Source organism: Thrips palmi, unplaced genomic scaffold (assembly GCF_012932325.1).
Source record: "Thrips palmi isolate BJ-2018 unplaced genomic scaffold, TpBJ-2018v1 HiC_scaffold_16, whole genome shotgun sequence".
In the NCBI taxonomy this organism is placed as follows: domain Eukaryota; kingdom Metazoa; phylum Arthropoda; class Insecta; order Thysanoptera; family Thripidae; genus Thrips; species Thrips palmi.
Window position 1 is genome coordinate 10,420,937 of NW_023144625.1, and position 137,374 is coordinate 10,558,310.

The following is a 137,374-nucleotide window of genomic DNA, read 5'->3' on the forward strand; positions in this document are numbered from 1 at the left end:
TCCATTGGTGGGGTCACACGTTCGGTTCGAGTCCTGCTTAGCGACTCTGGAGCTCAAAACGAGTCCAGAGTTTTGGCCACCTCCACTGGCTTCTAGCCCACTGTGTGACGGCCAGCTTGAAGGGGAGCGGAGAGCGCGCGCGGCGTCAGACTCAAAGGCGCACCAGGCGGCTGCGTCCGAAACGTGCTGCCGACGCTCCTGTCCCTCCCGCACTCGCGGGGCGTCCCTTCGGGGTGCGAGAGAGACAGAGCGCTGTTCGGCATCAGCCCGCTCGGCAGCCGTCTGATTCCGAACACTGCTTTCGCCGCTCTGTCTCTCTCGCACCCCTACGGACCGCCCCATGAGTGCGAGAGAGACAGAGCGACGAAAGCAGTGCTCGGAATCAGACGGCAGCCAGCCAGGCAGCCAAGCTCCCCTGCGCATGACACGGCGTGGAAAAAGCAACACGCGATCCACCAGCTCGTTAGACCTGCGAGGAACGCCACGCCACGCCGCGCCGCCGAATCCGCGAGCAAAGTTTCCGCACCACACGGGGCGCACGGCACGGCACGCCACGGCACGGGGCATGATGGGGGGCGTGCATGGTGGGGCGGCGAGCCAGCGTCAACATGCGCGCTTTACACGCGTCTCCATCATCAAGGCTGTGTGCCAGCCAGCCAGCCCGCCAGCCAGCCTGACATCGTGGTCCTCAAAGAGGCAAGAGGAGAGGAATAACAATTTGCAAAAGCAGCCGCGAGCGCGCGAGTGCGAGGAGGCGAGGCGAAAAGCACAAAAAGAGCGCGGAAAAGCGCGGGAAACACAAGGCGCGCTTTTCCGCTGCTTTTCACTCCCCAGCAGCCATTGCCGCGGGGGACGCCGCAGCGCCTGCAGACTGATTCCGAGAGTCGTTTTCGTCGCTCTGTCTCTCTCGCAATCGTGGGGCGTCCTGTCGAGGTGAGAGAGAGAGACAGAGCGACCGAAACGACGCTCGAAATCAGGCTGCAGCAACAACAAGACTCGCAGACAGACCCAACCCGGAGCGCAGCCTGCCTCGCCGCCACTGTGATTTCTCCGGAGGGCTGGCCTGCTTTGCTTCCCTTATAAACTTGCCGCTTCGATTAATTATCTAAGCTCGGCGCGCCGCCGTGGCCGCGTCCCTCTCGCGCCGCAACGGACCGCCCCGTGAGTGCGAGAGAGACAGAGCGACGGGGCGAGCTGGTGCTGGGCACCGCTGTGTGGCGGCGGGGTTGCGGCGTAGCGGCGCCAGCAGACCGATTCCGAGAGTCGTTTCCGTCGCTCTGTCTTTCTCGCGCTCATGGCGCGTCCCGTGCAGGTGCGAGAGGGACAGAGCGACGAAAACGACTCTCGGAATCCGTCTACAGCGGCGCAGCCTCCGCGGCGCCGACATGCCCCGCACCACCGCGATGGACCGACCGCCGCCGCTCGGCGCGCATTCCACGCGTCACTGCCCTACACTGCCGCCCCACCTCCACCCACCCCACTGGAAAAACAAAGGCAGGGGCGGAACACGACGGGCCGTCCGACCGGCCGAGCCGAACCCGCAATAAAACGAAGCTCCGCGCGAGCCTGGGCCCCACCGGCCCCAGCGGCCCCAGCGGGGGTCGCATGTCATCGCCCCCATCCCTGTTTGCACTGCCAAGACAGCCTGCAAACAAGGCGATGCCGCGCCGCGCCTCCGCGCCCCGCCACCACATCAAAGGGGCCTGGCCGGGCCGGTACGGCCGGTACGGCACACCCTGGGCCGAGCCCTGGGCCGGGGTGCGACCCGCCACAATAAAGTGGAACACAATTTGCGCGCGCAGAGTTGCCAACTTGACAAGTTTTCGCTTTTGCTTCCTTCTCTTTTTCTGCCGGGCCCCTGGCGCGGAGGAAAGTTGGCCGTGGCAGCGTGGCGCAACGCCTGCGGGTTCGAGTGTTCCAGTGCCACTCCAGTGCCACTCCAGCCTCGCGGGCATTCCTCACGCTTCGGGAAAAGACTCCACCGGGACGGCGACGGGCAACACAACGGCGACGACCTCCACGACGGCCATGGCTTCCACCACGGCCTCTACGAAGGCCACGGCCTCCACGACGGCCATGGCCTCCACCACGGCCTCTACGAAGGCCACGGCCTCCACGACGGCCACAGCCTCCACGACGGCCACGGCCTCCACGACGGCCACGGCCTCCACGACGGCCACGGCCTCCACGACGGCTACGGCCTCCTCGACGGCCACAGCCTCCACGACGGCCACAGCCTCCACGCCTCCACGACGGCCACGGCGCTGGCCACAGCGGCCAATGCCACCAATCAGGGCAAGCAGGCCGTCCGCCAGGCCGCGGGGCAGGCCAGCGTCCCCGTCCAGCCTCCCTAATGAGATCCGACAAGGCAGCGCTCGGCTCGCGCAGCTCGCGCTGGCGCTCCAGTGGACCGAGGCCGCTGCGGCCAACTTTTCGGGATCAAAAAAGGGTCGCCTTGCTTTTCTCATTACTTCCCCCGAGTTGGTCGGTCGGGGGAGCACGGAAGGCCGACGCCGCGACCAGCAAGCACGCCCAGCCCCGCCTCGCCCCGCCTCGCCCCGCCCCGCCCCGCCCCGCCTCGCCCCGCCCCGCCTCGCCCCGCCCGAGGTTATCAACTGACCTTTTCTCACTTTTCCCGCTCCCGGCGGCCGAGATATTATCGACGCCGAGGTCGAAAGTTGTCCGTTCCGGGAAAAGCTTCCCCGAAAGCGACTCGGGAAGGGTCATGACAGCGCGAGGATCGACGCGGATCGGACGGCGAGGACGGCGGGGATGGCGAGGACGGCGAGGACTGCAGGGACGGCGAGGACGGCGGGGGTGGCGGCCTCCAGACGGCTGAGGACGAGGCTCATCCTAACGACTAACGAGCAGCCATTAAGGAGACAAAACACGCGACGGGCCGACGGACCGTCATGCAGCGCCACGCCGTGGGCACGCCGTTAACAAGGGGCCGGCCGTCCTGCTCGGCGGCCCTCTCCGCGTCCCCCAGGATCAGCGCGGCACGCGGCACGGCAACGCGCGGCGCCGCACTCGGCCCCCCGGGGGGCAGGGGACGACGGGCCATGTGTCTTCGTGGCCGCGACGCCCCGCCCCGCCCCGCCCCGCCCCGCCCCGCCCCGCCCCGCCCCGCCCCGCCCCGCCGTAGACCAGGTAATCCGCAGAGCTCCGGTTACACCAGGCGAGCTTAAGGCTGCGAGTGTCTCAGCATTCCACCTGCTTTGGCCAGGCCGCCAGGGTGCAGGTCCAGGAGCTAGCGGCCGGTACGGCTGCTTCCGACGAGCAGCGCTCTGTCTCTATCGCACTCCTGAGGCGTGCCGTAGGGGTGCGTGCGTGCGAGAGAGACGGAGCGCCTCGGATATGCAACATCACAGCAGCACCTTCCTCGGCAATTAGCTCGAGCTAATAACCGACTTTGGCCAACTTTGACTTTGAACACGGCGATGGCGGAAAGGGGGTGGGGGGGACGGGGGGGGACGCCCCAACTACTTGCTAAGTACCAGCCAAGCGGTCCGAGACTGTGGGAGACTGTCGGGGACGCAGCAGGATGCCGTCAAACTTGGCGCCACTCGATGTGGCGATGCCTCCGCCAATGTGCGACTGCCCCATCGGCGCCCCGCCACCCTGCCACACAGTGTGCCAGAAGACCGGCGGAGGCGGCCAAAATCTCGGACGCGTTTTGAGCTCCAGAGTCACTAAATGGGACTCGAACGGAACGTGAGACCCCACCAATGGATTGCTCTTCGGACGAGGAATCCATTGGTGGGGTCACACGTTCGGTTCGAGTCCCATTTAGCGACTCTGGAGCTCAAAACGCGTCCGAGATTTTGGCCACCTCCACCGGTCTTCTGGCCCACTGTGCGCCATACCGCCCTGTCCCGCATAGCGATGCTGCCGCCTCGAACCAATCTCTGTTCCACCGGGGCCGGCCTGGTACGGGCCAGCCTGGCCGGTGTCGCCTGGAAACGAGCCAATTCGCCCTAGGCGGCCCTACGCTCTAGGCCCTGGGCCCTCGCTCGCATGGCCCGACCCTTGCAAATAGCAATTTGCACTCGGGACCGCCGCGAGCCGCGTCACGCGCGTGCCTGGATCGCGACACACACACACACACACACACACACACACACGAAACTTACACACGCGCAACGCCACAGACGCTCGTTGCGGTGGGTTACGCGACATGCGGTGCATGGACAGACAGGCCCGCCGGCGTGTTGGGCACTTCATCTTTGTCACACACGAGTGAAGGGGGTGGGGGGGGGGAGGGGCGGGTACAATCTGGCCATGTACCAGTGTACCACCCCACACCTCCGCCACGCCATGCCATGCCTCTGCCGTGTGCGCTGCTGCGTTCCAACGTTAGACATGTGTGCAAAAACAAATAACGTACGAGCGATTCCCTTTTTTTTTACACCTAATTTTTATTTTGTTTATATAAACTGTTTCCCCGACATGCTCTTTTTTATTTTCATGCCGTGGACTGCCCGTTTTAATAAATCCCGTGGGCGTGGCCGCGTGGCACCGGGGCGAGGAAGGGGGGACGTCGCACGGCACCGCGGTCAGCAGACTCATTCCGAGAGGCGTTTACATCGTCTTCCTCGCACTCATGGGGCGTCCCCTACAGGTGCGAGAGAGACAGAGCGACGAAAACGTCTCCCGGAATCAGTCTGCAGGAGCACCGAGTGCGCGCGCTATTTTACGGTGGCCCCAGCCCCCTCTCGCCCCACTCAGCCGCCGGTCACGTTTTCGAAACGCGCCTTTTTAGTATGGAAAACGCGACGCATTTACCTCGTAAGGAGGAGGAGCATCCCCTGCAGAGAACGGCGCACCCGACCCCAAACACTTTGCGAGGCCGGGGCCCATCCTCTACGCGTCTACGCAGAAAACGTATGTACGTCAGACATAGACAGACACAGACAGACAGACCGTCAGGCAGGCAGGCAGGCAGTAAGAGGGACACACACGCACACACACGCACACACACACACACACACACAAACAGCAATCCGTGCACGAGACGAGCACGAGGCAGGACGTGGTAGTTGTGCTGTGGCGGCGGCGACGCCCCGCTGCTTCGCGCCGTTTTTGTTTTTCGCAGTGCAGGAGGCCGCCCCCGCGCCGCCCCCGCCGTGACGGCCCCAATACTGCCACTGACAGCCACGCCACAGGCCGGGTGGCGCCTTTAATGATTCAGGGGGCGGCAAAGGCGGGGGCGGCGCGCCGCTCTGGCCGTGGGTCCCGCTCCCGCCTAAGCTGCAGAATCGATTACAGACGCGCGGCGAGTCCGAATAGCGGCGCGATATCGCCACGGCCCGCCTGCAGACTCGACGTCGCTTTCGGCGCTGTCTCTCTCGCACACACACGGCACGTCGCACGAGGGCGGAAGGGGCAGTCGGCCACGAGAGAGCTGTTCGGAACCACCCCCGCTCTGATGCATATGCCGCACAGTGGGCCAGAAGACCAGTGGCGGCGGCCCAAACTCTAGACGCGTTTTGAGCTCCAGGGTCGCTAAATGGGACTCGAACCGAACGTGTGACCCCACCAATGGATTGCTCTTCGGACGAGGAATCCATTGGTGGGGTCACACGTTCGGTTCGAGTCCTGTTTAGCGACTCTGGAGCTCAAAACGCGTCTAGGGTTTTGGCCGCCTCCGCCGGTCTTCTGGCCCACTGTGTGCCGCCGTGGAGAGGGGGGAAGTGTACGGGGCGGGCCCCGGGGGGGGGGGGGAGCAAAGCGGAGCGGATTTAATATTTTGTGCCGGTTCACGATCGCCGCCGCCGAGACGAAGGGCCGCTTGGTTCCGCACAAAGACCGTGGAGTCCGTGAGGCGACCCAGCAGACTGACTCCGAGAGTCGTTTCCGTCGCTCGCCGTCTCTCTCGCACTCATCGGGCGTTCCGCGTCGGTGCGAGAGAGAAAGGGCTCCGCCACTCCGGACTCTCGGTCTACAGAGGCGGCCCAGCAGCAGCAGCAGCGCACGGAGCCATTCGACTCCATTCCAGATAAGGTGAAATAAGGTGAGGCGGAGAGCAATAAAACAACAAGCGCTGCGCTCGCGTAGACGCTCGCGCTGCCGAGCGGCCCGCTTCCGTCTCTCTCGCACCCGAGAGGCGAGCCGGCAAGCACAGCGAGTGCGAGAGAGACAGAGCGAAGAAGCCGCGCCGCTCGGATTCGGCCCGCAGGCCTGGCCGCTTTATCGATGGCAAAGCTCAGCAACAAAACATGCCGCGGCGGAAAAGGCCAAAAAACAAAAGGGGGAGGGGGAGGAGAGAGAGAGAGAGAGAGAGAGAGAGAGAGAGAGGAGGGAGAGAGGAGAGAGGAGAGAGAGAGAGAGAGAGAGAGAGAGAGAGAGAGAGAGAGAGAGAGAGAGAGAGAGAGAGAGAGAAAGTGATCTAGGACGTGTGCCGAGTGGCGGAGGAACACGGCGAATGGCGTCCACTCCGACGAGCAGCAGCCCCGTGCGTTGTGTTGTGTTCCTCTCGGACTCAGCGCGGGGGATTCGATTCTAGACTCGGGACTCTCGGGGCGTGAATGGGGCAACACGGACAATGGCGCGGCGCGATGACGGCGAGCTTGGCGGCGACGAGACCATTATGGAGGCGGGCCCAACAACGCCTGTCCGTCTCTCTCGCACGCACGGGGCGCCCCGTCCGGGGCGAGGGGGCGCAGTTCGGCACGGGACTGCGGCCGACGCTCCCTAGGACGGTGGTTCTCAACCTTAGGGTCGCGACCCCAAGTGGGGTCGCGAAAAAATTTTAAGGGGTCGCGGCGAGGTAGCTGGGGTCGTGTTTTGGGCCGATTTTAAGCAGCCACTGCGTCTGATCCGAGGCGGGCATTTTGCTCCCTCAACCGGCAATTGGTCTTTGAACCTTCCTTTAGCATGTCTTTGTTACGGAGTGTGATTATCAGTCTTAGTTTGGGAGCAGTATTGTCTCAAAGTTGGCCGAAACGGTCAGAAATGACTTTGAAAAATCGTGTTTTGGGCCGATTTTAAGCAGCCACTGCGTCTGACCCGAGGCGGTATTTCGTCCTCCTTCAACGGGCAATTGGTCTTTGGACCTTCTTTTAGCATGCCTTTGTTACGGAGTGTGATTATCAGTCTTAGTTTGGGAGCAGTATTGTCTCAAAGTTGGCCGAAACGCTCAGAAATGTCTTTGAAAAATCGTTGTGCCTGTTTTTGTCAACTTTGAGACAATAGTGCTCCCAAACTAAGACTAATAATCGCACTCCGTAACAGAGGCATGCTAAAGGAAGGTCCAAAGACCAATTGCCCGTTGAGGGAGCAAAATGCCCGCCTCGGATCAGACGCAGTGGCTGCTTAAAATCGACCCAAAACATGATTTTTTAAAGACATTTCTGAGCGTTTTGGCCAACTTTGAGACAATACTGCTCCCAAACTAAGACTGATAATCGCACTCCGTAACAGAGGCATGCTAAAGGAAGGTCCAAAGACCAATTGCCCGTTGAGGGAGCAAAATGCCCGCCTCGGATCAGACGCAGTGGCTGCTTAAAATCGACCCAAAACATGATTTTTTAAAGACATTTCTGAGCGTTTTGGCCAACTTTGAGACAATACTGCTCCCAAACTAAGACTGATAATCGCACTCCGTAACAGAGGCATGCTAAAGGAAGGTCCAAAGACCAATTGCCCGTTGAGGGAGCAAAATGCCCGCCTCGGATCAGACGCAGTGGCTGCTTAAAATCGACCCAAAACATGATTTTTTAAAGACATTTCTGAGCGTTTTGGCCAACTTTGAGACAATACTGCTCCCAAACTAAGACTGATAATCGCACTCCGTAACAGAGGCATGCTAAAGGAAGGTCCAAAGACCAATTGCCCGTTGAGGGAGCAAAATGCCCGCCTCGGATCAGACGCAGTGGCTGCTTAAAATCGACCCAAAACATGATTTTTTAAGACATTTCTGAGCGTTTTGGCCAACTTTGAGACAATACTGCTCCCAAACTAAGACTGATAATCGCACTCCGTAACAGAGGCATGCTAAAGGAAGGTCCAAAGACCAATTGCCCGTTGAGGGAGCAAAATGCCCGCCTCGGATCAGACGCAGTGGCATGCTAAAGGAGGGGTCCCGTGGGGTCGCGAAACTTTTCCTGGGGGTCGCGGAAATTTTTGGCTACAAATTTGGGGTCGCGAGCCGAGAAAGGTTGAGAACCGCTGCCCTAGGACCCTAGGACCGCGGGGCGGCAATGTCACGCTTCCGCGCACGCTCAGTGTGTTCACGACACTGCCAGGCAAAAAATAAATCAAAATGACAGACATTGTGTAGACGAATGCCATTTTAAAGTCAAAACACGAGTATACGAGAGACAGTTATGGCACTAGAAGAAATCGGGCTGGTGGTGAAAGTTCATGTTCTGTTGCAGTTTCCTCGACAGGTTCCGTTAATAAACAGTGTCTACGCGTGTACAAACTGGTTTTCTGGAGGGGATTGTCTGTGAATTTCGAGTTGAAGTGCTTTCCAGTTCCCGTGGGTGCGACAGAGACAGAGCGAGGTCCAAACGATCCGTGGGAATCGCTCAGCAGTCTGCACGCCCTGCAGGAGCAGCGCGCTCAGGGCGACTCTAGGCGCTCCGAGCAAGGCTCCGGGAAATGGCTCGGGACAGCGTACGGAAAGTCGGTCTGCACACTGCAGTAACGGCCCACACCGCTAACTGTCCCGGAAAGCTCCAGACTGCGGGGGGCTCCTCTGGGGGGGCTCCTCCAGCAATAACTAGAGATTGTTTTTCGAGCGCCCGCCACGCCCCGCCCCGCCACGCCCCGCCCCGCCACGCCCCGCCCCGCCACGCCCGCCCCGCCACGCCACGCCCCTAGGGCGCGCGACGCCCCTCCTCAGGCTGTGTACAGTGCCTTTGGGGACCAGAACCAGACCAGCGAACGGAATTAGGGGAAAGCCAGGCGTGGGAGTGGGGCGTGGGGAGTGGGGAGAGGGCAGGGGGCATGGGGAGTGGGACGAGGAGTGGGGGGAGGGGGTATAGGCATCCAGTCTGGACCTCCAGTTATAGCCAGTGGTTTCGGTTGGGAGAGAATTATTTAATTGGGGCACAGGACGAGAGAGAGAAAAAGAGAGAGTAAAAAGAGAAAGAGAGAGAACGAGAGAGAAAGAAAGAGAGAGGGAAAGAGAGAGAGAGAGAGACCGCCACGACCAGAGCCCTGATGGAATCACAGAGGACCACTCATCCCCAGCAGCCGGCCCCGGGCCTGCTGCTTCTTGGTCCATACAGTCGAATCGCATTACTAGGGCCTCGGCGGCGGCCTCGGCGTCTCCGCGGCGAAAATCAAAGAGAGAGGGAGGAAGTGGACTGTGGTCGGAGAGACCGGGAGAGAAAAAGAGGGAGAAAGGAGGGAGGGCACAATCACGGATGAGCGGATGGGAACAATACAGAGTCGCCTGGGGTACAAAGTGCGGGCACAAGGCGCGCACACACACACACACACACACACACACACACACACACACACACACACACACACACACACACACACAAACAAACAGACAAAGGATGGCACAAGAACAAAACGCTGGCCACATCAACGCCCTCCCGTTTTGGTCCGAACCCACCCGCCGCGCGGTGCACAGATGAATTCCCTTTTTCTTGGTTCCTATTTTTCTCCATTCATCTTCACTCTTTTTGCTCCCCTTTTTGCGAGAGATTTCTTTTTCTTCGAACAGTCACAACGTGCAAATCTTTGGGAACAGGGGCCGTGGCCGTGGAAGGCCGTGGGACTGCGAGGGGAGTTTTCCCAGGAAGGGCGGCGGGGTGGGACCGGGAGGGAGGAGTCTACTTCCGAAAGCAGTTCCAAGTCGTCCGCCCGGCCTTCCCGACCCGACCTCTGGGGTCCCGTCCAAGCTCCCCCGGCTGTGTTCAAGTGCCCCCCTCCCCCCCCCCCCCTCCATTTTTCCGCACGTCCGTTCTTCTGTCTTCCGTCTGTCTGTCGGTCCGTCTGTCGGTCCGTACGGCGCCAAGCGAAGTGACAAGGAGGCAACTAAGGCGTCTTTGCATAGCCGCCGACCCCCCCCCCTTCCCCCGCCTCACCCAGCACTCTGCGAAAAGCCGCCGAATAGAATTATACAAACGACAAGACTATCGCTCATACAAAGAGGGGAGGGGGACGGAAGGGCCTGGAGAAGGAGGGACGAACCTAGCGCCTGGAATAATTGGCTTTGCAGCTCGTGGGGGCTGGAACGGCTGGCAGGGCTGGCGGGGTTTGGCGGGGCTGGCGGTGCCACGCAAAGTTGGCACGTGCACGGCCTCGCCTATAAAGCAAAGCAACAGTTGATCGCCAGCCGTCCGCCCGCCTCGGCTCTAGCGCCTGGAATGCCCACTTGGCTTGGCGGCGCTTGGCGGCGCTTGGCGGCGCTTGGCGGCCTCCCCGGCGCCGCGGTCAGCAGACTGATTCCGAGAGTCGTTTTCGTCGCTCCGTCTCTCTGGCACTCATGAGGCGATCCGCGTGGGTGCGCGAGAGACAGAGCGACGAAAACGACTCTCGGAATCAGTCTGCAGCAGCACGACGGCGCGTGCCCTCTGCGCAAAATGATGGCGGCAATTAAGTTTATTCGGGGCGGGACTGCGGGGCTGGGATGGGGAATGGGTGAGGACGCGTATCAAATTACCTCGCGGCCAGCAGCGGCCCGACAACCCGCGCCAGCCCCGCAGGACTCCAGGCCGGGCCAGCCCGAAGGCCAGCCACACTCGGCCACGGCCCCGAGAGCTGCAGGCTGGTTCCGAGAGTCGTTTTCGTCGCTCCGTCCCTCTCGCACCCAGACGGCACGCCCCATGAGTGCGAGAGAGGCAGTGCGACGAAAACGACTCTCGGAATCAGTGTGCTGGGCGAGGGTGGGCTGCCAATTACCAGCAGGCAGCGGCGCAGCGCCCATCTGGCCGCAGCGGGCGGCCGCAGCCCACCGCCACCACGACGGCCACCTTCGCCACCGCCGCAGCCCGTCCAGCGGGATCTGGGTCGACGGGTCGCGGGTAGCGAGCAAGTGGAAGGGTGGGTGCAGGAAGCTGGCGCGGGTCCCGGCCGACCTTCCCGGCAGTGTCGTGGAAGTGCCGTGGCAGTGCCGGCGCGAGACAAGCGTGCCGCCATGCCGCACCGGACGGGGGTGCTGCAGCATGGCGGCAAAAGTGGGGGGGGGGATATAAACCGCTGCAAAAACTTGGCCGCCGGAACACGGGTCGGCAGCGCGCCGTGCCGCCGTGCTCGGCTTCCATCATCATTCTTTATCATTGGTGCGTCTCGGCCAGTGGACTGATTCCGACCGAGAGTCGTTATCGTCGCTCTGTCTCTCTCGCACCCATACGGGGCGCCCCACGAGTGCGAGAGAGACAGAGCGAACCGGTGCACGGCGTCGCCATGGTGACGGACAGGTCGGCGATTCCGGTCACGTGCCCCTTGGCGGCAGGCAGCGCGGCCGAGGCGCCGCGGTGTCCGGCGGAAGGAAGCGGCGCAGCGTCGCGGTGGACAGCCTCCGCCCCGCGCGCCGCGCTCAAGTACGTGACGGTGGAGAGGAGGGCGCAGCGCGCCGCCCGTCCCAGATACCGCGTACCGCGCGCCGTGCGAGATGCCCGCGATCTGGGTCACCTGAACAAGCAGCGCGCCGCGCGCCCCGCACCGCCAACTTGCTCGTGTGTTCCGCGAGGCCGCGCGAGGCCCCGCCCCGCCAAGGCCGCAACCCGTACGAGATGCCTTGATGCTGGAGGCCCGAGGGGTTACCCACTCGTTGTTTTAGTGTACACACGATTCCGGATTCCCGCGATTCCCAGAACATATCCACGAGAAAAAGAGAAAACTTTCGAATAATTTGCTTTGTATTTGAATGTTTTTGTGTGTATCACATGATTACCATGACTTTAAATTGAAACTATGAGGATTTTCCATCAAATTTTAAAAGATTTACGAATGATTCCCGGACTGAGTGTACACATGATTCCCGGAGTGGGTAACCCCTCGTGGAGGCCCCAGGGGACCCGCCGCTCGCAGGGCCCGCCCTGGACCGCCACGCCCCGCCACGCCCCGCCACACCCCGCCACGCCCATACGTCCCTAGACCCGCTAGAGCCGCGCGCCCTGCACGCTGTTCGCCTTGCCTTCCGGTCCAGTGGATCCTGCAAGTTCAAAAGGGCCCCTTCCGGCAGCACGCCCGGGGGCCCTGGCCGGGCTGGGCCGGGCTGGGGTGGGATGAGGCGTGGCGGGGGCGTATATAGAGTGCCCCGGGCCGCAACTGACTGGGCCCACCTCACCGCCTACGCCAGCCCGGCCCAGCCCGGCCGCCAGCCACGCCAAGCGGACGATATTAAGCTTTAGGTGAGCAGGCTGGCCGTAACCATGACAACGGGGGATAAGCGGCGCTGCCCTGGGGAGCGGGGGAGGGGGAGGCGGGGGCGCCTGGACACAAGATGCCTCATTACTGCCCGGCGCAGCATTCAATAATGCAGCGCCCTGCACGCCCCCCTCTCAGCCCCTCCCACCGTGGGGCCCTTGCAAGCACAGCCTGCCTGCCTGCCAGCCTGACACATAGGCAACGCTGGCATGACGAGGCACGGCCCCAGGGCTCGCGGCCAGCTCGGTCTGTCCGGCCTGCCAGCCTGCCAGCTCGGCCGGGAGGTCGTTGGTACGAAAAGGGTGGCCGTCATGGCCATGGCAGCGGGTCGGGTCGGCCCACTGCTGCGTAGGCAGGCTGTGCTGTCGTCGCGCTGTCTTTCTCTCTCAATCCCTCGTGCTTTTGAGGCACGCGAGAGAGAAGGAGAGAGAGAGACAGCGCGACGCGGCACTGTTCGGAAATCAGTCCGCTGCAGTGCGTGTCGCTATGTCTCCGTCATAGCGAGCGATCCATTGGTCCCGAGATGGATCTGCCGGGGGAATCTGGCGGCGCTCTCCCGCAAGGACGATTCCGAACAGTGCCTCGGTCGCGCCGTCCCTCTCGCACCCTACGGGCCGGCCCGTGAGTGCGAGAGAGACGGCGCGACGAAAAACACTGCGGCGTCAGTCGGCGGCCCGGTCCATTGGGTGGCTGGAGCGTGGCTGGAGCGTGGCTGGAGCGTGGCTGGAGCGTGGCTGGAGCGTGGCTGGAGCGTGGCTGGAGCGTGGCTGGAGCGTGGCTGGAGCGTGGCTGGGACGTGGCTGGAGCGTGGCTGGAGCGTGGCTGGAGCGTGGCTGGAGCGTGGCTGGAGCGCGGCGCCCGACAAGCGCATCGCTCAAGCGGCACGTCATCCGGCATGACGGATCCCCTGTCCGCGCCGCACCGCAGACGACCAGACCCAAAACGACCCGAAAAAGCAATAATCACGAAAAAGCACTGTCAGAAAGATTGGCGCGGCGCCAGCAGGCTGATTCCGAGAGTCGTTTTCGTCGCTCTGTCTCTCTCGCACCTGCTCGGGACGTCCTATGTCTCCCTCGCACAAACCGCCATCCTGCCTAGCACGTGCTGCTGCGCTGGAGTTTGACTAGGAATTTTTATACGGTCTGCAAAGACCTAAACCAACACGGCGCGCCACACATGCGCACTCTCTCTCTCACTCACACCCGTGCTGAGCTTGCGATACACGCGAGGAGGGGCTCGATAGAAATTGAAGTGGAAAAACAATCACGGCAAATTTAATTGGATTAACCCTGATCGTGTACGGTCGACCCCTACACTACACGCGAGGCGACGCGAGGACGGAACAAGGAAGCAATCTAGCTAAGTGATCGAACCTTTGCCGCGCGGCTGATGGGGTTCGTCCATGTGTTACGTAACGTCTTCCGTCCCTCTCGCACTCACTGGCCGTCCGTGAGGAGTGCCAAGGACAGAGCTATGAAAAAGCGTTGATTGGGGACGCTGGCCTTCCCTTCCGTGCGCCGCCTTGGCGCTGCCGCCCCCGCACAGTGGGCCAAAAGCCGTTGCAGGCGGCCAAAACTCTAGACGCGTTTTGAGCTCCAGAGTCGCTAAGCAGGCCTTGAAACGAACGTGTGACCTCACCTATGGATTGCTCGTTCGGAGAGCAATCCATTGGTGGGGTCACACGTTCGGTTCGAGTCTTGCTTAGCGACTCTGGAGCTCAAAACGCGTCTAGAATTTTGGCCGCCTCCGCCGGTTTCTGGCCCACTGTGCCCCGCCCGGCCGGCCCGGCCCCCTTGATGCACCCTGAAATCTTAATGAAGCCAGGGCAATTTAATTACGGATCCGAGTCGCGCCGCGTCTCTCTCGCACCCCTCGGGGACGCGCCAAGAGAGCGAGAGAGACAGGGCGACTGCGCCGCCGCTCGGCAGCGACCGTGAGTGCGAGAGAGACAGAGCAGCGCAAGCAAACTGCAGCGGTGTCATTAAGTCCGCCGGGCAAACGATCATTGCTCTGCGCAAGCGGAGAAGCGGCCCGCCAACTTGTTCCTCCTCCGCGCCAACAAGGCCGACAAGGCCGACGGGGCTCCGTGGCGCGCGGTCTAATACACCGCGAGGCACCGCGGGGCGGCAACTTTGTGTGCGCCGCCAAGCCGCGCCGCCCCGCCGCCACACACTGGCGCATTATGGAGGCAGCCTCACGCGTCCCGGCGCCGCGCCAAACGGCCGCCCCTCCCCCTCCCCTCCTTCCGGCTGGAAATTAAGACCCGGTAGTTGCCCCGCCCCGCCGCCCCGCCCCGCCGCCCCGCCCCGCCCCGCCCCGCCCCGCCCCGCCTCGCGCCGCCGTCAGGTCGTCCCATAAAGCATGGCTTAAAAAAGGGAGGCGTGTAAACCCCCCGCTGCTGCCATCCCGGCCGTTCCAGACTGTGTGTTCCAGGATCCCCGAGGCCGCCGGCGGGTCTCAATCTTCTCTGACTCTCGATCCATGAATGACGGGAACCTTGAAGCAAATGCTCTTGCGAAGAGGACATTAACTTGGCCTTGCGAAATGCCCTTGGGCAGAGGACATAAGGACATTATCTTGGCCTTGCGAAATGCTCTTGGGCAGAGCACTGTAAATGTCTCACGGTGAAAGGCTGCACCAACATATTATGGTGGAGATTTTCAACGAAATTCGTCAAAATATCTATAAGGTACAGTGAATTCTCAATGGTATGTTACGAAGTCAGCTGCACCACCATAATATGGAACATTTTCACCACAGTATGGAGAATCTTCACTGTACAACATTTAGAGTGAGGACATTCTGTTGGCCTTGCGAAATGCTCTTGGCCTTCCGAGAAGCTTGACTTGGAGAAATGCTCTTAGCCTAAGGAGGTCCCTCCGGGCCAATCCAGGACGACCACCACGATGCTCCAGGTCCCTCCAGGTCCTTCCAGGTCGGTCCAGCAAGCCGCCGCGGGCCGAAGGGACGGCCGGGCCGCTGGAGGCCGCTGGGGGCCGGTCAGGCAAGCCGCGCCACACCGCGCCACACCGCGCCACACCGCGCCGCAGGGGACGTATCCCAGCGCGAGCCGCAACAACGGGGAGGCCCGGCCCGCTGCGGGGGGCCCGGCCCGGTCCCGGCCCGGTCCAGCCTCGGCACAGTGGGCCAGAAGACCGGTGGAGGCGGCCAAAACTCTAGACGCGTTTTGATCTCCAGAGTCGCTAAATGGTACTCGAACCGAGCGTGTGACTCCACCAATGGATTCCACGTTCGGAGAGCAATCCATTGGTGGGGTCGCACGCTCGGTTCGAGTACCATTTAGCGACTCTGGAGCTCAAAACGCGTCTAGAGTTTTGGCCGCCTCCACCGGTCTTCTGGCCCACTGTGCTCGGCCCGCTGTCCGGCGAGGAGGGAGAGGGGGCGGCCGCTTCTGCCCCCGGGGGCCTCGGCAGCGTCCCGGGGGCACCGGCAACACAGCCTCGCCAGCGAAAACGCGCCGGAGGGCAAGGCGGGGCGGGACGGGGCGGGGTGGGGCGGGGCAGGCGGGGCGGGGCGGGGCGGGGCGGGGCGGGGCGGCCGATATTGGTGTTCGGGCGACCGACTCAGCTCAGCCCAAACGACCGGCTGCGCTGGCGAGTCAGGCGAAGGAAAGAACCAGCAGCCACCTGACTCCGAAGGACCGTTTCGTCGCACTGTCTCTCTCGCGCCCTTAAGGAAGCCCCCTAGAGTGCGAGAGAGACAACGACCTTTCGAGATCAGGCGGCAGCGCTACGCACCCCGCTGCGGCGCCGCGGCTAACAAACTCTCGAAACAGTGGCGGCGCAGGGCGAAGCGCAGGGCGCAGGGAAAACCCCCAAAACCCCCTCTTACTTCCAGCCAATTTTCCCCCTTTTGCTCTCGGCTGATTAATGGGGCGTCCTCGCAAGGCAGGGCGAGCTAAGGCACGGCGAGGCGAGGCACGGCCGCGCCGCAAGCACACACTCGTTCTCAAATTACTGCCGCCCTGCCTCGGGTTTGGACCCCTCCCTTTGGCAGCCTTTTGGCCCAGCCATCTGTTATCGCGAGCTCTATGAGACGGTCCCTTTGAGCCAGCCGCGACAAAACCGACAAAACGCCGCGCCGTGCCGTGCCGCTGCCACGCCTACACGTCTTGCCGCGTGACAGAGTGCGGCGAGACGTGCCTCGCCGTGCCACAGTGGGCCAGAAGACCGGTGGAGGCGACCAAAATCCCAGACGCGTTTTGAGCTCCAGAGTCGCTAAAAAAGACTCGGACCGATCGTGTGACCCCACCAATGGATTCCTCGTCCGGAGAGCAATCCATTGGTGGGGTCACACGTTCGATTCGAGTCCTATTTAGCGACTCTGGAGCTCAAAACGTGTCCGGAGTTTTGGCCGCCTCCACCGGTCTTCTGGCCCACTGTGCGCCGCGCCGCACCGCCGTGACACACGTCGAAGGCAACGAGAACGACCGCGCAGAGGCGAGCAAGGCATTCCGCAGACGCTGTCTTCTGCAGCTCCAGCAGCTCCTCAAGACCGGCCGTCGTGGACCACACGACAGAGGACGCGCGGGAGAGCGAAGCGCACGGTGTCGTGGGGGTTTTTTTGGGGGAGGTTTGGCTCCCGCCCGCACGCGTCTCAAGGCCGAGAACTGATTCCGCAGCGCTGTCTTCGTCCTCTCGCACTCCTGAGCGCCGTGGTGCCCGCGAGCCAGTCCGGAGCCGCGCGAAACACCAGCAGGCCGAGAGAGGCCATCCATCAAGCATCACGGCCGTCGTCGGGACCATCACCACGACGGCGGCAGCGGCGGCAGCGGTGTCGGCGGAGGCGGCCCCGAGACAAAACCGCACCGTCATCAAAACTTTGGGGCCGGCAGCAGACTGATTCCGAGAGTCGTCTTCGTCGCTCCGTCCCTCTCGCACTCATGGGGCGTCCCGTTGAGGTGCGCGAGAGACGGAGCGACGAAAACGACCCTCGGAAGCGGTCCGCAGCAGAATCACCGCGGAGGAATAAAGGCTGACGGGATGGCCTCGGGGGGGAAGGAGGGGGGACGGGGGTCCACGCCTTCTGACCCGTGTCAGGCCCCGGCGGCAGCCTCCTCCCCCCCCCCCCTCCCCCCAAACTCCCAAAGACGAGCCGAACCCTTTCCGCCGCGGTATTCTCCCGAGCCGCGGCCGAGGCCCCATCAGTCTGAAAGTTTGATATGCAGGTCTGTTTAGCCGCCTTGGCGCCGCCCGCGCGCCCAGGACAACGCCACTGTAGGGCGATGCAAAGCCGGGACGGGGCGCGCCGTGGCGCACTTGGAGTCATTTCCCCGGAGGCGGCCCGCCTTCCGGTGCACCACCAACCAGCAGACCGATTCCGAGAGTCATTTTTGTCGCTCTGTCTCTCTCGTGCCCATGGCGCGGCGCCTCCCGACCAGGTGCGAGAGAGACAGAGCGACGAAAGCGATTCTCGTCGTCAGTCTACAGGGGCAAGAGACTCTCTGTTTCTCTCGCGCGCCCATGGCACCTTCCGTCTACGAGCGAGAGAGACAGAGCGACGACATTGACTCTCGGAATCAGTCTGCAGCGGTCTGCAGAGAGAGCAGGAGACTGATTCCAGCGTCTCGCGCCGGACGCGGGCCGCGCCGTGAGTGCGAGAGAGACGGCCGAAATCACGCCGCCAATCTGCGCGGCGTGGAGCGCGAAACGCGGCGAAACGCGAAACGGCGTCGGGCCGCCCTCGGCCCCACCTCGCCGATCTTGACCCGGCGGGGTCGCATTGCTTCCGACGTGAACCGCCCTCGCCCTCGCCCTCGCCCTAGCCTCGCGGCGCCCCGCCAGCCCGGCCGCTTCCGCGCGGCAGCCGCTCACTCCGTCTCCCTCGCGCCCTCTCGGCGCGCCCTGGGAGTGCGAGAGAGACGGAGCGAGTCGCCGGCCGGCCAATAAAACATGGGTGAGAGGCGGCGCCGTTACTGCGAATTTCATGCCCGTCACCGCGGAGCCGAGGCCGAGGCCGGGGCGGCGAGGCCCATAAACACGCCAGCGGAGTGCGGCGCTTACAGCAGCCCGGCAGGCCGACAGCCGCGGCAGGCTCATTCCGAACCCCTCGCTCGCTCACTTCCCCTCTCTCTCTCTCTCTCTCTCTCTCTCTCTCTCTCTCTCTCTCTCTCTCTCTCTCTCTCTCTCGCACCCGGAGGGGGCGCGCTGTGGGAGAGATCCCACACCTTCCACTCTCGGAATCAGCCAGGAAGAGAGCTGCAGCAGACTGATTCCGAGAGTCGTTTTCGTCGTTCCGTCTCTCTCGCGCGCTCCGTTCCGCATAGGCGCGAAAGATACAGAGCGACGAAAACGACTCTCGGAATCGGGCGGCAGGCAGGGCACGACGGACGACAAGCGCTGCTAGGGAGTAGGGGGCCTGGCCCCTAGATACATATATAGCCGGCCGAAAGGTAGGCAAAAAGCCGCACTTTGTCCCTGTAAGACGGCAAGAAGTGCTATTCGCCCCCCACCCCTTTCCCTCTGGCCAGCTCTGGATCCGCCACTGCCGGAGAAGGGGGCCAGCCGGCCGGGTTGCACCACGAGCAAGGCAGGGAGCGCCTGTGAAGCGCAGGGTAGGCACCACCGCGACACGGCTGCCCTCGTGGTGCCTACCCGCCAGGCGCTCGCCGGGGCTGGACTCGAAACCACTTGGACCACATACAATCCCACGTTCTTCGGGTCCGTGCGAGTGTTGCCTGCACTGCTTCACAACACCAGTCCGTCCTTACTTTTCAAAGCCCTTTACGCCGGCTGGCCGAAGGAGGAGGCCATCCTCGGCTGCCGACGGCTTTTGCTGAGAAACGCAGCAGACTGATTCCGAAAGCGCTTTGGTCGCTCTGTCTCTCTCGCACTCCAGGAGTTTCCCCAAAGGAGGAGACAGAAACACGGAAGTACCGTCCGGTCGGAACCACAGCGGCCTTCATCAACGAGATTCCGCAACGCCGGCGGCTTCTCGCCTCTAGCGACGTCCCGCGCCATTTTGAGCGGCGGAAGAGGGAGAGCGAGAGAAAGAAAACAACGCACTTGATAAATTGACTTTTAAAAAATCGTTTAGCGCGCGTGGTGTAACTCCCCGCCGACCACGATACCGCGACCCAGCGCGTTGCTGCTCGCCACGGCACGGCGCGGCACGGCACGGCGCGGCACGGCACGGCACGGCACGGCCTATCGCAGAGACAACAACACTCTGCGGCCGTAAATAACGCGGGAATCGCCCGATACATCGTCGTTACACACAATGCGGGGCAAAATAAAAACGTGCCAAGGGCTGCCAACCCCAGCAGCCTCACACACACGGAGATAGACACACGCACACACTCACGGAGATAGATACGCACACACATACACGCACGCACGCACCCAGACAGGGCTCGCTCGCGTGCGCTTTCGCGTGATGTGTATCACTGGCAGCCCGCACTCCGTAAACACCTTCCCCCTCGCCCCGCCAGTGTAGCAGCGTACAGCGTGGCGCGGCGCCCCGCGGGCTGCCCGCTGCCCCTCGCTGCCCCGCGCGCCCCCCAGCCAGCCACAGCCAGCCCGCGTCCGCCGGACCACCCCGACGCATAAAATGGAGCGGCACGCCTTTGCGTTTTAGAGCGCGGCAGCGCGGCCGCAACAACCTTATCGTACGCCGCGCCTCGCTGTGAGTGCGAGGGAGAAAGAGAGAGGGGGGCCACGCTCTTTCGTGTGTGAGGGAGAAAGGGAGAGACAGTGTGCTCGTGTGTGAGTGAGAAAGAGGGAGACACTGTGCTCGCGTGTGAGGGAGGGAAAGGGAAAGACACTGCCGTGTGCGAGGAGAGAGAGAGAGAGTGCCTGACGCTGGCCGACATCCATCGCAGCTGCTCCGTCGAGGATAAAGGTGTCCATTAGGTAGTACCTCACCTCGCCCCCACGGAACACCCTGGACACGACCCCAGACCCCGCACGGCCCCGCACGCCGCACGGCCGGGTTAAAATGAGCGTCGCAGCCCCCGGCAGCGCCACTTAGACCTCCACCCCCAGCACGCACACACACACGCAGCCTCCCTCTCACACCGACACGCAGACTCTCTCTCCCCCTCACACACACAGACACGCGCCCACAAACGCACACACTCACAGAGACTCTCCTTCCTCACACACACACGCAGACAGACTTTCTCTCTGCCCCCTCCCCCCAAAAGACACGCGCGCACACGCACGCACGCACACACACACACACACAGAGTCACGCGTAGAATGCCACGAGGTGCAGCCCCTTAGGCGGGGCTAACTGGCCGGCAAAGTACCGCCAGTCACGCCGCCGCCGCACTGCCGCCGTTTCCTTGGTGGACTGACGTGCACGACACGCCGCGGGGGAGGCGGCGGGGGCGGCGGGGGCGGCGGGGGCGGCGGGGGCGGCGCACGCGTCACGAGCGGCGCGGCGTGTGTTCGAAAATCGACCCCTTTACGGCGAACGGCCACCGCGACCGCCGCGGCACGCACACGCAGCGGGCCTCCCCGCCAACGTCCAGACCGCCCACACCGCCCAGGCCGTCCACACCCGGAACTCCGTGCCGGACGACGGCATTCCGAAACCTTGGCGAACAACACCGTCGCCGTCAAGCTGGCAGGCCGACAGGCCGACAGGCGGCGTGTGTCCGCCCACCCACAACAAGTGCCCCAACTCACCGAGGTCGTCATGAAGACGGCGATGCAGTTCGAGGCGTCGCGAGGGTGCGTGCAGGACCCGCAGCAGCGGAGGGCAAAAGCCTCGAGGGCTGTCTGTGTCTGGGCCCCGAGGTTGTCTGGGCTCTGGTGTTTCCTGGGCCCTGGTGTTGCCTGGGCCCTGAGGTTGTCTGGGGGCCCTCCTGCGGTCGCTGTTAGCGCTTGCAGGGCCTCAAGGGCTGGCGGGGCCCTGGGCTGCCCTGGGCCGTCAAGGCGGGCCGCGGCCCGCGGCCAGGCCTAAGGCAGGCTCGCCGCCAAGCCCGAGGACGGCGGCACGGCGGCACGGCGGTCGCACCAACAAGTGACAGGCCGTTGGGCCATCCGCCGATCGCGGGGCGGCACGCGGCGGCGCGCACGGGCACGCGCACGGCGCGGACGCGCATTCGCCACGACGGCGCGGCGGCACGGCGGCACGGCAGCGACGCGGCGAAGTGCGGCGAGCACGACGAACTCTCGCCGAGCGACACGACGGACACGCGCCGAGCGACGCGGCGACGCGGCGACGCGGCACGGGGGCGGTGCGGCACTGGACAACACGCGGGCGGCTCGGCGGGCACGGGCACGGACACGGGGCGCTCCGATGCGGCGGGCGCGGCGCGGGTCGCTAGGCGAACTGAGGCGTCAGGAACTGCCGTCAGCCCCCGCCCCGCCGTCAGGCCCTGCCCAACCCTACCCGGCACGCCGTGGCCCCGCGCTTCGCCCCGCGACCGCCGGGGGGCAGCACAGAGCACCAGCACGGCCTCGGTCGATACGGGGAGGAACGAGGCGGCGTGGCGGGGCGCGGCGGGGCGCGGCGTGGCGCACACAACTGCCGCACGGCCGTGCCGCCGTGGGGCCCAGCCCAGCACAGCCCAGCACAGCAGGCTGCGGCTCGCCACGGCCCGGCCCGGCCAGGGCGACACACACCAAAGGCTGTAATTACAGCCAAACCCGGCCGAGCCCTTGTCTCGCCATCCCGCCAGCCGGCCAGCCTCGCCGAATGCCGAAGTGGGACGGACAGCGCGGCCGAGCGTCCAGCTGCGGCGCTACGGCCGGCCCACCCCTGCGACAGCACGGTCAACTAGTACCACGGGGCGGGGCGGGGCGGGGCGGGGCCGCCGCAGTCACTTGGCAGCCGCACTTCTTGGCGTGGCCGGGCGCATGCAGCGAGGGCAGCCAGGGTATCACTGACCACAGACACCGCACGGCCCGCCCGCTGCACGGTAAACTGCTGCCCAGCGTAGTGACCACCGCCCTCCTCCCGGCACAGGCGCCTGCCCGTCCGTCTCTCTCGCACTCACGGGGGTGCGAGAGAGACAGAGCGACGAAGTGGGACTGCAGGCCGCGCCTCCTCCGTGGGTCGGGCTCGAATAAACAGCGAGGCCCCTCCGAGTTTCCAAAGTAAGCCCCCTGCTTATTGACAATGGCGTCGCGGAGGACGAGGAGGACTCGAGGAGGACTCGAGGAGGACTCGAGGAGGACTCGAGGAGGACGGCCCCTTCCAGGACGGCTGGCGCCTCCGAGGCCTCCGAGGCCGCCGAGGCCTTCGAGACCGCCGCCAACATACCGTCGTATTTTCATTTTTAAGGGCGCCAACGGCATGGCGCTGCGTAAAGCGGGGCGGGGCGGGGCGGGGCGGGGCGGGGCGGGCACTATCCCGCGAGGGGAAATCGGCTTTCACTCGACGGAGGCGGAGACGTAAATAAAACGCTCGGCACGAATGCACGCCGCGCCGCCGCCAGTCGCCGCCAGCCAGCCGCCTCGAGGGAGCATTCGCACGCACGCCCACGCACAGGCACACGCACACATACACACACACACACGCCGACGTGGCAAGAGCGCCAGTTACCCACAAAGGGCCGCATCGGGCGTGTGTCGGCGTGTGCACGGCGCCTCGTCGATAGTCTGCCTGCCGAGTAGCGGTTCCGGAGGGCCCGGCCGTCGTCGCACTCCGCCGCTCAGTCTCTCTCCCACCCTTCCGGGACGCCCCACGCGTGCGACAGAGAGAGGAGAAGAGTGACTGTTTTAGGAGTCAGTCCGCCGCGCCGCCAAGGGCGCTCGCTCCCCCGACGACGACGACGCTCCCGAACTCAACCCCGGGCCGTGCGACTGCGACGCGGTGCGGTGCGGTGCGACGCGGACGCCGCGGGCGGCCTCGCTTCGCGGTTCACGCTTCTCCGGGCCTCCGGGGCTCCGGGGCTCCGGGACCACGCCGTCGCACGCATAACGCACTTTGCTCGGCAACAAGTGGCCCGCCTCGACCCGTCGGCACGGCCAGGCACGCCCAATTCCAGAGGGAGGACGATCTTTCGCCCGTCTCGCTCGATCTCGACCGCAAGACTGGTTCCCGACACACAGCAGACTGATCCCGAGAGTCGTTTACGTCGCACAGTGGGCCTTCTGACCGGTGGAGGCGGCCAAAACTCTGGACGCGTTTTGAGCTCAGCGTCGCTAAGTGGGGCTCGATTAGAACGTGTGACCCCACCAATGGATTGCTCTCCGAACGAGGAATCGATTGGTGGGGTCACACGTTCGGTTCGAGTCCTGTTTAGCGACTCTGGAGCTCAAAACGCGTCTAGAGTTTTGGCCGCCTCCACCGGTCTTCTGGCCCACTAGGCGTCGCGCTGTCTCTCTCGAAGCTCTTCGCGACGCCCCGTGAGAGCGATGGAGGCAGCGACGAAAACGACACTCGGAATCAGTCTGCAGGGCGACGAAGCCATGGGACGAAGCCATGGGACGCGCATGGCGGGGATGGAGGATCTGGCCGTCCGCCGGGAGGCCGGGCGGCTGCCGCACTGCCGCGGGCCAAAACAGCGAGCAAGTCAACAATTCGACAGAAACGGGGTGAAACTCATAGCGACGGTCCGACCCTCCCTGCGACCACCTCCGACCCTTCGGGCAGGGTTGGGAGTTAGGGTCGGTTCGAGCAGCACAGCAGCGAGCTACCCGAATTAAACACGAGGTGAGATCCTCAAGTCGCGCTCGGTGCTGCGCAGTGCCACCGGGCGGTACTCCTTGACTTGCCATCTCCGCAGAGCGCAGAGGCAGAGGGAGGGCCCACGCCAAGGCCCAAGCCTCCCCATCTGCACCTACCTAGCCTTCCCTATCTACGGCCATCTCCCGGCGGGGCGGGGCGCGGTGGGGCGCGGTAGGGTGCGGCGGGGTGCGGTGGGGTGCGGCGGGGCGCGGTGGGGCGCGGTGGGGTGCGGTGGGGTGCGGTGGGGCGAGGTGGGGTGCGCCGGGGCGCGGTGGCCCAGCAGCAGGGGTTCGATACTCCCCTCAGGCGGGGAAAAAAACGCACCAAACGGCTTACCGGAGGAAAAATTTCATATCCCCGCCCGGGGCCGTCCGGGCCGTCCACACAAAGCCGAAGCCTGTCCCCACTGATTGAAACAAGAACAAGAACAGGCCCTCAGCCGCCAGCAGACTGATTCCGAGCGTCGCTTTCGTCGCTCTGTCTCTCTCGCACCCTTGCGGGACGTCCCATGGGGTCCGAGGGAGACAGAGCGACGAAAACGACTCTCGGAATCAGTCTGCGCATTGGGAGCGCGGGTAAACAGGAGAAGACCAGGGAATGCGACACACTGCGTGGCGGAGGACGAGGCGGAGCGCCGAGCCCGCCGAGCCATAAAGCCCACAGGGGGTCCCTTAAATCTACATTCCTGCGTCGACGCGGGCCCCGCCAAGGCCCTGCACTGGTCCTGCCTGGACCGCCCCTGGACCGCCCCTACACCGGACTTCCCTGCAGAGATGGTGCCAGCGACTGGCATGACCCACACTCACATGCACACACCCACACTCAAACACACACGTACTCACGTACACAGACGCGCACACACACACGAACTCACACACTGAGCACTGCCTGCATAATCTGGGATTCCGGCCGTGCCACGCCCCACCGCCACCGGGCCGATTCCGAGTCGCACTTTCTTCGTCGCTCTGTCTCTCTCGCACTCGTGCGGAGCCCCGTGAGGGGTGCGATAGAGACTGACAGTGCGCCGTTCGGAATGGGAGCGACCGCGGGCTCCACGCCAGGCTGCTCACGATTCCGAGAGTCGTTTTCGTCGCTCTGTCTCTCTCGCACTCAAGGTGCTATAGGTGCGAAAGAGACAGAGCGTCGAAAGCGACTCTCGGAATCAGCCCGCCGGGCCGACGAGAGACCGCCCTCGCCTACCTTCCCCGAGCCTTCGTCGTGGAGACGGAGGCGCCTTCTTCAGCTTCAGCGGCAGTCCATTCCACTCAGCGCGGCGACGCGGCGACGCGGTGCGCCACTGCCAAGTGGTGGAAAGGCCTTGCGGGAATACCCCGCGCGCCAGGCATTCCGCCATAAGCTGAGAGTCTCTCGAGCGAGGGGTATGGCCGAGGGAAGTTCTTGAGCCGACGACGGCAACGACTCCCATTCAGAGCAATCAACTGGCACCGCTCATTGGTTCGATTCGAGTCATTTGACGAGCGGAGCTCAGGACGAGTCCGTCCCGTCAACCTGGTCTCCTCGCCAACAGCGCGGCAGCCTGATTCCGAGCAGCGCTTCGTCGCTCTGTCTCCGTCGCACCCCTACGGAACGCCGACGCCCTGCGAGTGCGAGAGGGGCGGAACCAACGCCAGCACACCGTATACGGAATCAGCCGGCTGCATAATGCAATGGCGGAATGGCGCTGCACTTTCCGCCTTCCCGCTTTCGCCGCATTGTCAACGGGGCGGGGCGGGGCGGGGTGGGGTGGGGCGGGGTGGGGCGGGGCGGGGTGGGGCGGGGTGAGGCGGGGCGGGGCGGGGGGGGCGGGGCGGGGTGGCGGGGCGGGGCGGGGTGGGGCGGGGTGGGGCGGGGGGTGAGACGGGGCGGGGCGGGGTGAGCGGGGCGGGGCGGGGCGGGGCGGGGTGAGACGGGGCGGGGTGAGACGGGGCGGGGTGGGGGGGGGTGGGGCGGGGTGGGGCGGGGTGGGGCGGGGTGGGGCGGGCTGAGGCGGGGCGGTGCGGTGCGGGGTGAGGCGGGGTGGGGTGAGGCGGGGCGGCCGAAAAGGGTTCGCACCGGGGTTCCACGTAGCGCAGCCTAGAGTCCCAGATGGATCTGCCAGCAGAGAATGCCGCCGCCCCGCGCCACCTGCGACTTTCATTTACCGCGCCAAGAAAAGCTGGAGAGAGCGAAGGTCGGCCACGCCACGCCAGTGGACAGATTCCGAGAACCGTCTTCGACGCTCTGTCCCTCCTGCACCCATAAGAACGCCCCACGAGTGCGAGAGAGACAGAGCGACGAAAGAGACTTTCGGAATCAGTCTCCTGGTGGTGAAATAGCCGAGGGCTGGGGACGTCCTCCAAAAGGCGCTCAGTGAGTCCTGCAAAAGTTGTCGCGGGCGGTACCACTTGGAGAGGACTTCCACGAGGTTTTCGCCGGGGCCGGTGGCCCCCGGGGGACGCGCCGGAGGACGACGAGAGGACGGTCCTCGAGGAGTGCCCTCGGGCCGAGTCCACGCGCTGCAACGTGACGGGCCGGCATTGCTTTGGACGCTGTCTCTCTCACTCACGCGTCGTCGCGTACGTGCGCGAGAGAGACAGAGCGACAAAAGCGATGTTCGGATGGCCAGCAAGGACGCACACGCGGCACACGCGCGAGACCTTGGCCTGCGAATGCTGACTGCCGACTCACAGTGGGCCAGAAGACCGGTGGAGGCGGCCAAAACTCTAGACGCGTTTTGAGCTCCAGAGTCGCTAAATGGGACTCGAACCGAACGTGCGACCCCACCAATGGATTCCTCGGACGAAGAGCAATCCATTGGTGGGGTCACACGTTCGGTTCGAGTCCCATTTAGCGACTCTGGAGCTCAAAACGCGTCTAGAGTTTTGGCCGCCTCCACCGGTCTTCTGGCCAACTGTGCGACTGTACGCGCTTTAATGATGCAGGAGAGTGCACGGCAGGCACGGCCCGTCGGCACGGCGTGGCGAGGCGGCAGAGGGGCCGGGAATAGAATGCCTTGCATACAGTTACAGTTGCATGGGGCGCCTCGAGGGCCAGGGGCAGCCAGGGGCGGCCAGGGGGCTCGGTGGGGGGACTCTGTAAGGCTAAGTCGGGGGTGCCGTCGTTGTCGAGTCGTCGGCCAGCAGACTGTTTCCAAGAATCGTTTTCGTCGCTCTGTCTCTCTCGCACCTGCACGGGACGCCCTATGAGTGCGAGAGAGACAGAGCGGCGAAAACGACTCTACGGGGCATTGATCCCGGCCCTGGCCATGGCCGCGCTCCGCGCCTCCTCGGTCCCCAGCCTGCTGACCAAGCCTTGCTCCCCACCGTATAGGCCCAGCCGGGCGGTTGGAGGCTCTGTCTCTCTCTCTCGCCCTTATGGAGAGCCCCATGATTGCGACAGAGACAGCGACGGAACAACTTTTCTGACTCGCTCGGCAGCTGCCTTGCTGGCCCTTCCACTGCGAAGCGCTGTGTCCGGCCGTCCGGGGTGCGGCCGGGCCGAGCCGAGCTCGGCTGGACCCGGCTGAGCCGAGACAGCCGCGGACGGGCCGAGCCGGGCCGAGCCGGGCCCTGGCCGGGCCTGGGTCCGGAAATGAGCCACGCCCTGGCCTGCCGTCCTGCGCCTGCCCGCCCCCGGGCCGCCGCCTCCGCAGCGCCCCGCCCCGCCCCGCACCACCCCCCGCTGAGGACCGGCATCGGGCGCGCGAAAATAGATCGGCGAGAGGACCGCAAGCTGCAGGCTGCCGCGGGGCCGCAGGGAAGGGAGCCGAAAAAGAAGCGAAATGATGAATGACAAAAGGGGATCCTGGATCCCGCGTCCACGTCGCCCGGCCCGGCCAAGCTGGGATGATTGAATTCCGAAATGGGCAATCATGGAGCGCGAGCGACGGCACGGCCATACTCGACTACTACTCCGCCGTCGTTGGCTTTGTCGGATGCGCAAGAGTCATGCAGGATGAGTTATTTAGCAACCCGATGTTGGCAGCATGGAAGGCGAGTTTCCTGACGATTCGGAAAACGCGGGAAAACGCAATGAAGAGCACTCACCGTCCGGCAATGCCCCCCGGTTGGATGTCCTGAATGAAAATGCCCAGCTCTCCTCGGTCCTCGCTTCGCAGCCCAACAACGCTGAAGCCAAGGCTGGTGCTCTCCGGTTTGAACAGCTAAAAATTAAATTCAAATTTAATTTAATTTCAGGTGATTGAATTTCAGGTGCATTACCCAAAGAAAGTATGGAGGAACCATGGAAGCATAGTGTGTACCTGAATAAAGAGAATTTGCCTGCCATGGGAAGATTGCTCAATAGCCTTCTGGAATTCTAGAGCATAGGTTGACGTAGTGATTGGAGGCTGGGTCACATCTGGGCTGTGGGCCATGTGCAACTGCAGGGTCAAATAAGAGAAAAGAGCTATTAGACGCAAGGAAAGGTATTCATCAAACACCAAATTCAAATATGTGCAAACCTGTGGAGGTGAATTGGTGTCGCCTGAGCTGCTGTGCGAGAGTTGGGGAACTCTCTGGTCATCCAGCTCTTGCGATCCATGATGCAGGTAGTAGAGATCGGGCTCTCTTGGAACGGTGAGAACAAGGTCTCCAGTTGGAGCAATATCAAAATCAACAGGAAGTATAGAGGGGTGCTCTTGGAGTTGTTGATTTAATTCAGTTAAAGAATCCTGGTTTTAAAAAAAATATTACAGACATTGTGGTCAAAACATATCAAATCAGATTGTTTCAAGTTCATTCAAAGTGAGTAAAACTTGCCTGAATAGTGACAATACTGCGGAATATTGGGTTTTCCAAAACAGATATGAGAAGGTTTAGATCATCTGCTGTCTGAGTTTGGAGCTTAACATCATCGCTGGAGTCGATAGTATGTTGGATATGCTCCAATAACTGCAGTGCAGTTGATATGTCTGCAAGAGAGAGAAAATTAATGATTTCAATCTTTTAACAATACTTTAGTAATAATGTTACTCAGTGGAAATTTTAAATACCTGAATTTAGAGGCATTCTAAGAAAGATATTGTGTTGGTATGTTCAGAAAGTGTCATGGACCACTTTTATCTGTAATAATAGAACATTATCTTACACAATAGGAAATGTAAATTGCAGAGCAATCATATGCATACATATATTTAAATTAAAGCGGGCTAAAACTATACTCTTAATAAACATTCATTGTACAGAGTTTGGTTCAAGAGCCAAAAGTGCATTACAGATTGAAAAGAGGTTATGAAAATATCAGCAATTTTGACATTACCCACAAGCTTTTGATCAGAAATGTAACGACAGTTGTGCCATTCTTATCTTCAAAAGGTACACCACTTCCGAACATGCAGACATTTCAGTTATAAAATCGAATAAAATCCCAGTTTTCTGAGAATTTGCCAACACTATCTCACTCCATAGTGAGCCTGCACAAGAACACACTGATAACACGACCAAACAAAGCAAACATTCTAGGATTTTAGAGGCTTAACTTACTTCTTACTATTCTGATTCACAGCAAAAACGTTTCCGACGGTTGCAAATAAGTTATCCAGCATCACAAACCAAACATAAACTTAGCAGAAAACTCTCCAGTCTCCTCCAGCTCTGTAGTTCCGCATGATGCCGCTCCAGGCAGCGCGAGGGCGCTGTCGACACTCATGGGCGTAGTCGGTAGTCGATCACTGGCTTTCGTTTCCTGGACTTTCCACGCCTTGATTCTCGTTTCAGGGCATTGTCCACTTGTTCGTGTACGGGAAGGTCCTCTTCCGAACATTCAAGAAGGAAGTTTTTCATTTATTTTGGTCATTTTATCACACGGGGAGGAGCGACCTCGAACGCCCCCCTCCCCCTCTCCCTTTCAATTATTATTATTTCTAGACAGTGAAGTAAAAGATGAGAAATAATTCTAACAAAAAGTATAGCGCATGTAGAGGCACCTCTATTGTTCTTGATTGTTTTACATCCCATGACTCTTTTCCATCAAGGTATCAAAAAAAAATAATCAAATCAGTCAATCCTCTAGCAACAAAATCCTTTCGACAAAAAAAGAACTGGAATTCTCTATTATGGCCTGAGCGCGAAACTTTTCATACAACACTGGAACACTTTGGGTGTAAAAAAAAATAGTGACAGGCTTCTGCTAGATCCACCTAGACAGACTAGACACAGAAGTGTCGACGGACGAGTCACAATATTTGCTCCGGGTTCCAGTGATAAATTTAAAGTTCGAAATGGCTGGGTTGTTCGGTTCACACGGCAAGCAGTTCTCCATTGACGACGCGTTCGAGGAGGACAATGAAGAAATGATTCGCGTGTATGGCGCGACAACCGAAAGGTCGCCTTTGAAACCGAAGAACCGGAATTTTGTGTCTGACGACGTGCTGGTGCGGATAGAAGAGCCAGAAAGAACGCCCATTACCATTCCTCCCAGACTCAAATTTGGAGACGATGTAAGCAATCTGCGGTTTAGGCACGTCCATCAACAGGATCAACGAAAATTTTCTGAAACTTTATGTGACCCTTAACCTATTAATCACTGAAGACTAGGCCTGTTTTTAAATGATTTAATGTTGCAACAATAGTCGTTTTCATCCTTTATTGTCATCATCTTACTTTGGACCTTTAAATATTAGGAATTTTTAAGGGATCCGTAAAATTGTTTTGGGTTTCAACACGCCATCACATTTTTGCTTTTATTTGCTTACAGACAACCTCTAGGGACAGCGATTCACTTCTCCAAGATGGAGGAAGTTGCTATTCCACCAAGTTCGACACTTCTCAGTCCTGCTGGCACCACCCTAAAGTCCGCGAAAATTGGAAAATGGTTCTTGCTGCCACCATGTTGCTTATTATTGGGATTGGTACGTTCCTGAGGTTTTAAAGACCGAAAGGCTGTTTCCTCTACACTTCATTTCAACTTAATCCATGTTCCTTGAAACTTGTTGTACTAAATGTCTCGTTTCTGTTTGAACTTTAAGGTCTTCTAACAACAGCCATGGTGGTAACATTTTCACCCGACACTGGGCTCCAAGGATTTGTGTTTTTCGTCGCTGGCTTCATCTGCTTCATTCCAGGCGCATATCATGTGGTCTACATTTATTTAGCTGTAAAAGGAAAGCGTGGTTTTGACTTCTATCACCTTCCACTTTTTAACTGAGCTCAATCAGCTACCAATTTGGAGAAGAAACGTAATAGAAGTTACCAAAATGATAGTGTAAGCAACATTTATTTAGTGGATGGTGCTTATTGCAGTATCTAGAAAGTTCTAGTGTCAAAGCACATCTAGGACTCTAGATTCAGGATGTACCAAGTAAGATAAATGTCAAAAGCAGCTTCTTAAATAGCTCAGGAAGGTGTCCCAGGGACCATTTACAAATAACTAGCATCTCATCTACTACGTAAGGCTGGAATCTAAGGATGTCTCTCCTAGCTCATCTTAATTATTATTTATTGTTGTGCCCGTTTGTATGATCTGTCATTTAAGAGGCAATAGTATCTTTCATCCACTGTATGCAAAACCTCCTAGAGAATGTAACAATGAAAAATGTAGATCACTTTGTTTCCATTGGTACTATTTATATTTCACCTTGTCTTATGTAAAGAAAAGGTTTTATTTTCAGAGTTTTGCTTATCTTGTAACTTCTTTATTCTTCTTCAAACCTATCTTTGCTCCTAAATGTATAGTTTGCCATCATTCAACCACTTATATTTATTCATTTTCAATTTCTTTTTTTGTTCTGTTAAATGTATATGTAGATCCTTTTATGCATTGCTGGCTGTGATTTCACTGTGCAAAGATGTACAAATTCTTCACCTAAGGCTTATAGTGATCACAATTTTCTTTTTTCACTTTTTTTTTTTATATAAATTGCTATATATAGAAATTTGTTAAAGAAAATTGCCTGATCTTTCTCCCTTATGAAATTGGTGGTAAATCAGCTTCTTTGCCTTCAATGAATTTACATTTACCCTATGAGGCAAAGAATTCAGAGGATGAAATGATGATGTTGATCATGAACTGTAAAAGAACTGTGCTAGTTTTAAAATTTTGGAGTGGTGTGATGAGTCAGTCTGATCCATGAATTAATGATGATAACATAACAATAAGGGCATTGATCTTTGCCCAAATCATTTATTAGAGTATACACTAGTGGCTTTGTGTTTGTTGTTTGCTGATTATGTTGATCGTCACCTTAACTATACATAGAAATTGATGTGACAATGGACTGTGTAAATTTAGAAAGCTCTTCTAACACATAAATAATTTATTACAAGATTTTTTTTTAACATTTTGTTGCGTGTCCTTTCTCAGCCCATCAAATCATCTAGTTTTATTTTTTGTCAAGCAAGATGCAGAGCAAACCAGAGTGTCTTTTATGTCAATGGTCTAGCTTATGCTTTGTTTGCATTTTATTTGAAGTTTTACTTCCACTTTTTTTTTTTGTGATATAACACATCCTTTATCCAATTACTATTTTCTTTTGTCTCGCATTAAAGCCATCACTTGTGATTATTTTATAATTTTCTTAAGACTGATAGCAGACTTAATGTAGTTGTTGAATAGGTTTTGAATTTTATTTAGTGTAAGATATAATGTATGTGCTTGATTGAAGAATGTAAAGCGTTGGAATGAGCTTTGCTTTACTGAAGGCAGCAACTTTTAATTTTTGGAATAGTGATACAAACCTCTTTCTTTTTCATGGGTACGCAATACGCATACTCTTAAAAAAGAATGGTGTTTGTTTGAAAATTTCCAGTGTGGTTGAACGGGGAAAATGCTCCTCAGTTTCTGATTGCATTGCTATATATCACTCAATGCATCATGCATCTCTGTTTTAAGAGTTGAAATATTAGACCTGAATAAGTGTACTAACTGATTTGTATTTCAGATTGATATAAATGTGTACTGTATATTGTGAATCATCTAGTAACTGTTATCGTTTGTCAAAGTGTTGAAATTTGGAACACAATCAGCACCACCCTTCTGTCTAAAATTTTCTATAGTTAACCAATGGTGCACAAATCGGGATCAATTAAGTCAAAAATGTAAGCACGTGTACCATTGTCTTTTGTTGACTAAATTTGAATCTCTATCTTTCAGACAGGAAAAAGGCAGGATCTCAGCATCAGATGATGATCCTGATAATAACTCTGTTGTGCTGCTAAGTGTCAGTTCTGCTAACTGTTTCAAAAGTGTCCTTCATTCCTCTTTTCTTCAAATAATACAGTACCTTTGACTAGACTAGCCATGTGATGTGAAATGTGCATTTTAAACAAAATGTCTTGCTTGTTCAAACTTTGCACTTCTACTGGTAGAGCAAAGATCACAATAATCTTTTGTAGTATAAAATGGCAAGAAAGAATGGTGTGTTACATTTCATGTTTAAATTAAATTGTTGTGCACAACATATTGGTACTAAGGACGTTCTAAGAGCCTAGAACTACATGGTAGGACTGAGCTTGTAAAATTTAACTGCAGAAAATTACCACCAACTTGAAAATCGAGGGGTCCTATTCAAAAGATCTTATCTGGGCGTTCCCCCCAAGACAATCTTATCTTAAACGCAGGTGAATTTCACATAGTTTGATCATTTGGTACAGCTACATATCAATAAAATTTGTGAGTGCGTTATAGTAAATCTAAAGATGGAAGATCAAAGAAACCAAAAGTGACCGTCGTATTTATTCTGATTGATCAAAATGAGTGAAATTTGACGGCGTTTAAGATAAGATTGTCTTCGGGGGAACGCCCAGATAAAATCTTTTGAATAGGACCCCTCGAAATATTGTTGCCTTATCTATGGAAATACTAGCGACCTGTATAAACCCAAAGAGGCAGACAAACCCCTAGTTTTCAATTACTGTATTCTATTGCTCTCTGCTCTTTTCAAATATCTTTGCGAATTTTTACCTTTTATACAATTTTTATGAGTCATGTGACCATTACTAGAGTTTCTCAGAACATCTCTATTTTTTTATAGAATTGCACTGTACATACTACGTATATACCGTGTACTGTGTGCACTTGCCCCTTTTTTGTAAAGCCCAACAAAAATTCATCAAAGAAATTACCTTAGATGCTTTTAAGCTTCATTACTAACTTTAAGACATGGACAGCATTGTCTCCTGATACTGTTAAGCGGACGTACTGCTGATGTTGATATTAGATTCTTCTCAATAAAGAGGCTCCAATTTGCATGATGCTTGTTTGAGCCATCCCAGAAGCACCGCTGGACACTCACACCGTACATTTTATTCAATAACAGAGTCAAAACTGCGGGAATGGTTGGCTGCGCTGCGGGCAGTAGTATTATCAGTGGTGAGGGAACTGGCCTGGCGATACCCCACGCCCCTTTCTAATGCCTGCGTTGCGAAGCCTGCCCTGCCAAGCATCTCGTGCAGCATCTCTTACTTCTATCTCACTTCCACTCGCACGAGGGGCGCCTGACTGGAGAGGCTTGTCAGGGGTGTCAGGCTGTCCTGGCCGTCTGATTCCGAGCACTGCTTTCGTCGCTCTGTCTCTCTCGCACTCATGGGGCGGTCGGTAGGGGTGCGAGAGAGACAGAGTGACGAAGCAGTGTCCGGAATCAGGCTGTCCTGGGGTTGTGGCGTGGCTGAGGGGCAGGCTGAGCATAGGCTAAGCCGTGTGCATTCCCCGGCGAGGCGCAGGTAGGCAACCCGCTGCACTGGGTTTGGGGTTCGGGCTCGTGGCTCGGGGGGCCCTAGGGGACCCCAATGACCCCTGGCCGGCTTCCACCGCCACCCCACCACTGCACAGTGGCGCGACGGGCTGGTCGGGCTCCGGGCGCAGCGAGCGGCAGAGCCGGCAGAGCGCTGTGGGGTGGGGTAGGGTGGGGCGCGGCGGGGAGGCCCGATCCGGCCTATTCTAGTTTGTTCCGGTGTCCCTGGTGGGGAGGGAGAGCAGCCGTGGCGACGACTGGGACTAGACGGCGTTGGTGGAGTCGGGCCGGCGACCGGCGGAGACTGACGCGCCGGTGCAGCACAAGCATGGCCCGAGCGCGAGCGCGTCCCCTCCGCATGGAAAGGGGACACGCGGCTGCGGCCCTGCGGCACGCACGGAGACGAAGCGGCGGAGCGCGGAGCGGGGCCAGAAAATGACGGCCAGAGTTACGACACTGTTACCGCCTGAGTGATTCCAATCTGGACGACGACGGTGGCCTCGCTGAGCCTCGCCTGCCGGGGCTGCCTGCCGGGGCTGGGGCTGCAGCGCTTTCGTCCTCGGTCGCACCCCGTCTCGCTGGCGCTTGCGGTGCGCACAGTGGGCCAGAAGCCGGTGGAGGCGGCCAAAACTCTAGACGCGTTTTGAGCTCCAGAGTCACTAAATGGGACTCGAATCGAACGTGTGACCCCACCAATGTATTCCTCGTTCGGAGAGCAATCCATTGGTGGGGTCACACGTTCGGTTCGAGTCCCATTTAGCGACTCTGGAGCTCAAAACGCGTCTAGAGTTTTGGCCGCCTCCACTGGCTTCTGGCCCACTGTGGTGCGCCCCGCTCCGCGAGGCCGAAGGCGCCGAAGGGGCCGAAGGGGCGGGAGAGAGACGGCGCGACGATGCGCTGTTCGCAACCAGCCCACTGCCTTGGTGCCTTGGTCTGGGGCTGCTTGATAATTCCCGTCAGCCCAGCCCTGCAGACTGATTCCGAGAGTCGTTTTCGTCGCTCTGCCTCTGTCGCACTCACGGGGCGTCCCGTGTGGGTGCGAGAGAGGCACAGCGACGAAAACGACTCTCGGAATCAGTCTGCAGCCCGGCCGGCCCGGGGGCGCGTGGCCGTGGCCTTGCGCGCCAGAGCGCCGCCTTCGCTTGCGGCTGCTTGCTGTTTGCGGCCGGCACCCTTTTTCCCGCGGCGGCCCCGCCCCACCGGCGAAGGCCGTCGCCGCCGACGTGAACGCGCCGTCTGAGTCGTTTTCGTCGCTCTGTCTCTCTCGCACTCACAGGGCGCCCCACCTAGGTGCGAGAGAGACAGAGCGACGAAGACGACTCTCGGAATCAGTCTGCTGGGCTGGCGACCGCGGATCATCCCAATAAAGAGCGCGCGCGCCTTGCACGAGCTCAGAAGCGCGGCGCCTTATCTAAATTAGCGTCGCTGTGACGCGGCCGCGTCGCCCAGCGTCGTCTCGAAAACCCGTAGGTGAGCCTCACAAGCCTGGCAAGGAGGCCCCACCCGGGGCCCGCCCTTCCGAGCCGAGCCGAGCGCAGCCGAGCCGAGCCGAGCCGCACGCACCGGACCGAGCCGGGCGGCCGTAAATCCGCAAAGAGGACACGATGGAAGGACGAAGTCGACGAAGCCGCTCTCAGCTGAAGGCGAAGGCAAGGCGCCACACGCCAGCACGGCAGCAGCACGACACCCAACCAAACGAGCATTGATCGACGGGGTGGCATGGCTGGCATGCCCGCAGGACATCGTCATCGTCATCGCCAAGGAGCCGGCCAGACGGACTCGACGACCCAGTGCACCGCCACCCCCTGTCGCGTTTCGGGGGCGGAACGTACAAATCCACGCCGGGCGAGGCGCATCACAGTGGGCCAGAAGACCGGCGGAGGCGGCCAAAACCCCGGACGCGTTTTGAGTTCTACAGTCGCTAAATAGGACTCAAACCGAACGTTTGACCCCACCAATGGATTGCTCTCCGAACGAGGAATCCATTGGTGGGGTCACACGTTCGGTTCCAGTCCCATTTAGCGACTCTGGAGCTCAAAACGCGTCCGGGGTTTTGGCCGCCTCCACCGGTCTGCCCGCGAGGGGAAGGCGACGCATTTCGACCTCGGCGTCGATTTGCGCTGCCTTGTTTTCGGTACTTTCTGCACGACACTGATCGCCATTTAATGGCGGCGCCGCAGACTGAAGCCGAGCCGCGCTTTCGCTGCTGGGGATGCGGATGCCCCGTGAGTGCGAGAGAGACAGTGACGAACGGATCACCGTGCTCGCTGAAGACTAGCGCCCCGTCGTCGCTCGGCCAGTCGGCGTGGCGATGGCGCCTCGCTGGCAACCGTCTGGTGACCCGCTGGGCCTGCACGTTGAGCGCGTTGCCTACCCGTGCTGTCCGGCTCGTTCAGCTCGCCGGTACGGGAACGAGAAGGTCTGCTTTGCCTGCCTTTGCCTGGCTTTGCCATGCTCGGCATCATTGGCCCTGCCGCTCGACTGCTGCGCTGGGGCTGGCTGGCGGGGGCTGCAGACGAGCACTGCTTTTGTCGCTCTCTCTCTCTCTCTCTCTCTCTCTCTCTCTCTCTCTCTCTCTCTCTCTCTCTCTCCTCTCTCTCTCTCTCTCTCGCTCCAACACGGGGCGCCCCATGAGTGCGAGAGAGGCAGAGCGACGAGAGCGCTGGGCTGGCCGCTGGACGCGCTGGACGCGCTGGACTAGCGTCGACGGGCTGTAGCCCGATCCGCCCGGATGGATCCGGCCGAGAGATGATGCGAGATGGCCGCTCGCGCGGCCGCCACTCCGCCACGCCGGCGTGCCGGCTCGGCGAGCTGCTCGGCTCAGCCGCTCTGATTTGAGGCGGTGCGGGGCGGAGCGGCGCGGTTCGAGCCGGAGGGTTAGACGGCCGGGGACAGCGCGGGGGGCAGGCAGGAGGCACTTGAACGTCTTGAGGTCAGCCTGCTCGTCAACGGCGCGCTAAGCTGCGCGTTCGTGTGTGTGTGGGTGAGTTGTCCCAACAGTGCTTTTGTCGCTGTCTCTCTCGCTCGCCGGCGGACCGCCCCATGAGTGCGAGAGAGAGAGAGACAGCGACGTCTAGCAGTGTCGGGGTTGAGCCTAAAGGCACGCCGACGACGCCGGCATGCCGCCGGCCGGGCGGAGGCAGCGCATTAGACGTTGCGTGTGCGAGTTTGTTGGGGCCACTCGCAGATGTTGGGATTGGGCCACGCGAGAGTGAGACAGAGAGAGAGAGATAGGGCAGCTCTCCGCCGCCGCCCCCGCGCCGCCGGCGTGCCATGGCCGTCCTGATGCCGGCCTCCTGGTTCGCGGCCTGAACGACCTGAGCCTGAGCGAGCCATGTGCTGCTGTGCCGCACGTGCGCGCCGTACTCGTAAAACGCTCCGTAAAACGGTTCGTCTTCGCGCAGTCCATCCGGCGCCGCGGGCTGTTCGCACACCCACGCGGAGCTACGCGGAGCTACGCGGGGCAGGGCAGCTCGGAGGTAGCCGGCGAGGAAGACACAGGGTTACACCGGGGGAGGAACCGCGAACCGCGCTCGCAGTAGTAGCTCCAGAACCAGTTGTTCAACAATGTGAGACCAGCGCTGGATGGTACAGGAGGTGGTGGCAGACACGGCTAAAACGGTTTCTTGTTTTCCCAGGTAGCCCATGGTAAAGACATGTGATTTCCAGGGAGTTCCTGGGGAAACAGAGGCCAGTGTGAGAGAAGTGCAGTGCAGGGTGGTACAGTGGGCCAGAAGACCGGTGGAGGCGGTCAAAATCCTGGACGCGTTTTGAGCTCCAGTCGCTAAATGGGATTCGCGCCGAACGTGTGACCCCGCCAATGTTTTGCTCCCCACCAATCCATTGGTGGGGTCACACGTTCGGTTCGAGTCCCTTTTAGCGGGTCCGCAGAATGCGTCCAGAGTTTTTGCCAGCGGCGCCGGTCCTCTGGCCCACTGTGCGCCAGCGCCGCCAGCGCGAGGAAAATGCAGCGCGGGGTGGGCCCCGGGACTTTGCACCCGCGCCCACGTCGCCGACGTCGCCGCCTCGGTTTGCACAGAACGCCGGGGGCCGGGGACGTGATTTAGGGTCGAACGCTCCTCGTCACGCCTTGTCCCGTCACGCCGTGTCACGCCGCGTGTCACGGCCTATATTTGGCGCATCACGGAGGCGAAGATTAGCAACTCAAACAGTGGCGGGGCGGCACATGTGCACTGCTAGGGCGCGGCGGAGCGGCGGAGCAGCGAAGCGGGTCCTCCAAACCTTAGCGCGCCCGGCGAGCGGGACCGAGAGCGGGGCGGGGCCACATCGGGCCACACAGATGCGGATAAGCAAGCCCGTGGCTTGACTTAGTCGGCGTTGCCTACTCGCACGCCTGCCAAGTGAGGATAGGCAAACCCGCAGCACTCCGGCGTCTTGACAGGCTCGCCGTTGCCTACCCGTACGCCTGCCAGGCGCGGATAGGCAAACCCGCAGCACTCCGGCGTCTTGACACAGTCGCTGTTGCCTACCCAGGCCGCCGCAGGCGCGCACGGAGGTTTGGATATGACCTCACCACCGGCCAGCAGGCGCGCACGAAACGAAAAATAAAAGCTGCGGGGGTGCGTGGGGTGGGCAGGGGAGCGGCTGCGAAGGCCACCGCTTGCCGGCCGTGCTCGCCGTGCTCGCCATATGCCGGCGTAAATCAGGCAACACGCACCACCGCGTAATGAAGTTGCCGCACAGCAGCTGCGTGCTGCGCGGCGCTGCGTCACGTCAGTCACGTCACTGCGGAGCACAGCAGACTGATTCCGAGAGTCGTTTTCGACGCTCTGTCTCTCTCGCACTCGTGGGGCGACCCATACAGGTGCGAGAGAGACAGAGCGACGGAAACGACTCTCGGAATCAGTCTGCCCAAAGACGGCCACGTGGTGCACGCCAGTGCACGCGCGGCGCCGGGGCGTTTGGGGAAAGGGGTAGCGTGGCAGTGCGAGCATCAGCGCAGGTACCTGACTGACTGGCGGCCTCGCACCGCCGGGCAGCACGACGCCGTGGCAGAGGCCGTGGTGGAGGCCGGCGCCAAGGCCAGAGATAGTGTTGCCAGAGCGCGGCCGGACCGGGCCGGGGGGTAGTTTGGGGAGGCGGTTGATTATATGGGAGTGACCTGGCCTCGTCCTTCCTCTTGGGTGACGGGGGGAAAGGGGGCGGGGTGCGTGCTGGCCGCATCGGCCTTGAGATAGCCATGGAGGGGGGCGGCCGGGCGGCAGACTGATTCCGAGAGTCGTTTTCATCGCTCTGTCTCTCTCGTTCTCACGGGGCGCACCGTAGAGATGCGAGAGAGACAGAGCGATGAAAACGACTCTCGGAATCAGTCTACAGGGCGGCTTTCTGGCGCCCCGCGTGCAATGCCATTATGTGGCGGGGCTATTCCTGCGCATGGGGCGGGGCGCGGCGGGGTGGGCGTGCTGCTAGGTCCCGCGGCTGGACTGGACAGAGGGGCAACGCGGCTACCGAAACCGCCCCGCTCCGGTACGGCCACGCCGCTACGGCTATGGCACGGGCAGCACGGCGTCGGGCCAGCGGCACCGGCGGCACCGGCGTACGACGCCGACCAGAGCGAGCCGGAGCCGGAGGCCGTTGCTCGGCCGGGCGGGGCGGAGGCCGTCGTCGTCTGGCGCCCCATGCCGTCCGGCAGCCAGGCTCGGACTGGCCAGGGCAGACGGGCAGAAAAATCTGCCGGGGCCTTCGGGTTTGGGACCAGTAACGTCACAAAGTTGGTCAAAGAGTGATTGAATATCTCCGAAAGTAGCCGTTTTCGCTGATTTTGGGCGGCCACTGCGTCCGATCTAGTTGCGGCCAACGCCCTAGTATTCTTAGACCCTTCTCTTCGAGGGGGTAAACACTCGCGTAATACCCTGTACACAAAAACCATGTATTACGAGTAATACACGTAATTGTAATACCATTTTGGGGCTAAATTTGCCAAATGTTGGCATTTTTGTGCCGTAATACGCGTGTAATGTCCCCGTAATACAGCGTAATACCGCGTAATACCGAGTACTCTGTACACGATTTCGTGGAGTGTTTACCCCCTCGCTTCTCTTTCATGCCCTGTATCGGGAAGACGTTGACCACAACGATTTTGGCTTTGACCGCAGCAATTTTCCGACCAAGTTGGTCAAAAAGTGGTCGAATTTCGGAAATTTGCCGATTTTGCTGACTTTGGGCGGCCGCTGTGTCCAATCTAGTCGCCGTAACAGGCCTCCCTCGACGTCCTAGTATTCTTCAGACCCTACTCTTTCATTTCCTGTATCGGGAAGACGTTGACCACAACGATTTTGGCTTTGACCGCAGCGATTTTCCGACCAAGTTGGTCAAAAAGTGGACGAATTTCGGAAATTTGCGGATTTTGCTGACTTTGGGCGGCCACTGTGTCCAATCTAGTCGCCGTAAAAGGCCTCCCTCGACGCCCTAGTATTCTTCAGACCCTACTCTTTCATGCCCTGTATCGGGAAGACGTTGACCACAACGATTTTGGCTTTGACCGCAACGATTTTCCGACCAAGTTGGTCAAAAGTGGTCGAATTTCGGAAATTTGCCGATTTTGCTGACTTTGGGCGGCCACTGTGTCCAATCTAGTCGCCGTAAAAGGCTTCCCTCGACGCCCTACTATTCTTCAGACCCTTCTCTTCATGCCCTGTATCGGGAAGGCTATTGACCGCATTTAGTTTGGGAGCGGTAGCCTCACAAAGTTGGTCATGAAGGCTAAAAACATAATGATGATCGGGGGCCTTTTGCGGTCTTATCCGCTGGGGCCTTTTGGGGGCCAGTCCGAGCCTGCCGGCAGCCATCCACGGCGGCCGAGGGTTGCACGTCCACTGCAAGGCCGGACGATCGAACGCTGCGGTCGCGCGCTAAAAATGAAAAGGTGGCGGCGAGAGTCGAACCCGCGCCCAGAGCGAAGAGGGCGAAAACGGCGAAGAACCTGACCCTAATCTAACCAAACCTAACCTAACCAAACCAAGCACGGCCGCCAGCACCTCAGGAACCAGGGCTCCCGCCCCGCCTTACCGTGCCGTGCCATGGCCCTGCCGCGTGGCAGAGTGACCTTTCCCCGCAGGTGCAGTGGCCACGGCGAGGGCCAGGGCGGCGCTGGTGCGAGGCCCACTGACCTTTGGCGCATTTGGCACTCCATGACGTCGGGGACCTGCAGGGACCTGCGGCGGCGAGCGCTTCAGCCCTCCACAAAAAGGGCTCCACGGCGCACCAAATGACGCTGCGGCCTAAGTACACGCCTCCAGGTTCGCAGGCGCGGAATGCAACAAACCAAAGCCTGCTCATGTACCTCTACAGCCTCTGTTCACCACCGACAGTGCATTTGCGGACAGTTGCAGAAAGTCGCTGATCGGGGGGGGGGGGGGGGGGAACGAACCCTGGATGGTCGCCTGAAAGGTGCCACACTTTGCCCCTGTGAGTATGCAAACAGTGCAGCTTGGGCGTTTCCTCGGGCCGGCCGTGGCTCCGCCACTGCAGCGGACCAAACCTCCTGGACAACAGTGGAGCGAATTTGCGCGGTCCCGCTCCTTCGGGTACTTTCAGGCGGTCTCACTGAGTGGCACGCTGACCGTCTGACTGGAACGGCTCGCATGACGGCCAACAGGGCACGGCCTGGACAGCCACCTGATTCCGAGGGATCGTTTCGTCGCTCTGTCTCTCTCGCACTCATGGGGCGACCCGCCGGGGTGCGAGAGAGACAGTGCTCGGAATTTGCCTGCTGGGTGCGGTGTCCTTGAATGACGTGCACCAGATCCAGCAGGTCGATTCCGAAGAGTGCTTCGTCGCTCTGTCGCCCTCGCACTCCGAGAGAGAGAGAGAGAGAGAGAGAGAGAGAGAGAGAGAGAGAGAGAGAGAGAGAGAGAGAGAGAGAGACGGCAGGGCGACTGCTGTGTGACCGGGCGCGTGACGTGGCGTGACGCGGCGTGACGCACTGTGTATGTGCGAGTCACCGAGTCACCGAGGACGTCGCGCGGACGTCATAGCTCTGGCGTGACACGCTAGGCCAGCGGTTCTCAACCTTTCTCGGCTCGCGACCCCAAATTTGTAGCCAAAAATTTCCGCGACCCCCAGGAAAAGTTTCGCGACCCCACGGGACCCCTCCTTTAGCATGCCACTGCGTCTGATCCGAGGCGGGCATTTTGCTCCCTCAACGGGCAATTGGTCTTTGGACCTTCCTTTAGCATGCCTCTGTTACGGAGTGCGATTATCAGTCTTAGTTTGGGAGCAGTATTGTCTCAAAGTTGGCCAAAACGCTCAGAAATGTCTTAAAAAATCATGTTTTGGGTCGATTTTAAGCAGCCACTGCGTCTGATCCGAGGCGGGCATTTTGCTCCCTCAACGGGCAATTGGTCTTTGGACCTTCCTTTAGCATGCCTCTGTTACGGAGTGCGATTATCAGTCTTAGTTTGGGAGCAGTATTGTCTCAAAGTTGGCCAAAACGCTCAGAAATGTCTTAAAAAATCATGTTTTGGGTCGATTTTAAGCAGCCACTGCGTCTGATCCGAGGCGGGCATTTTGCTCCCTCAACGGGCAATTGTTCTTTGGACCTTCCTTTAGCATGCCTCTGTTACGGAATGCGATTATCAGTCTTAGTTTGGGAGCAGTATTGTCTCAAAGTTGACCAAAACAGGCACAACGATTTTTCAAAGACATTTCTGAGCGTTTCGGCCAACTTTGAGCCAATACTGCTCCCAAACTAAGACTGATAATCACACTCCGTAACAAAGGCATGCTAAAAGAAGGTCCAAAGACCAATTGCCCGTTGCAGGAGGACGAAATACCGCCTCGGGTCAGACGCAGTGGCTGCTTAAAATCGGCCCAAAACACGATTTTTCAAAGACATTTCTGACCGTTTTGGTAAACTTTGAGACAATACTGCTCCCAAACTAAGACTGATAATCACACTCCGTAACAAAGGCATGCTAAAGGAAGGTTCAAAGACCAATTGCCCGTTGAGGGAGCAAAATGCCCGCCTCGGATCAGACGCAGTGGCTGCTTAAAATCGGCCCAAAACACGACCCCAGCTACCTCGCCGCGACCCCTTAAAATTTTTTCGCGACCCCACTTGGGGTCGCGACCCTAAGGTTGAGAACCACTGCGCTAGGCACGCTGGGCGGCACGGCCAGGGCACGGCCGCGCGGGGCTTCAGGGCAGTAGTGCCAGTGTGGTGCCATCAGACTGATTCCGAGAGTCGTTGTCGTCGCTCCGTCTCCCTCGCACCCATGAGGCGTCCCCTGTAGCCGCGAGAGAGACAGAGCGACGAAAACGACTCTCGGTATCAGTCTGCTGTGCCGGTGCGGCGCCTGCCGGTAGGCAGATGCGTTTATACGTGCGTCCAGATGTCCCCGTGACAATGGTCACTGTGTGTATGTGTCTGTATGTGTCTGTCTGTCTGTCTGTCTGTCTGTCTGTCTGTCTGTCTGTCTGTCTGTCTGTCTGTCTGTCTGTCTGTCTGTCTGTCTGTCTGTCTGTCTGTCTGTCTGTCTGTCTGTCTGTCTGTCTGTCTGTGTCCGTCCGTCTGTCTGTCTGTCTGTCCGTCCGTCGGTCTGAGTGAGTGAATGATTGCGAACCGCCACGAGAGGCACCCATGCCATTACAGTGCAGCATTACTGCAACACTTTGTCGGTCTGTTGGCGCGCGGCGCGCTGCGTCGCTGCATCGGCCGGACAGGACGGCACCTCCATCCGTTTCCCCGGATCACGTTGACTCGGCATGGGAGCCCCACCACGTCCACCACGTGGAGGAGAAGAAGGAGGAGGAGGGGGCAAGCAGACGTCGTCGGTCCGGACCGGTCCGGACACAGCGGCCTGATCCCGAGCAGCGCTTTGTCGCTCTGTCTCGCTCGCTCTCGTGGGGCGTGCCGCGGGCGTGCGAGAGAGACAGAGCGACGGAGCCCAGTTCGGTGTCGGGCGCCGGCCGGCCGCAAACGCTCGGCGTGGCGTCCGCGAAGTCCGCGAACGCAGAGAGGAAGAGCAGAGCAAGTGGCATCGCGTCAACGGGAAGAAAAGTGCCGGCGGCCGCGGGGGTTGAACCGTTGAACCCGGGCCGCGTGGCGTTGTCGGAGGTCGAGCCGACGAGGCGGCGAGGCCAGCGGCTGCCCAGCAGACTGACTCCGAGAGTCGTTTTCGTCGCTCTGTCTCTCTCGCACTCGAGGGGCGACCCAGACAGGTGCGAGAGAGAGCGACGAGAACGACTCTCGGAGTCAGTCTGCTGCTACTGTACGGCGCGACGGCCCGCCGGGGCCCGGGGATGAGGGCTGCACTTACAGTGGCTGGACGGGACGGACGGCTCCACGGGATAAGGCAGCCAAAGAGCGACCACGGAGGAGAAGAGGTTGCCCGAACCGGTGAGAACTGGTTCCTTTGGTTCAATGCAGGACGATAGACAAGCAGCGCACCGAGCGGGGCGGGGCGGTGGTGGCAGCAGACGTTTCACAGGTGCAAAGCGCTGCGATCAAGTCGGCGCGCGCGGCGGGCGATGCTGGTGCCGCGATTCGCGGACTCACACAGACCACGCCGCTATACTTTGCCTGTGTCGTACCCCTACGCAACGCCCTTTGAGTGACAGAGAGATGCGCTGTTTGGAATTTAAAATGCTCTGCGGTTTGACTCCGGCCCAAAATCGTGCGGCCGCAATTCCGATAAACCGACCCACTTTTTATCTCGTTTTCCTCCCTGCTGCGTTCCGTTGTCGTTATTGTTGTTGTTGTCGTCGGCCTCCAGAGGCGTACGGACGGCGTACAGTGTACGCACGCGATGCAGCCGCGCTGCCAAAATAAACGCCCGGTGTGGGTTAACACGGTGGCGGTGCCGCGGTGCCGCTCAGTCGATGTATCGATTGGGAACAAAACGCTTCGCCAAGTGAGCGGGCGGGGCCGGGCGGGGCGGCACACTGGCGGCACACTGGCACACCGCGGTCGCGTTTCAGTTTCTCCCTCGGCCTTACAGTGTTGTCCGTCGCACAGTGGGTCAGAGGACCGGTGGCGGCAATCTAAATCTCGGACGCGTTTGAGCTCCAGAGTCGCTAAATGGGCGAGCGTGTGACCCCACCAATGGATAGCTCTCCGAACGGGGAATCCATTGGTGGGGTCACACGTTCAGTCCGAATCCTTTTCAGCGTCTGTGGAACTAAAAACCGAAAGTTTTGGCCTCTCCACCGGTTTTCTGATGACCAACTGTCGGTCCCCCGCGCGGGTGGGAGTCGCTAGAGGTGTCTCGAGGGCAATTATATTCTCTTCCTCGTCGTCGACCCGCCGGCCCGCCCATTCCACGCGAGGCTTTAAAATACAACACACACACGCACACACACGCGCGCACACACACACACACACACTCGGTTACGGACGGCCCCTCATCAAGGCGCTTCGCACACGCGAAACCGCAACCCTTATCTCCAGCAGGCCGCTGGCCGCCGCTGGCCGTCGGGTGGTGGCAGTGTGGTGGTACCCGGCAGGGGCGGCAGGAAGGGGTGGGCGATTTAATCACCGGCAGGGCGAGTCCGAAAACCGCTCTGTCCCTCTCGCACTCCAACGGGACGCCGGTGTGAGTGTGAGAGAGACGCTCTGCCGCTGTTCGAAATGACACCGCAGAGGAGGTCAAAGCAGGCACTGCTGCTGGGCAAACCCTTCCTCCCCTTACGTCAATCCGCGTGCATGCACTACAAACCTAACTGTCTACTAAGTACACACTTACAAATGCATGCTTGCAAGTACACACTTACAAGCGCATGCTTGACCCCGTATAACTCCATGCGTCAAGCATGCGTTGTAAGTGTGTACTTGCAAGCATGCGTTTGTAAGTGTGTACTGGCAAGCATGCGTTTGTAAGTGTGTACTTGCAAGCATGCATTTGTAAGTGTGTACTTAGTAGACACTTAGGTTTGTAGTGTGTGTGTGTGTGCGTGTATTTATTAGTGTACGCGAACAGAGACAACCTGTTCAAGTGCGAGAGAGAAACACACAGGTGCCGCGAGTAGCGACCTCACGCGCCGTGCGCATGCGCAGAGGTGGGGCCGGCGTCGCGTTTGTGCGCGTGTCTCTGTGAGTGTGTGTGTGTGTGCGTGTGTGTGTGCGTGTGCGCGTGTGTGTGTGTGTGTGTGTCGCGCGCGCTATCTGCCGGGTTGCCGGCACGCTACGGCCCTACGGTGGCGGTGGCAGCGGCGGCGGCGGCGGTAGCGACCGTGTCCTGTTGCAGACGACAGCGGCGGCGGCGGTGGCGGCCGATCCGAGCCGAGCCCGAGCGCGAGCCGAGCCGAGCCGAAGGCCCTCGCGCAGCGCCGAGCCGCGCCGGGCCGGGGTGTCGGCCGGGCTCGGAGCGCCGCCTCGCCTCGCCGCGAACGCCGCGAACGCGAACACACCGCCACACCGCCCGCGACGCTCGCTGCGAGCCGAACCACACCGCGACTCGCGACGTGACGCAGGCCTCTGCGAGGCAGCCAGGACGCCGCGGTCGCCAGCGAATCGCCAGCGAAGCCGGCGCCTCCGTCTTTGACGCCGTCTTTGACACGCCCTTGGACTTCCCTCCGCGCTCCACCGAGGCGGCCGAGGCGGTGGGGTGCGCGTCCGCCACGTGCCGGTGACCATCATGTCCGTATTCGTCTCCTGCTCCGAGTACTTGTGACGAACAGCCCGACGGGCACCGCGCGGTGCCTCTAGTGCAATTGAGGGAGAGGCCCAGTGAACTCGGCAGAGCAGGATTACGCCGCAAGTCCGCGTCTTTTGGAGTACCTGACGACTTCCCGCCGCCGCCATGCCTGAGGTAAGTCGAGTCGGCGGAGTGGAGTGATACGGAGCGAGCGCGGGGCGGTGTACCGGTACGCCGACCGCCGCCGCCGCCTTGGCCGCCGCGGCCGTGCGGGTCGGCCGGGTAGGGATTTGCATCTGCCTCCAAAAGCAGCCGCGTCGCCTAGAGTAGCTTCGCGCATCCCGGCGCCGTGCGTCTTTGCCAAAGCAAACCCAGAGGCGACCGCGCCGAGGCCCGGGGAAGTCCCCGTTACCCCACGCGGCCCGGTGCAGCACCCCGCCGACGGCCTGCTTGTGGGCGTAGGGCGCCGGGCCGGCGACGCCCACGAGAGAACGCCCCTGGCCGGCGGCATGCCATGCACGGGCGGGGGAGTCTTCGTGTTGACCTGTCAACGCCGGGAGCATGCCGTACATGACCGGGGGAGTCTCCGTGTTGACCTGTCAACGCGTGGCGATAGCGGCGGCGTCAGCAGCGCGAGGCGATAGTGCCCGGCGCGGTCCGCGGTCCGCGAACTGCGGCACGACGCGTTGACATTGAACTTCTCCTGTCAAAAGAGCGGTCGGCTCTGTCATGGCCAGCCAGGCCGCCGTATCAGATCTGTCGATTCTTTTCCACTATGATGACAGCAGGCGTGTGTGGTTGTGTGTGTGTGTGTGTGTGTGTGTGTGTGTGTGTGCGCGCGCGCGCGCGCGTGTCTGCCGCTGTATGTGTGCCTGTCTGCGAGACACTTCAGCCCCGAGGCGCGGCATGCAGTATTTGCCGTGCTCCGCGACGCGCGACGTGACATGCACACCGCGGGGCCCGTCCTTAAAGCCGCTGCGGCGTCGCGTCCCCACCCTCTCCTTCCTTCCGTGACCCCGGCGGCCCTGGCCTAGCCTCACAGTGCAGGAAGTGAGTGCGCCTCCGTTCGCGTAAACAAAAGGCGAGGCGTTGCTCACTTAAGCGCGGTCCCTGTTTTGGAACGCGCCGACGGCGGCAGAACGACCGAACGGCAGCGCGCGTTTCGACAGATTTCGGGCTGAGATGGCACCGTGCCGCGCCGGGTCGGCCCGGCTGGGGCGGGCTGGGCTGTTCGGCGACCGTCGGCGACGTACACGTCACACAGTGCGTGCCGACGGCGCGGCGGCGGGGCCATACCGCGGGTTGGCCGCGGGTGGCCGACGGCGACGATCCACGCAACCTTTCGCTGGCCCCGGTGCCCGCTAATGGCAGCGACCCGATCTCGAACAGCGCTTCGTCGCTCCGTCTCGCCCATGCCGCGCCCCGCAGTGGGCGTAGTGGTGCGAGAGGGACAGCGCCGCCACTGTCGTTGGGGTGATTCACGCGCCGGGCTCGCTGCTTCTGTCCCCCCGGCGCGGCAAAAATAGCGGAAAGAAAGGCCTTTGATAGATTACGCGACCACTTCGACATTTTCCGCGTGAGCGACGCGACGGCACTCTGGCGGTATCGGAGCCGAGCAGTTGTGGGCGGAAGGGCCGAAGTCGAAGTCGGTAGCGACTAACTCGTGGTCCAGCGGGCAGATTCCGGGGCACTGCTCTCATCGCTCTGTCTCTCTCGCACTTGTGGGGCAGTCCGTAAGGGAGCGAGAGAGACGGCGCTTGGAGTCAGCCGCGCTCAAAGTCCTCCGGGTTGGTGCTCCCGGTGTTCGCGGTGCTGCTGCCGGCCGGCGCCCCCGGCCACCGCCCCCGGCCACCGCCCCCGGCCACCCCCACGCGCTAGTCCTGCTGCTCCGCTCTACCCCATTTGCGCGGTGCGACTTGCACCTACCGGGGCCAGCGACCTCCGCCGCCTTCCTCCTCCGCCACGTCCGCCACGCGCAGAGCGGCGCAGAGCGGCGCAAGCCTCCCGCGCGCCCGCCCCCCGGTCGCCATGGCCGGAGTGACCCGCCAGTCAGCTGATGAACCCGCTCCATTCCTCCGGTGTCTCTCTCGCACTCACGGGGCGTCGCGTAGGCGTGCGAGAGAGACAGAGCGACGAAACAACCCTTCGGACCCTGCAGACTGATTCCGAGAGTCGTTTTCGTCGCTCTGTCTCTCTTGCACCTGTACCGAACGCCACGTGAGTGCGAGGGAGGCAGAGCGACGAGAACGACTCCCGGAATCAGTCTGCTGGCTGGTTGGAGGTTCGAAGGCACCGGATCGATGCGATGGCGGGGTTCTCGGCCTGCCTCAGGACGCGTACATGACGGGGCACTCGATTGACTCCTCGGCGATGTGATTTATCTTCCGGCGCCCATCTCCGCGTGGCGCCGCCGGCGGACGGATTCCGGGCCGCGTTTTGTCTCTCGCTCTCTCTCACCCCCACACGGAGCGCCCCACGAGTGCGAGAGAGACGCGCGGAGTCCGCCACCACCACCGCGCTTGTCTATCTATCTATCTGTCACTGCGGTGATAAGGGTGGCAGGGTTGGCGCCCCGCCGCGGCGGCCGGGCAGTGTGCCGGGCAGCAGGTTGACTCCGAACTCCTCGTCGCCCTGTCTCTCTCGCACTCGTGGGGCGACCCGCACCCGCAGGGTCCGCAGGGGTGCGAGAGAGCCGGCGGGGCTGGCGACAGGTGGCGTGGTGGTTCGTGGGAACGGCACGCGACGGCGTGTTGCGAGCCAGTCCTTTCCGTCGCTCTGTCTCTCTCGCACTCATGGGGCGTCCCGTGTAGGTGCGAGAGAGACAGAGCGACGAAAACGACTCTCGGAGCTGGCCGAGTAGCCTCCCATGGGGGCGGGGAGGCGATCCTTTCCCCAAAGTCGCCTGCACCGTCAACCCAACCCAGCAAGCGGGGCCGGCCCAGGCAGGCCGAGATAAGGACAAGTGGGTCAGAGCGGAGAAATTAATCAGCTGCAGGAGGAGATGGAGGAGCGGCCCGCCAGCTTGTTACCCCAGTCTCAAACCAGCGAAGTGCGCACACGGCCAATTCCGCAGACTGATTCCGAGAGTCTTTTTCGTCGCTCTGTCTCTCTCGCACCTGCAAGGGATACCCCAATGAGTGCGAGAGAGACAGGGCGACGAGAACGACCTCTCGGAGTGAGTGACGTTGACGGGAGGCGACACTGTCTCCGTTCAGGCTGGTTGCGAACGCCGTTCCGTCGCTCCGTCTCTCTCGCACGCTCCACGCGCCTCGTTCAGTAGCACTAGACAAAACAGCCGTCTGGTAGCGAGAGGGCCGGTAACGCGGGCATCGCGGCCGACAAGTCGGTAGCGGCGCGACGCGACGCCTTGTCTCCCTGTCTGTGGTACAGTGCGGTGCCACGCCGCGCCACGCCGCACCGCGGTCAGTATGCCACTTTAATGTTTTCGTTTCACGAGCGCGACGAGCGCACGCAGCTTCATTCAAGGTGGCAGAGCTAACCATTGCAGCATCCTGCGGCCGGCCACCACACGCGCGCGCGCGCGCGGTGTGTGTGTGTGTGTGTGTGTATGTGTGTGTGTGTGATGTGTGTGTGTGTGTGTGTGTGTGTGTGTGTGTGTGTGCGCGCGCGCGTCCATGTTAGTGTGCGTGAGTGTGTATACGTGAGCGGGGCGGACCGAAGGCAGGAACGGGCAGGAAGGACCGGTTATTCAGAGACCGCCGCGGAAAATTCGGGAATCCCCAGGGCTGCCTCAACTTGAACTTGAACATCTGGTTTTATCGTGGCGGTCGCGGCCGGTGCGGTCGGGCCGGCCGGCGGCCGGGCCAGTCGGGCCAGCCGGCCGTTGCCGAGGACGCGGGGCGCCGGCGCCGGCGAGGGCGAGGGCGGGGCGGGGCGGTCGGCCCTTCGGGTCCTTCGGGTCCTTCGGGTCCTTCGGGTCCTTAAGCGCCATGGGGCGTGGGGGGCGGTTCCACGCTTGTTGCCCGCGTAGTACACTGTACAGTACACTGGGGCGTGTCCGGCCGCTCTTTTCAGGCGAAGGGTGGTTGCTCCTTTCTGGAGGTAAATTGCCCAACTTTTGACTTTCCATGGGCTTGGCGCCGAACTCAGCCGCGAAATGAGAGGTTTGGGGTCTATGGCGGCCCTCGCCATAACACGCCCCTGTGCTTAAGGGGGGCGTGCCTTGCAGATTGCCTACCCGTCAGGCAGCAGGCTGATCGGCTGATCCCGAGAGTCGTTTCCGTCGCTCTGTCTCTCTTGCGCTCGCGGGGTACCCCGTAGAGGTGCGAGAGAGACAGCGCGACGGGGCAACTGCTCGCTGTGAGTGTACAGGACCGAGAGCAGGGCGCACCTCCGCCACGCCCAAGTCCGCGGCACTCGGCCGCCCTCAGTCGGAACACATTTAGAATTGGCGCGCCGTATTTTTAGAGCTTGAGTCAAGGGAAGAAAACTCTAGGCCGCCCCGCTGCGGCCCGCCGCCCTCGCCGCGCTGCGCGTCGCGTCGCGTCGCCCCTTTGACCCGCTGGACCGGCGCCCCGCCCAGCGCCCCACCCGGACGGTGACGTCACGGGGACCTGTTGAGTCCCTCCCGCCAGGGCCTGGGCCTGGGAGGCCTGCTCCACGCATGCTGCGCGGCCTGCCTCGTGCCATGCTTGGCCTCGACGCGAACGCAGCCCTGTCCGGGGCCGCGCGACCGCACACCTGGCGCCAGGACGACGCCGGCACACGCACACACACACGCACACACCACGCACAGTGGGCCAGAAGACCGGTGGAGGCGGCCAAAACTCCAGACGCGTTTTGAGCTCCAGAGTCACTAAGCAGGACTCGAATCGAGCGTGTGATCCCACCAATGGACTGCTCTCCGAACGAGGAATCCATTGGTGGGGTCACACGTTTGGTGCGAGTCCTGCTTTGCGACTCTGGAGCTCAAAACGCGTCAAGAGTTTAGGCCGCCTTTACCGGCCTTCTGGCCCACTGTGCCACGTCCCCTCTAGGCGGCGGAATTTTCCCGCCGGGGCGGAAGGACGGAAGGACGTCACGAGAGTTCCGATAGGGCGACGGCAAAGAAGGCAGACTCATTCCGCACAGCGTGCCGTCGCTCCGTCTCTCTCGCACGGAGCCCACAGGAGGGAGTGCGAGAGAGAAGTGCTGTGCAGGGCGACGGCCCATCTGGACCGCGATGAATCACTCTGGCGGTGCGGCGACGTCGCGGACGGCGGCGGCGTTACTCCACTGTTACTCCCGATTCCGGGAACGGCCTTGACGGCGTAGACGCGCAGACGCGCTCCCGTGTGCCTGTTGCTACGGCGGCGACCCGGCCGGCGGCAGCTGAGAGCGAACAGTGCTCTCGCCGCTGTCTCTCTCGCAGTCATGGGGCGCCCCGTAGGGTTGCGAGCGGTTGCGAGAGAGACAGGCCGACGGGAGCGCAGTGCGGGGTCTGGGTTTGGCCCGGCCGGCGGCTCACAGTGGACCAGAAGACCGGTGGAGGCGGCCAAAACTCAAGACGCGTTTTGAGCTCCAGCGTCGCTAAATGGGACTCGTATCGAACGTGTGACCCCACCAATGGATTGCTCTCCGAACGAGGAATACATTGGTGGGGTCATACGCTCGGTTCGAGCCCTGTTTAGCAGCTTTGCTGCTCAAAACGCGTCTAGAGTTTTGGCCGCCTCTACCGGTCTTCTGGCCCACTGTACGGCTGCCGGCGGCCAGTACGTCGCGGTGCACCTGATGCGGGTGCAGGAGTCCGCGGCCGGCCGGGCGCGGCCGTTTGTTTATGTAAGGCTGCTGCGTCGCCGCGCTGTCGCGGCCCGGCCCTGGCCAGGCCGCGGTTGTGTTGCATCCGTTATCGGAAACCAATCCGGTGGCGGGGCCGGCGGGGCCGGCGGGGCGCCCCGCGCGGTCACGGCTTGACGGCTGCATCCGGAGGCTCTCTGTGGACGCGATCCGGAGGCGGTCTATCTGCGTCAAACCGTCAGGAGCGCGCCGGCCCGCCTTTTAACATCGCCAACGTGCAGTGCATGCTGCTGCAGCCGCAAAGGCGTTTTCGACGCTCTGTCTCTCTCGCACCCATGAGTGCCGGAGAGACAGAGCGACGAAAGCGACTCTCGGAATCAGTCTGCTGCAGCGGTCGCCCGCAAGGTCGCCGTGCCGCGCTGCCGCCTCCACGTGCGTCCTGGCCGTGGCCGTGCCGTGGCCGTGCCGTGCCGTGTCGTCGATGACGCCGGCTTTCCATTTTTCAGTGCAAGTCCCCCGCGGCCGGCCGGCCAGCCGGTCAATAGCGGCACGCTCGCCGGCATTCGCGGGGCCGCGACCGCGACACTGGTAGGGGCACGTGGCCTGCCCGCCGCGCCGTCTCTCTCGCACGCCCACGGGCCGCCGCACGAGTGCGGGAGAGAGACGGAGCGACGAAAGCACTGCTTGGAATGGGCCCGCCGGTCGTCGTACGTAGCACCTCGGCGTCTTAGAACCTCCAGGCCAGTCGCCCCGCCGCCCCGCCCCGCCGCCCCGCCCCGCCGCCTCATAGACAAGGTCCCCATTGTGTTGGGCGTGCGGAGTTTCGACGCGGACAGGCGCCTAACAGGCAGGAGCTGCTTCTGCTTTTGAGGTGGCCAGGCCGGCCACGCCCCGCCACGCCCCGCTTCGCGGAGCCTCAAGCCCGCCGCCCGGATCCAAAGAGTTTATTTCCGTGCCGTGGCGTGCCATGCCGTCGTGCCGTGTGGCGCCACGCGGTGAACCGCCAACAGCCCCGAATGGCACGGCCGGCACGGCCCCAGAGGGACGTCCCTTATGACGTCATCCGCTGATCTAGATAGAGGTCGCTCGGCAACGCACGCGTATACACACTCTCTCTCTCTCTCTCTCTCTCTCTCTCTCTCTCTCTCTCTCTCTCTCTCTCTCTCTCTCTCTCTCTCTCTCTCTCTCTCTCTCTCTCTCACACACCAGGCGACACAGAGTCATCCACTCTCACGCACGGCGCTCTGCAGATCCTCCCCTCCCTGCCGTCGGCACCGGGCGAGTCGATTGCGGGGTATTGCACGTGATGGCGAGCTTAGCTCGGACGCCTTCCCTTAATGAAGCGCTGCTTTCGACGCGCGGCGCGGCGCCTCTCTGCAACTTTGTCGCTTATCTTAATCCCGAGTAGTAGTAATAATAATGCATCCGGGTCGCACAGTGTATTGAAGCCGATCGATTCGGAAGAGGCGTTTCGTCGCTCTGTCTTTGTCGCACTCATCGGGCTCTCCTTGACTCTGGATGCGTTTTGAGCTCCAGAGTCACTGAACGGAACTCGAACCAAATGGGTCACCCCATCAATGGATTCCTCGTTCGGAGAGCAATCCTTTGGTGGGGTCGCACGTTCGGTTCGAGTCAGAACGCGTCTAGAATTTTGGCCGCCTCCACCGGTCTTCTGGCCCACTACTGTGCGCCGCGCCCCGCCTCCCTCTAGGCCGTGCAAAGCGCGCGAGGTCTCGGGGTCGGCCGCGGCGTGGCCGGCACGGTCCGAAGCGAGGCGCGGGGTCATCCCTTTATCAGGTGTAATCCGCAGACAAGACTCGCGAGACGCCTGGCCACGCCTGGCCGAAGCCGAGCCGCCTTGTTCGGGACGCGGCTCGCTCGAACCGGTTCCGCTGCCGAGCGATGCGATCTCTGTCTCTCTCGCACTCACGGGGCTCTCCGTAAGGGTGCGAGAGAGACGGAGCGACTCGACTGTCCGTCCACAATCGCCCGGCCCTCGGCCCGGCCCGTTCGGGGCGGCCCAGGGGGAAATCACTGTGAATTTCGGCGTACAAGTCATGTGAATTTCAGTCCAATTTTGATGAATTTCAGTCGAATTTCGATGAATTTTAGTCGAATTTTGATGAATTTTAATGGATTTTACATGTTTGATGAATTTTGGTGTGCAAATTTGGCTGGAGTTATTTCGTCGCGTTACCAATTCGGAGGGGGAGTGCACGACGACGGGATTTGATAGCTGTTCGCCGGGGGTTGTTTGGCGGACTTTCGTCCTAAATCGAAGGATCCTTTCCCCGTCAAGTGAGGGCCGGCGGGCCGGAGCGCCGCGGTCGGCCGCGGAGCAAGCCCCTGACGTCGGCGTCCAGGCCACTGGAAGCCTGCTCGGGTAACCGGCCGCACAGCTGGACAGACTGCCTGCGTGGCTGCCTGGATGGCTGACTTGGCTCCGCTTGGCTCTGAGCTGTGCTAATAGCGAATCCGGCTAGGAGTGAGCGCGTGTTCAGCAGCAAGCGTGCGCATGCGCTTGCCAGGCGGCTCAGACTCATTCCGTCAGAACTGTCTCTCTCGCACTCATCAGGCGATCCGCAGGGGCGCGAGAGAGACAGAGCGACGGAACGACTATTCGGAACGGCTGTGTGCAGACCGGCCGGCCGGCCGGCCTCAGACTGCCCCAGACTGCCAGAGACGCGCTTCTCGGAATGGCAAGTATTTTCTGTCACAGCACACTGCAGGCACACTGCAGGCGTGACGGGAAGAGCGATATACAGTGGCGATGACGTCTAATGACGTGCATGCTGCTGCTCTGCTGACGCCACTCTGCGAGCGCGGGCGCTTTGGCTCGCTTCGGCCCGCCGGGCTCCCTACAGTGGCGCGCGCAGCAATTTTGAAAACGGGAGGCCAAGCCATGCTTTCTGCCTGCGTTCAGGCGGAGTGTGTCGCGGTTTGCCTACCGTCCAGGCGGCTGTCGAGTTCCAACGGACGGGCCTTGCGTGACCTCTTTCCCTCGGCGCACACTACTGCACTCTGGTACTACAAGGCTCTCCACTCAGGACTAGAGAGACTCAGGGGGAGCGACACCTCAGGAGGCTGAGACTCACTGAGACCAAAGTGTGGTTGCACCAGGGTTGCAAGGGTTGGCGGCCGGGGGCGCTAAGACCGTGCCGAACTCTTTCAAGTGTCGTCGAGGTGTCGTCGCTGCAGACTGATTGGGAGAGTCGTTTTCGTCGCGCGGTCTTTCTCGCGCCCGTGCGGGACCCCTCTTGAGTGCGAGAGAGACAGAGCAATCAGTCTGCTGGCGGGCACGGCATGGCGGCCGTCGCCGTGGGACCTTTCCCACGAGCACGCCGTTTCGGATAGGTCAAGACTCCGTTGTCCTTGTCGTGTCACCACACCACCAAGCCGGCGCGGCGTTGGCACCACGAACTACACCTCCGCAGCGTCGCCCCCTGCCTCTGGGTGGCGGGAGAGCACGGGGAAAAGCCATGCGAAAAGTTTCAACCGCACACTACAAAGTTAAATCAGTGGGCGTGTGCGTACAGCCCCCATCATGGTCAAACAAGGAGAGACTGAAGTAGTTATCCCGGCCAAGCTTCGGTGGGCGCGCCGCGTCGCCGCCAGCCCCACCTAGTCCCACCCGGACGTCGGTGACCCGGACGTACTCGCCAAAGCCGCCGACGGAGGGCTCCAGGGACCCTTCGCTGCCCTGGCTGCCCTTCGCAGAGCTGCCGGAGTTCGCCCCCACCCCCAAACCTACGCTTCCTGACCCCGCCCCACCCTCGCCCCTGCACCGGTTGCCGACCCGGGCGTTGCTCCCGCTGGGGGTGGGAGAGAGAGAGAGAGAGAGAGAGAGAGAGAGAGAGAGGGGGGGGAGGAAACGAGACGGGCAGACAGGCAACTCAACCCGCCGAAAGGGTGTACTTCTTGGCGAGCTCCAGCGCGACGGCCGCCTCTCCGGCAGTCCGTGCAGGCGGCGGCAGTGCTGCAGGCTTGCACGGGCAGGGCGACCAGGGCGACGTCGCCGGCAACGGGGGAGGCCGCGGCCGCGGAAGCCGTGGAGGGGGTGCCAGCAGCGCCAGCAGTGGCAGCCAATGGGGTGGCTTCAAAAATCCAGATCGGAGCAGTTCTGTTGCAGCCAGAGCTGCTGCCTGGCCTGCCCGGCCTGCCGCCTGCAGCTCCCTCGCTGCTCGGCGCGCTGCTAGCATGGCATGGCCATGGCTAGCATGTCGGAGGGCCGGCCGGCAACTATCGCGGTGGTGCTATCGTTGTAGCGGGGGAGGAGGGGAAGGGGAGGGGAGGGAGGAGGGGGGGAATGGCGTGGCGTTCCCTACCGGTACGAGGCGCTGCGAACTGCAAACCCCCAACAAACCCCGGCCGCCCATGCTTTGGCACTGCTTTGGCCGTGCTTTTGGCCGCTCTCCGCTCTGGTTCTCTGCTTTTTCACCGACTGACTGCGGCCACGGCCCGCTCTGCTTTGTTGGGCCGGTCTAGTGTAAACACGCTCACCGGCCCACTTTCGACGCGGCGCTCGCCCTCGCCGTCAAGCAGCCCCAGCAGCAGCCCGAGTCCCAACAGCTTCGTCGCTCTGTCTCGCTCGCACCCGCGCGGGATGCCCCACGAGTGCGAGGGAGACAGACAGCTGTTGGGAATCATCCTGCAGCAGGCAGCGCTTGCGAGTGTAGCGGCACGGCCTCGGACTCGGCGGCATGGCCACGCCGGGGATCCTTCCCGGGCGCCGCGTCGACAGCTCTCTTCAGGGCCCCCGAGGCCTTCTGCTTCAGGGCCTCAGGTGGGCGCGGTGGCGTCAGCTCTGTTGCCACGGCGGCCCGGCCACGGCGGTCTGGGCGTGGGTGCCGGGGTGCCAGTCGTTCACCCCTTCTGGGCTTAGCGGTCCTGGCGGCGTGGCGGACCCGGCCCAGCCTTTGAGGCAGATTCCATGTTTGCCCGCGGCCGCGCGGGGCACCTCCAGCAGGCTGCTTCCGGACAGGTCTCTCTCTCTCCTTCTCTCTCTCTCTCTCTCTCTCTCTCTCTCTCTCTCTCTCTCTCTCTCTCTCTCTCTCTCTCTCTCTCTCTCTCTCTCACACGCGGGACGCCCCATGAGTGCGAGAGAGGCAGAGCTACGAGAACACGGTTCGGGATCAGGCTGCCGCCCCGCCGGGGCACCATCGCCTTGATGGATGGCGACAGGCCACCCAATACTCCTTGAGGAAAATGCGACGCAATCACTGGCAAAGCCAGGCAAAGCTAGCAGCGCCAATCATTGGCCGTGCTCCACACGCCGGGACGCCGGGGAACCGGAACACTGCGGCTTTCCTCCACTCGCGCCTTGTGCTTCTGCGTTCTTCTGCCAGTCACTGCGCGGCCGTGTCTATGCTGCTGTGCTTGTGTGCGCGTGTGTGTGTGTGTGTGTGTGCGCATGTGTACATGTGTGTGTGTGTGTTTGCGTCTCGCAGTTTATTCTGGCTGCAAATCTTTAGCGGCGCTATCTGGCCGTCGTCGCCCCACACTGGCGGCGGGGTGTCTGTCGCTTGATTCCGAAGGATGGCTTTCCGTCACTCTGTCTCTCTCGCGGCCCTAAGGGGCGCCCCATGCGTGCGAGAGAGACAGCGCGATGAACGAGGAATGAGGCGGCAGGCAGGGCAGGCCCGAGGCTGCAGCGGCATGCCGCCCCGGCGCGGGGTGCAGCCTAGACGTTGACGGCCTAGGCGGCCAAGACGACGCGCCGACGCGCCTCGGCGTGGTCGTGACGAGCTCTTTCAGGCCTTCGGGCCTTCGGGCCTTCGGGCGATAACGGCGAGTGATAAGCCCCGCGGCGTGGGCCGGCCGGGCCGGGCGGCGCTCCATACATCGATTGTCGAAAAGGAAAAGCCTTCGCGTTATGTCCACGTTCGGCGCGTTCCGCCGGGATCCGCCCGATCCGCCCCGCCGGGCCGCCAGGCCGCCAGGCCGCCAGCGCGGGTCGCTTGGACGACGCCGGCACGCCGGGCACGCCGGCCGCGCAATCCGATTTGCCGCATCCACCGCGGGGCCGCGGCGGGGCGTGTTTTGATCGGGCGGGGCCGGGGCAGGGCCAGGACGGGGCCGGGGGGTTGAAGGGCGTGCACAGCCCGGCACAGCGTGGCCTCGGCCTGCCTCGGCCTCGGCGCCGTGGTTCGGTTCGAAGGGAGCCGGGCAGGGCCGCGAGGCCGGGCCAGCCAGCCAGCCCAGCCAGCCCTATGGTATACTCAGTCCGGTTCGCACCGGTTCAGCCCTCCACCCCACCCTTACGCGCGTCGTCCGCTCCCGCTCCCCCTCGCGCTCCCCGCGCCCTCCCCCGGCCTCGCCCCGACCCTCCCCCTCGCCGCGGCACACAGAGCAGGCTCCAAGGCGTTCAGGCCGCTTTAACGTGGTTTGTTGTGGTTCGTATGGGGCCCGGCCTGCCCCGACGAGGCCCCGGCCCCGAGGTGTGAGTTACATCACCGGCAGGGCTTCGGTGGCTTGCCGCGGCGCCGCTGGCCAGCGCGGTGCTGCCGGGACATGCTGCAGCTCCGGCTGGAGGACAAGCTCGTCGAGCACCACGTGGACCGCTCGCCGGGCCGGCGGTGTGGCGGGGCGGGGCGGGGCCAGGCGGCGCGGCCTCCGAGTCCCAGGCGACAGAGGCGGGGTCTGGGTCTTTAAACCTCTTTATCAGCGCCAAATTGCAGCGAAACGGGCGGGCCGAGGGCCGGGCGTTCTGCCCGAGCGTTCAGGCCGATTAGGCGGGCGGGGCGGGGCGGACGAGGCTATTCAGCCGCTCGGGTGACACTCCGTGCCGGTTACGCTGCGCGCCGCAGCAGAGCTGTCTGGCTGTACGTAGCGCAGCCAGTCAAAAGAGGCGATTTCAATTTAAATCTATCGAAAATGATGGTGGCGGTTGGTAGTGTGCCCGCGGAGTCCGTTGCCCGTGGCGGCGGCCTCGAGGGAGTGAAGGCCGTGCCTGCTTAGCCACCCCCGGTCACGCGGCCACCGGCCACGCCCGATGCCCATCACGCGGAGCCGGGCGCCACCCCGTCGCGCCCACCCCCGCAGCCCGCAGCGCGCCCCGAGGCCTCGTTGTAGACTGATTCCGAGAGTCGGTTTCGTCGATCTGTCTCTCTCTCTCGAAGGGTGCCCCGTATTGTTGCGAGAGTGAGACACACAGGGTCGAAAACGACTCTCGGCATGAGTCTGCTGAGGATCGCTGGCCGCCGTGCCGTTGGGTAGAGTCCTATAGGACTCCTACTGGAGGACTCTACCGGTGGGTAGCCGCGGCCGGTCACCGCCACGGACGCCACGAACGCGCCGCGATGGCCCAGCAACCAGCGTCCCTCTCCTGTTCCTCTGGCGAGCTGCGCGCGCTGCGCGAGCACAGCCTCGCTTTCCGGAGACAGCTGGAGCGGCGTAGAGCGGCGTAGAGCGGCTCGGCGTCCTTGACTTCCTTGCCTCTCCTCCCCGCGGGCCGCGCGGCCGTGCGGCTATCCCAGCGCGGCCCCGAGGCCAGCCCGCCGGCAGGCCAGGCGGATGCCGACAGTCCTTTGCGTCGCTCTGTCCCTCTCGCACCTCTGCGGGACGCCCCATGAGTGCGCGAGAGACAGAGCGACGAATGCGACTCTCGGAATGAGTCTGCTGGTCCCAAAGGACACACATCGCGCGCTTCCGTTGATGCTCGCAGCCGAGGCTGAGCTACGCAGGACGCCGAGTTCGGCGCCGGGCCCGGCGTCCGCTCAGCCGAGCCGCGAGCGTCGGGCAAGCACCGCGACTCAGCGCTCGGCGGCGAGGGCACGCCGCCACGTTACTAATAGAAAGCATTCGACTGGGTTATCGTCGCGGATAAGGCGGTGGGATTAGGTGTAGGTGGGCCGGGCGGGCGCCTGCCTACAGTGCAGCGGCCCTGGCCTTGCGAGCGCCGTGCGTCCCGTCGCCGCCGTGCACGTACGAGTCTAGTTTGTCTAATCTAGTTTGCCTCGCCCAGTGCCAAGCGCGGAGCGCGGACCCAGAATTTTCCTAAGAAGCCGTGACTCTTGCCTACATAGGGCAAAGTAGTGATTGCTGCCTACCTTCCATGCGGCCTATCTAGTCCCGGAGGTCATTGCCCCTCCTCTAAATCCGCGCCTGTCCGCGTACCAGGCCGTGGCCAGGGCGCCGGGGGAACTTGGTCCGCGTGGCATGGCGTCGCTTGGCGGATCCGCGTGTGCCAATGCCAGTCCCCTTGCTGCGTCGCCTCGCTGCCCGCGACCCGTCAGGGGCGTGCAAGACCTGGCAAGACGCATCCAGGAAGGGGAGGCCGAGGGGTCTTTGACTCCCACCCCACAGCAGCTAGATAACCGCCTGTAAGGCAGACAAGACACTAACCATACTTTGCCCCTGTAAGTGGTCATAGGTACTACTTCGCCCCCTTTTCCCAGGCTGCCCCTGGATCCGCCCCTGGCCGGGCGTGGGTGTGGTTCGCGGGTGGCTGCTCCATGCGCCACCCTGTCCCGCCGCGTCCCGCTGCTGCTGCCGGCGGTTCCCTTTTCCCTTCCCTGTTCCCCGACGCGTTCCCGCCGGCGGTTCTGTCCGGTTCTCCAGCCGGCGGCCGGCCGGCGTTGCCCGGCGTATCGATTCAAGCGAAGACGGCGTGGTGCGGCGCGCTGCACAGTGTGCCGGCTGATGCCGAGCAGGGAAGCCCCGCCGCTCCGTCTCTCTCACACTCACGGGGCGCCCCGTGAGTGTGAGAGAGACGGATGACTGGCGGCCCTGCGAATTACCGCCACGAGCCACGCCAACCTGGGCGGGTGCTCGTTATCTCCAACTAGAGCTAGAGCCTGGCCGCGCCTAGCCGCCTCTAGTACCCTCTGGCGGGGCGGGCGGCGCGGCGGGCGGCAGCTAGCGGCAGTTTACTGACCTCTCGGCCCCAGCCAGGCCCGGCACACCGGCCGGCCCGGCCAGCAGGGGGCGGGGCAGTGCGGGGCTCAGCACGCCAATCCACGCGCGCGAATACGAATAAATTAAAATGTTAAACGGCGTACGCGTCGCCCTGGGTCGCCCTGCCGCGAGCCGTAAGGGTGGGCGGGGGATGCCGACTCCTGCCCTTTCACAGTGGGCCGATTCCAAAAAGTCCTATCGCCGCTGACTCTCTCTCTCGAACCCTTGCTGGACGCCCGATGGGTGCGAGAGAGTCAGAGTGAGGATTGTGTCTTCTTCCGGGTGTGGGTCTGTCAGACAGAGACCTGCCACTTCGTGGAAATCAGTCTGCCGGCCCCACGTGGCTCTGGCACCACGCCGCCACGGCAGTGCACTGCCACGCAGCCCGATGATCACCACAGAGCCAGAAAATAGAAGGAGCTCAAAACGCGTCCAGAGTTTCGACCGCCCACTGGTCTTCTGGCCCACTGTGTGGCGGGACGCCCTGCGGACCTTGTGCAAGTGTGCACGGCCGACACATGCAAACACCATGCAGCTGTCGCACTGCTGTCGCCGGGCCGGACGGACGGCCGGCGCGTGCCCAGGCCTCGGCCGCTTGGCCGCTCGGCCCACGTGGCGGAAAGCGCAGTGGAAAGCCGTTCGGAAAACGCGGTGGAAAGCCGGACGGAAAGCGCGGTACAAAGCCGGACGGAATAAACCCGGCTGGAATCCGGTTGGTAACCCTATTTGGATCGAGTGCCGCCGCGGCGCTCGCGTCGCACAGCGTCGCACACCTTGACGCGAGCCTTGATGATGTTGTCGGCGTGGCCGCGCGCGGCGTGGCGCTTTGCGTGTCATATGTGATACCGACCGACCGCTTCTCACTGCCCCTCTCCTACTCACACACTGCGTCGCACTGCGTACATACTTCGTACTTTGTTACGCGTAATGATGATGATGATTGCAGCTAATTGGCTCGCGGCGCTGTAGTCTGATCCCGTCTCTCTCGCACTCATGGGGCGTCCCGTATAGGTGCCAGAGAGACAGAGCGACGAAAACGACTCTCGGAATCAGTCTGTTGCCGCTCATTTGACTCATTTGCGGTGATTGGGCCGCGCGGACACTCCAGGCAGGATGAAAGGAGAGGGGAAGGGGGGGGGGGAGGGGGAGGGGGAAGGGGGAGGGGGGGGGGAATGACAATATTTTGGCAGCGCCGTCCTCTTTGGCCGCGATCCAAGCCGCGCGTGCCGCCCGCGTGCCGCCGCGGTCACCTCACCGCCTGTCGCCGGGTCGCCGCCGGTTCCAAAGGGTCGCTCCGTCTCTCTCGCACCCCTTACGGGACGCCCCATGAGTGCGACAAGGACGGTGCGACGAAACTCTCCTTTGGAATCGGACGGCGCTGCTGCTCACTTCTTTCCAAAGGAATATTGTGAGGAGGGCCAGTGGGCCAGATGACCCAGGACTCTGGAGCTCAAAACGCGTTTAGAGTTTTGGCCGCCTCCACCGGTCTTCTGGCCCACTGTGGACCGACGTGGCGATGACGGGGTCGGGACCATTCGCGCGTCCTGCGAGTCCCGATTCCAAACGGTGCCACTTCGTCGCTCTGTCTCTCTCGCACTCATGAGGCGCCCCGTAAGGGTGCGAGAGAGACAGAGCGACGAAGCGGCAGCGTGCGGAATGGGCCGCCGCCCGGCGCGCCTTGTCATGGTGGCGGAGTCGTGCACCCAGCGCTTTCGACGCTCTTCGCTCCCTTACGGGACACCCCGTGAGTGCGAGAGAGACAGAGCGACGAGAGCAGTGCTCGGCATCAGCCTGCAGGTGGCGGTGAGGTGGGCCCGCCTTGCCGCCTTGGGGCCGCGAGGCGCTGATAAGAAAGAATGTGACTTTGCGAGGGACGAGGGACGAACGCGGAGGTACCGTCGTGTGTGCCACACTGCGGACTGTAAGGACTGTAAGGACTGCGGACTGCAGCGCTCTGAATGCGTCGAAACTATTTTTTTGTCGTTTGGCCCATTCGCGTGCATCTCTCCGAACGCAAACGCTCGGCGAGAAATAAGACCGTCACGACCGTCATGAAAACGGTCGTTTCCATAGGCGTCTGCCGGCTGGGCGTTGCCGCCGTTTTGCGCATTTCAGCCTTCCAGCGCGGATGTCCTGGCCCCATGGCACGTGTGGCGGGGCGGGGCGGGGCGGGGCGGGGCGGCCAAGGCGTGCTCCCCCGCGCATAGTAATGGCCGCCTCGTCTACACCGTGCCGCGGGAACTGTACTTCAATTTGGCCCCGCCCGCCTTGCCTTCCATTTTTGTTAGAAAAAGTCCCCTTCCGTCCCGGGTGCCGCTTATTTCGCGGAGGCCGCCAGAGCTGCCAAGGCCGCCAAGGCCCTGGTGGTGCTAACTGCCGCCACGGACCCCTGCAGGATCGCGGGGTCTCTCTGCTGCCTCCTAACTACAACCGATTATCTAAATTCCCCTCGCCCCTGCACCGGGCACCAGAAAAGTGAGATAAGCGCTTGCAGTTGGAGGTTCGCTGCACGTGCACGGCGACGGACTGCATGGCAGCGAGCTCGACACGAAGAATGGGTTTCCGGCCAAGGCGCTGCGGGTGGCGCCAGCACACTGCCCCAGCGCGCCGGCAGGCGGACTCCGAACAGTGCTTTCGCCGCGCTGTCTCTCTCGCACTCATGGGTCTTCCGCGTGCTTCCGCATGGGTGCGAGAGAGACAGAGCGACGACACGCGGTGCGGGCGGCGCCAGGTAGCGCCTCCGCAGTCATTAGTCGGATCGACAGGTCTTTTTATCGGTGGGGGAAACTTCCCGCGACAACGCGCCGACCCGGCGTGGACGCCCCCGCGTACGCCACGCCTCGCCTCGCCTCGCATGTCGATCGAAAATCGAAGCGAAAACCGAATGAGCCAACAATGAAATGGATCCGCCCTTGGCCTGTGCGGCTGGTACCGGGCCCTTCCTCGGGCGGGGCGGAGAGACGTGTCAGGGACGCGCTGGCCAGCAGAGCGATGCCGAACATCGCCTCTGTCTCTCTCGCACTCATGGGGCAGTCCGCACAGGTGCGAGAGAGACAGGGCGACGAAACGCGCCGCGAAATCAGTCCGCAGGACACTGCGGCCAGGCCCTGCCTTGGCACGACCTTGCCGCCATTGTTGTCCAGCCGGTCGGCTTGGCGGCACGGCAGTGGGGCTTCGCTAGACCTGGAACCTGGAACCTAGAGCTTGGAAACGCAGAACGCGCGAGGCCGGCGCGCGAAGGGTTGCATACCTTGCAGGCTGGCCGCGCAGCAGCCGCAGTCTGCCACTGAGGACGCCGACGCTACCGCACTGCACAGGTCCACGGAGTCCACGGCAGCCAGGAGGCGCTACAGGGTCGCCAACTGTTGATGCTGGCGGAGCCCAGCAGAGCCAAACACCGCCTGGGGGCTGATTCCGAGCAGTGCTTCTACCCCTCTGTCTGTCTCTCTCTCTCTCTCTCTCTCTCTCTCTCTCTCTCTCTCTCTCTCTCTCTCTCTCTCTCTCTCTCTCTCTCTCTCTCTCTCGCAGTCGTGGGGCGTCCCGTAGGGCAGACGGAGACAGAGCGACGCAGCACTGTTCGGAATCGGCTTGCTGTTGCTGTGTCGGGTGGCGTCTATTTCGGCAGTGGCCGCTGCAGCAGGGCGGACGGCGGGTCTGTCCAGCCGGGGATGGTGCTGCAGACTGATTCCGAGAGTCGTTTCCATCGCTCTGTCTCTCTCGCACCTATGTGGAACACCGCATGAGTGCGAAAGACACAGAGTGACGAGAACGACTCTCGGAATCAGTCTGCTGGCGCCCGCCCCCGAGACCGTCCTCGCCGCCGCTCCCTCCCCTGGCGCCGTGGTGCCGGCGCCGGCGTCCCTGTCGGCTTGCCACCGCCACGTTCACATAAATTCCAGTGTGGACGTACCAGGACGCACCGAGCAGGCCATAACATTGAATGATTCATGCCGGTCTGCCGGGTCCGGGTTCGAGTCCTCGCGACGGCGGCCGCTTTTTACGCTCCGCGATGGTGCTCGCGCTGCTCCTTGGAGTGGAAGCGCTGGAAGGGCCCGAAGGCCGAGGGGCGCGTCGTCTAACGGTCATCCTCCGCTTTAGGCAACGGGGTGGACACGATGACGACCCTGTCGTGGCCCGGGCAGCCCAGGCAGCAGGCAGCACAAGGGCCGAGGCCGGACCGCGCGCTTCGCTCACCTAATGGCTTTGTTGACCCCCCCCCCTTTCCCCGCCCCGCATGGAAGCCCCCGTCCTCTTCCCCGCGGCCCAGACGCCGCCCCGCCCATAATGTAACACGGCGCCAGGCCGCCAGGCTGGCCGTGGCTGGCGCCACCCCGTGACGTCACCGTCCGCCACCCCGCCGTCATCCCCGAGCCGAGCCAGCCCCGCCACGGCACTGCCACGGCCCCACCCTGGTGACCCTTAAAGGGGTCTGACGGCCGCCACTGTCTTCGCCTGGAAATGACCACCAACTCACGCGCGCGCCGTCGATCCCCTAGACCTAGAACGAGCCTGCTGCCGCCGGGGCCCGCAGACATCGCCAGCGCCAACCGCGCCCCTCGAGGCCGTCGGGCGTCGCCGGCTCGCTGGCGTCGGCCAGGCGGGGAGGGCAACAAGTCCACGGCGGCGGCGCGCTCTTCTTGTTGCTGCCGTGGGAAGCAACTGGAGCACTCACACTCGCGAGCCCGCGGCGGTGGCGTGCCTCCAAGAGCTCGGAGAGCTGCAATGATTCGTGTCGGCTGTTTGTTTCCTCTCCGGGGCACTCGGCGGCTTTCCCCCTCACAGCCAAGGGGGGCGTCGGCGCCGCATCGACGCCCCGCGCCCCGACACGCAGCACGCGGCGCCGGAATGGCGATGTTCCCCTCGCCGTCGCACCACGACGTCGTCCCGTCGTACCCTCGCCGTCGTAACCCCCCCCCCCCCCTCTCGCCGTCGTACCCCCGCCGTCATACCCTCGCCGTCGCACCCCCGCCGTCGTACCCTCGCCGTCATACCCTCGCCGTCGCACCCCCGCCGTCGTACCCTCGCCGTCATACCCTCGCCGACGTACCCTCGCCGTCGGACCCTCGCCGCATTACGCCGGCCGGCGCCGCGGCTCATTGTGTGTTGTGCTAGATTGCCGCTAGATTGCGCTGATGTACGTCGGTCACGCGAACAGCGCGAACCACCGGGGGCCCCGGGGGGGGGAACCAAGCAACCCCCCGCCGGACAGCCGCCATCCGCCCTCCGCGCCGCGGGGGCAGTGGCGCGGCCCCAGTGCGGGGGCGGTGGCCCGGCCGGCCGAGGGCGGTAGGCCGAAGGTCCGAAGGGGGCGGCCACCAGCAGGCTGTTTCCAAGCAGGGCTCCGTCACTGTCGCACTCACGGAGCGTCCCGTGGGGGCGCGAGAGAGTCAGAGCGACGAGGCGTTGTTCGGAATGGGCCAGCCGTCGGCCGAGACGTGCGTCAGGCCGCCGGGCAGGGCTCAGGGCTTGGGGCTCGGGGCTTGGGGCTCGGAGGCACCATCGACCGCGGCGGCGGAATCAATTTCGGAGTGGCGGCAGTTTTCCTCCTTTCTGCCCGTTCCCGCAAGTCCTCCCCGAGGCCCTCGTCGTCCTCGTCGTCCTCGCCGCCAACGAGTCGCCAGGCCGGGCGGGCCAGCTGGCCGGCCGCACGCCGCACGCCGCGCGGCGAAGCGGTTGGAGGCGGCCGCGTCTAAACCGTCCGAATGAAACACTTCCTGCAGACTCCGTGTACTCTTTGGACTCCTTAGAGGGCTTCGTGTCCGTGTGCCGCGTGCCGCGTGGCCCGCACGGAACGTCCTCGTCCTGTCGACTGATTCCGAGGGTCGTTTTCGTCGCTCTGTCACTCTCGCACCTCTACGGGATGCCCCATGAGTGCGAGAGAGACAGAGCGACCAAAACGACTCTTGGAATCAGTCTCCTGGCCCTGGCGTCGCTCGGCGCGGAGCGGTGCGGAGTGCGGACACGCGACGCCTCGCACGGCGCCGAGCCACGTGCCGCTAATGCACTCACTGCGGCGTGATATCGACACCCACACCGTAATGAACATAAACGCGCCGACCTATCAGATCCACCACACTGCTGCACCTTCGTTTCGTTGTGTTTGCCGGCGTTAAAAGAAGCCACCGCACGAGGGCGCGCCCGGCGCGCTGGCCCTGCCGCCGCGATAAATCTAAATTAAATGGTCCCGCGAGTTCAGTACCAACATGATAATGTGCCCCGCCAGCACGCCCCGCCCCGACACCTGGACTGCGTGCCACGCTCCGCGATAAGCGGACGAGCGTTCGCCGAAGCGATCGCATTTTTCGGCAGCCGGTCGCCGTCGTCGTCGTCACGTCCGCGCGGCTGGCCGCGCCGAGAGATACAAGCCGCGATTCCGACTTCGATCCTGTGAATGCAGTGCTGCAGGTCGAACTGTTGTCCTGGTTGACCTTCTCGTGCCGTGCCGTGCCATGCCGTGCAGGCCTGCGGCCTTGTGTCGCAGTGCCGCCGCAGTGCACTTACTTTTAGCCAGCTTTGCATGGCAAATGCAGGAAACCCCGAAAAGAAAGAATAAACGCGAAACTCTTCTCCGAGTTTCTCCAAGCCCCCCGGCGGCGACGGGGTGCTGGGCAATTTCCTGGTTGACGTGTTTGTCCGCCTCGACCGCGACCGCGCGTTATCGGCACTCTTTTGCTGACCCGCGATGATTGATTTCCGAATACAAGTCCGAATCCGCCGCCTCCGCGGTCCTCTCTGTGCAGCCCGCCGTGCCCGTCATGGACGTCATGGAGCTCAATCAGAGAGCGGCTCGGTCGGCAGCGCCGGGCACTGAGTTGCGCAACAAAGTAGCCAAAGCGGCAGCGCTCGCTGGCTTCATCAACCGCCTGTTAGGGACGACCACCCGCGCCGTGCACCGCGGCGGCCCGCGAGGGCGGATCTAGAGACGACTTCGGGGGGCGACGATGTCGCTAAATTTGCCAACCTACAGGGGTGAAGTGCGACGTGCTGCCTTCTTGTCGGGCGGGACGATGCCCCCATCGCCTCGCCTGCATCCGCACCTGACCCTGGCCGGCCACGTGGTGCCCGAGTGACCGCCGAGCGCACAGTGGGCCAGCAACTGGCGCAGGCGGCCAAAATTCCGGACGCGTTTCGAGCTCCAGAGTTGCCAAATGGGACTCGAATCGAACGTGTGACCCCACCAATGGATTGCTCTCTGAACGAGGAATCCATTGGTGGGGTCACACGCTCGGTTTGAGGCCCATTTAGCGACTCTGGAGCTCAAAATGCGCCTAGAATTTTGGCCGCCTGCGTCGGTTTCTGGCCCACTGTGCAGCGCCCCGCCACCCGAGGTCCGAGGTCGCTCCTGGACGATCGCGGATGTTTTCGTCGCTCTGTCTCTCTGCTCCTTCGCGGGATGCCTCGTGAGTGCGAGAGAGATAGACCGACGAGAACGACTCTCGGAATCAGTCTGCTGCTCAGCGTGCGGGACTGGCACTGCCACTGCACTGCGCGGAGCCTGGCGGAGCGAAGCGAAACGCCGTGGGCAGGAGGCGAGGCAGCCCGTCGGACAGCGCTGCGTGGCGGGCAGGCCTGCCGGCACCATTACCATTAAGGGCTAGACCACACATGATCGTATGCCATTTCGGGCCAGGCAGGCGCCATTCCGCCGGGCAGGGTAGGCCGCCCGCCACGCGAACCTGTTAGGCGGGACTGCATTGCAGAGCCTCCGGGGCGGGGAGACCCGCGTCAGCCTACACCGGACTGCGTGGCGTCCTCGCGTGTGTCGCGACACCGCCCTACAGTGCCCTAGTGCTGCCGACTCGCTCACACTCCCGTATGAGTGCGAGAGAGACAGAGTCGCCCCGCGACACAGGACCCAGTCCGCCGTAACGAAGTACGAAGTGCCCTCCGCCGAATAGCGAATGACGCGTGACGACGCGGCGCTCCGTCGCGGCCCTTCCCATGCTTGACTGGCGATCCCGAAGGATCGTTTCGCCGCTCTTCTCTCTCGCACCTCAACGAGTTGCCTCGCGAGAGCGGCAGAGACAGAACGATCCTTTCCGACTCGCTCGACAGGAGAAGAGGTATACACTCTGAAACGCGTTCGTCTTGGTGCCACTATGTGGCTTGATGCGGCGCCCGCAGCAGGCCCATGCGGGCGGATGCGTGAGTGAGAGAGACAGAGACGAAAGCCAGGATCGTAATCAGGCCGCAGCCAAGGGCCGTCGGCCGGATCCGTCATCAGTTTGACAAGGGAAGGAAGGGTCCCCTCGCTCGGCGCGCCGCGGAACTCAACAGCAACAGCTCGCGTGCACTGCGGAGGGGTAAAGACCTGCACCGCTACCGCCGCTACCTCACCGCCTCGACCTAGCGAGCGATTCAGAAGATCGGTTTGTCTCCGTCTCGCTCGCACCCTCACGGAGAGCCCCGTGAGTGCGACAGAGACAGAGCGACGAGACGACTCTTCTGGGTCTGTACGGAGGGGCCGGGCGCGGCGCCAGCACGCCGCCAGCACGCCGCCAGCCCGCGTACGTCTGCCTGTGCAGCAACAGGGCTGGCATGGGGGAGGAGGGAGGCCGGCGGCAGCCAGCGGCTTTTGCAACAGGCGCTGCCCAAAACGCAGCGTCCCCACCAAGGTGGGCCAAGGCGGCGAGGCGAACGGAACGGGGTAAATATAGCAGTCACTTTTCCCGCGTCTGGGCGCTGACGTGTCTTCGGTTGGGCGCTGGGCTCTCGCTGTCTGGACCGCCGCCGCTAGAGACGGGTGCATCTGCCGGCGGCCCGCGCCAATTCCCCGCGCGTTATCCGAGAGTCAGCAGGCTCTCTCCCCATCTCGCTCGCACTCGTGACAGTGCCAGAAGACCAGTGGAGGTGGCCAAAATTCTAGACGCGTTATGATCTCTAGAGTCGCTTAATGGAACTCGAACCGATCGTGTGACCCCCACCAATGGATTGTGCTTCTAACGCAGGATCCATTGGTGGGGTCACACGCTCGGTTCGAGTCCTGACAAGCGACTCTGGAGCTCAAAACGCGTCTCTAACTTCGGCCGCTTCCACCGAAGACTGCGAGAGTCGTTTCGTCGTTCTGTCTCTCTCGCACGCATGGGGCATCCGGCATCCCATATAGTTACGAGGGAGACAGGGCGTCGGAAACGACTCTCGGAATCAGTCTGCTGGTGGGAAATGCTCAATGCGGGCTAATCCGTCGATCCTTTGCGGATGGGATTGGATTGCGTGCTCGCTGGAGAGGTCTGGTCACGGCCCCGCGGCCACGGCCGGAGTCGATGAGGACTGAAGACGTTGTGCACGACGACGGACTCCTGGAAGTCCGTCGGGAAGTGGCAACCGACCTTCACTGAATAACCCATGGTGACAGTGGCCCCGACAGACCCGTCCGCCCGGACGCCCAGTCGATATACTCCACCCCGGCAACGGGCCGGGTAGTCCTCGCCGTCCTGGCCGTGCTCGTCGTCTTGGCCGTGGCTCCCTTGGATCGCTTGGCCGTCTTGGCTCGGCGGGGTGGGCGCCGTGGGCCGTGGGGCTCGGCGGGGCGATGGTTGAGCTATTCTCGTCGCGGACGCTAAGGAGACCCGCACGCTACGCCGCGCCACCACGCGTGGCCCCGCGGGGGAAGGCTTTGGGGGCGGACCGCGACGGGGGCGCGTGCGGAGTGGCGTGCTGGCGTGCGGTGAGGGCCCCGTCGGGGTGGGCTCGCCGCCGCAGACATCGGACATGCCACGCCGCGGACATGCCACCCCCATGCCGTCCTCCCGCCAACGTCAAGAAGGTGGGCGCGATGCACGGCGGACGCGAACGGGTGGCGAATGAATGAAATGGCGTTGCCGCCGTACCGCGGTTCTGTGTGTGAATGTCGCTGAAGATTCGCGAAATCACTGTTGAGAGTCGGAAGCCGCAACGAGGGCGCCTGGGAGGCAGGCCACCCATCCTGCTTAGACGCTGCTCGCATTGCGCGGTGCCAGATGGGTGGCCTACCTCCAGGCGCTCTTCTCTAAGCTCGCTAGCGAATCGACGAGTGTAGTGGGCCTCGTCGTCACCGGCCGTGCGATGTTCCTCTCAGACTGACGTGTCCTTAATATGTTGGTATTGTTTGTGTTGCAGAAAAAGCCCAAGCAAAAGGTGGAGAAGTTGGAGGACTTGAAGAAGGAGTTGGACATCGACTTTCACAAAATCAGTGTCGACGAGCTGTGCCGTCGTTTCACGACCGATTGTACCAAGGTATAGACTTGTTTTGCTATGTTTGTGGGGTATTTGGACGGCATTGCCATTATGCACAGTGTTTTAAATTGTACTTTTACCTCTACCAGGGTCTCACTGCAGCCAAAGCCAAAGAGTATTTGGAGCGCGATGGCCCCAACTCACTCACCCCTCCAAAAACAACCCCCGAGTGGATCAAGTTCTGTAAGCAGCTGTTTGGGGGCTTCTCCATGCTCCTGTGGATTGGTGCCATCCTTTGCTTCATCGCCTATGCTATTGAGTACTCACAATCAGATGAACCTGTAGAGGACAACGTAAGTGGCAATACCCTCAATTTTCTCAATGGATTTTTTTTTGTCTGTTACTAACATCTTTTTCCATTAAATTATTGCAGCTGTACCTTAGTATTACTCTGGCTGCTGTCGTTATTGTCACAGCCATCTTTTCTTACTATCAAGAAAGCAAAAGTTCAAAGATCATGGATTCCTTTAAAAATATGGTTCCTCAGGTAAGTAAATCTATGACATTTTTTAAAGAGTATAGTAAGAGGGTGTAAAGAAACATAAATTATGATGTTCTTGTTACAGACCGCAGTTGTTATCCGTGGAGGCGAAACCCTTAGTATCAGAGCTGAAGAAATTGTAGTAGGCGATCTTGTTGAGGTCAAGTTTGGTGACCGTATCCCTGCTGATATTCGTATAGTTGAATGCCGCGCCTTTAAAGTTGATAACTCATCTCTAACTGGTGAATCTGAACCTCAAAGCCGTAACACTGAATTTTCCAATGAAAACCCATTGGAAACAAAGAACCTCGCATTCTTCTCAACAAATGCCGTTGAAGGTACACTCCCAAAAACTTTTATTTATTGCTGCCATTGTATTTTTGTAAGGACTTTTCCTGATCATTCTTGAAACGTTCTTCTGGTTTTGCAGGTACTGCCAGGGGTATTGTCATCTGCTGCGGTAATAGCACTGTAATGGGTCGCATTGCTGGTCTTGCCTCTGGTCTTGAAACTGGTGAGGCACCTATTGCCAAAGAAATTCACCACTTCATCACCCTGATTACTGGTGTGGCTGTGTTCCTTGGAGTTTCCTTCTTCATTATTGCATTTGTCCTTGGATATCATTGGCTTGAAGCTGTTGTCTTCCTAATTGGTGAGAATTTTAGTTCAAATATTTTCTTTTTCAGTGTTTTCTTTTTATACAGTTCCAATACAAAGGCCTAATTTTTAATTTTAAAATTTTCAGGTATTATTGTTGCTAATGTACCTGAAGGTCTGCTAGCAACAGTGACAGTGTGTCTCACACTCACTGCTAAGCGCATGGCGTCCAAAAACTGTCTTGTGAAGAACTTGGAGGCTGTTGAAACTCTGGGTTCAACTTCCACAATTTGCTCTGATAAGACAGGCACCCTTACTCAGAATCGTATGACTGTTGCTCACATGTGGTTTGACAATCAAATCATTGAGGCTGACACCACTGAGGACCAAACAGGTAAGCTTATTGGAGTAATTTAACTGACATAAATTAACTTGATTACTGCTATGAAGAATGCTGAAGATGCGGATGATATTTTGCAGGTGTACAGTATGACAAAACCAGCTCTGGGTTCAAGGCATTAGCTCGAGTGGGTTGTCTGTGCAATAGAGCAGAATTTAAAGGTGGTCAAAAGGGCGTTCCTGTTTTGAAACGGTAAAACATTAACATATAATTTTAAAATATGTGTATCAAAAATTTAAAACTTGCATTGAAATTTAATTAAATTTTTTTGGGGGGCGGGTTTTGAAGGGAGGTGAATGGTGATGCGTCGGAGTCTGCTATTCTTAAATGCATGGAGCTGGCCCTTGGAGATGTCTCAGCCATTCGAAACAAAAACAAGAAAGTCTGTGAAATTCCATTCAATTCAACAAACAAGTATCAGGTGCGTTTTGGTATTAAGGTCACCATGTATCTGTTTTGAATCTGTTCTCATTGTTTAATTGAAATCTTCTCAGGTTTCTATTCATGAAAATGAGGACAAATCCGATCCCAGGCATATTTTGGTCATGAAGGGTGCTCCAGAGAGAATTCTTGAATGCTGCTCCTCTATTTACATGAATGGCAAAGATCTGCCCCTTGATGAGGAACTTAAATTGGCTTTCAACTCTGCCTACCTCGAATTGGGAGGACTTGGGGAGCGAGTCCTTGGTAAATTCCATTTCACTACGCTAACTTTTTCTAGTTATTCTCAAAAACATTTCTCCCAATTGTTTCTTTATATTTTTTGATACACTGTGTGTTATTTTATAATTCCAGGATTCTGTGACTTCATGCTACCAGCTGAGGAGTTCCCCAAAGGCTTCAGCTTTGATGGCGACAATCCCAACTTCCCACTAGCTGGACTTCGATTTGTTGGTCTAATGTCAATGATTGATCCCCCCCGTGCCACTGTACCTGATGCTGTTGTGAAATGCCGCTCTGCTGGTATCAAAGTAATCATGGTTACTGGTGACCATCCTATTACAGCCAAAGCCATTGCAAAATCTGTGGGTATCATATCTGATGGTAAGTTATTCCCAGTCATTCAGTATTGTCCAATGTTTAGTTTTATTTTCCAAATCAACATAATCATTTTATGTTTAATTATTTTTTTACTTTTTTTTTTAAGGTAACGAGACTGTTGAGGATATTGCTGAAAGATTAGGTGTCAGTGTCACTGATGTTAATCCAAGAGATGCCAAAGCTGCTGTTGTTCATGGAATGGAGCTTCGTCATTTAAGCTCAGATCAACTGGATGAAATCCTCAAGTAAGTAAATTCACCAAACCCTTTGTGTATCAAATTACAATTCTGATTTTTATTCTTTTTATTAAAACGTATTCTTCAATTATCAGGAATCACTCAGAAATTGTTTTTGCCAGAACATCTCCTCAGCAAAAATTGATCATTGTAGAAGGTTGCCAACGTCTTGGCGCTATAGTTGCTGTGACTGGAGATGGTGTGAATGATTCTCCTGCCTTGAAAAAGGCTGACATTGGTAAGTGCTGTCCAATGTTTGTTGTTTCTTAGTTTTAAAAATTTAAGTAAATTGTTGTTATTTATTTTGTATGAGGGTAAAGTATTGAAAAACGTATTTATGGTGCACAGGTGTCGCTATGGGCATTGCCGGATCTGATGTCTCCAAACAAGCTGCTGATATGATTTTGTTGGATGACAATTTTGCGTCCATTGTAACTGGTGTTGAAGAGGGACGTTTAATTTTTGACAATTTGAAGAAATCAATTGCCTACACTCTGAGCTCAAACATCCCAGAAATCTCGCCTTTCCTTATGTTCATTTTGATTGGCATTCCCCTGCCTTTGGGCACTATTACTATTTTATGTATTGATTTAGGTACTGACATGGTAAGTTTTGTATGAAATTCTAGACAGCAAGAAGGGGTGCAATTACACAATTTTACAATTAATTGATAAATAAACTTATATTGCAGGTTCCTGCTATTTCTTTGGCTTATGAAGAAGCCGAATCAGACATCATGAAGCGCCCTCCTAGAAATCCTTTCTTGGCTTCAGACAAATTAGTAAACTCAAGGTAAGGAATGTAGTGAAGTTGAAACCTAAGTTTAACATGAGCTTTAAAAAAAATCAGCTGTAATTTATTTTGGAAAAACAAAATCTTATTTTCAGATTGATTTCTATGTCCTATGCCCAAATTGGTATGATCCAAGCTGTTGGTGGTTTCTTCATGTATTTTGTCATCATGTCCCAAAATGGTTTCCTTCCATGGGATCTTCTTAGCATCAGAAAGAGATGGGATGCTAAGTCAATCAACGACCTTCCTGATTCTTATGGTCAAGAATGGGTAAGACAAGCTCATAAGCTAAATTTAATGTTAAAATTAAAATTACACCACCCACAGAATTTTGTGGGGTTTGCAGAAAATCTTTTTAATAAGAAAAATTAAACTTTTTTTTTCAACAGACTTACAGGGATCGAAAGCGCCTTGAATACACTTGCCAGACAGCATTTTTCGTCGCCATTGTCATTGTACAGTGGGCTGACTTGATTATTTGCAAAACTAGGCGAAACTCTCTTCTCACACAAGGAATGAGGTAGCTTTTTCTCTCTAATATTGGAGATCATAATTGCATCATTTCATGTCCTCTGTAGTTCATAAAGTAATGTTGTGTTTTCAGGAACTGGGCTCTCAACTTTGGTCTAGTGTTTGAGACTGCCTTGGCAGCATTCCTTTCATACACTCCAGGCATGGATAAAGGGCTTCGCATGTATCCTCTTCAGTAAGTGAAGTCTTTATACCTTTTCGACTGTTGATCATTCATTCCAAAAATCAATTAATCCTAAGAAAAACCTTACCTTTTGCAGTTGGTCATGGTGGTTTGTTCCAATGCCGTTTATGGTCAGCATTTTGATCTATGATGAAGTGCGCAAGTTCATCCTTCGCAGAAACCCAGGAGGCTGGCTTGAAAAAGAAACTTACTACTAAGCGTACATGTAGTAAACGAGAGACAAAAATCATGGCACTCTGTGTGCTCGAAAACTGCCGTATCTTTGCCTCATTCATATGTAGACTCAGAACTCCATGCAACGTTTTGTAATTGTGATTGCAGTGAAACTGAGTTTAAAATGAATTTTCTGCTAGACAGTATTAAGTTTACATTAATCCAAGCTTTACAAGCAGTTTAAAATCTGCATATGATGCCCCAATGAACTGAAACACAATTTGTTTCCCAGTGAGACAGTTTAGATGACTGAGAACAGTTAGAAAATGTCGGCATAAAGCTGACAATGTGATAGTGGTTGAATATAACAATGGATAATTTGAGTTTTGCACTATACAATGGCACATTCAATTATTTTGTGTTTTATAGTTGTCTGTTTTTATTTTTTGCTGGTATTGAGATGAGCCAGATTAAGTGCAAAGCACATATGTTGAGATTGCTGTGTTTGTTTAATGTGAATATGTATGCGTTGCGTGAGTATGTATGAATGTGTGTGTGTATGTGTGTGCGAAATACGTAGAGTGCAGCTCAAGACTCATTTCACCCTAATGGAATCACGATGGTAGGAAAAGCTTGTCTAAATAAGGAAGAAATTGAGGACCTAATTTGTACCTTATGGGCCACAAGGGCTTAATAGAACATTTAATAATCATTTGCCTTGAAAATCATTCAGGTCTTGGTGTTTGCCTGATTACTATATACTTTGTACTGGAGAAGTAACTTCTCAAGAGTTGGAGTTTTCTAGTGCAAAATGACACCCCAGCACTGAAAGCAAGAGTTTCTTTTTTCCAAGTAGATAAGTAATCTAGAGTTATTTAAGCTAACTCAGATTGAGATGGATTATATTTGAGAGACATAAATTAACACCATCCACCACCATAGTTTGCACTGATTTCTGACAATATATTGGTGCTGCTTGTAAGTTTCCTCTTGGTTCCATAGTAGTCTTAATTTAAGTGGTCGATGTCCTTTTGCTATTTGAAAAATCAAGGAGTTTTTTTCAGTCACCCTGCTGGACAAGCAATCACTAAATTCAAATAAATCTAAAAAATAATATTCATGAATTCATTTGATGCAGGGTGACTTCTTTCATAAAACGTAATCTTTTCTTCATAAAATCTCTTATGATATCAACTGTTGTAGACATGATCTTAGAGGGTTTGGAAGGGAGCTCCTAATATCTAAGCCTATTAGCGATAGGAATGTATAAAGCTATTAAAATTAGTCAAATAGATTTGTGTGTTTGTTACTTAGATAGGTAAATGCATTAAAGTTAAGAAAAAGTTTAAATATCACACTAATTGGTTTCAATCCATTGCACTCTTTTTTTTGTTGTTGTTGATGTTGTGAATGTGACCTAAATAAGCCACATAGCAGACAGCTGGGTAAGTGGGACAAGATTGAAACAGAAAAATTGTCAGCTGGAGAGCTTGTCTCTCTACAATGGACATTTTATTTACCTAGAGGAAAATCCAATTTATGCTCACTACCAACAAGAGTATCATAAACAGCAAAGTTTAGCAATGGAGTAGATGCTTCAAACCACTAGTCAAAGAGAGCTCACATAGGATTCTACCTGTTATGGAAAGCCATAAGTCAAGAATAAAACTTACTATTGCAAGTTTTTATGGGCTCAGGAGTATGGATCATAATTTAAAGTATGCTGTATTTGTATGGAGCCATGCATAAAATTAATGCTTAACAGTTTTTTGTTTTTTAAAATCACCTCAAGAGGAATTTCAGCGAATTTCAGACAGTTTACCACTTTGTGAGAGTTGAACTCGCTGAAGTTGTAACGGTAATCTTGAAGCTTTTCGTTGCTGAATGGAATGAGATAGTACTATCAGTACGCATTTAGTTTTTTTTCTTTTCCCCTTTGTTAAAATATTGGTAAAATTTTGTGACGGGCGATTATAAACAACCACAGTGACTGTAACTGTCAAAGGATGCATTTATCAGCAGTCTAGGCAAAATTATCTACATCCCTCCTAGTATATCTGCTCCACCTCTCAAATAAGGATTCTCTTTTTTTTCTTAACATACAATTGGCCCAGTCAAATAAATTAAATTGTTACTGTGTTAGTTTCATTTCTGATTGACTGTTATGCAATAAATTTTAAATAACTGTGAGCTCTTTAGAGTCAGTTACAGCTGTATTTGTTACAATGTATTGTTAAGAATTAAAGAGAAGTTCGCAAAGGTTGTCTGGTCTTTCCTTTTCTTCTCAAATCTCCTGATATGGAGACTGTGCAAGACTTCTTTGCAGTAAAGGTAATTTAAAATTAGGTAATAATGTACTCAGACAAGCAGACTTTTATTTGAATAGTATAATTATGAAGCAGTCCTGTCAAATGATAAAATTAACACCTAGTCTTTGGATGAGTGACAAGGCTTGCCTTTTATAACGAGCCATAAAACAGGCTGAAAGAATTCCGCAAAACTTAACATCATTAATCATTAGTATATGTCATGTAGGGATTGACATGACTTTTAGCGACAACACAAATACATAGTACAATCAGGAAGTGGATACCTGAACTACTGATACACTCAAATAGACAGAAATGTAATGAGAGTAATTTTTCATTATTTCATCAGTTATAATACTGCAGATGCTTTAAAACATTCAGATTCTAAAAAAGCACTGACCAGACACAAAACAAAAACAATATGGCAACCAACTCCATGAGAATGTTTTTTGGCACAAAAGAATGGACTTGGCAGTCATCATGTAATAAAACACATAGATATTCCTATAGCATAGGAAGACATGAATGAATTGCACACAGCACAAGTGAAAATCAGGGAATCCAACAGCATACAAACAAAGGAAGTAACTTCACTGCTTTAACATATTATTAAATCAATGTTTTACTTCCTAAAATAAAAGAATCACAGAATCTCAAATTTAAAAATAAAGTTTTGAATAATGTGGAAATATTCAACTAAGATGTACAACAGAATCATATAATCAAAGAGTCAAGAAAAATATACAAAATAAATTGGAAGTTTCGAAGATAAACACTATTGCCGTACAGCTACCTTATAAATCACTATTCTGGATAAATCGATTCCCTTCCGAATGTTTTCCGGAATACCTGTAGCGACATCTTCCATATGCACCTGCAAACCATAAAATGTGTTTTAAACTTAGGACAAATTAAATCACCTAAAACGAGTTTTGAGACATTGGTTCAGTAACTATGCAGACCTTGATGATCTCCACCATCTCTTCTTGTACTAGGTAAGGGAGTATAGATACTGCGTTGAGATGATGTATCTTCTTCTGGATTTGTGTTTTTCTTGAAGGCAAAGACAAAAAACGGCAAGCTTAGGATCGTAAATAAAATATTTCCACCCGTATAAGGCACATATGAAGTTAAGCCGCACCCAAACGTTAACGCGGAGAGTCTCTTACCGGTCTCATTATACGCATGAACTGCCCACGCCTCACAGCCTCTTCTCTCTCTGCTGCGCTCACTTGGCTTGAATCCAGGAAGTGAAGATTTGGTAGATGGTGAATGACATAATACCTGTGCAAATCCGCAATGTCTCATGAAGAACTTTGAATCGTATGAACACCATACCTTAACACAACTTTACCTGTAGCGCTGATAATCTTCTTCATCTTTATCTTGATCTGAGAGTTGATTTGGGCAAGCTTTGTTTCCAAGCAAGCTTAAGTATCGCAAAGTTGGTAACTGATGGGCAATTTTTGTGATCAATAGATCCAAGTTGATAATCTAAAAGTCAAATTGTTGCTGTACTGCATTTGCTTTTTAAAGGTCCAAATTGTTTAATAAAGAGGCACTTACACAGTTTTTATTTAGCGAGAGGGTGTGAAGATTCGGTAATGAGGGAATCGTTGTGCTGTCTGGTAGTTGGTTGTTGTCTAAAACAAGTTCTTCAAGTTTTGGGAACTGTTCAACTCCAGCCAATGTGGTGAGGCAATTGTAGCTGAGATCCAGAGAAATCACTTTAGGTCCATAGAGTTTTGCAAGCACCGATGGTAAGCGATGACATTCTTGACCCACAAAGCTCAGCTGTAACACAAAAAAGGCAGGAAAATTAAAATAAAACCTATATTGTTATAAAATATATGACACTTCGTAAATTTAACTGTACTCAAACAAAAATCTTTCATTTTTCCATTCCTAACACTGCTCTCAAGTACCTGCGCTGCCCTACAAAATGAGTCTGTAGCACAGGCTCGATACAACAAATGTGATTCAACACTTCTGTCTCTCGTAGGACAACGATTTAGTGGTCTGTTTAAAGCTGGACCTCGACCCACACTGCGACTACGTCGTTGCCCTAACTTGTAAGAATCTGTTACGGTTTCCTCTGTTTTGGTGAGTTTGATTGTGAGTTTGATCACATTAGGTTTACTTGGTCTGCCATTGTCAAGCACAACAGACATAACGAATTGAAAGATCAGTGAATAAAAGGTATAAATAAGTTCTTCAAAGCCAAGAAAACACTTCTTAAAGCAAGAACTAGTGAGACACTTTCCGCAGAGACACCTAAGAAACAGACTAAATGGTATTCAACACACCTCTGCTGGTTTGGTTGAATGTGCCACCAGAGGGAGGGAAGGGGCATAATAAGATTATGGTGGGAGTTAAGCTCTTCAGAAGGTCAGGTGAAACACGACCCCCAGGCTGACGCCACAAGAAGCAACAGCTACACACCACACCCACACAGGAAATGCAGGTTGAAAAAAATTTTGCTAGCAAGAAATATGGGAAGAGAAATCAATATGTGTCATCCATAAAAGCTGAAGACAGATGTTAGAAAATAGATAAGACTTGCAAAAGTTGACAGTTGGAAGATCCTTACTTCCGTGTTTGAAAAACTCAGTTCAACTCCACATTCCATTTCATATAATTTGTTCAGAAGGGAATTCAAGAAGCTACTTACTCTGCCATTGTCAAAAATTATGGCACTCGAATTAACTCTGACACTATCTTCGTCCCCAATGCTGACGTTCAGTTTGGGATCCATTCGCTTGGTGTGTTTCTCCAGAGCACAGAGCAAGACTGGATTATTTTTTTGTGTTGTGTAACAGCACGGAATTTCAAAAACAAATAAGAAACTTATGGGCGGCTATCTGATGAGGTTATTGGCATGAGGCCAAAACGAAATCGACAGAAGCCGCTATAAAAAGAAAGTGGGACTGCACTTTTGCCTTACAATAAAAGGCAAATGGCCATCAACATCATAAACGAATCAAGCTATAAGCAAAGGCATATAATGCCTTTTCTGCTTGCTTTCTGCTCTGCTTTGAGCGAGTAAACAACAGCTGTTCTTATGTAAACAAAAACATTCGATACTATCGATCAGAGACACCAACGTAAAAAAAAGAAAGACTTTGAAAGAAAGACATACTTAAAAGTTTTAGAAAAGGAGAAAAGTCATGAGCTATGAATTTTGATAACATTCAGTCATATTTCTAAACATTCTAAATTACTTGTTGTTTTTATCAGCCGAAGAAATTTGACACTCACCACTACTACGCGAACGAAGCACCCGGCAGGGGTATGGTCAAGGTACGGACCAAGCAAAAAGCGGTGTTGCCGAGTCGCGGCCATCCGAGCCGCGCGAAGGCTCGGCGCTCGGCCACTAAAGAAGATCTTTTCCGAAATGAAATGTTGTCACTTTCACGTCTGATGACAAGTAAATGATGGGTTTTAGTCGTATCTTTCAAAAGTGACTCAAGGTGATATGATCCAATTTCAGTCCAAGTCATGTCACAATGTCCGTTTTTGGGAAAATGGCAAGAGATACCAATTGATTGATGTCAATTAAATCATCTGCATGCCCTGAAATGACAAAGTGACCATGATATTTGACATCTTTCATTAAAATTTTCTGTTCCCTGGGGATCATCCTAACCTTTGTGCAAATTATTGTGATGACGCGCTAGACCTTGGTGTATTGAAATCGTGTCAAGAATCACGCTGAGCAGTCTGAAAATATTCTTCGGGCCACATGTTGTTGTCCCGTCATTTCAGTGTTTTTCAGATTTGCAGCTGGACTTAGCCTCCACATTGCCTATAATATTTACCCTGTGTTCTCCAAATTTTGTCAACTAGTTCAGCTATAGCTCTAGGGCGTCCATGTGTTGTGTCTTTTCCCTCAATTTTAATTCATGAATCAAAAAATTGTTTGTTCATGGGTGAATGAACTTCTCCCCAGCTTTTCAATGAGTCATTACATTCTCGTGGCATAGTGATGTTACCAAGATCAGCTGGCGCTATTTCCTAGGAAGGCTTGCATTACACGCCACCCTAGACAATTGATCCCCACCTTGTGGTATATGGTTAAAGAACAAGTAAAAAGCACATACTTAGAAAAAATATTTAATTAAGACAAACATTCTAATGATAGCGCATCAGAAAAATAACACATTATAACATGACTAGGTCAGCTGAGTATTATGACAAGAATTAAATATTCAAAGTAGAGATGGCCTTATAGGAAAATTAAATTTACAAAGACTTAAGTAGTAAAAAGCAACATTTTTACTTATTAGTAAACAGAACTAGAGTAGAGCAGCGGCTCTATATGGATGGCATCAAGCAAATTAAGTAACATATAAAAACACAAGATTTGGACTGACTAGCAATCAGAAAGAGTAACAGCTGTATACATATATATATATATGGATGGCATCAAGCAAATGAAAGTAACAAACTTTCTTTCAGTCCTATCTAGGTAATAAAACAGATATAAAAATACAAGATATTGACTGACTAGCAATCAGAACTAGAGTAGAGCAACGGCTGTATATATGGATGGCATCAAGCAAATTAAATTAACAAACTTTTTTCAGTCCTATCTAGGCAATAAATCAGATATAAAAACACAAGATTGACTTACTAGCAATCAGAACTAGAGTAGAGCAACGGCTGCATCGGCAAATTAAATTAACAAACTTTTTTCAGTCCTATTTAGGTAATAAAACAGATATAATAATACAAGATTTTGACTGACTAGCAATCACTAGAGTAGAGCAGCAGCAAATTAAGTTAGCACAAAATTTTTCTCAGGCTAATAAAAGCTTTAGCAGCGGCTATGGCACCATAATCAAATTAGTAAGTAATTACAAACTTTTCCTCAGTCCCTATAAAACATTTGGAATAAGAAAGTTCAAAAATGTAGGTTAACAAAACTACATTCCAAGAAAAAATAAAAGATTAGGGAACAAATATTTAAAAGCTATGTAAATGCAACGTAACCATCAATATAACAAATTCTACATGAAAACAATAATTGAGGTTATACGTCGATGGATAAGGCGATTTGAAGGCCATTAACAAGTGAGAAGAGGAACTTAACTTAATTCAACCTACGGCGGAGGTCTAGTAGGCAAGGAAATTCGGCAAAATTAAGACAATAGTCGCGGTAAAAGAAAATGTTCACAAGACAAACAGCTTCTGAATGGCATTCCCTCCGCCGTTGCCTCCCGAGAGACGCGGAAAGTTATACAAAGGTCAAAAGAAATAAGAAAACACACACTATGCAGATAAAGAAACATGCATACCTTCAAAAACACAAGTTAAGTTGGATCCATGAAGGTAAAAGTAAAAACTGAGGAGACGACCGACCCGGGGAACAGCCCCTGTCCACTCACTCCCATGGTGGGGTTGTCGGGGAGTGAGTCGGAGTTGGCTCGGGCCCCGGGGGGCGGGGGCGGCCTCGGGTCCTGTCCCGATGGGCCCGGGGTCGGGTCGGAGCACCCGTGGATGAAACATGGCAACGCCGCCACCTTGACCATACCCCTGCCGGGTGCTTCGTTCCTACTACGCTACTACTACGTTTACACGGGGGAGCTAGCCTCGGTCAACTCGAGGGGTGGGGGAGTGGAGGGGAGACACCACTCAGCCAGGGCTAGCAGACGTCGTGTTCACGCGGTGCCGGTGGAGCTTTGTTGGGGTGACTTTCTAACCTCAAGATAGCAAACAATTTCGAATTTAAGTCGAAATCAGGTCGAATTTGCTTTACGCAAAAGACAATGGATATTTTTTTTTCAGAAACAATCAGTTACAAGTGGTAAAAATCAAATCAATAAAAAAATTTCATAAAAAAAAAGTAAATTAAAGATTTCATACAACAGAAAACTGCTTCCCAAGTTTTTTTCCCAAAGATTTAAAAGGTGTATTCATAATAATAGAAAAAAGATGGGCTTACAACACCTCAGAAACACTGCGCACACCTAACCTCACTTGACCCTGTGGTGTTTACACGTTGGAGTTAGCCTCGGTCAACGAGTTAGCCAGGGTAGCTCGAGGGGTCTAACTCGTTGACCCACCTACGTGTTCATGCGCGTGAGTTGACCCCGGCTAGCTCGAGACCTACCCCCTCCACTCCCCCACCCCTCGAGTTGACCGAGGCTAGCTCCCCCGTGTAAACGTAGTATACTACCAACACCACCCCCACCACCACCAACAACAACAACAACAACAACAACAAAAAACAAAAGCTGTCTGCTTCCATCGTCTGCTTGCCTTGCCTTACCTGCACTATAATAAATGGCCCTTTTCTGTTGTTTTAGTGTGTATTACGAAAGAGATTTAGAGTGGGTTCCCATTCCACGTAAGTAAATATCAATCGAAATGATACGAAATCATCCGGGTACTTTAGTTCTTGACACTAAAGGCCTCCAGAGGGTTATGTTTTTCATGTCATTCATCCTGTTCTTTGCAGATTTCAAATGAACCTAGGTAAGGTGATTTTCAATCAACCATGAGTAGCTGCTCGAAAAAGTCTGCCTCCTGTGGCAACCGAGATGCCCCGCACTCATCATTCACAGAAACATCTTGGGAGGACAGACTTTTCCATGCTATAAACCGAGGGGATGCTAGAAGTGTTCAAACACTCTTAACTAAAGGTACAGCATCAGTACTACGTGCTTGTACGATTCCACTTTGGATATTTGTTTGATAACCACTTTCTCGTTGTCTTTCATAGGTGTTAACGTCAACGCAACACACCCCTCAGGCAGAACCCCTTTGGGCACAGCAGCTCATTTAGGCAATGTTGAAATTTTGAAAATGTTACTTGGGCCATCCCCACACTCACTTTCAAAAAATAATTACCTAAATTTTAGCAAGAAACCTAAGCCAGATGAAAGGGAGGCAGAAACTTGGTATGGAAGTAGCTCCTCCCAAAGTAAGAAAAACTCCTTACTGTCAATGGATAAAAAATTAAGTACGAAGTGTAATGATATGAACGCTTCCAAAAATTATCGCTCAAGTTTGAGGAGAGACAGTTTAAGTAGTGATGATGAAATGCCCGATGAAGTGCTGAAATGTAATAGGACTTATAAAATGTTCAGCAGGGCAAAAGATAAAACTGAAAATGCATCAGAAAATCTCATGGAGATTGTGGAGAATAAACTTTCATCTGAGGTTTTACAACGTCCATGTGATATTTTGTGCGGTTCAGAAGTTATCAAAGATAAATTAGGATACAAGACTAGGGAAGAACCAAATCAGGGATATTTTATCGTAGTGCACAATGATAAATCAGAAGAGGAAACAAAAAGACCAGTCTGTGGAGACTGCTCAAATGAACCAATGACTCCAGATGACATGGACAATCTTGAATGGGACAGTGAACTTGAACCTGAAAAATTTGACAGTCCTTGTGATGATGCAGAAAATTCAGATTCCTGGGTTAATTTGTACCGTTGGTATGCTGACTACCTTGCAAAATCATGTACAGTTGACATGTCAGTTCAACAAGGTACTTGCCTTCAAATTGATGTGAACCAACTAGATATGTATCGTCGAAGTGCAATGCATTATGCTGCAGAGCAAGGCAATATGGAGGTCTTGCATGTACTTATAAGTGCAGGTAAAGTTAAAACATTTCCCAAACATTTTCTTACAAACTAAGAAATTCCATGTGATTTTGGTCCAACTCCATGCAAGCATACAACATATAAAAAGCTGAAACTAAAATTATATCCTGTATGTGTTTTAGGTTGCTCTGTTGATGTTGGAGACTCTGATGATGTTACGCCGCTACATTTAGCTGCTGCTCGAGACAACCCTGATGCTGTTGCATTGTTAATTTCTTGTGGTGCAAAAGTAAATCGCAAAAGTATAGATGGCACTGGCCCTTTGCACATGGCTGCTGCTCGAGGTTTCATTGAAACAGCAACCATTCTCCTTCAGCATGGTGCCTCTGTTAATTCTCTTGATCGGAGTGATCGCACCCCATTGCTCCTTGCTGTGTCGAGGGGACTTGAAGAAATGGTTACCCTCTTGATTTCTCATGGAGCTAAAGTGAATGTTGAAGATATTCTTGGTAAGAAACTGTGATATTTTTGGAACTGTGTTACTCTCAATATAACCATATAACACAAGTTATTTCTTATGGTTTAAAGATTTTCTACTTGATATCAAAAATATCTTGTTATGTACGAATTCCAGGTTACACTCCTCTGTGTCAAGCAGTATGGCAACAGGAAAAAGAAATTGTGCGAGTTTTACTGGCAGCTGGTGCTAAGCTGACACACTCGGATCGCCTTCTTCATTGTGCAATTTTACATCGGCGGCCGGACATTGCAGAGTTGCTCATATCAGCTGGCTCTATTGTAAATCTTCGAGATGACAGTGGTGATACGCCACTTATAATTGCATCTCGGTCTGGCCAAGTTAACATGGTAAATCTACTTTTGCATAGTGGTAAGTTTTGTTTTTTCATTTTCCTGGTGAAGGAAACCTGTCTATGAATCACTGTTAACTTCCCTGATTATTGAAGTACTACATTAATATTTTGTGTCGTGTTTTAGGTGCCATGGCGAGTTACCCCAATGGATTGACTGGAAGTACGCCCCTCCATGAAGCTGTTGAATGCCTCCGCCCTGCTCAATTTTTGGTGCTGAAGGAAGTACTATTATCTCTGCTAAATTATCGTGGACCGAATGGAATATTAAATGTAGAGAGTTCTTCAGCCTATGATGTGCCTTTGGTTCGAGCTCTTGTCCATGATAACGATCATGCCCTTATTCTTCTCATACAGCATGGAGCTGATGTTAATATCCTGCAAAGGCACACTCCAATAGTAAGTGAAGATTACCTTAGAAAACGTCCAAGCAGATTTGTGATAGCTCATTTGATGGTTTATGCTGGGTTAAACTTATGGAATTGCATTCACGACGTGAAGAAGCCTGGTGAGTGTTTGAATTACTCTCCAGCATCGTGGATAGCTTCATTGAAATTTAACCCCATGTCCTTGTCTGGGTTATGTCGTTTAAGATTTCGCCAACATCATGGCGAAAATATTTATAGAGCTGTTCTCAAGTCAGGTCTACCTTCAAGATTAAAACAATTCATTATGTTAGAAGATATAGTTCGTGTAGAAGATTTTTGTCTGGACTCTTACTGTAGGGTTGATGCAAATTAAAGTTTTAGCCTTTTTAATGTCTCATGCTGATCTTTCAGTGCTCCTCTACTGTGTAATTTGTGATAAATTAAAGTATAATATTATACAATGATGGGAAGCATATATGTTTCTTCAAATGTGAAAAGTTTGTTCTTAAGTACGTATTCTTAAAATTTCTATTGTAAATTTTCTTGATCTCTTACTCTGGTTTTCTGTATGTTATGAGAACTTCAGAATGTGGAATTTTCATTGAATGGGCTTTGATGTTTGATGTGATGATGCACTTGTGGCCTTGTGTTGTGATTGTGTCCTTGTTAGATCTTAAAAGAATGTAACGTTAAAAAAAATGACTCAACTAGCCTGTTTGTATTTTCTCTGTTGTAAATCCTTTCAGTTCCTTTTTAATAATGAAATGAAAAGGTAGAAATCTCATAGAAAAACAGTGGACTTTTTTGTTTTTGTTTTAATTAATGAACAGTGAGTCCTCACACAACAAAAATTATCTCAACTTTCCAGGCTACAGAATACCACCAGGTACTACACCCAGTGCATTTAATTAAGACAATAGTGGCTTTGCCCATGCTTTATTCTAAAGAAACAAGATGGATTTGGTTGGCGTACACCTAGAGCAAAAAGCATGCCTCAGGACAGCAATGGCCAATCGCTCCCTTTGGCCCTTACAGCACAGGGATGGAGCCCCCAGCCCCCTTTCCCACTCAATACAACACCTAGAAAGAAACTCTCACAAGACAACAATTTGACCTTCTAAAAAATCTGAAAGTCTAAATATAGATTTAATCAAAAGTATACACAAGAAGTATTGCCAAATGTTTGGTACACAAATAAGAGAATAATATATTTGTTAAAAAATTGCAGCCAATTATATTTTGCTATATCAAACCAGGTTTGTATCGCTCTGCCCACTACCTGAAAAAGTTGAGAATAGATTCCAAAGTCACATTATAAAAAGTATGAAAACCAGCGAGCAATTGGCAAAGATATTACACACAATGTTATGAGGCATTTGTACGATATTTAGTCAAATACTTTTCTCCTTACAGAACCTTTGCCTTGAAGGACATCCCTCCACACATATCATACAGGATTCAGAAAATTATTATATTTTTGGTTTTCAAACTGGAGAAAATAATGTGCGTTCTCTTGTGGTGCACACATCTCCAAAAAAAGGTTTTGAATGTGTTGGCAAACTTTCCCACCCCACAGTAATCAATCATCCAGCTAATTAATACATGCAAAGGGTACTAAGTAGAACCCATTACCAACAAAATTAGGAAGCAAGTTTTGGAAAGCCTTGAATATTAATAGATAAGGTGCACAAAACATCAGGGTAGGATAAATGTAATCTGCATTTGATTCACGAATTCAAAATGGTTTGGTCCTTGGTATAACATCCAAAAGGGACAGAAATAAAATTGTCACAAAGAATTTTGCATTGCATGCCTTTGTCTCATAACTTGACTTTTGTTGAGAGTATGCCAATTAGTTACATTGCAAAAGCAATCAACACATGTTTGAAACTTTTCTAAAAACTAGTCAGTTTGCGCAAAGTCTCAACTACAGTAAAAGAACCTAAAAGATAAAATTTTCTGTAACTGAATAGCAGTTTAATGCTTGAGGTCCCAGGGGCAAAAAAGGAAGTGGAGAGATGTGCCACTATGAAATCAAAATGTAAAAACTATTACTTATTTTCGAAACACGTAGAGTGCAATGCTAACAACAAAATGAAAAGTAGTATCTAAAATGAGATTTAAGGAATAATGTTGACATGACTAAGTTTGATTGGTATTAAAATTCAGGGGGTATTAGCAAAAGAGTAAGATAGGAGTAAGTAATTTTAACCACTTTCCTTGCAATCAGCCTTACTGTGCAGACTATAATACCCGCTCACTAGAAACTGCACACCAATATGTCACTGAACAGTAAAATTATGTTTAATTTGGAGAAGTAGCTTCTGACCTCATACTTTAAGGTTACACAAATTACACTGGATTGATAGATTTAGCATCAGTCACCAGTTCCACTGGCAATTTCATAATAGATCCGTTATCCAATAGTGAAATTGTTTTGAATTTGTGCTCACCAGTTGATTGGTTGAGGGCGTCCTAGCCTACAGTATTCTTAATACATAGATTTGAAAAATATTTCACATTGAATTAGACTTAGAATATTCAATTTTAAAGGGAAAATGCAACTCATGCAAGGCACCAAAGTTCACTGAACACAGGAAAAAACTAATATAAATTTATGCACAATCACAAAACATATGAAAGAATTCATCCAATATTGGAAAACGAAGAACGCTTCACATAATTCATGAACAGTTTGTTTCCACAAAGCCACATTGTATGCATTATAAAGCTGTATTAATATTATTACTATAAACAAGATGTTTGTTTGCATCTGTACTATTGGATTAATTACAGTGTTAGGTACCCATAGTTTGACCAAGTACAAATGCAAAATATTTTATTGGCTAACACACTGCAATGAAATAAGATTAGGAAAAGAATCTATTCACACATCACAAAAAATAAATAAACTTTATCTACACTTTTTTTTAAAATATCTACAATCACCATCCAAATGATTCTCACATTTGCATGAGGATCTCTTAAGACTTACAAGGAAAGAATACAGAGTCTATTTCTAATCTAGTTTGAATATATACAGCTATTTGGCACGGGTGACGTTGCCATTGTCACTTTACCAAGAAAAGGTGCAGTCAGCAGGGCACAGGCGTGTGGACACGATGCTAACAAGAGTGAAACTTAGCTTACATATTTGTGTTCCTTCATACTCTGAACCAAGACCTGAGCAAAAGGCAAGTTTAGGGCATACAACAGTTCTCAGAAACTGTTCTGAGAAAATTAGAGCCTCAAATTCAGTTTCATTAAGATTAATGAAGCTATTAGAATTTGAGTGAGAGGCCGATGTGAAAAGCTTTGAAAACAAATAGTGAGTGATGCAAAAATAAGATGCTGATTGGCAAATTGGTAAAGTATTACCTTGGTCCCATTTCATCACAAATTTCTGGCTAAAAGCAAAACAGAATCCCAACGTTTAACTTAGGCCCACTAGTTTACAGTAGTTCATCTCTTTTAGGTGTTTCTTTTCTTCCACTGAATTAAATGATAAATTAGATGACAAAATGTACCAAATGGACATATATTTTCAGTGTGTAGTTTAAATGTACTGAGATTCAGCATTGTCTTGGATTGAATGATGCCAGTTATCTTAACTGTTATTTTACAGGTACCATTGCAAGTGATAATGTTGGAGCCATGCAGAACAAATCCACCTTGCTGAGTGCACCTTTGGAGCTTTTTAATACGTAAAATAGAGAATTTGGGAAGGTGAAAATTGGTGTGACGTGAAATTTACTTAGGATTAAGGGCTCTAACAGGACAAACAGAGCGTTTGTTGAAAAACTTGATTAAATGCTACTGGTCTTACAAGGAAGATGTGATAAAATTGCGCAGTTGTACATCAGTTGATTCAAGATGTCTATGGATGAAATGATAGGACTGCAGTTACTTGTTTGGGTATGAGAGGGATTTTAAATGCTATGAGGATTACATGGTTTTATAAATATGAATAAAGGATGGATCATGATATGATAAGGTAATCAAGAGTTAAGAATCAGCAGATTATTCATAAAGAATTACTAAAGCAAAATGAAGCAGTTAAGTTTTCAACAAATGGAAGTAAAATAAATTATTAACAATGAAGTACTAAAAAAATTTAGCAAGGCATTGTAGTCTCTATAAACTAATTCCAACACAAATTTGATTTAAATGGCAGCATAAATATTGCTAGCAAGCTTATCAGTCTCAGACACATTGGAAGACCTGAAGTCACACAAATCCATCAAAAGTAACAGAACTAGCAGAGTCCATTCCAGAAGATACAATCCTTCTTCCCAGTCTACACATTTTGATTACGATTTAGAAACAGGCAAGATGCTGAAATGATCAAAAAAATAAAAATCAATTTACCTGTGGCAAATGGTTTGAAGCACTGTCACTTTGTTATGCTATGACAAATTCAAAGTTAAAGTAAGTCTTTTCAGATAAATGCCACAATTTGAGAAACTTTAGCCGACGTCACTCTCCAATCACGGAGGGTGGTGAAGGGGGGCATTTAATTATAACATTATTCAGAATGCCGAAACCTTGCATATTAAGCAGTGGCTTGTTATCTACTTGCAAGATTCTCTACAAAATTATTACACACAAAAACATGCATCTTCCATAATAAAACCGAAGCAAGTAGCATTGGGATTAATTATTAATAACAAACTTCAGAGGATTCAGGAAAGAAGTTCTTGATACAGTCTATGCAAAGGCCCAACAAGACAAAGAGTCAGAAAATGACATCTTTATCGAAAGTCAACAACAAAAGGACAAAGTAAATACCAGAGCTGAACTTTGCTACATCCTGAAACATAACTGAAGCTCTGTTTGAGAAGAATTTCACCTTTGCAATGTAGTCATTTGAGAAATTTTGAACCTTAGTTAACAGAACGTACAGAAATGAAAGTCATCCATGCAAATGCAGTAACAACAACCGCTCTTTGGTCATTTATAAGATTTATGAGTAAGAAACATATTTAACAGATAAAAAATACATGTACAGAATTTGCATAAAAATATGAATTTATAGAACAGCTAAGGGCATAATTTAACAAATAACATGAGGAACATACAAGCGCATTGAAGAATACACTGCCTGAAACATGTTCTTCTTTCCAATATGTTCCTGGCTTTATCTGACAAAAGGCAGGGCTAGCAGTGGCATTCAAGTAAAGACGATCAGAGAAGAGAGTCTACAGAGAAATTTCTAATGGAGCTATGAGCAACATGAAAGAACAATTAAATGGCAAGAGCAACGAGGGACTTGAATAAAGGGCATTCTTATTCCATTTCATCTTTATATGAATTATACCACAGCCAACACATGATAAAAATTCTCATAAAACTAAAAGAAACGTAACAAAAAAAAAAAAATAAAACTCACAAGTAAATATACATTAAAACAATTGATTGATTTTGCTAGCGCTTTTAATGAGCTGCCATGGACCCATGTTAGATCCACAAAGTAGGAGAAAAGTGAGCCGCCGTGGATCCATATTGAATCCATAAAATAGAAGATAAGTAGCTCTACTATAAATTTGATCAGAATTAAGAACTTGTAAAACGTTTCCTTCAAAAAGTCTGAAAAATAAAATACTAAATTTTTACAAAGGGGAAGTAACTACTCGCGGAAACCCTGATGATTAGGTTCCAGACAGAGAGCGCATTAAACTAAATTACTCCACTATTGCAAGTATTTAAACTTGTTTCCATACGTTAACAAATTACAACTCCGACAACATAACATGTGTCAGAAATATAAGCATGAAAAACAGGTACAACACTCAATACCACACTCAGTTCACTTCATGAAGTAGAATTCACATAACATCAAAGATATATGTCTTGATCTTCAATGAAATTCAGGTTACAACAAACTATGAACAATGTCTTTTGAGTCTTGCTATCACACAATTTTAGCACAGAACACTTTAAAAATCATACCAAACAGTTGAAGGTCAGTCAACTGAAAGGAATGTGTCGTTCTGGACCGCTGCCGCTACCACCCTATGAAATTACACCTCGGAGGAACATTTGCTGACTCAGTCAAACTGAGATAATCTGCTTTCTTATTTCATTTCAATTTGAGGATGAGATTAACATTTTAAGAGGAAATAAAGAGAAATTATAAATATGTATACATATATATAAAAGCATGAATCAATATAATTATACACAATTTAAGCAACTAGTGTGCATTTAAATAGATACAGTTGCGGATGATAATGTTTACAAACAATACAAGCTCATACACTTCAGACGATGGAAGAACTGTTTCACCTAGTGCAAACTTCAGTGTAATCAGCAACAACAAAAATGAAATAAGTGAAAAGAAATGCAGCAAACTAAATAAACATTTTTCACAGTCAAGGTTAGAGGATTATGACCAATGATGAAACTTAGATCCTCAAGTCCATAACAAATATGACTGAAAATGCAGACATGCTGAGAACAGAATTATGATTAGATTTGAATGATATGAGTCAGTGATGTCCAACCAAATTGGTACTGATAGGAACTGAAATGGTTTATAGCCATTCAAGTATGGATGCGAATGAAATGTAAGAAAACATATAGGTCTTCAGCATTCCAGTTAACACCGAAGAGCTAAGAGTAAATACTAACCAAAGTTCAGTCCAAGCCTACCTATTGCAATTTGAACCATTGTTATTTAGAATATTCCACTTCTGTCAATATTAAAAATATATACTTGATAAGTCTACTAAAAAGGGAATCAACATCAACATTTATCATATGAAGCAGCATAGCCAGGACCAGCCTAGCAATAAAATGGAAATCAAACAACAAGAAATACCAGGCCCAGCCTGGTACTAAACTGCACAAGGTAAGCTTGGAAGTGAACACAACACTGATACTGCTAAACAAAGAACCAACCACCACTAAATATTATTGCTTCCATTTAAGGCCACCAGAAGAAGAACACTGACAACACAACTCCTATAAAAGTTTCATGATTTAGGCAGAAGTGGTCTAGGTGGTCGAGGAGGTCTTGGTGGCCGCCCATACCTGGGAGGCCGCGGTGGACACGGAGGTGTATCAGTTCTTGGAGGCCTTGGTGGTGGTACAGGAGAAGAAGAAGCGGATGAGGTGGAATCTATTAAGGCGGCAGCGGAGGCTATATGCTATTCTGAAGTATCGCCATCGTCATCGTCAAGGTCGACAACTTGTTGTAGAGAACTAGCCTTATGCTGTCGTTTCGGGTCAAATGGGTCTACAACAATTTGTTCAGTGCCTTTAATCTCTGCTCGGCAAAATGGGCAACCCTGACCCTCAGAATCCTGTGACGAGAACAGAGATATCAGAAAAGTATAGAAATTCATTTCAGAGGAATGATAAAAAATTGGAAAACAGTCAAGTGCTGTGATAGTGACACATACCTGCCATGATGTTAGACATGGTGTGCAAAGTAAGTGCCCGCAAGGCTCTATGCGAATATCTTTGTCATTTTCTGCACAAATTTTGCACAGTTGGAATGTGGAGCCCATTTCACAATAGAGTTCATATTGCTCTTGAGTAACAGCGATGTGGTCCTCAGGAGTAGGTTGAACGGCCCAAGATAGATCAGGGTTGACATTCCGACCATCCGGATAAAGGTAACTGTAAATGAATCACAAAAGTAAATATATAAAGGTTGAAAAATGCAATATTCAGAAAAAAACTTACAACAAAAAAAGCATTGTACTTACAAACCCTCCCTGTACCCATCAAGTAGCGCTTGACAGAGAGATTTATTTTGAGGAATAGTTTGTAAAATGTCCCCATCTGCTGTGACATATCCAATTGCCCACTGCCCTAGCCTTGTGCAGCTCAATCGGAAAACATAGCTTCCGGGTTTGTTAATGTATTTCTGAAGCCGTGCTTTGACCTCGTCATAGGTAAGGAATGCAACATAACCTGGATGAGTAACTGCCAGGATCTGCCAATTCCTGAGCAGAGTTGTCCAAGGCTGGAAAAGTCTGAAAAAGGAATCACAGAACAATAACAACCATTTTGCATAAAGAGAAAATATAAATATTTTAGGTTTCCAAAGATATAACAGTTCCAAACCTTGTGAATACATCAAACTCAAAATTTGAGATATAATCATTACAAGTTAGGTCAATGGTAGATTTTAGTGCCATGGCTTCTAATCCAGAACTGATGGAATGCACTTCATTTAATGCTTGCCGGAAAATTTTCCATGGAACAAGAGTACTGCAAATTTAAACAAACGTAAGTTAGTCCTAAATGTGCTTAAGATACAGGATAAAATACAAGAAGAACCAAAAGGAATTATTGGGAATACAATCTTAAACTTGGGATCAAATAATGATAGCATGGAAATTAGAGAGAAATTAAAGTAACAGTTGTTGAGAAAGTGCTTGGAATATCATAACCTTACCTGTTACCAAAGTTGTTTTTCCAAAAATCTGCAGCATCACTTTTTGTGATTCGGAACTGATCTCCAGCAAATGTTCCACTGGGGAATATTGCTTTTAGCTCGCTCAACATATGACTGAACACAAGACTCAGTTTAGTTAAATTTCTTCTGTAATGTGAGTTCTCATCAAACATTTTGTCTTTTCCTTCCTTGAACAGCTTGATGGCCTGTTTGCATTTTCTCATCAGATTTACAATAAACACATTAAAGTGCTCGTTGCTGTGAAGCACAATCATCTTATCTTCATATTTGGAATAAATTAATCTAAGACGTTGGTACGTATCCGGTAAAATGTCCAAAATGAAAGGAGGAGAGTTCTTGAGGTTCATTTTCTGATGTTGACAGAGTTTCACCACTTTGTCCATAAGTTTCCATGTTTTGTCTAAAGTTCTCTTGTCCGTCGCTAATTTGGGCGGCGCCATCGCGTCAGCAAATGCTCCATGCAGTTTGGACAAAATTGATGATATATTTTTGTGTTGAGTAGCTCGGTTTCTATTTGCAGCCATTATGAAACCGAGGGGACCTAGGGTGGCTTGTCCACGATTTAGGCCTATCCTCTTGAGAGCCCACAGCGATGAAGGCGAGCCAACAACACATCTGGAGCGGCGCAGAAATAACCACCGCACACACTTGTCAAACCTAAACACATTTCACCTCACATAGCAAAGTCGCATTTTCACTCAATGAAACGAACAGACGGATGCATCGCCATTCATCACCGCATCGCTGCTGCTGCTGCGCTGCAAATTTCTCACGGACCACGAAGCCGTGAGTGACAGGTGCTAGAAGGCGTCGAAGGAACTCCAGCATCGCCAACGTAGAAAGCAAAACAATTATCATTTAAGAGGGTGAACCGGGCTTTCCTGTCACGTCTGTGAAAAAAAAGCTTTCATAAAAATTTTAGTGTTTTTAAATTTTTCCTATCATTTTGTTGTCGTGTGCATACCCGACATGAACGCCTTGGTTGTTGTCGTCAGGTTGGTGCGCCTCAGCCATCGCTAGCAGCCGATTTTGGCGCCAACAGAGTTTTTGGCTCCGTACTACAGAACTTCCTTTTAATCTTGAAAGTAAAGCTTATTTGACGTTGATTTCATTGATAATCATCTTACACTAACGAAGATCATCTAGCTCAGTCTTGGGCCGTGGATGCTTTTACCTGCATACCTTGCCAGAGCTTTTTATCGTATTACTACAGTAGTGCAACATCCTTAACCTAGGTACTGTTGTTGTTTAATTTTTTGTGTGTTTACATTTATCTTTGTTCACTACATCTTTCTAACAGTAACTCCCATTTTCAGCAATATGGACATTTCCCGCCGCAGAAAAGTCCCTAAGGTTGCTACGGGCAGTCTGACAGAGCTATACCCTCACAACTTGCAAATGTATTTTGTTCCTCCTATCAGTGACATAACTTTATCCGCATTTGAGGAACTAGCTCTTGAAAGGCTAAAAGGTATTTTTTCCATTAATATTCTGTTTACTGTCTCATCTTAAGTTCAGCAAAAACAAATTGCACTGTAATGCTCTGTTAATCCTCTGAAATTATTTTCTTTCACAACAGTGCTGAGATGTATAGAACTGGCAAACTTGAAGGGAGCCAATAAATTTTCTGATGAATGGAAGGCTGCCCTTTGTGAAGAATTGACAAAGCAAGGCTTGAAACATATCTTTAAAATAGTACGTAGTGCAGAATCTTTTTCTTCCATTGCACTATGGTACTTTTACATCCATGAGTTTTTTCATTTCTCTCTGTTTTGTTCATTTTAGAGTACTGCTCCGACCTGTAAGCAGACTGAAGCTGAAGTGCAGTATCGCAAGCGGGATCATCTGTCTCACTTTATCTTGCGATTAGCATATTGCCGAACAGATGATCTTCGGCGCTGGTTTATAGCTCGTGAACTAGATCTCTTCAAGCTACGTTTTATGTCATTGAATGCTGAAGAAGTTCGGGCATTCCTGAATCTTAACAATCTCTGTTACTCCCCTGTAATAAACTTGTTACATAATTTCATGTGTCTTGCAACTTTTAACGGAATGGTTTTATTTATTTTAATAATACTTTGCAGATATCTTCAGAGGAAAAAGAAACTGTGAAAGAAGGATTATGCGACTCAACATACAATATGTCAATGTCTTTATTGTCAGAGAAAGACTTCTTCCGTGTACCTTTTACTGATGTATTGGAACTTGTAAGATCTCGCAAGGTCTTTGTTCATGCTGGATTTGCATACATTCCGAGCTCTGAATTTGTTGCAGTCATGTCGTCAGTGTTTCGGGCATCATTGGGACAGGCTTTGATGGTACACTATTGTAATCTTGTGATATGCAACATTTTTCAAATTTTGTGGAGTCCTTTGTTTTTATAATGGGTGTTTTTGCTTCTAGATGACTTACAGACGGCTTCCTAGTATTGATGATGAAAGGTTGGCACCTCTCCTTAAAGGGCTACACACCAGTTATGCAGGAGACGATTTCAAAACACCCAAAGGTGGGGAAATCTGCATTGAAGACTTAGACAAGGTGATGCCCTGTTCAATTTACTTTTATTTTATCTGGTTGTCAAGAGTGAAAATTTATTGATTCCTTTAATCTCATCCCACAGCATGCCAAAACTTCATATCCATTGTGTATGAGATTTCTTCATGACGCTCTACGTGCCAACCATCATTTGCGCCATTTGGGCCGATTACAGTATGGCCTATTTCTGAAAGGCATTGGTGTGACTCTGCAAGATGCAATGCGCTTTTGGCGTGATGAGTTCACTAAATCTATGGATGTTGAAAAGGTCAGGAAATTGTTTCAAGTTCATTAAAACGAACAGCTAATTTTCAAATGCATATTTAAAAAAATTTGTAGCATTTCAGGACGCCTTGTTTATCTTTTGAAAATTTGTTGGTTGCAGTTTGAAAAGCAGTATGCTTACAATGTTCGGTACAACTATGGACAGGAAGGAAAACGAACAAATTACACACCATACAGTTGCATGAAAATAATTTGCTCAAGTGTTGGCCCAGGAGATTTTCATGGATGTCCTTACAAGCATTCTGATGTGAAAATCCTGGCCAACAAATTACAAGCTTATGGTCTCTCACCTCAATGTAGGTTTTCTTTAAACAGTCAAATTCATTCTCCCTATAGTTTCAAGGCAAAATCTTACTAATGCTAAATTCTTTCATTATTTTCTTCCAGATGTTGCAGAAATATCTGATCTTGTGAAGAATAGCCATTATCAGGTTGCTTGTGGGAGATATTTTGAAGCAACTCATGGGAAACCATCAAGTGGCATACAGCACCCAAACCAATACTTTGAAGAAAGTCAGGTTGCCCTTGGGAACAAACCTGGCATCAAAGTAGAATGTAAGGACATTAAAAATTTGGTTTACCTATATCAATTTGTTTAGATCTTCCCGTAAGTGTTCCTCTCTGCTCCACTCTCAACTAACTGATCTTGGTTTTCTTGTTCAGCTGGAAGCCAATCGTCCACCCAGTCGTCCACCCAATCGAGCTACGGCCACACACCCACCAACAAATCCGTGAAAATTGAGAAGGCGGAAGAAGAAGACATGTGGGGTGGTGACATAGACCTTGCCAGCATTAACATGGATGTTGAGTGATCTTTGGATGGGGGGATGTATTTGGCATAAAACATTTCTGTGATGTATATATTTTATTACACAGGATTACTGTGCTCTGAGGATTGTAAAGATGTAATATATGTATTTTCAACTTAAAGCAAACTTTATTTTTTCTCCACATCCACTATCAAAATGTATCAAACAGAGACAATTCTCATTTACAAATGTCAAGGCTTTTTAAAAATCGGCTCCAACTTACGATAGGTGGAAAACTGTAATGGGTAAAATGGAATAGTCGCGACAAGTCGAGAATGTCGGGGACTCGGAGGTGAGAAGGGGCAGGTCAGGCGGCAGGCCCTGCATTGCCCTGTACTGCCATGCCGAGGCCGAGGCTGCGAAGCGTGCCACAGCCTTCCCCTGCCAAGTGATAAATGCGTCCCAGTGCCACGCCGTACGCCGTGCCGCGAGGCCCACGTAGAGGCCCACGCAGCGGGGACCGGAAGGGAGAGAGAGAGAGTCCCCGCTTTCGGATGCGATAATGCAGCCAGGAAATTAGGCCAAACGAATTGACATGAAACTCTTCGAAAATCCTGGATTGGATGATCCGTGCATGGCTGCAGAAACGCTCGCGTTGGACAATCATTTCTAGAAAGAACCGAGACTGGGAAGGCTGTATACCCACTGCCGAGCGTCACACAGTGGGCCAGAAGACCAGTGAGGCGGCCAAGATTCTAGACGCGTTTTGAGTTCCAGGGTCGCTAAACAGGGCTCGAAGCGAACGTGTGACTCCACCAATGGATTCCTCGTTCGGAGAGCCGTCCATTGGTGGGGTCATACGTTCTGTTCGAGTCCCATTTAGCGACTCTGGAGCTCAAAACGCGCCTAGAATTTGGGCCGCCTCACCGGTCTTCTGGCCCACTGTGCGCCGCTCTGTCTCTGTCTCACTCATTGGGTGCGGGGGAGACAGCGACAATCCCCCTGTATACCCTCGCCAGAATCGCTCGGCAGGCGGCGGAGCGCCGTTGGGATAGGCAACCCATTCGACGCGTCCGGGTGTCCTTCCCCAAGTCCTCAGCGCCTGGCCCAGCCCGTAATGGTAATGGTAATGGCAGGGGTATGCCGGCCCGCGCGACGCGGCTCCTCACCTCGCGGCCTACCCGCCACGGCGAGCCCTACGTCCACTTCGGATTGATGCAGGGCTCTACGCACCACGAGGCTAGCTACCAATCCGGGCAACAAAGGCCTCTCCTGGCCTATCAGAGAGGCGCTCGCTTTGAAAGGCCGACCTGTTCGCGCACTCCGCACGGAATAAGCGCGCGAAGAACCAAATGTCTGCGGAGCGATACAAGAAAAAGGTCCCAAGTTTCATTTTACGCTTTTCGGTGCGGGGTATGGCCGAGACGGCCGAGTCCGTCAGCGGCGTGTCGGCGTCGACAGGACAACGCGCATCGCCGCGCAGCGCGCTCTAGACTGATTCCGAGAGTCGTTTTCGTCGCTCTGTCTCCCTCACACCTACACGGGACGCCCTATGCGTGCGCGAGAGACAGAGCGACGAAAACGACTCTCGGAATCAGCCTGCTGTTGGTAGCTCGGCGACAGAGACGCGCGGCATTGGCGGTGCAGTGGCGGTGAAAGCCCGGGCGCCAGATATACATAGATAAGTCAGAGAGGACGTTTTTATTCGCAGCGCTTTATCACTGGGACGCGTTACACCAGCCACCGACAGATGGAGCGAGAGAGATGGAGAGAGGGAGCGAGAGAGAGAGAGAGAGAGAGAGAGAGAGAGAGAGAGAGAGACGGAGAAAACAAAGTACCGCCGCCAGAGATACGACTGGGGCGGGGTGCGGGGGTGGGCAAGGGGAACACGCGTTGAGTTAATCCATCAAAACGACCAAGTCAAAGGAGAGGCAGGGGAGGGCGCGGGAGGGAGGGGGACATTGTGTTGTCGAGTGTTTTAGTATTCCCCGCGGTGTTTTGTAAAGCGCGCTGGCAGGGGGTAGGTGAAGCTAGGAAGCCACTCCCCCCTCTCCCTCTGTCTGTCTCTCTCTCTCTCTCTCCCTCCCCCGGCCAGAACTAACGAAGCGCGAAGATGAATTACATGCGAGCATTACGGCGTCACAACACGACTGCATTACAGTGCAGGCGTGAAAACCGGGAGAAAGAGACCGGGACCGCACTTCCGGAAGGAACAGGTGCATTTCCGGAAACATCGAGGGGGTGGATTTAGTTTTTCTCTTCTTTTTTTTTTTTTTTTTTTTTTTTTTGCTGCTGCTGCGGAACGTGGCCCTCGCCAAATCTCGCCGACCTCCTCTTCATTCCTGATGCTGCTGCCTCCCTGGTCGGTCCGTCGGCCCGCTGCCGGGATGTCATTTTCTGGCCGTGGAGCGGCAGGCCTGGGCAGGCTGATTCCAAACGGTGCGCCCCTCGCTCTGTCTCTCTCACACTCGTTGGGAGTTTCGTCGGGGTGCGAGAGAGACAGCGATGAGGGCACTGTTTCCGCGGGTCGGCATGTGTCCTTCAGACCGTGCTGCCGCAGCAGACTCCGAGCAGTCTCTCTCCCACTCTTGTCGCCGCGCCCCGCAAGGGTGCGAGAGAGACAGAGCGACGAAAACGACTCTCGGAATCAGTCCGCTGGTTCCTTCTCCCTGGTTCCGCGCGCTGCGTCGCGCTGCGTTCTGCGTTTCGTACTTCCTCTGTTTGAACGGCCGGGGCCGCGAGGAGCACGCCGAGCGGAGCGAGCGCCGCGCCGTACATATTTCAGACACGTTCCAGGAGCTTGATTCGGAATAATGCCAAGGCGCTCTGCACCGCTCTGCACGCTGACCTCAAGGCTCGAGGCTTGAAGGCCCTCGGCCAGGAGAGGGCGCTGGGGACCGCAGTCCGCTCCGCAGTCATCAGGCGGACTGGCGGCGTCTATCTTGTATGACGGAGCGAGGGCGCGGGGCCCGTCTTGTCTTAATTTCGCGACCCGGTTTGCTACAGGGATCCTTAACTTAACTCAACATTTAACTAACACTGCTGTCATAACGTAACAAGACAATGTTCGCTATAGGTTAAGGGTTCGGACTTCTGAAAGTACTTGCAAAAGTATATCCACACAAATTCGAGACATAAAAAAATAACTTACCCTTTTGAAAAGATGTTAGAAGCTAAGGGTAATAACTTTTATGATAACGTTATGATGCCCTTATGAGGTAAGTTAAGGATCCCTGGTTTGCCAGCTGACTGATTCCGAGAGTCGTCTTCGTCACTCTGTGCCTCTAGCACTAGTGGGGCGGGCCGAGTAGGTGCGAGAGAGACAGCGATGGAAACGGTCCTGGGAATCAGTCTGCAGTTGGTTACCGCCAACCGAGGTCCAGCCGGTCGAACCTCGCCCCGCCTCACCGCGACGTGGTCGACGTCGTCTTCCTCCAGGGCCTCCAGGGCCAGCGGCCGGCCGTATGTCTCTCTCGCACCCGTGCGGAAATGCCCCGAGAGCGCGAGAGAGACAGCGGCAAAGCACTGTTCGCGGTTCGGTTGGGTCGCTCGCTCCGCCGCTTCGCCCCGGCCGACACTTTGACGCGGCGAATTTCTCATCCTCTGCGCCGCCGCGCCGCCCCGCGGTGGCTCTGAAAGACGAGCACCGGGATGGAGACGACGCGGCGTCTGGAAAAAGCGGCAAAACCAGCCGTGACAGGAAAGTCATTAGCGAAACTAAGTCGGGCCGAGCGCATAATTCGCTGCCTGACTGACAGCCTGACGTCTCCGACGTCCCAGTCCCAGTCCCGGGCGCGGCGGGGCGGCGGCGCGCGAGGCAGCCGACCGATCCCGAGAGTCGTTTTCGTCGCCCTGTTTCTTTCGCACTCATGGGGCGTCCCGCCTGGGTGCGAGAGAGACAGAGCGACGAATAGGACTTTCTGAACCAGTCTGCCGACGCGGCGCTCCGCTTTTCCCGGGATTCCGTCCCGTCCCCGTCGCGGCGTGTCATCTTCCCCTTTTCACGCCCAACGTCGGCGTGGCGTCGGTCGGGCTGCGAATCCGGGGCCGTGCCGCCATGCGCAGCCAGCAGACTCATTTCGAGAGTCGTTTTCGTCGCTCTGTCTCTCTCGCACTCATGGGGACTCCCATACAGGTGCGAGAGAGGCAGCGCGACGAAGACGACTCTCGGAATCAGTCTGCTGCGCTGCCACGAAGGCGAACGGAGATTATCGGGTTGCCGGGCAGAAGGAGAGGAAGACGGCCGTTGTAGTGGTCGATTCGAGTCCCATTTAGCGACTCTGGAGCTCAAAACGCGCCTAGAGTTTTGGCCGCCTCCACCGGTCCTCTGGCCCACTGTGCGACGGCGCCCGGCGGGCAGGCAGTCCCGGTCGCAGGCCTGTTCGACTGGCCTGCATCGCGCGGCCTGCAGGCTGAGCACTGCCCTCGTCGCTCTGTCTCTGTTGCGCCCTTTCGGGACGCCCCGTGAGTGCGAGAGAGACAGAACGACAAGAGCGGCGCATGGTGGCCTGCACTGCAAGGGTGTCCCCGTTCCTGCCCGTCGGAAAGGCATCGCAGGCGCGGCGGGGTGCGGGCGACACATCCGCGCTGAAAAGCGAAAAGCGGAAAAGCCTCCGGAAAAGTGCAGAAGCGCTTTTCCCTTTTCGTCTGAAATCTGGCAGACAAAATCGCGGCTCGACGGCAATGGACTGCTGGCGGGGTGGGGCCGTAGCGGAGGGCGTCGGCGCGCATGCGTCCGCGGCCCGCTTGCGTCCCCGCCAGCTTCGCCTGCTTCACCACCCTCCTCGTCGGCGGCCTCCCTCTCCGGCGCGGCGCCGACCAATGGGGACGCGGCGGGGTGGCGGCCTGGCGGGGCGGCGGGCCGCGGCGCAACGCGGAGCTGGGGCGTGTGCATGGAGGAGAAAGCGAGCCGCCCGCACCACCCCGCCGCCGTCCCCGCCCTCCGCCTCGGCAGCGAGCAGGGCTCCACGCCGCGCAGCCTGGCGCAGCCATGCAGCCCCCGGCGAAGGCGGAGGCCGGCCTGTCCCGCAGCGCGCCGCCCAGCGTAGCCTGGCGCAGCCTGGCGTAGCCTAGCGTCCCGACGGTCCAGTCCCGAGCCCCCGGGGCGCCGCAGCGCCGCAACCCTCCAGAGGCAGTCATGAGACGGTCGCGGCAACGCTGCAACGTGACCAGCGTCACGTGACTGGGCGTGACGAGGCGCGTGACGACTTGCTATAGCGACTCGCGGTGCGCGGACTCGACTCGACGCCAGCGACAGCGACGACGCCCGCCCGGCCGCGCGCCCCGCCCCGCGCGCCTAGGGACCTGGACTGACGCAGCGTAGGCGCAGCGCGCAGCCGCCCGGCCGACATAACCTCACTCGGTGCGTGTGTTTGCGTTTGCCTTTGCAGGTCCACGCCGCGCTCTGGCTGCGCCCCCTCCTGCAGGCTGGACACCTCTGTCTCTCTCGCACGCCTTCAGACCCAGAGCGACGTCGGAATCAGTCTGCTGGTGCTGGCCGAGGCCGTAAAGTGCTCCAAGTGCGGCGGCCCGTTAAACGCCGCCAGGGCCCTAACGCCCACGCCCTGGCCACGGCCTGCCGGCCCGACCCGCCGCAGCGCGACGCCGCGCCGCAGGGATGATACATTTTCCGACCTCCCCATTGTCCGCGTCGTAAAATTTTGCGACGTCCTTTTGGCTCGGCCCGCCACGCTTCGCGGAGCCTCGCGGAGTCGTTCATGTCACGTTGTCCTCCTGGGCCCTGGCCTGGCCGTGCTGGCTCACTGTAGGGTCGACTCGCTCACCGCACCCAAAGTAAAGGAGGTTGGCCGACGTGATTCCCTCCAGGTTCAGACTCAAGCAGGGCGGCTGTGTACCAAGGCCTCGGTCGCTATGGCACGGCCGCTGCGACCGCTGGCGCTTGGCAGTTGCGGTTGTAAGGGAGGGCCATTAGGGGTAGTTACCCTCTCCTCGGATACTAGAAGGTGCGACAAGCACCTCTCTCCCCCTGTAGTAGGCAAAAGATACTACCTTACCCCCTCTCTAGAAAAACCGCGGATCCGAACCTGACCGCAATACTCTACTCTACTCTACTCTCTGCTGCTGCTGTTTCTACTCCACCCTTTCCCTTGATAAAACTGAAAAGAGCACAAAAGCTGACCCCAGGTTAGGTTAGGTGGGCACGTCTCCCTCGGCACGCAAAGTGTGCCAGAAGACCGGTGGAGGCGGCCAAAACTCTAGACGCGTTTTGAGCTCCAGAGTCGCTAAACAGGGCTCGGACCGAACGTGTGACCCTACCAATGGATTACTCTCCGAACGAGGAATCCATTGGTGGGGTCACACGTTCGGTTCTAGACCCATTTAGCGACTTAAGAGCTCAAAACGCGTCTAGAGTTTTGGCCGCCTCCACCGGTCTTCTGGCCCACTGTGGCACGTCCGGGCCAGAGGGCCGGTCTAGGGCCGGCATTAACGGGCAGCGTCTCGCTGGTTTTCATTGCCAGCCTCGCCAGCGAAGCGCGCGCGCCGCGCACCGGTTTACGTCCTTTGCCCTCGTGGAAGGGGAGGGGTAGGGAGGCTTCCTTGTTGCGACTGATGTAGGGCGACACCGCGCCCCTCTGAGTTTGATCCTCACCGGACACCGCATGAGAGCGACAGAGACAGCGACGAAACGACTCTGCGATGTGCCTGCTGGTTCACTCACCTGTTTCGTAGTCTTGCGCGTCATTTCATGTTGCTGTAGACTGATTCCGAGAGTCGTTGTCGCCCTGTCTCTCAACAGGCGTCGCACATATGTGTGTGAAAGACAGAGCGGGGAAAACGACTCTCGGAATCAGTCCGCCGGCCTTCAACTTTTAATTTATTTGTTTTCGCTTTTCAGGCTCCGCTGTGCCCGCGGCCTCAGCGACGGCGTGGTCGGCGTGCTCCGGGGCCAACCGGTCAGCGGCATCCTGGGTGTGGCCTCGCGCGGCGGTGCTGCGGGGTGCGTCGGGGAGGGGGCGGACGTGGCTAGGCGCGCGGACGCGCCGGCCGACACCATGCTTGCCCTGTCCCTGACGCCGCACCCCGGGGCCGGCCACGCTCACGCCGGCCACGCTCACGGCCACGCTCACGCCGCGCACGGCCACGCTCACGGCCACGGCCTTGCTCACGGCCTCGTCGGGCCGCACGCCGTCGGACCCATGGCGCCCCTCGTCCCCATGCCCGCGCCCGCCCCGGACGTGCTGCTCGCGCTGCTGTCCTCCAACAAGGCCCTGCAGGGTGAGTCCATGAACCATGCCATGAACCATGCCGTCGCCCTGTCTCTCTCGCACCTCATGCGGGATGCCCCTTGACTGTGCGACAAGAGGTTGTTCATAATCAGCCGCGTTGTGTACAATATGCGTTGGGCCGTCGACGAAGACGTCCTGTCAAACTGTTATGCCGGGTGCGTGCAAGGTCACATGACCGACTGCACCCTCGCACCATCTTGGAGGCGGCCTTGAAAGCACCGAAAAGGACCGCCCCGCAACGCCACGCTGGCAGCCATCATGGCCTGGCCGCCCGGCCCGCGTGCACGCTCTTTAACCCTACACTGTCGCAGGGCGCAGGGGTGGACGGGGGACGGCTGCAGCGGGACGACGGCCCTCCAACGCCTCGTTGGGCCCAAACGGCTCGGACCCCAGCGCCCTCGCCCTGGCCCACCCCGCCTCACCTCCCCCCGCCCCGCCCCGCCCCGCCCAACCCAACCCCTGCGCGTGTTGCTGCGCTGCCGGCCGGCCGGGCAAGACGACGACGGGGCAGTGCACTGCACGGCAGCGGGCCGCCCCGCCGGCACCGCCCGGACGGAGAGTGATGAGCACTCGAGGCGGCCGAGGCCGGACGCTAGATTAGCGGTTTGCGCGGCCAATTTGTGGCCGGGAATTCTAAGAGCGACTCTAGTGCTTGATGGCGGAAGGTTGCGCGCCTCTAGGGAAATTCGCCGAGCAAACTGCGGGACAGGGCAACACAAGGACGGCCCCGCCCCGCCCCGCCTCGGACGCCTCCTCGCGACCTCCCGCAGACCGTGCGGGGCAGCTTGGGGGGGCCGAGGGTAGGCCTCCAATTCCCACTTTACATTGTCGGCGCCGCCATCTTGGTTATGGTACCACGCTCCCGCTGGAAGTTGCCTCCTCCTCCTCCTTTTTTCGGCGTCTCTGGAGCCGCCAAAAGGAAGGCATAAAGTAAAGGGAAGGGCGGGGGGCGCCGCCGCCGCGCTGTAGGCAGTGTAGGCAGCCTGCAGGCCGTGTTCTCCGCGTGTCTCGTCGGACTTCGGCCCGCCGGTGCCCCCCTCCCTCCCTTTCTCCTTGCCGCCCCTTGCCGCCTACGCCCCATCAATTTTTCATCCTTGTTGGTGATGTCGCTCGTAACGAAGTAAACCAAGTTTGCGGGCGATGAGGGCCGCGCCTGCGGGAGACACTCGGCCACTGATTTCCCTTCCAGTTCTTACAGCCCTTCGAGCCCTTCCATCCTTTCAGTTCTTCCAGCCCCTCCATCCCTTTAAGTCCTTTGAGCCCTTCCATCCCTTTAAGTCCTTCGAGCCCTTCCATCCCTTTAAGTCCTTCGAGCCCTTCCATCCCTTTAAGTCTTTCGAGCCCTTCGATTCCTTTAAGTCCTTCGAGCCCTTCCATCCTTTTAAGTCCTTCGAGCCCTTCCATCCCTTTAAGTCCTTCGAGCCCTTCGATCCCTTTAAGTCCTTCGAGCCCTTCCATCCCTTTAAGTCCTCCGAGCCCTTCCAGTCCCTACATACCTTCCAGCCCTTAGGCCCTTCGTCCCGTCCTCGGTGACGCGCGTCGCTTACGGCGCCCTTTTTAGAACAGCAAAATTTGCTTATTTACAGTGGCCACGTGAGACTTTTTGCCTACCTTGTCGGCGGCGGGGTTCCAGGGTGATTGCTCCCCCTCCTCTCTCCGCTCCTCCGCGACTTGTTTCGAATTTGGTCGGTATTTCCCGCGGCGCTGGGCGACGGCGTGATTGAAAGCTGGCGACCCGTGCTAACGAACGAGCAATGCGGATAAAATGATGAAAACATTGCGAATTGACGCGATGGATAACGGGCGGCGGGGATTGAAACAAAAACACGGCGCCGTTCGCGAGCACGATGGAATAATCGAGGACCAAACACGCCGCATACGCGGCGGTGGTCTGGCCTGGCTTCCTGCCTGGCGTACTGGCCTGGCCCGGCCCGGCCGGCCCAGCGATTTCGGGTTCGGCGGCGCAAAAACGAATCATTTGAGGTTTGGCTTCGGCCGCAGCAGAGCTCCGCCCACACGGCCGCACGCCGCGAACGCCGCGAACGCAAAACACGATCAAAGTTTGATGGCCGGAGCCGCGGAGCCGCGGAGCCATGGCGGAGCCCATCACGCAAAAACAGCGGCGAGGCGCGGCCGCGGCGGCGCGAGGCTCATTCATAAACAAGTACGCGTCTTTGATTGCGGCGCTGCGCAGGGCCGATCACCAATCACAGGGCTCTGCTTTGGAAACGCGGTGGCCGAGAGCGTAGAGGCTCTGGTTTTCGGATCTGGGGGCCGGGGTTCGACACTCAGGGTTGCCACCCTGCGTTCCTCACGTTCAAAAATGCTGTCCGGGGAATTTGACTGCATCCTCTTTTTTTCTTGGCAAAATTACCTTATTTCAAGTGTTAGTGGGTCCAGAGCGTTCTTTCTCGACTGTACACTGGGCTCACTTCTAACTCGGGATTATAGGACCGGAACCAAACCGGCACATTATTTCTCCCTGTTCCCCGATTCCCCGCGATTCCTTTCGCCGCAACCGCGCGAGGCGTCGCGGCCCTGCGGACTGAATCCGAGAGTCGTGTTCGTCGCTCTGTCTCTCTCGCTCTCATGGGGCGTCCCGTGCAGGTGCGAGAGAGACAGAGCGACGAAAACGACTCTCGGATTCAGTCCGCAGCACGCCCAGGGGAGGCATCCAGCCGATCTCTGCCCCGGTCTCTGGCCGCGACGCGCCGCGCTGCACAGTGGGCCAGAAGACCGGTGGAGCGGCCAAAATTCGAGACGCGTTTTGAGCCCCAGAGTCGCTAAATGGGACACCAACCGACCGCGTGACCCCACCAATGGATTCCTCGTTCGGAGAGCTATCCATTGGTGGGGTCACACGGTCGGTTCGAGTCCCATTTAGCGACTCTGGGGCTCAAAACGCGTCTCGAATTTTGGCCGCTCAACCGGTCTTCTGGCCCACTGTGCGCTGCCTCGCCGATTGGCGTCCGCAATTGATTTGCTCTTCCGGCCTCGTTTCCGCCTCGCCGGCCTCCTCGCCGACTCCTTCCCTTTGGACTTCCGGTCCACTTCCGGTCGGCGGAGCGGCGCGGCCAGATTTTAACGGCCAGAGGCGAGGCCTCGATGCGCGCACCAAAAGTTTCCACTTTCGCGCCGGAGGAATAGGCCTTTTATCTGTTTGTAATGAAATTGTTCCTCTCCGCCGAGGAACTTTTCTTGGCAGCCTCCACTTTATCATACAGCCCCGCCAGCCGAGTGTCACTGAGGGAGCAGTGCAAAAGGACCGTGCGCGCGCTCACGCACACATATGCACCTTGCGCACACGCACACACACACACACACACACACACACACACGTACACTCACACTTACACTCACACACACAGACACGTGCTCATACACACACAGACACACACACACCCTCACACACAGCGATGCGTCGCCATGCACCGACGCCGCACATAGGGCGTCGCGACGCCTTGTTGCCTCTGGGGCTGGAAGGCTGGAATCCATGTCCTCCGTTGCCTCGGGCGGGCCAGGACGGGCCATAGGGCGGGCCAGGGCAGGGTGGGCCAGGGCGGGCCAGGGTGGTTCCAGGGTGGCGTACAAGCGGCAGACCGCCTCCCCTCCAGCCATTCCCTTCCCTCCCCCTCCCCGCCCCCCTCCAGTGCCCCCCCCCTTCCCGCACCGCACACCCCTCGCCCTCTTCCTTACGCCCTGCACATCCATATTGCTGATTAAACTGGTGGCGGGGCGGGGCGCCGAGGGGTGGGGCAAAAGTACAGGGTGTGGGGACTAGGGCCACTCACTTAGATTGGAAGAGGCGAGCCGCTTGCCGGGGGTTGGGGGGTGGGGGTGGTGGCGCGGGGGGAGGTGGGAGGGGAGTGTCTTTAAATGTCCCCCGGTTTGTCCGCTCGGGTTCCGCGGTCACCGAGGGCCACACTCTGGCGACGCTCGCTTCGCTTGCCTCCTCGAAAGCTCTCGACGAAACCATTACCCGAAGGAAACATGGAAGCGTTTCACCTGTAATGCCCCCAACCCGAGCAAGCTAGAGAAAGCCCCCCGGGCCCTCCCCCACCGCGCAGGGCCGCGCAGGGCCACGCAGGGCCGCGCAGGGCCACGCAGGGCCGCGCAGGGCCCCCGCAGGGCCGCGCAGGGCCCGCAGGGCCGCGCAGGGCCGCGCAGGGCCACGCAGGGCCGCGCAGGCCGCGCAGGGCCGCGCAGGGCCGCGCAGGGCCAGGGCCGCGCAGGGCCGCGCAGGGCCCGCAGGGCCCGCGCAGGGCCGCGCAGGGCCGCGCAGGGCCACGCAGGGCCCGCAGGGCCGCGCAGGGCCCGCGCCGCAGGGCCGCGCAGGGCCGCGCAGGGCCGCGCAGGGCCACGCAGGGCCAGCGCAGGGCCGCGCAGGGCCGCGCAGGGCCGCGCAGGGCCGCGCAGGCCGGGCCACGCAGGGCCACGCAGGGCCACGCAGGGCCACGCAGGGCCACGCAGGGCCGCGCAGGGCCGCGCAGGGCCGCGCAGGGCCGCCGATTTCAGAGCCTTTGGAGAGGCGACTCGACTCGTCTCGTCGCGGCAGAACGGCCAACTCAACAAGTACGTAGCTCCCAGACGGGCCGCCAGCAGCACAGCCTCGAGCACAGCGGTCACGGAAGGCCGAACGCTGCCGGTTAACTTTGGACTGGCACATGAAGAAAGGAAATTCATGACGACAAATTGGATATAAACATAGGGTGGTCCTCCTAAGGACTCCAACCCGTCCAAGTTATGGATGTGAAGGCTCCCCCAGGCTGCTAGTTGGAACCCCTAACTTGAAACTTGATAGGGACTTCCCTCTGTCGGCGAGGCGCGGGTCAACATCGCAAGTCAGAGACAAAACAATGATCAGACAAAACTGGAAACGGCAACTTTTCGGACAATGTTTTCCGTTGTCTTCTACGCTGGGGTAAAATATAGGGGAGTATGCGCGGCAGTGTAGTTGATCGTGCCCTCATTTCGGAAGCAGGTCGGTGTGTTCAGACATTCTGTCTCCGTCTGGCCACCCGGCCACCCTCACACAGACACACACACACACACACACACACACACACACACACACACACGTGTACCGAGTATGAGAGTGTTTGCGATGCAGGGGGCGAGCTCGGTCTACCCTGCCCGTCCTATCCATAGCCGCCTTCCTGAATTTTTATTTCTTTATCTTGGTCTCTGGCTGCAACGTCTTCTCTCTCTCTCTCTCTCTCTCTCTCCCACCTCCGCGAATCGATACTCCGACGGGCGGCGCGGCTCACCCTGTCGACTCAAATCAGGAACCGAGAGAAAATATGAAAAACCTAAAATGAGGGTGAAAGCGCGCGATTCGACACGGGACTGTGGCTCTGATGGTCCCCGCAGACCGGATGCCCTGCGTCGCTCTGCGACGCTCTGCGTTCTCGCTGTTGGCACTCTCGGCCCTTGGCAGTGGAGGGCCGGCGGGCAATGGCGGCGGCCGGACGGGCCGGCAAATCGCCCGGCCAGCAGTTTTTACTTAATTAAACGGACAAGAACGGCCGAAGGGTTTTCCGCCTGTTTGCGGACGCCGGGCCGGGCCTGGGCCGGGCCTGGGCTGTGCCTGGCCTCGGCCCCAGCACAGTGGGCCAGAAGGCCGGTGGAGGCGGCCAAAACTCTACACGCGTTTTGATAGAGTCGCTAGACAGGACTCGAACTGATAGTGTGACCCTATCAATGGACTCCTCGGTCGGAGAGCAATCCATTGGTGAGGTCACACGTTCGGTTCGAGTCTCATTTAGCGACTCTGGAGCTCAAAACGCGTGCAGAGTTTTGGCCGCCTCCACCGGTCCCACTGTGCCCAGCGGGGTGGCGTGGGGCGCCCCGATAGTTGCCAACAGAGTCCGGCAGCCTCTGCCGGGCGGCATTCGAATTCCGAGAGTCGTTTTCGTCGCTCTGTCTCTCTCGCGCCTATACGGGATGTCCATGAGTGCGAGAGAGACGGAGCGAGGACAACGACTCTCGGAGGCAGCCTGCAGGCCGGCTAGTTTTGCCAACGTCAGGGCGCCGAGTATGGACTTGGTTCTGCCCGACCGCCCGACACGACCCGGCGGCCGGGTCCGGAGCTGCTCGCAGGCTCGATGACTCCGAACAGGGGGCTTCGTCGCTCTGTCTCTCCCGCACCCTCACGAGACACCGCACGAGTGCGAGAGAGACAGACCAGAGGCGTCGTGACTGATAACGCGCTGTGACACCAGGCGTCAGAGCCGCGCCATTCGAGCGAATCCGAAGAGTCGTCATTTTACCGCTGTCTTTCTCGCACCGAGACACCGCAGAGGTGCGAGAGAGAGAGAGAGAGAGAGAGAGAAGAGAGAGAGAGAGAGAGAGAGAGAGAGAGAGCGACGGGCGGTGCAGGCGGGGTGGAAAAGGGTTGAATCGGATGACAGCCGCCAGAGGTGACCAGAGGTGGGCGTCGACGTGTCCCCGCCAGCCCGTCCGCCCACGCCGCTGCTTTTGTGGCTTATGAAAACAGCAGTCTCTGGGTTTAATCACGGAGGCACAGGCCTCGTGGCCGGGCACGGCGCGCACGCCTCGCCCTCGCCCCGCCGCCCCTCTGCAACGCCACGCCACGCCACGCCGCGCCACGCCACGCCACGCCACGCCGCCACGCCACGCCACGCCACGCCGCCCTGACGGCGTCACCCTCGGCCCCGCCTCGGCCTTTGTGCTGCCTGCTGTCATTTGGATATCCGCGGCGGGGAAGGGTCGCTGCGGGGGCACTCTGCCACTGCGGCGCCACGTGGGGCCCATCCCCCTCTCCTCCCCCTTGTCCTCTCCCTTGTCCGCTCCCCCCTGCCCTCCCCCTGCCCTCCCCCTCTCCTCCCCCTTTCCTCCCCTCCTCCCCCTCCTCCCTGTCCTCCCCCTCTCCTCCCCTCTCTCCCCTCTCCCCCTCTCCTCCCCCTCTCCTCCCCCTCCCTCCCCCTCTCCTCCCCTCTCTCCTCCCCCTCTCCTCCCCCTCTCCTCCCTCTCTCCCTCTCCCCCTCTCCTCCCCCTCTCCTCCCCCCTGTCTTCCCCCTTGTCCTCTCCCTGTCCTCCCCCTCTCCTCCCCTGTCCAGGGCCCATGAACATGAACTTGATAGGCTGGACCCTGTGAGATTTTCAAAGTGCGTCGGATTTTCGATAACGGCCAAGTCACGGCGGCGTTGGGCTTCAGGCCACTCTAGGACCTGCCGACAGTGGAAGGACCATTTTTACGAGTGCCGTCGCCCTATCTGCATCCGACTCTCCACCGCGGCGTCTGCAGGTGCGGCCCGCAGGTGCAGAATCACGAGTCATGAGTCACGTTTCGGCCAGCGGACTGATTCTGAGAGTCGATTTCGTCGCTGTGAATCTCTCGCTCGCACCTGCTCAGGACGCCCCATGAGTGCGGGGGGGGGAGAGAGAGAGAGAGAGAGAGAGAGAGAGAGAGAGAGAGAGAGAGAGAGAGAGAGAGAGAGAGAGAGAGAGAGAGAGAGAGAGAGAGAGAGAGAGATCGACGATAACAACTCTCGGAATCAGCCTGCAGGTGCAGCATGCGCCAGTAACCAGACGAGTGCGTGGTTTGTCACGCTGGCCGTGACGTACCGTGACGTGCCGCGACGTGCCGTGACGTGCCGTGACGAGGCCGCGACGGCGGGGTGCGCGAGGAAACACCGCGTCACGCACCGGCCGCCTGCATAGCAGACTCATTCCGAGAGCCGTTTTCGTCGCTCTGTCTCTCTCGCGCCCATACGGGAAGCCTCATGAGTGCGACAGGGACAACGGACGAAATCGACTCCCGAAATGAGCCTGCTCGCCTGGTTCGTACGCTTGCAGTGCAGGACCCCGGCGGACTGGACGAACCCACCCGAGGGGTGACCCACTGTAAAATTTTGTGTACAATAAACGTGTAAATGTGCAAGAATGTGCAAGATTTCTCGTGTTTTTGCCACACATGCTGTCTGTCTACTTACAGGCGTTTTTGCCTCCTGAATGTGGAATGTGGTCAAATTTTGGACAATGAATGTGGGAAGCTGTTCCCCCCTCGAACCCACCCCACACCCACAGCGCCCGCAGTGGGCTTGCAGTGGGCTTGCAGTGGGCTTGCAGTGGGCTTGCAGACCGCGCTGTCTCTCGCTCTACGGGGTACTCGAGTCAAACACGTGACTGTTCCGAACGCCGCACAGGACGAGACAAACGGAGTCACTCAAGGAGGCTCTCTGGGGAAGATAATTGTTCCTTGCAAGAGCGAAACATTCAAAATTAAAACCACCAAAAAAATCAAACAGAATCACAAATGAAAATAGCATTGTTCGTTTCCGACCTTAGTGCGCCCCTCGGAGTTGCCGCCTCCGCCGGTCTTTGTCGGCCCGGTGAGTGTTTCGAGAGCGTTTCGTTTCGAACCCGTTTCGAGATGTTGGCCGCGCTGATGTGGGTCACGACGCCGTGCAAAAAGGGTCGTCGCCCCTTCCACCGCCGCGGCCACGCAGCCACGCACTTGTCGCGGGCAGGGCTCGGGCAGGGCACAGCAGCCTGGATTGTCCATTAGCGTGATTAGGCCGGGGAGCGCGGGCCTCCTTGGCCTCCTTGGCCTGCTTGGCCTTCTCGGGGTTCTTGGGGTGGAGGGGATCAAAGGGCAGGCACACTGCCGTGCTGCCGTGCCCGGCCCGTCGATTCCCAGTCATATTGCTGCCGCTGCCGTACAGTGTATCGGCAGAGGCGGCGCGCGCTTTCTTGTTTTTTTTTCGTTTTTTTTTCAGCGATTTTGCGTTTTGCTTTCAGCAGTAGTGCGAATCAGGAGGCCTCCAGGGCAGCCCCCATCAACCCCTAGGCTCCTGTACCCAAGGGCCCGCAGGCTGATTCTGAGAGTCGTTTTCGTCGCGCTGTCTCTCTCGCACTCGTGGGACGTCCCGTATACGTGCGAGAGAGACAGAGCGACGAAAACGACTCTCGGAATCAGTGCGCTGCCCGGGGGGCTGCCTGCGCCGATCACGTGATTGGACCAGAATTAAAATGAAATAATGTCGGCGATTTACCTCCGCCCGCCCGACGTGGCCGAGGTGCTCGCCGACGCCGTAAAACCAGCGGAACGCCGATCTCAGTGTAGTCTCCCGGTCCGCCCGCCGTCCGTCCGTCCGCTCGAATCACTATTCATATTCCCCCCGCCGCTCGTTCCTCGTTCCTCGTTCGCCGAGTCTCCGCTCGCGCCGCTCTAAACGCTCTTAAAATCTGGCCCACTTAAAGGTTAATGTCGCCCTGAACGCCGCTGCCGCGCTGCTGCCGCTCGCTTCCCTGGATCGCCTTATTCAATATTCATTCGGCGCCCTTCGCCTCGCGGCGTCCTTGACGGCGTCCTTGACGGCGTCCTCGGCGGTCGCCCCCGCGAGGTCAAGCCGGCGGTCGAGGGTTCAGAAAGTTTGCTCTTTCCAGTGGCGAAATTTCCTTCCCGGCCATCACCTTGTGAGGCATGTGCCCTGCAGACTGATTTCGAGGGTCGGTTTCGTCGCTCTGTCTCTCTCCCTCTCATGGAGCGTCCACTGTAGGTGCGAGAGGGACAGAGCGACGAAAACGACTCTTGGAATCAGTCTGCAGGCTGGTCGGGCCGTCGTCGGCCAGGTGCCGATGTTGGGGTTGGGGTTGGGGTTGGGGTTGGGTTCCCCCGCGGCCCCATCGCGAAGCCTCGCGAAGCCTCACGCCCCTCATTGCTCCAGCTGGCCGTGGAGCCTCACTCCAAACAGCGCTCCGTCGCTCTGTCCCTCTCGCACCCCTCGTGGCACGCGCGGGACGCCCCATGAGTGCGACAGAGACGGAGCTGGTCCGGGACTCCGCGGCAGCTGATCGCGATCTAATGATGATGTGTGGGAAAGTTTGTGGCGCGCATGTTTTCCTTACAACTTCCTGGCCGTGCGCCGCCGGGGGCGGGCCGGGGGCGGGCCGGGTGGAAGGGGTGGGTGAGGCAACTTGAAGGGTCGCCTCGTCTCGTCGGCGAGGGTGTGGTCGGGCGGAGGGGATGCACGGCCTCCCCGGCGTGCGCGCGGCGTGGGCCTGCCGACTGATTCCGAGCGCTGTCTCTCTCGCACTCATGGGGCGTCCCGTAGGGGTGCGCGGGAGACAGCGACGACGACGACGTCGCTCGGAGTCAGTCCTGGTGCCGCTGGTGCTGCCCTGGTGGCTGCCCTGGTGGCTGCCCTGGTGGCGCGCGCGCCGGGGGACTGGGCCGCGCCTGCTGGGCCGTCCCATAGCAGTACACCATGTTTCCAAGCATGCCCGCGGGGGGCGTGGGAGCCGCGCGAGGCGAGGCGGCGCCACCAGAAAAAAGGACCGCCACTCGCCTATTCTGCGGGGACGACTTTGAGCGAGTCAAGTCTCTGTCCCCAATCAAAGTCAGAAACAAAATTTGCAACGCCTCATAAACGCATTTAAAGTACGTTAGTTGGAGCTGTTCAGTTTTTCTAGCTGAAAGCAGCCGTTAAGAATGTGCCCGCTCTGTCAAACCAAGTGCAGAGACCGCCACGCTTGGTTTCACATTCTACGCTAGCTGCAGGTGTGCGTGGTGGGGGAGGGGGGAGGGGAAGGGGGAGGCTGCGGGTGGCCGGACCGCCGGGACGGTGATGATCTCGATCTCGACCGACAATCAAATCGGCGCTGCTTGACCGCGGAAAGAGGAACATATTGAGCCGCTGTATCGTGGGAGTGGCGGCTGCGTCCGCGTCGCGTCGCATTCGCTGCAGGCTGCTTCCGAGAGTCGTTTTCGTCGCTCTGTCTCTCTCGCACCGACACGGGACGCCCCATGAGTGCGAGGGAGACAGACTCTCGGAAGGAGTCTGCGGGCCGCGCCCCGGGACGAGGGTGGCGGCGACGCGGACGCGGACGCGGTGGTGTAACCCGAGCACCGCCGAGACCGCCCCGTCCCCGTCCGCGCCACCCCGCTCCGCTCGCACCGACACCGCCACCGTTTTGTCCTGACGAAGCCCAGAGGACTTGCAGCCTGCCCCTGGGCGCGGCACACTGCGGACTCATTCCGAACGCGCCTTCGTCGCTCTGTCTCTCTCGCACTCACGGGGCGGTCCGTAGGGGTGCGAGAGAGACAGAGCGACGACGGCGTGTTCGGGGTCGGCGTGCTGTGTGGCACCGCGGCACCACGTCCCCGGGGAGCGCGCGCATTGCAAGTGTGCCGGCGAGGACATCCAGAGCCCCGCCGTGAGAGTCCTCGTCCTGGGAAAGTCGCATGGCGAAGGCCCGGGCCGTCCCGCCCTCCTCCGCGGCCTCGCGGACGCCGAGGACTAAAAGCAGCCTGGCCTACAGTGTATTGAACGGCGGCTGGAAGGAGGCGCGGCGGAAAGCCTCCCGAAGACGGACCCCGGGACTCCCTCTCGCACGCACACGGGGCGCCCCATGAGTGCGAGAGAGACAGAGCGTCTCAACGCGGCCGCTCCCTCGCGGTGACAGCAGAAGCCCCTAACCAGAGGAGACAGTTCGCAGTGAGACCAGACTCGCAGATGCGGCTGTGAGGAAACTGCAGGAGCACCGGCGCACAGTGGGCCAGAAGACCGGTGGAGGCGGACAAAACTCTGGACGCGTTTTGAGCTCCAGAGTCGCTAAGCAGGCCTCGAAACGAACGTGCGACCCCACCAATGGATTCCTCGTTCGGAGAGCAATCCATTGGTGGGGTCACACGCTCAGTTCGAGTCCCATTTAGCGACTCTGGAGCTCAAAACGCGCCCAGAGTTTTGGCCGCCTCCACCGGTCTTCTGGCCCACTGTGCGACGGGCGCGCGCTGCAGGCTGTGCTGCCGAGGGATCCAGAGGGGCGGTGTGCCGCTCTGTCTCTCTCGCACCCTTGCGGAGAGAGCCGTGAGAGCGACAGAGACAGAGCGACGAATCGCTCGGCTGGAGGGCGGCAGCCGCAGCAGTCACACGGCCTGGCCCGGCCTGGCCTGCCTATGCTCGTCAGCAGACGTCAGTGCGCGGTCTCCCCTCCGCCTCCTGGGCCTTCTGGGCCACCATGTAGCAATTATAGGCGGATGACAGCCGCCACCGCGGCGGCCTCGTCCACGGCCTCGTTGGAGGCGCCACGGTCTCGCTGCGGGAGTCTAGGGCTCGTACATTATCTGTAGAGGCGCGTGGCGGGGCGGGGCGTGGCGGGGCGGGGCGGCTTGACGTGCAACAACGGGGAGTCATTCAAAAATGGAATGCTCCGCCCTCGTCCGCCCTCGCAGCCAAAGCCGCCAAAAGGCGGGCCGGGTGGACGGCGGCCTCTCTGCGGTACTCGGCGGCACTTTGCAGGTTTGCGGGTGGAATCCGCGTCGAGCCTGTTGTCGGGCTTCCCCGCCCCGCCCCCGCCCCGCCCCGCCCCGCCCCGCCCCGCCCCGCCCCGCCGTGCGCGCCGTGCACGCGCCGAGCACGCGCGTGACGGTCACGTGCGCCTGCCGGAGTGCGCGCATCTGTGAGCCGCAAACACATGGTGCGCATTTTTCTGCCGGGAAGGGAAAGAATCATACAGTGCTTAGTCGGTACATCGGCGTGTGGGCGTCGATGGGCCAGCAGGGCGTCAGCAGCATCAGTGTAGAGGTCGGCCAGGTCATTCCCTCTTCTGTCTCCCTTCATATTGAACTCATCTTTCGCCTTTTACTAAAAAATGACCGTAGAGGAGGATACACTGCGAGTCTAACGACCAATTTTTGATGAGCCCTGCGCGAGCGGGGCCAATAAGCTGCGAAAGCGTCACTCTTCAGACGAATTTATGTCAAGTAGTGGTACGTGGCCATTTGGCTGAGACATTTTTGTAATGGGAATCCACTTACGGACCCCGCTTTGTTAAAAGAAAGAAACCGACCCGAAGTTTAAAAATTTAAATCAAATCAATGCCCGGCCTGCCTGCGCAAACAGTTCCTTTTTCCAACCCCTGCGCGCGGCCGTGGCGTGGCGGCTCGCTCGCGGCGCTGAGAAGCGAAGCAAGCGAAGCGACGCCGTCGAAATGTGCAATCACGCCCCGCGGCGCCGTGCCGTGCCGCGCCGTGCCGTGCCGTGCCGCCACGCCTCGCGTCGTTGACTGGTGCGGTGTTATTATCATTAGAGCGGGGGCGGCCGGCGGCCCGCGGCCACCGAGCACTCTTGGTAAGTGAAGTAGTGCAAACAGCGCGCAGCACTGCCTGGCGGGCCGCCCTGGCCGCGCTGCCTCATTGTTATTGTGGCAACAATGAGTGCTCGGCGCCGCCAAGTAGTGCCAGCGCGCGCCGAGAGCAGCCAGCGGCAGACTGTGTCCGAGAGTCACCCTGTCTCTCTCGCACCCATGCGGGACGCCCCGTGAGTGGGAGGAAGACGGAGCGACGAAAATTACTCTCGGAATCAGTCTGCAGGGGGTGGAGCAGGCCGAGGTGTTTGCGTACGAACTCGGTTCGCGGACGCCGCGGGTACGCATGCTGCGTACAGGAACCGCCGTTGCGTGCGCGCGTTGCGGCTGCGAAGGAAACAAAAGTGCATATCAGGTCCACCACGGGTCTAATGCGCGGCCCAGTGAGCCAGATGGAGACGCGTTTTGAGCTCCAGAGTCGTAAAATGAGACTCGAACTGAACGTGTGACCCCACCAATGGATTGCTCTCCGAACGAGGAATCCATTGGTGGGGTCACACGTTCGGTTGGAGTCCCATTAAGTGACTCTGGAGCTCAATACGCGTCTAGAATTCCGGGGTTCCACGGGGCTTCCGGCCCACTTCGCACGGGCCTGCACTGCCCGCCGCAAGGTTCCCGCCAAAACGACCGCCACTCCACCGCCGCCTCGAACCCGCGCGTCGTCCCGTCGTTGCCGTCCCCCAATTAGCGCGCCGAGGACGACGTGCACGACGTGCAGCGCGACGTGCCGGACACCACACTGTACGCGGGGCTGTTCCGGCGAGGTTCCGGGCCACTTCCGGTGTCGCCCCGCCGGGCCGCCGGGCCGCCACCCTCTCGGCCTGCACTCTGATTCCGAGAGTCATTTTCGTCGCTCTGCCTCTCTCGCACTCATGGGGCGTCCCGTATAGGTGCGAGAGAGACAGAGCGACGAAAACGACTCTCGGCATGAGTCTGCTGGCCGTGCCATTCCGCGGTCGCGTGCCGCTGCGTGCGTCCTCCAGCCCTCCAGCCCTCCAGCCGTGACGACAAGTCGCGCCAACTCGTCCGAATCACGTCCGGCCGGTTTGTTGGTTTGTTGACACGGCAATGGCTGCGATGGCCACGTTCGTCCAGTCGCTCACGTGTCCAGACCCACGTGTCACGTGGCGACCCGCACGCGCGCGCACTGTTTGATAGTACTGCCCCAACGGAGGGCAGGTACCACTCCTACACCAGTCCTGCAAATCCTATCCGAAACAATCGCTATAGATCTAAAAATGTTTATGTGCTCATGTTACCTCCACCTCCACCCCCACCCAACCATACCATACACAGATTTATGCATGTATACAAGTAGTCAAAATGCTCCAAAACAATACGAATGTAGTACAACAGACTCAAATGCATCCAACCACACATATACATTACACACACACACACACACACACACACACACACACACACACACTTCCACACACGTGCCATAGCAGCCCATTCAATAATCAGCCCATCCCCGGCGTCCTCGACGGACGCCTCTCCCGGCCACACCCGGCACGTGCCCTCTCCCCCCCCCCGCCCCGCCCCGCCCCGCCCCGCCCGCCCCGCCCCGCCCCCTCGGCGTGTGCGACCACGCGACCACTCCGCCGGCAACACGCCGGAACGCGCGGCGCGCGTGGGCGTGCGTCGCTCAGGAAGCTTTGCCGCCAAGTCGCCACTCGCGGGAACCATTTAGTCGCACTTAGGATGAAAGTATTGCGACGGCGTTGCCGCGAGCGGCCGGGTGTCGTTATCGTTATGTGGCATTGGAAAATTAAATTTGAATCTTTGAAAGGACTTAAATCTTTACAAAACTACTTTGAGCTTATGCAAGGTACATACAATTTCTTTAGTTCGTTACGAAGACTTGTTTTGTAAATTGCGAAGTCAGCTAGCTTATGTGTGGTCAAAATAATTTGTAATGACAAGCCTCTTGGTTTTTGTAAGGCAGTTTTGTGAGTGTTTATGACAGTGGTAATAAAATGACGGCGCTCATGCCCCCAGTGAGAATTGAACTCACGACCCCTAGTTTACGAGACTAGTGCTCTGCCCCTGAGCTATGGAGGCGCCTGTTGCGTTGTGGCGCCTCGCACTCGGCACATGTTACCGCTCGCCGCCTCGTCGTGCAAGTTGCCCCCTTCCGGAGTAAAAATCAGCGTCGTGGAGATGCTGGGATTTGAACCCAGGACTTTCAGCATGCGAAGCAGACACTCTACCACTGAGTTACATCCCCGCTGTGACGGCGGAGGTGCCGGCCCGCTACCTGGCTCGGCTCGCGGTGCTCGCGGTGAGTCACGCTCCGGCCGCGCCTTTCGGCCGGATGGCCGGACGGATAGGGCGGCCGAGGCGCCGCCGACGAGGAGCCGAGCAGCGCGAGCTGCCGAGCGAAAGGGAAAGCCTCCGTCCCGTTTGGAGCGCCACCGCCGCGCGCCCACTCTAAATGTTGAACAGTGCAGATTCTCCATATTATGGTGAAAATGTTCCATATTATGGTGGTGCAGCTGACTTCGTAACATACCACAAAGAATTTCATGTTTTCGTGTTTTCGGCCCGTGCATCATGCAGTGTGGTGGCCGGTCGCGCGTGGGCGAGCTCGCGTGCGGCCCGCGCGCGCCCCAGTGCCCAGAGAGTACGCCGCTACGTCACGACACGCACGGTGGCCAGGCTGTCGTCTGTCTCTCTCGCACCTGTACGGGACGCCCCATGAGTGCGAGAGAGACAGAGCGACGACTCTCGGAATCAGTCGGCTGCGCGGCCTGCCTGCACGGCCCCGCCCTTCATAGAGATGTAATGACACAGTCTATCGACGTCATCATCCGCGCGGACCACAAAAGGTACACGCGTCGCATTGTGTGGCCGTGCCAGGCCGTGGCGCGCGCTGCGTGCAGTCTGCAGACTGATTCCGAGAGTCGTTTTCGTCGCTCTGTCCCTCTCGCACCTACAGGGGGCGCGCCGTGAGTGCGAGAGAGACGAAACGACTCGTCTGCTGCGTGCAGTGTGCGTGCGGGGTCGCGGTGGTCACAAAGGAGCGCCTCCATTCAGATTGGAGATTACTGGCGCGTGTGTCAGTGCACTGTCAGTGTGTCAGGAGGAGGGCCTACGCTGTACTATTTACTGTGACAGCGAGGCTGGTGCTCCTCCCTCCACAGTGTTCCCACGGCCGGCTGCTGTAACTAGAGACGTATAAATATCAATTTAAAAAGATATAAAGTAAACTGGGGCGGGCTGGCGCGGGGGGCGGTCACGGGGGGTTGCCTTTGCCTCGGCGCCCTGGGGTGTGAAAGGGAAGGGGGGAGGGGCGAGGCGGTGGTGCTTCGTGCCCCCCCGGCAACGCCCCATGAGTGGGAGAGAGACAGAGCGACGATATGAAGAGGTCGTCCCGCAGGTCTTGCCGAGGGAAGGCCCGTCTCGTTGCTGCTGTTGTCCACGGCCTTCGGAAGATCAAAGATCCAAGCACTGCGATACGTTGGAGGGAGGGGGATTATCATCCACCTCGGACTTTCTTCCCTTCGTTGGAAGCTGCAGTAATTCCGGTTGCCCGATGTCGATGCGGCTCTGGATTACGGACCTGTCTTGTTCGTGTCCGGCCCGCCCGCGCGGAGGCCTTGAGAGTGGGCCTGTCACATCGCCCCCCTCCCTTCCCCGCGCGTCAGCTGGCCGTGACGTCATGCTGTAGTACAGCCGCGCGCATCGCTGCGGAGAGGCCCCGCGAGTCGTTGCCTTTGGGCGGCCTCTCATGCACCGAGGCCTCTTGGTCTAGGGGTATGATTCTCGCTTTGGGTGCGAGAGGTCCCGGGTTCAAATCCCGGAGGGGCCCTTTCTTTTTTACTCCTCTCTGTAAGAATTTAAGTTGCCAATTTCTTCCTTAGAAAAAAAATAAAACTAAGCTCTTTAGGAACACGCTTAAAACTTTGCGAAGTATTTTGAGCGTACATGCAAAGATAGTTGGTAAATTACGAAGTAATTTTTTTCTTCAAAATACTCTGTTGTAACAAGCTGCTTTTCTTTGTAAGGCCTAAAAAGTTTGTAAGGTTGTCTCTGTGAAGACCCTTACAAAAAACGATGCCCCCAGTGAGAATCGAACTCACGACCCCTAGTTTACGAGACTAGTGCTCTGCCCCTGAGCTATGGAGGCCTCATTGTCACCGCCGGCAGTGTACTGGTTTAAAAGGCGCCACCGTGAGACTGTGCAGCCATAAAGATATGGATGACGTCTTTTATTAACATAATAATGGAAATGCCCACGACTTTCATCTTGCGAAGCACACCTTTCTCCACTGAGGTCCATTTGAGGACGAGGACGCTACCCCGATCACTAGAGTGAACAAAACGAACGATCATCGTACTAGTAGATCTCCCAAGTAGATCTTTGCCATTTTTTTTTTTTCAAAATTGATCGTGGAGATGCTGGGATTTGAACCCAGGACTTTCAGCATGCGAAGCAGACACTCTACCACTGAGTTACATCCCCGGTGTAGACGCCGGCCACAGATACCCGTACCCACGACAACAACGCGGCGGTCGCCGCTCCCACGGCGGGGCCGCGCGGCGCGGGCCGTGGCAGCAGAGCGAGTGAGAGAGAAAGGGAGACAGATACGAACCGTTAAGCCCTCGCCATGGTAACCGCGTGGCGGAGGCCGCGGCGCGGGCTTCGCGCCGTTTGTCGGCGACGCGGGACGGACGGCAATAGCCGGACAGCCGGACACACTCCCAGGCGGGGACATTCCACCGCACCACGCCTCGTCGCTCTGTCTCTGTCGCACTCATGGGCGGCCCACATGGGTGCGAGAGAGACAAAGCGACGGCGGCCACTCGATCGCATCGATAAGCAAAGCGAAGCACGAAGCGATGGAAGGACTGAGGGCCAGCAAAGACGTCTGCCGCTGCTGAAGCTCTAGACGCGTTTTGAGCTCTAGAGTCGCTAACTAGGACTCGAACCGAGCGTGTGACCCCACCAATGGATTCCTCGTTCGTAGAGCAATCCATTCGTGGGGTCACACGTTCGGTTCGAGTCCCATTTAGCGACTCTGGAGCTCAACAAGCGTCCGCGGGATTTTGGCCTCCTCCACGGGTCTTCTGGCTGGCCCCACCGTGCGGCGGTGGCCACGGGCGATTCGAGTGACCTGCATGTCGGCCGAGCCGGCGGCGTCGCTGGGGACGACGGCGTCGGCGGCGGGCCCTGGGCAGTCCTGGGGGACGGCGTGGCAGCCTGGCGGCGGGGTGCGGGTGGTCCTCGCCCGCGGCTTCCACGGCCACGGCCTCGGCGCGGCGGCCTCCCACACTGATCCGGTTACCGCGGACACCCGCCGCACACAGTGCCGCGTCGTGTTGACAGTGCCGCGTCTGCCTTTTTCAGTTTGTGCTTTTGTTTTGTTTTGCTTTTTTTTGCGCTTGTGTGTCTTGCGAGGCTTTTTGTATTTCCCGCGGCGGTGGCGGCGCGCCGCCCCTCACTGCGGGGCCTTGGGCGCGTGCGCGAAGCCATCGATCGCAGCACCGCAGCAGACTGATTCCGAGCGTCCTCTCTCGCACCTATACGGGACGCCCCATGAGTGAGAGAGAGACGGCGACGAAAACGACTCTCTGAATGAGTCAGCGGGGCGGGCCGGGGCCTGAACGGACCGAAGCTCGGACAGCAACGGCAAGCTGCAAGCCCCAACTTTGCACTTTAGAGCCGTTTTGCGCACGGACTGTGTACACTTCGGGTACCGCGTTCGGCGTGGCTTGCCGTAGTGGCCTTCCCCCTCCCCTCCCTAACCCCCCCCCCCACTCCCGTCCCGTGGCCGACCAGGCCGACCGCGGTGGTGGGGGCCGCGCCGTCTCGCCGCGGGCCAGGCGACGGGGTCCCCCCTCCCAAAGTTATCGGTCTGCTCCGCAGTCTTTCGCATCGCGGTCCGTTGGTCTAGGGGTATGATTCTCGCTTAGGGTGCGAGAGGTCCCGGGTTCAAATCCCGGACGGACCCTGTTTTTTCTCCGCCGCCTTCGCTGGCGGCGTGGCTGCTGTGTGTCGTACTAGGACGTTCGTTTTGCCTGCCCGTCTCGACCGCCTCCTCGGCGTGCTCCGGGACGCGGCGCATGGCGTGCGGCGCGGCCATCGGCGAGGCCAGAGCGCAATCTGGCGGAGAAGGGCGAGGCGCAGGCTGGCAGCAGACTGATTCCGAGAGTCGTTTTCGTCGCTCTGTCTCTCTCGTACTCATGTGGCGTGCCGCATGGGTGCGAGAGAGACAGACTCTCGGAATGAGGCTGCAGGGGCGGCGCAACCGCGCAGGTCAAGGGGGCCGTTGGGCCGTTGCCGTTAAGGCCCACCAGACCGCGCCACGCGTCCAGGCAGCCAGGCACCGCCGTTTAAAGCGAGATGTGGCCCCATGCTCGGGCCTAAGTGGTCTCCACGGCTCGGGGAGGGCCGGCGCGGCGGGGGCGGCGTTAAGGGGTGCGGCTACGAGGCGCTTCACCTGCGATGGCGCCCGGGGGCGGCGCGGGGGGCGGAGTGCGCTTTTACTCCGCAGCCCTTGCTGCCGTTTAACCCCGCGCCCCGCGCCGCCACCGTTGCCGTTGTTTTCCAAGTGGCTGCCGACCATTTAGACGTCAGCGAAACACCGGCACCGGGGGCACTCGAGTTAAAATTTAATACCGCCAACGACGGCGTGCGGGGCATGCGGGGCGCAGCGCGCAGCGAGACGCTGTGCACAGTGTGCACACGGCGCGGACCAACAAGTAGTGCGAGAACTGCTAGCCCGCGAGAGAGGAGGCGAGGAAAGGGCTTTCTCGTGGCCAGCACACACACACACACACACACACACACACACACACCACACACACACACACACACACACGCACGCACGTGCGCGGCGCGCGCACACACACACACACGCTCGCAGACACTCTTGCATCATGAATCCGTACGGAATCTCAGGCCGGACTGTGCTGCACTGCACATAGGCCCCGCCCGCCATGGCACCGCCGCCACGTTCTCCCAGCTCGCGGCTTTGTCTGCTGCAGTCCGCCTTTCGCGACAAAGGCTGCTGGATGCAAAAAAAGAAAAAAGAGAGAGACGGCGGGAGGGAAATGAATAAAAATGGCACATGCGCGCCGCGCGCTGCGGGGCCGGCGCGCGCGTATCCATGGCAGAAGGTAATCGCTCCAATTTTGTTTTCATTACCGCCGACACAGGAGCCCCAAATCCCTCATCGGCGACCCTCCCTCCTTTGTGCCTCCGCGGCCTCCACTTAGCGCGTCTTGCTGGCCGCGGCCGGCGGACTGAGAGTCTGTCTCTCTCGCACTCACGGGGCGTTCCTCGCAGGTGCGAGAGAGACAGAGCGACGGCTCTCGGAATCGGTCCGCTGGCCGCGGCCATGACGAGGTGCATGGGGAGGCCGAGGCCGGGGGGAGGCCGTGGCGCCCCCAGCACATACGCACTCACTCCCCTAAACACTAAATCACCCAGAACACACCCCGACCCGCAGGCCTCGGCGGGGGGCGGGGCGGGGCGGGGCGGCCGGGAGCATCGCAGCATTTGTTGCACCGACTTCATGAATAAGAGAGTGGCTGGGCGCCGCGTCGCCGCGTCGCGGGAAGGATCTGCATGTCTGCGTGGCGCACTCCATGCCGGCCGGGCTGCCCCGCCGTCGCCGATGAACAGTGAACAAGGAACGCCGCACCACTGTACGAAAACAAAAAAAAACGTGTGCGCACCATTGCGACGCAATTGGGGTGGTCAATAAGGGAAGTAGTTATCAATATCGTGGATGTAAAGCAGTGTTAAAGTGTCGCTTCCCGTGCTGAAAGTTCTGGGTTCAAACACCAGCGGGAACACGCGTGAATGTCCCCGTGAAAATTGTCCTCAAGGCAATTAGCCCCCACATTTTTCGTCCTTCGTCTATTCGCCCCAAATTTAAATGTCCCTTTACAAAAATGTCCTTTCCAATGTTTTCTGACTTTTCTTTAATTTTAACTCGCTTTTACACAAAGAAATGCAAATTTAGCATTGTGGAACTGTCAGAATATTAATTAAAAATTATTGGACAAATAACCCTTATTATCAAGATTTTGTAAACACAATGGCAACGATGAAGTTTTGTTCTTTTTCATAAGACGCGATTCTTATGCGCATCCCCCCAGGGAACTTCCTCTTGAAAACGTTGACACAAAAACAAAACGGTACACAGCGCAGGGGAGTCGCAAGAGACTTTCCACCCTCCGCCCTTGTTGTCTATTACAGCGGCCCGACGCTGAATCACGCCGTCATAGTTTTGTCTGCAGACTGATTCCGAGAGTCGTTTTCGTCGCGCTGTCTCTCTCGCACTCGTGGGGCTTTCCGTATAGGTGCGAGAGAGACAGAGCGACGTAAACGGTTCTCCGCCTACTGTTGCTGTGCACGTGCATATGCCCGGGCGGCGGGCAGCCCGCCAACGCCCGGAAGCCGCCCGGATGTTGCTGGCTGCCTTTTTGCCGCCTCCAACCGCGTCCTCTTCCTTTGCCTCGCACAGTGGGCTGGAGTACCGCCTCCGCCGGTCTTCCAGCCCACTGTGCCTCTGTCGGCCGGCGCTGAGCCGCCGCCGCCGCCTCCGGGAACGTTGGTTGAGTGTACCCGCGTATACACGTTGTTTGCTTTACATTTCAGAAATGAAAATAATTCATTTGCGCGCGGACTTGTTTATGTGTGTGTGCGTTATGCCGCGGCGCCGCGCCGTGCCGTGCCGCGCTGCGGGTTTGACGTGGCGTGCGACAATGCGCGAGGTCGCGCGGGGCGGGCGGGGCGGGGCGGGGCGGGGCGGGGCGGGGCGGGGCGGGGCGTGCGGTGTCTCCGGGGACCGCGGCGCCCCCGCCGCAGAGTCCCCGCTGCCTGTGCCGGCCGCGTCCCCAGGGGCCGTGCCGCCGTGCCGCCGCGCCGGCCGGGCGAGGCTTGCGCAGGCTTGTCGGCCCCGTCCCCGCAGTCCTCCCCGTCCTCCCCGTCGGTCGACTGATTCCGAAGGCCGCCTTCGTCGTTCTGTCTCTCTCGCACCTTTAGGGGACGCCCCACGAGTGCGAGAGAGACAGAGCGACGAAGGCGGCCCTCGGAATCAGTCGACGGCCCGGGCTTGACTGGCCGTTCTGCAAAGGTCGGCCCTTCCCCGCCTCCCCGCTGCCCCGCTGGCTGGCTGGGGTGCCAGGAAGGGAGGGACGGTGAACCAAACAAACACTTAGCCTCAAGTGGCTGGGAATACAAACCAGAGCGCACACAGCATTCCAGCGCCTTGCTGTGCGTTGCGTTGCTCGTTGACCGCGGAGGGGCGCCGAGGAAGGCCGAGCCTCGTGTTCGACGGGGAAGTTGCAGCGCCGCAGCGCCAAGTTCAAGCTGCAGACTGATTCCGAGAGTCGTTTCCGTCGCTCTGTCTCGAACCTATGCGGGACGCCCTGTGAGTGCGAGAGACACAGAGCGACGAAAACGACTCTCGGAATCAGTCTGCTGTGCCGCCAGGCAGGCTCTGACTGGCCCCAAAAAGGCCCCAGCGGATAAGACCGCAAAAGGCCCCCGATCATCATTATGTTTTTGCCCTTCTTGACCAACTTTGTGAGGCTACCGCTCCCAAACTAGTTGCGGTCAAGAGCCTTCCCGATACAGGGCATGAAAGAGTAGGGTCTTAAGAATACTAGGGAGTTGAGGGAAGCCTTTTACGGCGACTAGATTGGACACAGTGGCCGCCCAAAGTCAGCAAAATCAGCAAATTTCCGAGATTCGACCACTTTTTGACCAACTTAGTCGGAAAGTCGTTGCGGTCAAAGCCAAAATCGTTGTGGTCAACGTCTTCCCGATACAGGGCATGAAAGAGTAGGGTCTTAAGAATACTAGGACGTCGAGGGAGGCCTTTTACGGCGACTAGATTGGACACAGTGGCCGCCCAAAGTCAGCAAAATCAGCAAATTTCCGAGATTCGACCACTTTTTGACCAACTTAGTCGGAAAGTCGTTGCGGTCAAAGCCAAAATCGTTGTGGTCAACGTCTTCCCGATTCAGGGCATGAAAGAGTAGGGTCTTAAAAATACTAGGGCGTCGAGGAAGGCCGTTGACCGCAATTAGATCGGACGCAGTGGCCGCCCAAAATCAGCGAAAACGGCTACTTTCGCCCTATATATACTAGGACTCTTTGACCAACTTTGTGACTTTACTGGTCCCAAACCCGAAAGGCCCCGGCAGATTTTTCTGCCTGTCTGCCCTGGCCAGTCCGAGCCTGCCGCCAGGCCTGGCGCGCCGTGAAGGCGGGCAGCGCGCCGAGCGGCCGGGCGCTCGACCTGCGGACTTAAATTGAGAGGCAAGACCACAACTGATCTTATGCCGGTTCGGGATTGTTTCTCTCTCGCTCTCGCACTCATGGCGCGTCCCGTCGGGGTGCGAGCGCGAGAGAGACAGCGCGACGCAGCACGCTCGTCCGCCTCACTCATGCGTCACGGCCGGAACCCCTCGCTCCGCTCCAGCCTCCCTCCCTCTCCCCTCCCCCTCCCCCCCTCCCCTCCCCCTCCCCCTCCCCCTCCCTCCCCCTCCCCCCCCTCCCCCTCCCCCTCCCCTCCCACCTCGTGCTCCACTTCGACCCGCGAATGCAGTCGCACCCATAAACCCCATAAACGCACCCCGAGCGTCTTTATGCCACTTTGCAGTGCGGGTCCTCCTCCTCCTCCTCGTCGTCGTCCTCGTCGTGTTCCTCGTCGCAGTGCCAACATGTGCGCGGTAGTTGCCGAGTCCGCGCGGCCCGCTTGGCTTGATCGCCACGACGCCGGGCTGTCTGTCTCCCTCGCACCGCGACGGGACGCCCCATGAGTGCGACAGAGACGGAGCGCGGCGTTTGTTCGTGCAGCCGAATAAAATTGAAACGCTCAGCAGATTTGCCAAAAGGGTGCGGCGGGGCGGGTCTCCGCCGCCAGGACGCCGTTCTTGGGAGGAATCGGCAAACGGCCGAGTGGCGCCGAGCAGCGGGGTTGCTGGTGAACCTTGAACCTGTGGACGGATTCCGACAGTTGTTTTCATCGCCCTGTCTGTCTCACACTCATGGGGCGTTCCGTACAGTAGCGACAGAGACAGCGACGAGACAACGACTCTCGGAATCAGTCTGCTGGAACCTGTATTCCTGCAAACCGCACGCTGCTGGACGTCAAAGCGACGGGGAAGTTCCAAAAGTCGGTGCCACTCGGTTCCGAACCCCCGCCGCACGCGGCACTCCCGGGCACTCCGCACGCAGCACGACGCACTCGAGCGCGCTCACCTGCGCGACTCGGCACGCACGGTGGGCCAGAAGACCGGTGGAGGCGGCCAAAACTCTCGACGCGTTTTGAGCTCCAGAGTCGCTAAATGGGACTCCAACCGAACGTGTGACCCCACCAATGGATGGCTCTCCGAACGAGGAATCCATTTGAATCCACGTTCGGTTCGAGTCCTGTTTAGCGACTCTGGAGCTCAAAACGCGTCTAGAGTTTTGGCCGCCTCCACCGGTCTTCTGGCCCACTGTGGCACGGCGCGGCTCGGCCGGGGATTGAGGAGTCAGGCCGCAGGAAGTCAGTGGCCCATAATAGGGTATAATAGACCGGGCCAGCCTCCCCGCGTGCTGCGCCGTGCTGCGCGGGGACGGCCAGACGCGGCTACGCGGCCAGGGCGCGGCCACACCCAAAACAGGCACGACGGGCACCCCTCCACTTGCCACGGCCTGCTCGCCGCGGCTTGCCATGCCATCCGTGCACTTTGGCCGCCTTCAGCAGACAACATGTGCACCGCGGGGCGAGAGGGGGAGGCGGGGAGGGGGAGGGCTAACACGGCATCGCCGCCTCGCGCATCTGGACGTATTATTGTCCCAATTACTATGCATCCCTCGCTATGATAGCCGCGTGGGGGAAAGGAGGGGAGGGGGAGGAGGAAGGGAGGGGAGGGTCCCATTAGGCCCCGAGGTGAGGCCGCCGTGCGCCGTGAGGCAGCCAACGGAGGCCAGCTGGGCCGGCCGGGCCGCTCCGTCCGGGGTGCTCCGAGTGACTCACCTTGACGGCGGGGTCGGCGTGGTTGTGGGGGATGGTCAGGGTCCTCGGGTTATTCGAAACTCAGCCCAGTCTCCCTGACTTTCTACTTTATTTTTCGTATCGGCTCTTGATGTCTATAACTACACGCAAAATTCTTTTGTACAATTTTCGTACGCAATTTTACACATACTACGTGTTTTTGGTACAAATTTGTACGCAGGTTCTGCGTACGGGTTTGTATACGAAAAAGTTCGCATGTTCAAAATTATGTGAGTTCACCGTAAAAAATTGTACAAATACATAGTGAGTACTGCAGTCAATAACTTTGTTAAGAATGTCCGGCAGTTAGAAAGCTTCAAAAGCTTCCCCCCCCTTGAAATTGAATCACGAATCCAGCTTCTCAGAATCGCCGAGACGTCAAAAAGGACAAAAACAAACAAGCGAGATCGTCCTTACTCGATAAACCGTAAACGAATTGAGGCTGGCGGCGTGTGCCGATCGGAAATTGAATTTAGCACCTCGGCGCTATGAGTGGCTCTGCGGCGGCGGGGTGCGGGGTGGACCGCCCCCTCCCTCCCTCCCTCCCTCTCCCCCCCGCTTGTTGACATCTCTCGAGGAGAAATATCCGGTGCTTATCACAGCTTAGCGTGCATTGTTTGGCCACCACGCTTCCACCCCCAGCCTGGCTGCGTGGCCGCCTCGTCCCGGACCAGCCATCCGCACCCTTTCGGCCTCGACGGCCTCGCCACGCCACTGCAGCGGCAGACATTCAATTGTCGGGACCCACGGCATGGCGCTCGTCCGCGCGAGACGGCGGCGGGACGGCGGGGAGGTGTGTATGGCAGTGGCGCGCCATGGCGGAGCGGCGGTGCGGCGGCAGTGGCATTCAGGGGGCGAATCATCGACATGTGTGTGCGCGTATGTGCCTCGCATATGACTTTGCGCGCGGTCCCGACGTGTGTGTGTGTGTGTGTGTGTGTGTGTGTGTGTGTGTCTGAGAGAGAGAGAGAGAGAGAGAGAGAGGGAGGGAGAGAGAGGGAGAGAGAGAGAGAGAGAGAGAGAGAGAGAGAGAGAGAGAGAGAGAGAGAGGGAGAGAGAGAGAGTGTTTGCGGCGTGCGCGCCTGGTTGTGTGCGTGTGTGTGATCAGGGCCCCGCTGCGGCACAACGTTTATGGATTCAAGGTGTGTCGGCGCGGTCGGCCCGGAGAGAGAGAGGGCGGGACAACATACGCCCCAAGGCTGCGGCTCGGAATGGCCCGCCTGGCCCGCCATAGCGAGTGGCCCGTCGTCGCGGGGTCTCGCACCGCAGTCACTACTCGGAGGCGAGGAGGTCAAATTCGCCGTTTTGAAGCAGGGCGCCGAACGCGCCGCTCTTGTTTTACGGCGAGGGGCCCTTTAGGGGTCGTGTCCTCAACGGGGCCCTCGGTTCGTGTGGCGCCCGAGCACAGTGGGTCGGAGGCGGCCAAAATTCGAGACGCGTTTTGAGCTCCAGAGTCGCTAAATGGGACTCGAACCGAACGTGTGACCCCACCACTGGATTGCTCTCCGAACGAGGAATCCATTGATGGGGTCGATCTCACATTCAGTTCGAGTTCCTTTTAGCGACTCTAGAGCTAAAAATGTGTTAAGAATTTTGACCGTCTGGTCTTGTGGCCGACTTTGCCGTGGTGGGGCCGTCGGCTCGCCTTGTGGGCCCTTCTAGTGGGCTCCTGGTGGGTCCTTCTGGTGGGCCCTCCTGGTGGACCCTTTCAGTGGGCCTCTGCTGGTCGACCCTTCTAGTGGGCCTCTGCTGGTGGGTCCTTCTGTTGGGCCCTTCTGGTGGGCCCTTCTGGAGGGCCCTCCTGGTGGACCCTTTTAGTGAGCCTCTGCTGGTGGGCCCTTCTGGTGGACCCTTCTAGTGGGCCTCTGCTGGTGGGTCCTTCTGGTGGGTCCTTCTGGTGGGTCCTTCTGGTGGGCCCGGGTGGGCCCTTCTGGTGGGCCCTTCTGGTGGGCCCGGGTGGGCAATGCCATAACAGTACGTGAGTCCATTCTATTTTAAGCCGGATAAAAGAGGTGGCGGAGCGAGGCCGCGACGTGCGGCCGTGCGGGGGATGAAGACTGCCATTTCCGTTTCTCTCTCTTTGATGGTTCCCTCTCCGTCCCTCTTTTACATTTCCCTCCCCTTTCTATTTCTGCTCCCCCTCCTCCCCCCTCCCCCGTGTCATTTCCATTGTCCCTGAAATATGCGGTGTTTACGATGTAGACGACAAAAAGTGAATTGAAAGCCTTGCGGAGCGGCGCCCCCTTCTCCCCCTTCATTCCTGGCACGGTGCTGCGCCCCTGGCATGAGCGCGGGGCGGGGCGGGGCGGGGCGGGGCGGGGCGGGGCGGGGCGGGGCGTCCCCGAGCCACTACAGCCGCTTGCCAAAACGCCGGCAAAGGTCGCCAAAGTATCCAAAGGACCGACCGCAGGACCGCAGGGCCGCCGCATCCCCGTATGGTCAGTCGCCCTCCACGACACTGGGAACTAGGCACTCGGCCGCGGGGCCTCGCCTTGAGCCAGAGCTGCAGGCTGGCGCTAGAATCCGAAGGATCCGTCTCTCTCGCACCCCTTCGGATCTACGCAACGCCCCGTGAGTGCGAGAGAGACGGATTGACGGCAGTGCCGTGCCGGCCGGCGCCGTCCTCGGTCGCACCACTGCCTGGCCTGGCCGCCTGGCCGCCGCGATGCTCGGGGTGGCGATGTAGTGCTGCAGCCAGGGGACCAGTCCGCCGGCCCGCCCGGCCCGCCGGGGGAAGGTGATAAATGGCCTTCACAAATGGCCAGCGTCGCGGCGGTGGCGGTGGCGCGGCGCTGGAGCAGGCCTTTTAGTGCGCCGCCCCGCCCCGCCCCGCCCCGCCCCGCCCGCGCTCTGAATACGGTAATTTTCAATTAGCCCGCCAATCGTATTACCGAGGCATGCGGGGATAGATAGGTGCGGCCGGTGGGGCACACTGCGTCGGCCGCGTGCGCCCCGGACCAGTGCGTGCGGCATTTTGCGGAAGTGCATGCTCGCTGCAGCGCCAAAGTAAAACAAACACATAAACAAATCTTGCGACAACACGTTTTATTGACCATCCTGGGCGGAGTTGAGACACGTCGCTGTCGCCAAACTGTTTATCATTCAATTAGAAAAGGATGGTAGCGCGTGAATTTGCTTCACTAACATCAGTCTGAAAATCCGTAGCTTTTAAAAACAGTGTTCCAAATCGTCACCCGTGTCACAATGAAGTCTTCATCATTCTCTCTACTGTGTTTTTTTCATCCCTCAGCCGACCTTTCCCCGACGACAGGGACCGGCTAAGCAGGCCAAGCACCCCGTGCACGACCTACAGTGGCTCGGTCGTCCTGCTGCCCAAATTTCACTCGTAGTTAAACCGGTTGCTTAATGATGTGCGCTCCCCTTTCATTGACTGTTAAATTCCTCCTGCCGCTGCAGCCAGCACACTGATTCCGAGAGTCGCTTCCGTCGCCTCGTCTCTCTCGCGCTCACGAGGCGTCCCGTGTACGTGCGAGAGAGACAGAGCGACGGAAACGACTTTCGGAATCAGTGTGCTGTCAACAGGAGGCGATGCCTTCCGCGTCGCTGCGCCGCGCCGCCGTAAATGTCTTGCGGCCGATCGGCCGGCCGTCTGTCTGTCTCTCTCGCACCCCTGCGGGCCGGCCCGTGAGTGCGAGAGAGACGGAGCGACGGGGTGGTGCGCTGTAAGCCCGGGGGCTTACTGGTGTTGCCACTCGTGCGCGCTCGGCCGGCGGGGATCGGATTAGCGAGGCCGTCGTCGTCGGGGACGTCGGGGACGTCATCGTCGGGGTCCTGGACCACTCCGCGGACCGTGCCGCGGCCTCGCTCACGTGGATAATGTCCCCATATGGCGAGGCCGCCCGGCCCGGCCCGGCCGCGGGACTGATTCCGAGGACTGTTTGCCGCTGCGTCCGCTCTCTCGCGCCCCGGCGGGACGCTCCACGAGTGCGAGAGAGACAGAACGACGCAGTAGTGCGCGGAATCTGTCTGCAGGGAACCTTTTTGCAGAGGAGGAGCAGGACAGCAAACTATGCGTAAGACGTTTTTCGGAACCAAAAGCTGTTAATGGGCAAAACCTTTCGAATGTGTGATGCGTCAGTGACGGAATACGCCTAAATGGCGTGCTTGCTTGTTCTCACCGCGGTCGGCCTGCGCTCCACTCCTGCTGCAGGGCGCGCAACGAGCCAGTGCCGTGCCTGGCCATGCCTCTGGCATCGCCAGGGAGCTCGACGACGAGGCCATCCAGGACGTACAGGACCCAGCCCCGGATCCAGCCCCCTCGGAAAAGGCTGGCGGTATTGCACACAGGGGACGCAACACTTGACGCTGTGCTCCCGGGGGACGCTCGGCGGGGCGGGGCGGGGCGGGAAAGACCGGAGGAGAGGCTCCGTGGCATATGCTCCGCACCACCCTCTTCGCAGTGCGCGCACTGTCTCATTGTTTTGTGAAGTGTTTTGTTGTTGTTTTTTTGGCTCCTGCGTTTTGTCGCGTAGTGTGTCGAGTGTTTACGTTTTGCTCGGTTCCGCTGGCTTCGTTATCACTTCTCCAGCGGCAGCGTGACGGCGCTGGAGTCTTCGAGGGGGTGGCAGGCACACTGCAGTGGCGGATCCAGGGACGACCTTTGGGGGGGGGGCAAAGTAGCAATTTTTGGGTACTTACAGGGGCGAAGTATCGCGTTTTGCCTACCTTCCACGCGGTATGTGGGGGCCATGGGGGGGTAAAAAGGACTCCCCATCCCCCTTTACAGCGTTGAGCTCTGCAGTCAAGAGTCCTGCCAGTGAATGATGGTCCTCAGGTCAGAATTAGTTCCTGGAAATAACGCCAGGTCGATACTTCTCATCCATTTTGAGGTGCCAAATTCACTGTACTCATTCGACCCGTAATCGATAATTGATATAGATTCGACGAGTAGGTTTCTGACGGTCTTCTTGTCGAGCGGGAGACTTGAACGCAGCCGTTCGCGTGACCCCTCCCTGCTGGCCTGGGGCCTGCCCTTTAGGAGTCCCGGTTCGAGTTCACGGTCTGTGACCGCTGGAGCTGCACCGCGCAGACCGTGCACCACCCCATCTGCCAGGCCTGCCAGACAGTGCCGCTGCAGCCAGCAGACTCAGAGGGGCCGTCGCTCCGTCTCTGTCGCACTCATGCGGCATCCCGGAGGGGAGAGGGAGAGGGAGAGAGAGAGAGAGAGATGTAGGCACCTGTCTCCCAGGCCTATTCAGACCACTGCATAGCGCACAGCACACTCGAACAATGACACCCCGTCCCGTCCCCTCCCTCGCAAGGCCACCCTTCCCCGCAGAAACAACTCGGGGGCGTCGTCGGCTGCCGGCCCAGAATGATTGAGGCTCTAACGAGAGCTAAATACGTGCAGCAGTTGAGTGTAAGTTAGTCCGCCGAGATATAATAAACGAGGTCGTTTG

At 57.0% G+C, this 137,374-nt stretch overlaps 7 protein-coding genes and 7 non-coding genes across 16 annotated transcripts; 7 read left to right on the plus strand and 7 right to left on the minus strand.

The window, feature by feature from the left end:
- Positions 1–28,000: 28,000 nt before the first annotated feature.
- Positions 28,001–29,731, minus strand: LOC117643178 (patj homolog). Its single transcript, XM_034381906.1, has 6 exons — positions 29,442–29,731; positions 28,952–29,021; positions 28,719–28,870; positions 28,421–28,630; positions 28,220–28,339; positions 28,001–28,120 (listed from the first exon to the last, which is right to left on the minus strand). The coding sequence occupies exons 2-6, from the start codon at positions 28,965–28,967 to the stop codon at positions 28,001–28,003; spliced, it is 618 nt and encodes a 205-aa protein (XP_034237797.1). The 5' UTR covers positions 28,968–29,021; positions 29,442–29,731.
- A 346-nt stretch (positions 29,732–30,077) lies between these two features.
- LOC117642596 (transmembrane protein 134) lies at positions 30,078–33,355 on the plus strand. Its single transcript, XM_034380901.1, has 3 exons — positions 30,078–30,397; positions 30,655–30,808; positions 30,926–33,355. Exons 1-3 carry the CDS (start codon positions 30,179–30,181, stop codon positions 31,102–31,104), a joined length of 552 nt encoding a protein of 183 aa, XP_034236792.1. The 5' UTR covers positions 30,078–30,178; the 3' UTR covers positions 31,105–33,355.
- A 13,640-nt stretch (positions 33,356–46,995) lies between these two features.
- LOC117641999 (sodium/potassium-transporting ATPase subunit alpha-like) lies at positions 46,996–76,528 on the plus strand. Its single transcript, XM_034379733.1, has 19 exons — positions 46,996–47,397; positions 71,953–72,069; positions 72,159–72,362; positions 72,443–72,556; positions 72,636–72,888; positions 72,981–73,202; positions 73,296–73,541; positions 73,628–73,739; positions 73,836–73,968; positions 74,042–74,234; positions 74,343–74,591; positions 74,695–74,833; positions 74,920–75,062; positions 75,173–75,429; positions 75,516–75,616; positions 75,712–75,886; positions 76,006–76,136; positions 76,221–76,322; positions 76,408–76,528. Exons 1-19 carry the CDS (start codon positions 47,389–47,391, stop codon positions 76,526–76,528), a joined length of 3,021 nt encoding a protein of 1,006 aa, XP_034235624.1. The 5' UTR covers positions 46,996–47,388.
- Positions 76,529–77,867: 1,339 nt separating this feature from the next.
- LOC117642000 (leucine-rich melanocyte differentiation-associated protein-like) lies at positions 77,868–81,861 on the minus strand. Of its 2 annotated transcripts, none has more exons than XM_034379735.1 (6): positions 81,465–81,861; positions 80,360–80,587; positions 80,148–80,287; positions 79,963–80,077; positions 79,756–79,846; positions 77,868–79,667 (listed from the first exon to the last, which is right to left on the minus strand). In XM_034379735.1, exons 1-6 carry the CDS (start codon positions 81,546–81,548, stop codon positions 79,588–79,590), a joined length of 738 nt encoding a protein of 245 aa, XP_034235626.1. In that variant the 5' UTR covers positions 81,549–81,861; the 3' UTR covers positions 77,868–79,587. The 2 variants fall into 2 exon arrangements, with proteins under 2 accessions (XP_034235626.1, XP_034235625.1); XM_034379734.1 differs by lacking the exon at positions 81,465–81,861 and adding an exon at positions 80,719–81,069.
- Positions 81,862–84,988: 3,127 nt separating this feature from the next.
- LOC117641974 (ankyrin repeat and protein kinase domain-containing protein 1-like) lies at positions 84,989–88,381 on the plus strand. Of its 2 annotated transcripts, XM_034379690.1 has the most exons (7): positions 84,989–85,142; positions 85,254–85,437; positions 85,518–86,405; positions 86,535–86,861; positions 86,987–87,241; positions 87,349–87,494; positions 87,579–88,381. In XM_034379690.1, the coding sequence occupies exons 2-7, from the start codon at positions 85,293–85,295 to the stop codon at positions 87,960–87,962; spliced, it is 2,145 nt and encodes a 714-aa protein (XP_034235581.1). In that variant the 5' UTR covers positions 84,989–85,142; positions 85,254–85,292; the 3' UTR covers positions 87,963–88,381. The 2 variants fall into 2 exon arrangements, with proteins under 2 accessions (XP_034235581.1, XP_034235580.1); XM_034379689.1 differs by having other exon boundaries at positions 87,349–88,381.
- Positions 88,382–90,115: 1,734 nt separating this feature from the next.
- LOC117641976 (E3 ubiquitin-protein ligase CBL-B) lies at positions 90,116–96,802 on the minus strand. The gene is made up of 5 exons (XM_034379692.1): positions 95,997–96,802; positions 95,663–95,809; positions 95,302–95,571; positions 94,993–95,212; positions 90,116–94,893 (listed from the first exon to the last, which is right to left on the minus strand). The coding sequence occupies exons 1-5, from the start codon at positions 96,539–96,541 to the stop codon at positions 94,738–94,740; spliced, it is 1,338 nt and encodes a 445-aa protein (XP_034235583.1). The 5' UTR covers positions 96,542–96,802; the 3' UTR covers positions 90,116–94,737.
- A 223-nt stretch (positions 96,803–97,025) lies between these two features.
- LOC117641975 (DNA primase large subunit-like) lies at positions 97,026–99,767 on the plus strand. The gene is made up of 10 exons (XM_034379691.1): positions 97,026–97,252; positions 97,334–97,488; positions 97,597–97,712; positions 97,803–98,021; positions 98,102–98,335; positions 98,421–98,555; positions 98,638–98,820; positions 98,938–99,133; positions 99,225–99,392; positions 99,501–99,767. The coding sequence occupies exons 2-10, from the start codon at positions 97,338–97,340 to the stop codon at positions 99,647–99,649; spliced, it is 1,551 nt and encodes a 516-aa protein (XP_034235582.1). The 5' UTR covers positions 97,026–97,252; positions 97,334–97,337; the 3' UTR covers positions 99,650–99,767.
- Positions 99,768–119,401: 19,634 nt separating this feature from the next.
- Positions 119,402–119,520, plus strand: LOC117643210. Its single transcript, XR_004587606.1, has one exon. It is a non-coding gene; the product is annotated as a U5 spliceosomal RNA (small nuclear RNA).
- A 2,418-nt stretch (positions 119,521–121,938) lies between these two features.
- Positions 121,939–122,010, minus strand: Trnat-cgu. The gene has a single exon. It is a non-coding gene; the product is annotated as a tRNA-Thr (tRNA).
- Positions 122,011–122,104: 94 nt separating this feature from the next.
- Positions 122,105–122,176, minus strand: Trnaa-cgc. The gene has a single exon. It is a non-coding gene; the product is annotated as a tRNA-Ala (tRNA).
- Positions 122,177–123,688: 1,512 nt separating this feature from the next.
- Positions 123,689–123,760, plus strand: Trnap-ugg. The gene has a single exon. It is a non-coding gene; the product is annotated as a tRNA-Pro (tRNA).
- A 246-nt stretch (positions 123,761–124,006) lies between these two features.
- Trnat-cgu lies at positions 124,007–124,078 on the minus strand. The gene has a single exon. It is a non-coding gene; the product is annotated as a tRNA-Thr (tRNA).
- Positions 124,079–124,342: 264 nt separating this feature from the next.
- Positions 124,343–124,414, minus strand: Trnaa-cgc. Its single transcript has one exon. It is a non-coding gene; the product is annotated as a tRNA-Ala (tRNA).
- Positions 124,415–125,831: 1,417 nt separating this feature from the next.
- On the plus strand, positions 125,832–125,903 carry Trnap-agg. Its single transcript has one exon. It is a non-coding gene; the product is annotated as a tRNA-Pro (tRNA).
- The last annotated feature ends 11,471 nt before the right edge of the window (positions 125,904–137,374 follow it).

Excerpts from the sequence above, each read along its gene's own strand:
- LOC117643178 (XM_034381906.1), bottom strand. Across the intron at positions 28,631-28,718 it reads GCAGTATTGTCACTATTCAG|GATTCTTTAACTGAATTAAA; the intron begins GCAAGTTTTACT and ends TTTTAAAACCAG. Across the intron at positions 28,121-28,219 it reads GGCAAATTCTCTTTATTCAG|CTGTTCAAACCGGAGAGCAC; the intron begins GTACACACTATG and ends TTTAATTTTTAG.
- LOC117642596 (XM_034380901.1), top strand. The coding sequence starts at position 30,179 with ATGGCTGGGTTGTTCGGTTCACACGGCAAGCAGTTCTCCATTGACGAC. Across the intron at positions 30,398-30,654 it reads GACTCAAATTTGGAGACGAT|ACAACCTCTAGGGACAGCGA; the intron begins GTAAGCAATCTG and ends ATTTGCTTACAG. Across the intron at positions 30,809-30,925 it reads GTTGCTTATTATTGGGATTG|GTCTTCTAACAACAGCCATG; the intron begins GTACGTTCCTGA and ends TTGAACTTTAAG.
- LOC117641999 (XM_034379733.1), top strand. Across the intron at positions 72,363-72,442 it reads ATGAACCTGTAGAGGACAAC|CTGTACCTTAGTATTACTCT; the intron begins GTAAGTGGCAAT and ends AAATTATTGCAG. Across the intron at positions 75,430-75,515 it reads TTGATTTAGGTACTGACATG|GTTCCTGCTATTTCTTTGGC; the intron begins GTAAGTTTTGTA and ends CTTATATTGCAG.
- LOC117642000 (XM_034379734.1), bottom strand. The coding sequence starts at position 80,964 with ATGTCTGTTGTGCTTGACAATGGCAGACCAAGTAAACCTAATGTGATC. Across the intron at positions 79,847-79,962 it reads TCATGCGTATAATGAGACCG|AAAAACACAAATCCAGAAGA; the intron begins GTAAGAGACTCT and ends TTTGCCTTCAAG. Across the intron at positions 79,668-79,755 it reads AGATGGTGGAGATCATCAAG|GTGCATATGGAAGATGTCGC; the intron begins GTCTGCATAGTT and ends TATGGTTTGCAG.
- LOC117641974 (XM_034379689.1), top strand. The coding sequence starts at position 85,293 with ATGAGTAGCTGCTCGAAAAAGTCTGCCTCCTGTGGCAACCGAGATGCC. Across the intron at positions 85,438-85,517 it reads TCAAACACTCTTAACTAAAG|GTGTTAACGTCAACGCAACA; the intron begins GTACAGCATCAG and ends TGTCTTTCATAG. Across the intron at positions 86,406-86,534 it reads GCATGTACTTATAAGTGCAG|GTTGCTCTGTTGATGTTGGA; the intron begins GTAAAGTTAAAA and ends TATGTGTTTTAG.
- LOC117641976 (XM_034379692.1), bottom strand. The coding sequence starts at position 96,541 with ATGGCTGCAAATAGAAACCGAGCTACTCAACACAAAAATATATCATCA. Across the intron at positions 95,572-95,662 it reads GAGTTTGATGTATTCACAAG|ACTTTTCCAGCCTTGGACAA; the intron begins GTTTGGAACTGT and ends TTCCTTTTTCAG. Across the intron at positions 94,894-94,992 it reads CATGTCTAACATCATGGCAG|GATTCTGAGGGTCAGGGTTG; the intron begins GTATGTGTCACT and ends TTCTCGTCACAG.
- LOC117641975 (XM_034379691.1), top strand. The coding sequence starts at position 97,338 with ATGGACATTTCCCGCCGCAGAAAAGTCCCTAAGGTTGCTACGGGCAGT. Across the intron at positions 97,713-97,802 it reads TGAAACATATCTTTAAAATA|AGTACTGCTCCGACCTGTAA; the intron begins GTACGTAGTGCA and ends TGTTCATTTTAG. Across the intron at positions 98,556-98,637 it reads GCATTGAAGACTTAGACAAG|CATGCCAAAACTTCATATCC; the intron begins GTGATGCCCTGT and ends CTCATCCCACAG.